This window comes from Anabrus simplex, chromosome 3 (genome assembly GCF_040414725.1).
Source record: "Anabrus simplex isolate iqAnaSimp1 chromosome 3, ASM4041472v1, whole genome shotgun sequence".
Lineage (NCBI taxonomy): Eukaryota > Metazoa > Arthropoda > Insecta > Orthoptera > Tettigoniidae > Anabrus > Anabrus simplex.
The window spans coordinates 10,996,374-11,118,269 of record NC_090267.1 but is presented as its reverse complement, the minus strand read 5'-3'; the positions used below and the strand labels follow the sequence as shown (position 1 = coordinate 11,118,269).

Below are 121,896 nucleotides of genomic sequence, written 5' to 3'. Positions count from 1 at the left end.
ACAGATGCTATTCTACTCTTTCAACTTACTTCAGATATGTTATATTTGAAAGTTACGCCCCCATTGGTCTCTGAATAAATCCATGATTGCGAGCATGTGCATAAGCGGCGTGTTGCTACAGCGCACTCGGTCTCAGGATGAACGTGCTCATCTGTGTGTCCTTGTGCTCGCCAAAATGTATTTTATTCAATATCCTGAATCTCCACGATAGGCTAACGAATCTGTAGATTCATTGATGATGTGGATTATGAGTCTGTCATGTGGCTTTCCGAAGTTTTAAAATGTGCAGTTTGCCGCGATGGTGAGTGTGTTATCATTCATACTTGGATTGTCTTCCTTAATTTTCGTCCCGGCTGATGTAAGTAATCACATATATATCTTTCTCTCTGAAATTCTACTGCCCGGTGGATTATTTTAAGAAGATTTCACCTCGAAGTTAACTCCTTATGTACTGTACAACCTTGAAAATGCAATAATGGCGCCCTGGAGAAATGAAATATTTAGTTTAATATCATTTAAAACACTTATTTTCGGCAACTAAACGTTGGTTAATCCACCATCATTTGAAATTAATTATGAAAATTATTACGTGGATGAACAATTTATCTACTTCATTCTGGATATCGTTCTCGTCGAAACTTGTAAAATTTGCGTTTATTCGAATCTACACTTCAAAAATTATTTAAATTATACTGAATTGTTAATTATGCTCATTTCAGTGTAAAGGTAATAATTAATTTTTTGGGTAACTAAGGTAATCCTGTAATCGCGAATATGTGGGCCTACGAGCGGAAGGTTAACTGTAGCTCTTGCTTGAGTTTTATCTAGATTTTCTTTAGTGTTATATTTCCTCTTAATCTTGTTCTTTGTGCGTAATATTGTAAAGTACATCAGTTTATTGATTTTACGTCACGTAATTAATTTCAGAGTCCTACGTTGAATAGGGAGTGTTGCTTAAAGTGTAATTGATTTTTAATTTTCCATTGAGGCTTTCTGTGGATGGGGGTTGTGTGAATACCGCATGTTTTTCTTGGTGAGCCCTGGAAAAGATGACATCATGTTTTGTTTCTTTGAATGTATATATTTTGCCTTTAATGTGATTTTGCTTTGTGCCGCTTCCGATCCACATTGTTTGTTATGCTCATGAGATTGCTCATGACTCGATGTATATATTTTGTGCGTAGGGTGTCTCACCACTCAGCGTGTTATATATATTGCACAGCTAGGTTAGTTTTGTCCCCCCTTTTTGCGCATTAAATCACATCTTTTCTTAAGGTTAGGAACCTCACTGTAATGTCAAGTGTGCAGAAATGGGGAACTACTCATCTACAGTTAAAAGTGTCAACAAAAGTAAAGCCAGGAGCGTGGTGCGAGCACGCAAGCCCATGTGTTAAAATTAATGAAACTTCAAGATTTTATTCGATATGTTAAGTATGTGTGTCGGCATACACTGTATAGTTGTAATATATTCTGATACTCAATATGGACTTCATCAAGCTGGAAAAAATGAGTCATGTAAAATGTGGATCATTTGATACTTTTGCTACTTTTTAAAATATTTATCGTGTTGATTTTAATAAACAGATCTTCCTCCAAAACTGACGTCATGCTTCGCCTTGCTTTATTTGTAGTTTTTAACTGACGTCACCGTGTGCATATTTAATTATATGTTGCCCATAAAAATCCAGGGTGTATGTATTTTAGGGCATTATTTTGTCATAGATTGGACTGAGCACGCCTGGGATCGGCTGACTAGTCTGGGGCAAATTACCTTGACTGTAGAAACGGGGACAGTATGGTCTTTGAAAGGAAGTAGCTGCATACAGAAAAATCTAAGAAACCGTTGGAGAAAGGAAATCTAGGTGAGCTCAGATGGAAAGCCACTTCTAAAGACTAAGCAGATAGATGGCAGAAACATATCGAACAGTTGTATCAAGGTAAAGATTTAGATGATTTGGTTCTGGAACAAGCGCTGTTCATGTTGATGAAATGGGAGACCCAATTTTGAGGTCAGAGTTTGACAAAGCTTTGAGAGACATAAACAGGAACAAGGCACCTAGAATTGATGGCATTCCCTCTGAATTACTGAATGCCTTATGAGAAACCAGCATGACAAGGTTATTCCATCTAGTGTGTAAGATGTACGAGACAGGAGAAGTGCCATCCGAATTTTGGCAGAACGTAGTTATACCTATTACCAAAAAAGCCGGTGCTGACAAGTGTGAAAACTAGAGCACCATTAGTTTAGTATCTCATCCCCGCAAAATGTTAACACGTATTATTTACAGAAGAATGGAAAGACAAGTTGAAGCTGAGTTGGGAGATCAATTTGGCTTCAGAAGAAATGTACCGGCACGTGAAGTAATCCTGACTTTACGTCTGATCTTAGAGGATCGAATTAAGAAGGGCAAGCCCACGTACATGGCGTTCGTACATCGGTCATGTTGACTGGTGATTTTGAAGGTGATAGGGATCAGATACCGAGAACAATCTGTATAACAATCAGTCTGCAGTGATAAGAATCGAGAAGCAGAAATCCAGAAAGGAGTGAGGCAAGGCTGCAATCTGTCCCCCCTCCTTTTCAATGTTTACATGGAACAGGCAGTAAAGGAAATCAATTATGAATTTGTAAAGGGAATCAAAATCCAAGAAGAGGAAATCAAGACTTTGAGATTTGCCGATGATATTAATAATAATAATAATAATAATAATAATAATAATAATAATAATAATAATAATAATAATAATAATAATAATATATTTTATTTATTCTGGCAAGGTAAGGGATGTACTCCATTTCTTACACTTAACAATAATAACATAATAGTATTAATAAAAGTAACCACACTTAAAATATCATATCATCTATATATTACACATCATACGAAGAGTACATTAAAATATATGAATAATGAGTAGTACTTAAGAGAAAGTTTAGTAAATGTATACATTTCTACAGTACACAGAAATATCTCCTTCAATTGAGGGGTGAAGTGAAGGATTAGTAATACCAATAAGAAAAATAAGATATGTGAAAGGAAGAGGGAAATAATGATGAAGAGGCGGTGGGAGGAGGTGTTTCCAGGTCATAATTTGACGATTCATACATGTTTACTTAGTATTTCGACACAGGCATGTTTAAAAGCTGAGCTCCTGGACATGCTTCTGACGTCCACTGGTAAAAGATTCCATTGTTGGCCTGTGGTAACGGTGAATGATTTCGTGCAGATTGCTGTTTTGTGTACAGGAAGGGATAAACACATATCTTGAGAAGCTTCTAAATGGTATGGACGAAGTCTTGTGTAAGGAGTATACGATGAAAATAAATAAGTCCAAAACAAATGTAATGGAGTGCAGTCGAACGAAGGCAGGTGACGCAGGATATATTAGATTAGGAAATGAAATCTTAAAGGAAGTAGATGCATATTGTTATTTGGGTAGCTAAATAACTAAGGGTGACAGAAGGAGGACATGAAATGCAGACTAGCACAAGCAAGGAAGAGCTTTCTTAGGAAAAGAAATTTGCTCACTTCAAACATTGATATAGGAGCTGGAGGGAAGTTTCTGAAGACTTTCATCTGGAGCATGGCATTGTATGGAAGTGAAACATGTACGATACCTAGGTCAGAAAGAAAGAGAATGGTAGCTTTTGAAATGTGGTATTACAGAAGAATGCTGAAGGTGAGATGGATAGATCGAATAAAAAATGAAGAGGTATTGAACTGAATTGGTGAGAGGAGATTGATTTGACTAAATTTGACGAGAAGAAGAGATAGAATGATAGGACACATCTTGTGACACCCAGGACTTGTTCAGTTGGTTTTTGAAGGAAGTATAAGCGGTAAGAACGGTTGGGGCAGACCATGGTATGGATAAGACAAGTAGATTAGAGCAGATGTAGGATGTAATATTTACCTAGAAATGAAAAGGTCAACACGGGATAGGGTGGCATGGAGGGCTGCATCAAACCAGTCTATGGACTTATGACACATAAGAGGTGGTGTTAATGCCATTTAACATCAACCCATGGTGTTTCTCACGCAATGGTACAGTCACATGTAATCTCATGGTTCTAAGTCTGACCTTTCAGTCGCCTCTTATGACAGGCAGGGGATACCATAGGTGATACTTAATCTGCGGTCCCGACACCTCAGCGTGTGAGGTCAATGTTAAGAAGCAGACGACTAAGGCTAAAGGTGAAATGGACAATGTTCAAATTGTAATGGCTGAGGTTAAAGAAATGACTAGTGTTAGACGGAACGACTGACGTTTCTCACCAGGGGCGGATAGGAAACATAGTGCGGGAATCAGATGAGTACAGATTCAGTCATAAGTAGTCATGAAGCATTATTAGAACAGGATGTAATATCTACCCTATCACGGGGAGCTAATGCACGAAGGAATTTGAGTGTGATAATTTATAACAGTTGTGTAGAAATCATAAGTTGGGATTTTAGTAAACTTAAATTTTCTGATTATTACATGACATTCATATTGTACATTCATTTCTGATAATTTACCGGATGGAAAGTTCAAGTTTAGGAGCATCTAGATTTTGAGAGTGCTTTATTTGAATGGGAGAAAATGGCATAGTTATTGCATGTAATTATACTTTCTTTTATGAATGTTTTAGAAAATCTGTAGGCTGGATCAGAAAAGCACTGTATCCGGTAGGAGCTTTTTAGCATAGGTTATTTGGTTGATGCTGTGAGGTGTACTATTCGAAAAAAGCCCACCAATGGGATAAGCTCATTTCCTCTACTCCCATGTATTTGGAGAATAAATCACAGTTTATTATAATTTAAGGGACTTATTTCCTCGTGTTTGCTTCGGTTATGAAACCAGGACTATATCATCAGCGTTAATTTAACAGTGAGATAAACCCCTTTAAACGACATTATCATGAGGATTGGGATTTAAGAACAAATGTTCTCAATTCAACGAAATGTTAAAAGTATTGTACGGCGACTTCATACAGCGTTCATATTTAGATGGATCTCTGGGGTTAAGAAAACAGGCCAAGTGCGTGAGGAGGGGACAGGCCCGTTTTTTATGTTTAAGCCACGGGTTCAATGTATAATGAATGGTACTCAAAGGAAAAGACAGACCAGGGGAGCTAAAGTGTGTCGCTCGAAGTCATACACAAGAAGAATCTTTCTCTTATAAAGATTTAATACCAGGAGGTAACTGAGCCCTTAGGCCAAGTACCTGAAATTAAAAAGTTGTTGGTTGCAGAAACCACTTTTTTCTAAAATAGCATATTTATGGTTTTCTTAAGCAACCCGCCATTATGGCAGGCGATCAATGGTTCGAAACACCGGCAAACCAACACGAAGCCCCGGATTTCTTATAAACAGTAAGAGACATACACCCAGTCAATGCTTTGATTTTGTTTTCGTTCTACTGTGTTTGTGTTGTATATTGTTATTTTGATAGGGTGTGCTTGTTTTCTGAGTCCTGTAAGGATCCTGGATTCACAGTTCTGCGGCTCAAGAATTTTGCTCGTTTGCTGTAAATGTATAACGGTTTTCATTTTGTTCTTGTGGTGTTAATTGTACCCAGGGTTTAACCACTCAAATTGTCTCAGTTATACTTGGTCATGTTCAACATTTTTCCCAATGTCGTTGGGAGTGAAATATATTGGATTCGCTAACACATTCATAGTTACGATATTTTATTGGTTTACTAATGGGTAAGTACCCATTCAACAATAGCTCGAAATCATCTCAAGTATTGAAAGTCGTCTTTCTGCTGGAGGGTCAAAACACTCTAAATAATGGCCCTAATGTGTATGTGGGAAACTGGAGTAAAATTTTTAGATCCTAATAGGTGGGTAAGAGATATGGATCCCCGCTCAGATGGCATTCAGTTAAACCGAAGTGGAACGTAAAAGTTACGACAGTTGTTTCAAAGGTTTATAGGAAGGTACATTCAGGGGAACGGGGTGGTCTAGGGAGAGGTGATGACGGTACAGGAGTCCGGACGTCAAGTAGGGATGACAGAAAATTGTTTGTGTTGAACTGTAGAAGTATTGTAAAACAGGAATAGAATTACCATTTATTATAATAGAAGTTGAATCATGGCTGAGATATTATATAATGTATCCAGAAATTTCCTCATGGAACTGGAGTGTGTATCGTAGAGACAGGATAGGTGTAAGGCGAATTTCTAAAGATAATAGGCAACTTGATATCTTTGGACTCTGGGGTTAAGAAAACAGGCCAAGTGCGTGAAGAAGGGACAGGCCTGGGAAAGCGTAGCGCTGACGCTGATTGATAAGATAATCAGGTATGTAGGAAACACCATAGAAAGGAGTGTGATTGTAGCGGGAATTCTCAATTTAACACATGAAACTGAGAAGGTACTGCGAACGACAGGAAGCATGGCCAACAAGTGGCAAAAAAAAAATAATATGACATGGACAGCTAATTCAGGAAGTAATGGATTCAACTAGATGGAAGAACGTGCTCCTGATAAAACCAGGTGAGATATATAGAGAAACTGAAGTAATAGATGGTATTAGTGATCACGAAGCTGTTTTTGTCATACAGTAGTTAAAAATAAATATGACTGAAAGGAAGGTCTTAAAAATATGAACATTAGGCAGTACCATATCGCTGATAAAGCGAGCGTGAGGGAGATTTAAAATTAACTGTGGTCGGTGGAAACGGTAAGTAAAAATGTAAGCACACTGTGGAATGTGTTTAAAGCCACAGTTGAGAAATATGAGAACAGATTTGTACCTTTAAAGTTCGTAAGGAATGATAAAAGCCCAGTTTACTATAACAGGGAACTAACGAGAGTAAGAAGGAAGTGCAGATTGTAAACAAATGGAGTTAGAAATGGCTGTGGAAGTAAGAAGAAATTGAAGATATGTGGATATTATATATATCAAAGAAGTCAGCTAAGGATAACTTGATGGCCAATATAATTGGTGGTCATACAAATTTTAATGAAAAATAGAAGTGCTCATATAGGTACTTTAAGGTAGAAAAATGTTCCAAGAAGGACATTCCAAGAATCATTAATGGACAAGGGGAGTGTGTATCTGAAGATCTTCAAAAGGCAGAATTATTCAGTCAGCAGTATGCAAAGAGTGTTATTTAAAAGGATAATATCCATTACATTCACAATAAGATACAAAAGTTAAAAACCATAAAGCGGCTTGAATTGATAAGATTTTGGGGTATATACTAAAAACTATGGGTTGGGACATAGTACCATATCTGAAGTACTTATTTGATTATTGGCTGCACCAAGGAGCTATACCAAATGAATGGAGAAGTGTTATAGTAGTCCCTGTGTATAAAGGAAAAGGTGACAGACATAAAACTGAAAGTTGTAGGGTAGTCAGTTTGACATGGATCGATAGAAGGCAGTTCTGGTTTAGGAAAGGTTATTCCACTGAAGCTCTAATTGTAGGATTCCAGAAAGATATAGCAGGTATCTTGGATTCAGAAGGTCAAATGGACAGTATAGCGATTGACCTGTAAAGCATTTGGTAGGGTGGATCATGGGAGACTACTGGCAAAAATGATCGCAATTAGACTAGAAAAAGGTGAGTGAATGGGTGGCTATATTTCTAGAAAATAGATCCCAGTGAATTATGGTAGACGAAGCTTTATCTGATCCTGTAATAATTAAGAGGGGATTTCATCAAAGCAGTATTATTGAACTTTTATGTTTTCTTACATATATAAATGATACGAGTAAAGAATTGGAGTCATAGTAATAAATAAGTTACAGGATTGTGAGCAACTGCAAAATGACCTCAATGTTGTGAGATGGATAGCAGGCAATGGTATGATGATAAACGAGGATAAAAGTCAAGTTGTGAGTTTCACAAATAGCTAAAATCCACCCAGGTTTAGTGACTACGTTGGTGGTGTGAAAGTTTCTTATAGGAATCATTGTACTGTAAGTACCTAGGTGTTAGTATAAGGAAAGATCATCATTGGGGTAACCACATAAATTGGATTGTAAACAAAAGTAAAGATCTTTGCACATGGTTATGAGGGTGTTTAGGGGTTGTAAGGATGTAATGGAGAGGGCGTGTAAGTCCCAAGTAAGATCCCAAATATAATTGTTTTCCAGTGTATGGGACCCTCACTAGCATTACTTGATTAAAGAAATGGAAAAATAAAAAACAGCGCAATTTGTTATGGGTGATTTCCGCCAAGGAGTAGCATTATAAAAGTGTTGCATAGTTTGGGCTGGGAAGACTTTGGAGAAGGGAAGCGAGCTGCTGAACTAAGTGGTATGTTCCGAGCTGTCAGAGGAGGGATGGCGTGAAATGACATTAGTAGACGAATACATTTGAGTGGTGTCTATAAAAGTAGGAAAGTTCACAATGTGAAAATAAGTTGGAATTTAAGAGGACAAATTCGTTCAAATATTCGTTTATAGGAAGGGGAGTTAACGATTGGAGTAACTTACCATGGGAGATGATCAATAAAATTTCAATTCCTTTGAAATCATTTAAGAAAAGACCAGGGAAACAAAAGATACGGAATCTGCCACCTGGGCGACTGCCCTAAATGCATATTATGTTATTATTGTTTCCTCATTTATTGATGATGATGAGATGCTTGTTGTTTTAAGGGGCCTAACATCGAAGGTCATAGGTCCCCTCATTTATTTGTCACGAGGGCTATTAAATGTTTGTTTGGCGTATTGTAAAAGTTTCATTTGTCGTAATTCCGCCGCTTTATGCGTTTCGGATGTCGATCCTAAACGAAAAACATGAGATAAGATAAAAGCGGAGTGTTGTACTCGGTAGAGCAGTTGCCACACTGCGATTTGTTGAGACTCAGCCCTAGCTTGAGGAATTAAGTTAGGTTCGTGTTTCCTTGACCCTAATATACCACGCCCCGGGAAGGCCGGGGATCAAAATGATGGGTACAGAGAAGCATTGAGCTTTGCGACATGTTTGTCAAGCTTGCACTCGTCATAAACTTACGAGTTGGCATCAAACGCTCGGCCACAATAGGGTTCAATATAGATGTATTTTATACTTCCTTGCAAATTGATGGTAATGTTTACAATTGCGAATATCCAGAATGATTTTAAGGATGGTTTTCATTTTCTCTTGCTACTTTTTGACACCTGGACCGACAATTGTTCTACACTCAGACAGTTCTTCTGCGAGGTCCATGGTATCAGATATTTAATTATCAGTCTTCTCTAAACTCATAATTTGTGTTGGATACAACTTTCTAGTTATTTTCGAAGATCAACAAATTTCTATACAGTTTGCTTGAAACACGAAACTAAGAGCTTGTTTAGCAGAGGTCTCCTCCCAGTGAAAAACTTTCCGAAATTATTAAGTTCAGTGCAATGCTTAGCATAATAATTATCTGCATTTAGCCAGTTGCTGCGCCGTAGAATTACGATAGATTGAGGGATTATTAGGTGCAAATTATTTTAATATATGCTTCCTGCATAAATTCAAGAATATCGTTTTCATTTTAGCTATAGAGGTGTCATCACCATAACCAACGTGAATTATCTTGGCCATGTAATATATAGCTCTGATTGAGCATGTTAGAATGAACTATCTGAAGAGGATTGACCTAAATTGCAGCATCGCTTATCAAAAGAAGTACACAATATTTCCGTATAGCGTCCGGTCATGACAGAGATATTTATCTTTATAAAATTCCTCTGATGCTTGCATGATGCACCTATGAAAGAATTCCATTATGCCACAAAAACATGTCAGCTACAGTATAATTACCAGTTTCACATAACAGACGAAATAAAAGAAATGAAACAATTTTAACAATTACATATTTTAATACAAACCAAAGAATACTAGAAAAATGTACATAATCGAACAAAGGACAGTGATGCTTGTTCAGACACCATTATAAAGAAATTATGTGTACGTTTTCAAAGTGGGGTCTCGAATTTATCATGTAAGTGGATCTAGTGCAAATAACATCTCCATATAGGTTCACTTTTCCAAATTTGATCAGCAGTAAAACAAAATATAATAAAGTCAATTGCTGTTACATAATACATAATGATGTTAGATTTTCATGTAAAACATTTTTTAATAACGTAGACAATATGATGTTGAAGGGTTTACCGAGTTCTCCGAATCATCTAAAAGCAATGCCAAACCGAATAACTATTTTAATTATTGAGAATGAACCTGAGACTGAGCTTGTTTGTAGGACTTCAGCATCTTACTTGGTCATGGACTGCTGTGAATTCCCATTCTGTAGTTACATGAAGGTAACAGAATATAGTGAGGTAGGAAACTGATTGAGTGATGATGTAACAGTACACCGATTTTGATGATGATGCTTGTTGTTTTAAGGGGCCTAACATCGAAGGTCATCGGCCCTACACCGAATTTCTCTTGAGTGTAATATATATTATTTCATCTTCATAAAAGTATTACACATGCTTCATTTTGAAACAAGAGTGTGATATCTTAACAGTTTTAGATCTTAATGCGACAATGGCAGAATCAGGAGCAACATACCACATATCATAAGATAGCTTTTCGGTATTAGAGCAGTAGTTATGTCTGCACTCAATAATGTAAAAGAAAGAACACATCAAGGATTAGCGCAAAAAGGCAGTCCTGCACATCAGAATACACACAATTATTGAAAACTCACCTTTCAAAGATTTTGCATTAACAACGGCGATCAAAAACTATTCTTAAAAGCTAAGAGCTGATGCCGAGTAAATGTAGATCATGACTGCCATTATGAAAAAACTGTCGATGTTTCGTGTATAATTCATAATATGTAGTTTAGTGGCATGTCATTACATCAAGTTAGGAAGGAAATACTTCAAAATTTAATTTTGTACTATTTCATTATTTAGTATGAAAAGAACGTTTGTATACGTGAGCAGTGTATATCAGTGTTCCCTTGAATGTCCAACTTTCAGACTGGCAAGTGCAATAAAGAAGTGACTCTCTGCTAAGGCAGATTCATGCATCGACAGTTAACAGAATGTGAAGATGAAGTTTATCAAAAACCCTACTAATTTGTGTGAAAGTAATTAGTTGAAAAGAAGTGCAATACAATTTATGTTTAGTTTCAGTAACTTTCAAAAAATATATGCTTAAGGAAATATGTAAATCGTACTGAAATTCTCAAACATAAGGTAGTCAGAGAATTTAAGCACTTGTACGTGTGTGCTGGGAGCTAAGCTTTATTTGAAAATTTGGAGCACACCTTGAATTATAACCTAACGTGCTGCGAAAGCGACCGTCTGATTACACCAATTAATAGAAATCTTTCCACATATATATCTTCCCTGCTACATTCGTTAAGGGATCCTGAAAGTTCTCCCTAATTGGGAACAACTTCTACAGACTGAGTTAATATCAGACATTTGAAAAAACCTACAGTCACTCACTGCAGGAGGCCTTACATACAGCGAATTAACATGTACCCAAGGAGGTAATTTACCACGGCAAACTTACTACTAGGTTTTTACAACTTTGTACCTGTGGGGTAGTACATACTTCCGAATAAATGTTGATCAGAGAACAAACTTTTGCATACTCTACACCAGTACGACCATTCTCCATTGTGAATACTTACCTTACTTTGGTAATAATAGCAATCGTATGGCAGGCATTTCAATCTGACGCCAAGGATAATAATTGTCCCCAATTCTATATTCTCGGGTATACGAAATTGCCTGTAATTACGGTAAGGTATGCATCAGCCAAACATGCCGGTCCATTGGTACCCGTACCAAGGGACATGAACGTAATATTCGTCTCAACCAGCCAGACAAATCTGCAATAGCTGAGCACGCTCTACCATCAGGTCATGATGTCATGTTCCTAGATGCTCGAGCTCTTACCTACGCTAGACACAGGATTATAAGGGAAGCTCTGGAAATACGTAGAAATCCTAACAACTTCAACAGGGACACTGGCTATCAAGTAATACCTGGTTGCCAGCCATTCAGGATTTACATAGGAATTTCCCTGTCCCTTCACTATTGGTATTTCCTCTCGGTGTTTTCCAGAACCAAATTCGTACGTTCCTCATCGCCAGATCAGGCTGGTGTCAATGTCAATGTTATGTGACCCTCTTAGACTGATTTTGATGGTTCAGTCAGCTTCCGTTTCGAGTGCTAGCGCTGTGGCACGTCGGGAGAGCCATTAGGTGACGATTAAACGTACCATTTACACTTCTATTGAAAATGAAAACCTACAACCTGTTTTCCAGTCTTTGACCGGGTCAAGGATGTAATGAATGAATCATATATAGGCTATTATTAAGATCGGGTCGCCACTCCCAAAGTGATTTATATTATCTTGTATGTATTTATTCATGAACATAACAGGCGTTCAGCCGCAAATACATGTTCACAATAAAACAATCCAACCTAAGCCACCACGTTCATGACAATAAATAAAATAATAATAACACAGAAGAAAATAATAACAACTTGAACAATTAACTAATAAAAATAATAAAGCCCTACAAACCAACTGGTCTACGGTTGATTCCCTCGTGGAACCGTTAGCCTTATCCCATAATTTAATATAAAAATATAAAATACCACTTTTCTTAACCCAATTCCTCGTTGCTGGTCCCATACTATCCTACACAGAAAAGGAAAAATCATACAATCAAATCTCAACACTGGTCTCCCTCCACACTTACCTTGAATACCACTTTTCTTTCAACACATTAATACCACTCATGTTGCAACTTATCCTTATTTACTCATGCTTGATCTCATTTAAAACCCAAGCCATGCTCAGCATTACATTTGCTATCGCAACCATCACTCATGATTCATATTAATGAGTGATAGATGCTATAAAATGAGAATGGAGAGTGTTACTGGAATGAAAGATGACAGGGAAAACCGGAGTACCCGGAGAAAAACTGTCCCGTCTCCGCTTTGTACAGCGCAAATCTCACATGAAGTGACCGGGATTTGAACCACGGTATCCAGCGGTGAGAGGCCGACGCGCTGCCGTCTGAGCCACGGAGACTTCCCTTCCACTTCTATTATCAGGTCTAAATTTCTAAAAGTCATTGTTTAAGAAGCCTTTCTCGTAGACAGTCGAGATTTTCTTCTGATGACATAGAGAACAGTCTTAAGTAAAACGAAAAAAATTTCACCTTATTTTCTGGACATGGCATAAGGCCATATGCCTATACAGTATCATGTCTATAAGTACGCGCCGTTAAAGCATATGTGCTTTGTGTTTACTTTCCAAGCTAAACGAACTATTATACTCTATAAAAAAGGTAGAACCAAGCTCATGAGTGAAAAATCATATGTGACCGGAGGCTAAGAGCCGTGGTGTACGTTCTATCGCATAGCGTACATTTGAATGCCTTTAGTCCAGAGTGTATTGTAAGGTGACTTTCTAAAGAAGACTCAGTTCGAAACCTTTTACGGCATACATCACAGGAGTATTGTTTCTCAGCAGAGTGAGTTTTCATATGCCTTTTTAGTATTGATTCCCATCGGACCGCCCTACCGCATATATTACAATGCAATGGCCTATAAGCAGAGTGAACCTTCATGTGTTCTTTTAAAACTCGCTTTTCTCGAAAAGTGCTAGGGCATACGTCACACATAAATGGCCTCTCTCCGGTATGAAGAAAAATGTGTCTAATCAGATAGACCTTCTTAGAAAATGTAGAACAGCAGTATGCACATTGGTATGGCTTCAATCCAGAGTGAGTCACCAGGTGATTTTTGAGATTTAACTCATCAGAACACATAATGCTGCATATCGTACAACGGTGCACCAATTCTCCATTGTGTACAGGCGATACTGCTACATTCTCCACACTGAAACACATACAAATAATTTCAGATCAGAACACAATTACAGTTTAAAAGGAATATCTGAACCCACACACCTAACATTTCACTGCAAATGTATGTAATGCTTAATCAAGCCAATCGAGCATTGTTTTTAGCATTTTACAATCAAACTCCTTGGGTCATACAGATGTTGATTCCCAAAGGGAACCTAGGTCATACGAGCTTAGCAGGAAAAAAACAACCTTTTCTTCCAAATTGTTCATGCTGAATAGCTAGTCAAAGGAACTAGGGTGAAGGAAAAAAGTATGTAATGATCTTTATCTCCGAGCATTAATTATCATGAGATTTCCTCCTGACAAAAGCTCACATCTGCAGCTCATTCTGTATGGCTAATGCATAGAACCAATCACTAAGTATAAAAACTGATGTAACGTGAGTGATAATAACTTCATTCAACTCTTCTCACTTTTTGACAACTTGCACACTCGTTAGTTTTCCAGAGGAGTGGGGGGGAATAAATAAGTACGGAAATTAAGCATGATGGGCCAGGGGTTAATGTGCAAGATGGCGGCTATACACGGGCTCTTATTGGACTAACTCTGGGGAGCTAGCGCAGGGCAAATGTGCAAGATTGCCACCATGCGCAGTCCACCTCTAGCCACGCGCTACGTCCTCTGACACCTTCAGACAATAGGATGTCGTCAACTTATGGAATACTGTCGAAAGAGGCTACTAAAATGGGCATCTGACTTGAGAGAGCATGGGTTAGCCAACTCGGGGTCTTTAGCTGAGTTACCACATGATCGTTTGACACAATGAAGTCTCATACCTCAAAGGCTTACAACTTGTACCTTATTATGTATTAGTTTTTTCAGTCTAACGGAACTGCAGCAAGGTTTGCAAATAGCGACTAAAATGGGTTCTAGTAGGCTCTAAAATTCTGAGCGTAGGTTAGCGGTTATAGCAACTCAATTTGTCTCCTATAAAATAAATTTTCTCTATGCGAACTCTTGTTACCAGTTTTTGAAGTTCATTTGTAGCAAACAGAAATGCTGATCAAGAAACAGCTACCGAGAGCTTGTGAACAACAGTGAGTAAAGATGGTAAAGACGCAGTCAAGGAAGTATATTATTATTATGAGAAAGCATCACAATGGTTCCAAGCACGGAATGTAGAATACAGCACATGTTATTTCATTTTCTTCTTCTCCTCCTTCTTCTCTTCCTTGACCTTTTTCTAAATATATTTGTATCAACACGACGAAAACACTTAGTCCCCAAACCAGAAAACGTAATCATGCGCAGTTAAATTTATGACCTAGCTAAAAATTGAACCCAAGCCCTTGTTTATGTAGATGAAGAGAAGTTCATTACGACGAAAACACTTAGTTCTCGAGCCAGAAAACTTAATCGTTCGCAGTTAAAACCACGACCCGTCGGGAGTCGAATCCAAGGCCTTGTAAACATAAGGTCAGTATGGTAATCATATAGCCAAGGAGCCTCGTATCTAATAAAATCCCTGACCCAGCCTGGAATAACATCAGCCCCGACAATTCAACTGTTAAGTGAGACACCGGGAAATTTACATTTAATCTCTACTGATAAAATGTTAGTCTCTTCTATCCTTAAACTCGCGATGATGTGTCACCTCTGTTGTTCAACACTTGGTTTCTTCCGATTTTAACTTTGCAACTATATGTTAACACGATTATCGAATCTTATCTGCAAGAGCGCTTCTACTTTGTTAGGTATAGAATATTAATCTCTATTAGTAAATGGTTTATCTCTTCTAACTTCAAACTCGCGACGATGTGTGACCTCTATTGTTCATGATCAATGACTGTTCACAATGTACCTTACAGTAATGTAATCTATTCACGTTGTGCGGTTATTCTTCAATAAACAACTGCACTGAATGATATACCAACTTATGGTTTTGTTATAGTCCTACTTCAGGATGTCAACCCTGCTGTCAAGAGGAGCATTCCGTTCAACGAGGGATTTGGCCTTCGCTGTGACCATATGTGAGCATAACAGACTGTCCCGAGATTCGAGACCCATGATAAAATTTGAGTACACTTTTATGCTATTTTATGTCCTACTGTGTAGTAAATTAAATGATCTGTTTCATTTAGTTGAGATTTCTATTAGATATGAGTAACTTAGCGATGCTACGGAATAACGCCCTTATGTCCTTCAGGAGAAACAATATAGGACTGGCGATCTCGCCGCGGAAATTTTCATTCAACCTACTAAAGTATGTGGTTTCTCCTGTACTACAAGGTGATTTTGGAGTTGCTCATCTCACATTAATTATATTTTTGTCTGTGGATCGAAAGCGAACTCCTTTAAGACTTCATACATATTTTTATTAAATAAACTGGCTTTTCATATGCGCTCTGCTAGAGTGCTGCGATCTTGTGTTAGCGACCTACTGTGGTCCCCCCTCCTACATTTCTCTGACCATAGTGTGCACACGTGTGATGTGGTCTCCAAAAGTGCTAGTGTCTGGTTGGAATATTGATTCTGATTAAAGGTCTTGAGTTGCGGGTTTTAAAACCCTATTGTTTTTCTGGTCATGTATATTGGTCTTCGTCATTCTCATATTCTATTCTTGTTGTGACCTAGAAGAAGAATGAAACTGTGAGTATGCTACATCTAACTTGTCCTTCCTGATGTTTCGATACATACAAGTAAGTTTACAAGCCTATAAAAAATTTAACTTCAGCATTCATGAACTAAGATTCTTCTTGGAAATTATCTCAAGGAAATCAAAGTGCTTTAAAGTGTTTCAAATTTAACTTTCTCCACGTGGCGCCTATTGAATGTTTGATCATATTTTAAGGGAAATGAAATTGTAGTTATAAATTTTCTAAATGAAGAATGTCAAATGCGCAGTTACGTGATTAGTCGTAAAAAGAAATGTATTAATTTTCTAGTAATCATTATTCATGGGTGAATAGGTTTGCTATGATAATGTAAATTGAAACTAAAAGTATTCGCCTATGGCGATTCAAAACTAGGTGAGGTTCCACAGGTGCATGCAAGTTCTGGTTCCCATAAATTTACTTTACCTTTTAATGCCACACTATATTTAATTTTCTCTGCAAATTAATGGCTTGGGTGGGTTTGATTTTCATTTCTTTTTTTGCACGTTTGACCTTTGTTGTGATCTTATAACGTGATTGGTCGTTTAGCTCGTTTTGGAATGTCTATTATTTATAAGAAAGTTATTATACAAAGGGCACTAGGAAAGTCGTGCAGTACGCAAAAACGGTTGGCTGGACACCCCTCCTCTAGTGAGGGATGGAGAGAGGGGTGAAAACCGGTCTAGAAGACAGCAAGGCATGATCTTCAAACCAGTTGTTACCAAGCAATGGGATTGAAAGAAATTTAAGATGTCAGTGTCTAAAGGTGAATATCGCTCAATTATCCGCTACAATTTTCCTCGTGGATTAACTGTTGACCACTGCCTGAAGGAAATGACTCCTGTGCTGAGGAAAGACTGGCTACATCGGACAAAAATTTTCCACTGGTACAAAGAGTTCCAGAGGGGAAGTTTTGGGGTTGAAGATGTCCTCGTTCTGGGCGACCGTCTGAAAGAGTGACTGAGGAAAATATTGATGCTATGAGGAAAATGTTGCAGCAAGAGAGGCGGTTGACTTATCGGCCGGTAGAATAGACCCTCCACATCCCTGTACCAGCTATTCATTCAATTCTACAGGACCATCTCATTGTTAGAAAGATTAGTTCTCTTTGGGTGTCCCATTCACTTTCAGAGGAACGAAGGGCACATCGAGTGAAATGGTGCCGAAAACTGCTAAAACAGTTTGAAAATGGGACTTCGAGAATCGTCAATAGCATCGTTACAGGTGAACGAAACTTGGCTTTATTATCACGATGTCCCAACAAAATCCCAGAAAAAGGTGTGGCTGTTTGAAGACGAGGGTACTATTATGACTGCGAAAGTCAAGGCCAGTGAAGAAAAGGAATGATTGCTGTATTCTTCACTACACGGGGCATCCTGACTCGGGTTGTGCTAGAAACACAAAGGACAGTTACTACGAAGTGGTACAGTGAAACTTGTCTGCCTCAGGTCATCCAGGCTCTCAAGCAGCTCCCTTGGTTCTTGCATCACTACAATGCTCCAGCACATCGTGCTAATGTAACAATTGATTTTCTTGCCAGATCAGGGTTGACTGTGCTTGATCACCCTCCGTACAGTCCTGATCCTGTCCCATGTGACTTCGCACTCTTCCCAGAAGTGAAGATAAAGCTGAAAGAGTGGCGTTTTGCATCCGTTGATGAGTTTCTGACAGCATGGGATCAAGAGTGTGAAAATGATACCAAAGAAAAGTGGCATATTGGGTTCAGTGACTGGTTTTGACGTATGGGGAAGTGTATTGAGTGTGGTGGAAATTATTTTGAAAAAGCCAAAAGCGTTCACTCACACTGAAAAACTTTCCTAGAGCCCACTGTATTAATAAAAATCCACCTTGCCAATACATGACAATCCTTTATATTTAGGAGAAAACCAGCTGCCTCTGTGGATCCGTGGTAGAGTGTTGGCCTCCGGATCCCGATATAGCGGGTTCAAACCCGGCAGAGGTAGTCGGATTTTTGAAGGGCGAAAAAAAATCCATTCGACACTCCATGTCGTACGATGTCGGCATGTAAAAGATCTCTGGTGATACATTTGGTATTTACCCGACAAAATTAATTAAATCTCAGCCATAGACGCCCAAGAGAGATCTGGTTTACTGTAGGTCCGCTAGATGGCAGACAGAGTAAACCGGAACGTCGAAATTGACGAGCAGACAGCCAGATGGCGTCAAATCGAAATGTCTGCAAACGGTAGCTGAGGCCATACGATTATTATTATTATTATTAGGAGAAAACCATTAATGCATGTTATAATTACGACATGTTTCGCTCATGCTTAGTGAGCATCATCAGCTAGAAATAACTTAGTCCAAGGTAGGTCAGGGCCCTGATCCCGGTATTTATAACAAAAATGTTTAAAATGCATTGATAAAGTACGAATTTTAACAATTTAAATAATCAGTAATATTATATTATGTCTATTGAAACAAATAGCGACCCTTAAATTCCTTAAAATGTGAGCAGAGTGAATGATATAAAGGTGTTACAATAATTTGCTCTGAGTGGTTGTTCGTATAAATCGATGATCATAATAATCCTCGCTCGGTGGCATTAGACTGCTTGTAATTTAAAACAGTTTTTCTCATTAGGAGTAAGCTCTTGCAGTGAATTATGGTCTTGTTTTGTAGATCAAACGTGATGAGGTGTGTTGAAATAACATGTATTGGTTAAAACACGAACCGCACATATGGATGAAACGTCGCCTGGATTGGCGTAAAAAACCTTATGAGACTCCCTCGCGTTGTATTTCAAACGTCATTATTATGTATAGGTGGTGTATTATTATTGGGCTTCAATTGGAGCACTATTGATCTCATAGGTGAAAAAACATAAAACGAGTGTGCCCTGTAAAAAAGAAAGAAGAATATTATGCGTGTCAGTTGCTGGAATTTAAAGGCCATACTACTGTAGGGAAATAGTAATAGAAGGCACTTAATCTTGTGTTGGTTGAGGGGTGATTAGTCCCTTAGTTGTTTACGGAGGTTTGATGGTCACTGACTTGCTGCCACGTGTGTTGTACGAATGCGATCGTAGAACAGGGAAGATTGCGGGAGGGGAAAGGAGGGCGGGACACTACGCGAGTTGTCAGCTAGTGGAGGGGATGTAGTGCGAGGAGGCGTTGTAGGTGTAGCTACTGTTGCTACCAGTGGATTGAAAGCATGTTTATAGTGGAAGATTTTCATGAAATTTTTAGCACTGATACCAAAGTTAGCAATTAGGTTGGAGATTTGCTCAATTTGGCTGAAAAACGAAATCAAATTACGTTACAAGAAAAAAATCATTTTTTGAATGTAAACTCTATAATGTACATTTAGAGACTTCCTCGAGCATGCCTCCCTTAGAATGGGATTCCTTCTCTAAATTTGTTAATAAAAAAGTGTCAGTTGCAGTGAACAGCAAGCAATTAGTTTTGGAGAACAAACAAATTTTTTTTCAAGGATTCAAAAACAAAGTCAGTCAACTCTCATAGAAAGAACAATTTACATACGCCTGAGTTAAACAACATCTCCACCACTGTGAATCTATCTAATACCACATTCACTAACAGCGAAATGGACCTCTTGAATAAAGGCATGAAATTTAATTGGCCCAACCCCAATAAGTTTGACGACCTAATTAACAGTATTGCCGAGGCTGAATCTGGATTTTAAACTGCATATCGAACATCGAAATGACGTAGAATACGAAATAAAGAAGAACCTCTCCTGTCGAAGTCGAGCTCAGTACCAAGCTCTAACGAACAGATAACAGAAATAAAAAACAAAATAAAAAATAACAATATAATAGTCACAAAAGCAGACAAAGGTCTCACAATGGTACTACTAAATAAAGAAGAATACAATAGTAAAACCAAAGATTTCTTTTCTGCCGAAACCTGCGCCCCGCTATAAATTGTAGAAATAGTCCCACATATGACGTTTCTAAATTTTTGCAACCATTTCCTAACAAACATTCTAAATTCAATAATAAAGCCTATGTAAAGAATTCTGTTGACTTCTGTGACAAGTTGTCCACATTCAAGCTAACAGACAATCATGTTATCCTATCATATATCACTAACATGTATTCGAATATACCCGTAAATGGTACAATTAACATTGTAAAAATTAACCTTATGAAACATAACAACCCAAGCAGATGCGAAATAGACGATTTTTTACTTATTTATTGTAATTCGTACTTAACAATAACTATTTCACATTCAATAATAAAATATACCATCAAAAGAGACTAGCAATGGGCGACCCAATCTCTGGCATCCTAACTTGTTTTTGTTTTGCTATTTGCTTTACGTCGCACCGACACAGATAGATCTTATGACGACAATGGGATAGGAACGGCCTAGGAGTGGGAAGAAAGCGGTCGTGGCCTTAATTAAGGTACAGCCCCAGCATTTGCCTGATGTGAAAAACGGAAACCACGGAAAACCAATTTCAGGGCTGCGACAGTGGGGTTCGAACCCACTATCTCCCGGATGCAAGCTCACAGCTGCGCGACCCTACCCGCACGGCCAGCTCGCTCGGTGGCATCCTTACTAACATTTTTATGGACGATATAGAATCCAATTTAATAATGAATAGAATTAACGGCGTAAAACTCTGGCTAACATTTGCGGATGACACGTTCGTGATCATAGATAAAGGGCTGAATAATAGCGACAACGTACTCAGGATCCTCAACAACCTTAACCATATTCAGTTTACGAGGTCAATATCTCCTTAAACGTTTTAGACTTAACTGTGACTAGAGATAAAGAAAAGTCCATATACTAAATTTACAGGAAAACATCTGCCGCTCCAATAACAATAAAAAGTGAATCCTTGCACCCCACTCCCATAAGCAGGCTACATTTTACAGCTTGGTTCACAGAGCCATGAACATTCATCTCTCTAATGCTATTCAAGAAAAAGAACTACGTTTCATCAAAGAATGATCACCAAAATCATAGATAAAATTAAGTCAAACACCACAACTACATTAGTTCCCGAGAAAAAACACAAATTTTTACTTTCACCAAGCCAGCAATTAACAGTATCACCGAACCATTAAAAAAGCACAACATTAACATTGAATTCCGGACTCCCAACACCAACCGCAATTTTTTTTTTCTTGAATTCTAACTCTGTTAATACAATTTATGGCAGATTCTCAAACTCTGGAATATATAGACTCAGATGCACGCAGAGCATTTTTTCTTATTTAGGGCAGACCGGCTGTAGCTTTAGAATAACGTACTCCGAATATTACAATGCCTTGAAACACAAAAAGCATTCCGCCGTGAGTGTTCGCATGAGGGATACGGGGCATAATTTCAGTATTATCGATCAAGGTATGCAAATACTTAAATACGCAAACAAAAGCAGTCTAATGACCGGGTATGAAAATGCTTACATTTCCCTGGACCAGTACTTTAATTAAAATAGTAATTTAAATGATATCTCGGACATTAATAGAGCAATAATTGAGCAAATCTCCAACCTAATTGCTAACTTTGGTATCAGTGCTAAAAATTTCATGAAAATCTTCCACTATAAACATGCTTTCAATCCACCGGTAGCAACAGTAGCCTCACATACAACGCCTCATCGCACTACATCCCCTCCACTAGCTGAGAACTCGCGTAGTGTCCCGCCCTCCTTCCCCCTCCTGCAATCTTCCCTGTTCTACGATCGCATTCGTACAACAAATGTAGCAGCAAGCCAGTGACCATCAAGCCAGTGACCATCAAACCCGTAAACATCTAAGGGACTAATCACCCCTCAACCAACACAAGGGTAAGCGCCTTCTGTAATGTTTTACTTCATAAGAACACTGAAATGTCATAGGTTACTGATTTAATCTTACAAAGAATCATCCTCTGCTACAAAATCATCAAAACATCACCATGACTACTATACTATTACTTTCATGGAGTCCATATTAAGTAGATAGCAAGAGTATGTTAACGTCCATGAAGGCTCAAACTCTTTAGCTGTGTAGCGAACAGGTACGGTCAATTAGATAATTCTCCACACTCCCCACCTTGAGCCATATCACGGTTGCTCAACTCCAATGGATGTACCAGTTGAATGGGTCTTCAATCAATCAATCAATACTGATCTGCATTTAGGGCAGTCGCCCAGGTGGCAGATTCCCTATCCGTTGCTTTCCTAGCCTTTTCCTATATGATTTCAAAGAAAATGGAAATTTATTGAACGTCTCCCTTGGTAACTTATTCCAATCCCTAACTCCCCTTCCTATAAATGAATATTTGCCCCAGTTTGTCCTCTTGAATTCCAACCTTATCTTCATATTCTGATCTTTCTTACTTTTATAAACGCCACTCAAACGTATTCGTCTACTAATGTCATTCCACGCCAACTCTCCGCTGACAGCTCGGAACATACCACTTAGTCGAGCAGCTCTTCTTCTTTCTCTCAATTCTTCCCAACCCAAACATTGCAACATTTTTGTAACGCTACTCTTTTGTCGGAAATCACCCAGAACAAATCGAGCTGCTTTTCTTTGGATTTTTTCCAGTTCTTGAATCAGGTAATCCTGGTGAAGGTCCCATACACTGGAACCATACTCTAGTTGGGGTCTTACCAGAGACTTATATGCCCTCTCCTTTACATCCTTACTACAACCCTTAAACACCCTCATAACCATGTGCAGAGATCTGTACCCTTTATTTACAATCCCATTTATGTGATTACCCCTATGAAGATCTTTCCTTATATTAACACCTAGATACTTACAATGATCCCCAAAAGGAACTTTAACCCCATCAACGCAGTAATTAAAACTGAGAGGACTTTTCCTATTTGTGAAACTCACAACCTGACTTTTAACCCCATTTATCATCATACCATTGCCAGCTGTCCATCTCACAACATTTTCGAGGTCACGCTGCAGTTGCTCACAATCTTGTAACTTATTTATCACTCTATAGAGAATAACATCATCCGCAAAAAAGCCTTACCTCCGATTCCACTCCTTTACTCATATCATTTATATATATATATATATATATATATATATATAAGAAAACATAAAGGTCCAATAATACTGCCTTGAGGAATTCCCCTCTTAATTATTACAGGGTCAGATAAAGCTTCACCTACCCTCATTATTTTCTAGAAATATAGCAACCCATTCAGTCACTCTTTTGTCTAGTCCAATTGCACTCATTTTTGCCAGTAGTGTCCCATGATCCACCCTATCAAATGCTTTAGACAGGTCAATCGCGATACAGTCCATTTGACCTCCAGAATCCAAGATATCTGCTATATCTTGCTGGAATCCTACAAGTTGAGCTTCAGTGGAATAACGTTTCCTAAAACCGAATTGCCTTCTATCGAACCAGTTATTAATTTCACAAACATGTCTAATATAATCAGAAAGAATGCCTTCCCAAAGCTTACATACAATGCATGTCAAACTTACTGGCCTTTAATTTTCACCTTTATTTCTATCACCCTTTCCTTTATACACAGGGGCTAATATAGCAACTCTCCATTCATCTGGTATAGCTCCTCCGACCAAACAATAATCAAATAAGTACTTCAGATATGGTACTATATTCGAAACACTCTCCCCTCTTTGTCAGTCAGCTCACAGGACCTGATCTTCCCATCTCGTCCTATGGTGAGTTTGGAGATTCTAGCTAGCTTCCAAATTTGCCTTGGTACTTTATTGTCGCTTAGCAGCGCCAGATCTCCTTGTTGAGGAAGTGGACGATTCTGGTTCCGTTGCTGAACTTCATTGAAACGATTTAGATCCAATAGATACTCGTTCCTCCACTGCTTCCAAAATGTGTTCGGTGAAGACTGTTTTTCTATCCACATCTGATTCATTTCTTCCTTTGTTTTGTTACTATCTTCAACATTGGTCTTTCTGTCTGGTAGCCTTGTTGTGTTACCACCAATAAGAAAATGTGCTGGTGTCAGCGCACGATGCTGAGGATAATTTTCCACATACGTCAAGGGTCTACTGTTGATTGTTGCTTCAATTCCGACGAGAACTGTGTAAATTTCTTCATCATCGAACCGCCTGCTTCCTAAGGCTTTCTTCAAACAGCTTTTCACTGTCTGTACCATTCTCTCCCAGAATCCTCCCCACCAAGCAGCGCGTTCGACTATATATTGCCAATGAATATTTTTACCATTCAAAAAATGCACAATGTCTTCTGTTTTCAGATTTTCCCATAATGTGCTAAGTTCTCTTTCAGCTTTCTTAATTGTTCGTGCGTTATCGGACCAAATTGTTCGACATGAACCTCTTCGTCCAATAAATCGCTGTAAGGCGTGAATGAATTTCTCCGTACTGATATCTGTCACAAGCTTCAAGTGTACAGCGCGCGTGACAGCGCATGTGAACAATGCAATGTATCTTTTCCGTAATGTGCCTCCATTCTTGGAATATAACGGACCTGCGAAGTCCACACCAGTGGTCTAAAATGGTCTGCTAGGAGTTACGCGTTCTGCCAGAAGAGGGGGTTCAAATTCCGAAGCTGCCTTTGCTTTCAGTTTTTTGCACGGTAAGCACTCTCTAATGATTTTCTTGAAGATCTCTCTTGAAGATCTCTGTCCTTAAGATACTCAACAAAATTGGAGTTTCTACATGAAATTGGGTTTTATGTTCTTCTTCTACTAACAGTTTTGTGAAATGGTGGTCACCATTTAAAATAATGGGATGTTGCTCGTTTTCATCTAAACTGGCAAAATGTAAACGTCCACCAAGTCTTAGGATGCCATGTTCGATGAATGGAGAAAAATTCCTAATTTTGGACTGCTTTGGTAGTTCTGACCTTTTCTGTAGTGCTTCTATTTCTTCTGGGAACGATTCTCTTTGTGAATGTTTAATCCAAAACAGCTATGCAGTTTGGATTTCGTCTAATTGGAGTGGGCTTAACCTTTTTTTCTTGATAGCGTGTATTTCGTGTAAATCGCCAAATCCATGCTGTGATCCTGAGAACTTTGGTTAATCTACTATATCTTGTAATATCGAAAACCGATTCTGTCTGTTTAACTGCGGTAGCATGGGAAACTGTTTTCTTTAGTTCTGTTCCTGTTTTATCAAGTTCTGTTTTTGATATTTCAACTGATTTCGGCCAATACTCTTCTGGTTTTACAAGCCAGTCTGGACCATGCCACCATGAGTTACTTTCAGACAGTTGAGTTGCTGTTAGCCCTCTTGTTATATGATCTGCAGGGTTTTCCTTGCCGGGGCAATGACGCCACTGTGTTGGGTGTGACCGATGAACTTCATGAATTCTGTTCGAGACGAACACGTTCCTCTTATCCAGTCTTATACATTGGTTGAATCGGTCCAAAATTGGACGTGGTGTAATTCCAAGTGTAGTTCACGTTTGACATACTCCGAAAGACGAACTGCTGTGATAGTTCCCATGAGTTCTAGTCGCGGTAAGGATATTTTCTGAACTGGTGCAAGTCGATTTTTGGCTGTGATTAATTCGATCCTGACATCTTCATTTATGGTCGTCTTGATGTAAACTGCTGCGCCATATATACGTTCGCTGGCATCACTGAAAATGTGCAATTCTCTGGTCTGGTCTTGCTTGATCCAAGATCCTATCCATCGTGGAATTTTAACTGTGTGTAGGCTTTTTAAACCTTTTAGCCAGTGGTTCCACTTCTGAACTAAATCATGTGGCAAAAGCTCATCCCAGTCGAGGTTTCTCAGCCAAGTTTCTTGGAAAATAATCTTTCCTGTAATTGTTGCTGGTGATAGGAGGCATAATGGATCGTAAATTCTTGCTGCAGTCTTCAGGACAACTCTCTTAGTACAGGGAATGAGTGCTGCTGTACTTACGGTATTCTCGAACGAGAAGTAGAATTCATCTGTATCCGTATCAGTTGGAATGCCTAAAATAGATGTATTTTGGCGGACCACTCCTTTCGTTTCTCGCCACATCTGGTTCATTGTTATTGAATTTGATAACCATTTGGAAAGTGGAATGCTGATCTCCTTGAAACAATTTCTCACCTCAGTATAAATGTCTATCAATTCTTCATCCGTGTCTCCACCTGCTGCTAGATAGTCAACATATACGTTGTCTTCAAGAATTCTTAATGCGTTTGGATATTTGTCTTTCATCACCGTTGCTAGTTGTCTTAAAGCTGCGGCCAGCAAATACGGGCTGCATGTCAGCCCAAATGGTATCGACAGAAACGGTATATTGTGGTATCGTTGGTTCTCAGCCATCTTTCTTCTGAACGAATCATTTTAAACCAGAAAAAACGAGTGGAATCTCTGTCTTTCTCATTCAGAATCAACTGTAAAAAGCTCTGATTCCCGTCTGCTGCAATGTATTTGTTGAACGTTCGTAACCGAAGTAAGGTTGCTGTTGAATCCGGATCAGATTGGGGCCAGATTCTAAGTTGCTGTTCAAAGACAATTCGCCTTTCTCATGTGAAGAAGCGTCAAATACGATCCTCATGATCATCTCGAATTACTGCATGATGTGGCATGAAGAATGTTTTGCCTCTTTGTGATTCCTCACTACAGAATTCAACTTGTTCGTTCTCAATGTGTTTCTGCATTGCTTGTACATAGCTTTCTTCGTATTTCTTATCTCTTGAAAATCGCTTCTTCAAACTACCGAAACGCTTTAACGCGATATTCCTGTTGTCATGTCGATTAGGTTCATCCTTTTTCCAAGGTAGGAATACTGTGCACCGTCTTTCAGTTATCGCAAATTGTTCATTGGTTGTTGTCAAGATCTTCTGTTCCTTGGCTGTGAATTTGCGAGTTTCGTCATCCCTGATTCCGATGCTCTCTAGTTCCCAGAATCTTCTCAATAGGTTGTCTGTTTCTGAGTGAATGAAGTATGAATTTGTTTCTTTTATCGAAATCCCAGTGCGACTTCCAAATAGAATCCGACCAAAAATACTTCTGCGAATGGTGAGCGAGTCTGATAAGCGGATTATGTCATCTTGGAAGATACGTTCATGGTAATCAGTGCCAACTAATATTCCAATAGAGATGTTTTTCGATATTTCATCCGCATCTGCAAATTTTAAACTGCTGAATTGTTGCCTAATATCCATTGCAACTGGTCTCAGAGCTTATAAAGTATGTGTAGCTTCTAAAGCTTCTATCTTGATTGCAGTTCCCGTGGCTGCTCCTGTAAGTTGAAATCGTACTTGGTTGCGTATTGTTGCTTTACCGTGATGTTCAAGCGTTGAAATAATTAAGGACACTTTTCCAATTTTTTCCAAGTTTAGTTTATCTGTTAGATCTTTGACGATATAACTGCGTTCACTTCCGGCATCAAGTAGTATTTTTGCCATATGCTGATTGCCATTGCGATCAGAAATCCACACTAATGCTGTGTTCAAAAACATCTCATGCAGTTGTGTATCCCTCGTCTCTGTAGTACGGACGGCTGTAACAGTTGTTTCTTTCGTAAGTGACTCCCCTGTGGTTACTGTCCTTATTGTATACAAGGGTTACTTGCAAATGGATTTATGATGTCCTGTGTTATTACAGACTCGACATTTCTGATCTTTCTTTCTACAGTCTTTCATTTTGTGGTTTTTGCCTAAACAGATGAAGCATCGTCCATCTTTCCTTAATTTTTCTGATCTGGCTGCAACTGAGTGGCCTCTTCTATCGCAAAAGGCGCATGTGATTGGGTTTTTGTTTCATCGCTGTACGTTAGTTTAGGTGGATTATGTTGCTGTTCAGTATGCTTACTCTTTTCTATTTATTTCTTGTATTGACTGGTGTGTAGATTCATTGTTGTAGAGAACTGTTCTCCTAAACTGTCACTGAACTCGTTCAAATTCTCTGATTTTTCTTTGATGAGTATCCATTTGTCCAGGAAATTCATCACGGCATCCAAGTTACCATCATCGCCCTGCGTAGTGTACCAGGCGAATTTTGTTTCATCTGGAAAGGCGCGTAAAATATCTGCAGACAAAAAGGAACCAAGCATGCAGGCATCAAACCCAAGTCCTTTAAGAGCTGCAATATTCATCTGGCAACTGTTATATATGCTTCTCAACTCGGTAGTAATTAGATCTGAATTTTTTCTCAAGGTACGGAAGAAATCGATATGTTCCTGTTGCTGTAATTTAATGTTGTCAAAGCGTTCCTTCAGCTTCTGAAGTGCGATCTTGTAATTTTCCTCTGACATTTTCAGCTTACTGATGAGATGTCTGACTTCTCCTTCTACCAAGTTCTATAGATACAGATGTTTGTCAACTGGCGTAATTGCCGAATTATTACGAATTGATGATTCAAATTGCTGATAAAATCTTGGCCAGTCTGAAGAGGTGCCCATGAAAGGTTTAATTTCAAGCTTAGGTAAGCGTGGTCTCACGATTGCAGACTGAAGAACAGTTGTTTCATTCTTTGCATTTGATTGCTGCTGGGGAAACCTAATGTCTGTGATCTTCTTGTTTGCTATTGCAATTAATTTTCGGCCTTCTATTTGACGGTTTTCACACTCTTCTGCATCCCGTTCGTTCGCATCGTCTTCCTGCAACGCCTGTATCCGTTTCTGAATTTCGCTCAAATCTAGTAGTATTTTGTGTAATCTTTGCGCTAATATTTCCATTTCGATGTCATCATAGCCATCTTCGATCGCTGTTCGTAGTCTTTGAATAAGTCTAGTTTCCGACGATCTGGTTGCTGTTCGAATGCGTCTTTCAGTTTGTAAAATGTTTGCATTTGAAACTGTAAACTGAGCAGTAGGTGCGTTAATATTCGTATTTTCCGTGTTTCACTGAACTGAATTATGCACGAATACCGTTAACGAAAATAACACACACTACACACATGGACATAACCGTATTCCTGTCTTTAACCTATATCTGTAATGTAATTGGTATTTCACTGCAACCTGAAATTACACTGTATTCGTAAACAGTCGTAAATGTTTTACGACGGTTAAATCTTAAGCGTTGGTTACGTATAGTACTGATCCTGTCAACAGAGGCTTGTAATATTCACTGTTTTTGTGACGCACTTTGAAACGTACTCTGATGTTTCGTAACACTTCAAGTGAGTCTGTTCGTAATGCACATAATTACGTATATTCCTTCAAATGTATATCCGATGCTTAAGAAATTGAATGTAAGTAGAGATCATACTTGCGTTAGCTGGTTTCTTGTTGATGTTGCGTGATGCTGCTTATGTTGTCCGTCCGCGTCTTTCTTGCCGCTGATCGTTCCACAAACGGGTTTCGGCACCATTATGTAATGTTTTACTTCAAAAGAACACTGAAATGTCATAGGTTACTGATTTATTCTTACAAAGAATCATCCTCAGCTACAACATCATCAAAACATCACCATGACTACTATACTATTACTTTCATGGAGTCCATATTAACTAGATAGCAAGAGTATGTTATCGTCCATGGAGGCTCAAACTCCTTAAAGGTTTTTTACGCCAATCCAGGCGACGTTCGTGCAGTTCGTATTTCAACCAATACATGTGATTTCAACACATATCAACACGTTTAATCTACGAAACAAGACCATAATTCATTACAAGAGCGCACTCGAAATATGATAAACTGTTTTTAATTACAAGCAGTCTAATGGCATTGAGCGAGGATTATTATGAACATCGATTTATACGAACAACCACTCAGAGCAAATTATTGTAACACCTTTATGTCATTCATTCTGCTCACATTTTAAGCAATTTAAAGGGTCACTATTTGTTTCAATAGACATAATATAATCTTACTGATTTTTTAAATTGTTAAAATTCGTATTTTATCAATGTATTTTTAAACATTGTTTGTTATAAATACCGGGAGCAGGGCCCTCACCTACCTAGACTAAGTTATTTCTAGCTGAAGATGCTCACCAAACATGAGTGAAACTTGTCCTAATTATAATATCTACTGATGTTTTTATCATAAATATAAAGGATTCTCATGTATTGGAAAGATGGTTTTCATTAATATAACTTTCTTATTCTGAAATCCAATAAGGATTTATAATGAGATTCAAACCTTGCAATGCGTATTCGTTGCTATGACGATGGATTGTTTTTGAAAGTGGGTGTGGCCCTGTTGGTTCCACTTGTTGGTCGTGTCCTTTTTCCTATTTCAATTTAATATATTGTCTACTTTTCCTGTGAGTTTTCCTTAACTTTGAAGTTATTCAAGTTGCTGAAGGTTATTTATTGGGAAGCTAGAATTTTATGCTCTTGTAAGGCTCACTTATGTAAATGTTCATTCTTAATTATTCTTCATAAGTTTACCATGCTTTTCTTTCTTTGAGTTAGGTAAGTAACACTGGCCCGTGACTTTTAGTATAAATTTGACCTCATTTATTAATTTTAAATTTCGAATTAATTATTTAATTTGATTTTCATTTAATGTAATGTGACCATTTTGGGTATTTATGTGTTTCTCTCTCTCTCTTGCAATGAATGTAAACATTGTTTTTTTGAAAGCTGAGTTTAATTTCATGATCTCAAGTAATTCAACACTGAAAGGGGTATATTTTCTCCATGTCCTCTGGGTTGGTTGGGGCCTTTTTCGTCCTTCTCACACCGGCTTTTAGGTAGTACCGGCCGGTGTATTTTTTGCTGTTTGCGAGTTCCGTTGTGGGTTACGCGGAGTTTGTGGGTCAGGGATATTTTTCACCTTTCATCTCGCCTGGTTAAGGTAAACTTGTTGTAGCTTCTCTTCCGAAAATACACTGACTGACAGAGCAAATGCAACACCAAGAAGGAGTGGTTCGAAAGGGATGAAAGTTGGGGAAAAAACAGAGACGGCACGGACGAATAATTGATGTTTATTTCAAACCGATATGCAGGTTACACAATGCGCACGGCATCGACTCAGTAGGATGTAGGACCATCGCGAGCGGCGATGCACGCAGAAGCACGTCGAGGTACAGAGTCAATAACAGTGCGGATGGTGTCCTGAGGGATGGTTCTCCATTCTCTGTCAACCAGTTGCACAGTTGGTCGTCCGTACGAGGCTGGGGCAGAGTTTGCAAACGGCGTTCAATGAGATCCCACACGTGTTCGATTGGTGAGAGATCCGGAGAGTACGCTGGCCACGGAAGCATCTGTACACCTCGTAGAGCCTATTGGGAGATGCGAGCAGTGTGTGGGCGGGCATTATCCTGCTGAAACAGAGCATTGGGCAGCCCCTGAAGGTACGGGAATGCCCCCGGCCGCAGCACATGCTGCACGTAGCGGTGGGCATTTAACGTGCCTTGAATACGCACTAGAGGTGACGTGGAATCATACGCAATAGCGCCCCAAACCATGATGCCGCGTTGTCTAGCGGTAGGGCGCTCCACAGTTACTGCTGGATTTGACCTTTCTCAACGCCGACGCCACACTCGTCTGCGGTGACTATCACTGACAGAACAGAAGCGTGACTCATCGGAGAACACGACGTTCCGCCATTCCCTCATCCAAGTCGCTCTAGCCCGGCACCATGCCAGGCGTGCACGTCTATGCTGTGGAGTCAATGGTAGTCTTCTGAGCTGACGCCGGGAGTGCAGGCCTCCTTATTTTGTGTTCTGAACACATCAATCAATGTTCTGATCACATGTTGAAGTTAACAACATCGATTACAGTGTTCTATTCTAGTCTTGTTATGTTTCAATCTGATCTTCTTAGAACAAGGGTATCCCCTGACATATTCTAAACACATGATGTATTGAGTACAGTGTTCGAATCTAGTCTTGATCACTTATTTTGTTTTCTGAAACGCATCATTCTATGTTCTGATCACATGTCGTATAGAGTACAGCGTTTGATTCTACTCTTCTTATGTTTCGAAAGTCTAAACATGCACAATAATGTTATCGCTGCACACGCTTGCCTTCGCGATGCAGGTTTAAACTTGTTCGATATAAATCTATGCCTTGACATAAGAGGCGGAGGAGGAGGTAGAGGAGGAGGAGGAGGAGGAGGAGGAGGAGGAGGAGGAGGAGGAGGAGAATGATAAGGCCTTAACAGCCTATGTATAGTCGCCATTGTTTAAAGATGACAGCTGTCAAAAGAATTTTTTCAAATTATCCGCCACCACATTTCAGCTAAAGAGGGCAGCAGGGTGCTCTGTTGATTAAGCATATAGAATTTCAAATTACCCTCCACCGCATGCATAACAGCAGCTGTTATCTTGCGCAGTAGCCTCTAAGCTAGCTTTCTTCATAAGAGTAGCCGCCATCTTGTGCGAGCGCCCCTAGGCTGTCTCATAAGGAGCTATGTATAGTCACCATTTTGTGTCTACCATCTTGCGTAAGCATCCCTAGGACGTCTCAAGGCATCTTGTTTCTCATAAGAGCAGCCACCATCTTGTAGAAATAGATAGCTGTCAATGCAAAAGGGCTTAAGTAGGAATCAAACCTTTGATCTCATTATTAGACTATGTTTTTTCTTGTTCCTGATACTACGAACCTACGTATTAGGCGGAAAAATTTTGTCCGTTTTGCTCTACGATGCATCGTTTTCGATATATTTAACATTTTGCATTTAAGCCTCCAAATTTAATGAATCGAGCCAGCACGGTACGTTATACTCTCTACCATAGCTAGACCTGATCATGTTACGAAGACTCGCTTCAATACAAGCTAAAACAGAGCAAATGCCAAAGGGCCTAAGTAGGAACCGAACCGTTGATCCCATCATTAGACTATAGTTTTCTTGTTCCTCATACTGCGAACCTAGGTATCAGGTTGAAAAATTTTATCCGTTTTGCTCTACGATGCACCGTTTTCGAGATATTTAACATTTTGCATTTAAGCCCTAAATTTAATGAATCGAACCTGCACGGCACGTTATACTCTCTACCATAGCTAGACCTGATCATGTTACGAAGACTTGCTTCAATAAAGCTAAAACAGAGTGAATGCCAAAGGGCCTAAGTAGGAACCGAACCGTCGATCTCATCATTAGACTTATGCTATCATGTTCCTCGTACTGCGAACCGAGGTATTGAGCAGAAAAATTTTGTCCGTTTTGCTCTACGATGCACCGTTTTCGAGATATTTAACATTTTGCATTTAAGCCCCAAATTTAATGAATCGAACTAGCACGACACGTTAGCCTCTAAGCTAGCATTCTTCATAAGAGTAGCAACCATCTTGCGCAAGCACCCTTAAAGCGTCTCATAAGGAGTTGTGTATAGCCGCCATCTTGTGTCCGCCATCTTGCGCAAGCATCCTTAGGGCGTCTCAAGCCATCTTGTGCAAGGACCCTTAAGCCGTCCCATAAGAGCAGCCGCTATCTTGCGCAAGCATCCCTAGGGCATCTCATAAGGAGCCATGTATAACTGCCATCTTGCGCAAGCATCCCAAGGGCCTCATAAGAACCTGTGTATAGCAGCCATCTTGCGTAAGCACCCTTAAGGAGTCATGTATAGCCGCCATCTTATGCAATTAGCGTCGAGAGAGGGCTGCTGTAGAATTTTTCTTTTTAAATTATCCACCACCACATTTCAAAGGTATCTAGCTAAAGATGGCAGCACTGCGGATGACAGGTGACGAATTTACATCTACTACGATAAAGAGGGCAGCACGGTGCTCTCTGGATTAAAGATGGCGGATGACAGCAGTCAAAAAAGCACATGGCTTTGTTTCCAAACAAGAGCACGTGGAATTTGCCGCCATCACAAAGAGGGTAGCACTATGCTCTGTTGATTAAAGATGGCGGATGGTAGCTGTCGAAAAAGCACGTGAGTTTGTTTCCAAACAAGAGCACGTGGAATTTTTCAATTTGCCGCCACCACATTTCAAAGGTATCTAGCTAAAGATGGCAGCACGGTGCTCTCTTGATTAAAGATGGCAGATGATAGCTAACAGAACTTTTCACATTGCCCGCTACTACGTGCTTAAGGTAGTAGCCATAAAGAGGGCAGCACGGTGTTCTGTGGATTAAAGATGGCGGATGACAGGTGATGAAATTGCCCGCATGATAGTAGCACAGTGCTCTGTTGATTAAAGATGGCGGATGACAGCTGTCAAAAAAGCACATGGCTTTGTTTCCAAACAAGAGCACGTGGAATTTACCACCACCACATTTCAAACTAAAGAGGGCAGCACTGTGCTCTATAGATTAAAGATGGCAGATGACAACTGTCAAAAAAGCACGTGAGTTTGTTTTCAAACAAGAGCACGTGGAATTTTTCAATTTGCCGCCACCACATAGAGGGTAGCACTGTTCTCTCTGGATTAAAGATGGCTGCTTGTCGAAAAGCATTTTTCAAATCATCCGCCACCACATTTCAAAGGTAAGTAGCTAAAGAGGGCAGCACTATGCTCAAAGATGGCGGATGACAGCTGTCAAAAAAAGCACGTGGCTGTCAAAAAGCACGTGGATTTGTTTATCTCGAGCTAGTGAGGTTAAGTTGGTAGCACTAAGGTTTAGGCCCGTCAAGATGGCAGCACTGCCGATGACAGGTGACGAAAGAGGGCAGCACGGTGCTCTGTAGTTTAAAGATGGCGGATGACAGCTGTCAAAAAAGCACGTGGCTGTCAAAAAGCACATGGCTTTGTTTATCTCGCGCTAGTTAGGTTAAGTTGGTACCACTAAGGTTTAGGTCCGTCAAGATGGCAGTACTGAGGTTAGCGATGCGTTGTTGTCTGTCAAAAAGCACGTGGCTTTGTTTACAAATCTGTCAAAAAGCACGTGGCTGTCAAAAAACACGTGGCTTTGTTTACCTCGCGCTAGTGAGGTTAAGTTGGCACTACTGAGGTTTAGGCCCGTCAAGATGGCAGTACTGAGGTTAGCGATGCGTTGTTGTCTGTCAAAAAGCACGTGGCTGTCAAAAAACACGTGGCTTTGTTTACCTCATGCTAGTTAGGTTAAGTTGGCACTAGTGAGGTTTAGGCCCGTCAAGATGGCAGCAGTGAGGTTAGCGTTGCGTTGTTGTCGATGACAGCTGTCAAAAAGCACGTGGCTTTGTTTACAAATTCAAATCTCGCGCCAAAATTCAAATTTCCCGCCAAAATTCAAATTTCCCGCGGGCGGCGGCGGCGGCGGAGGAGGCGGCGGAGGAGGAGGCGTGCGGCGGCGGCGGCCGCCGAACCCGCTTATTATACTACTCATCCCTATGGGTATCGGCTGCGATTTGACGAAGCGACCAACCTGCCCTTCTCAGCCCGTTCACCATACCCCTCGTAAAGTCGTCTGTCTGCTGGAAATGCCTCCGTTGACGGCGGCCTGGCATTCTTAGCTATACATTTGTCCTGTGGCACACGACAACACGTTCTACAATGACTGTCGGCTGAGAAATCACGGTACGAAGTGGGCCATTCGCCAACGCCGTGTCCCATTTATCGTTCGCTACGTGCGCAGCACAGCGGCGCATTTCACATCATGAGCATACCTCAGTGACGTCAGTCTACCCTGCAATTGGCATAATGTTCTGACCACTCCTTCTTGGTGTTGCATTTGCTCTGTCAGTCAGTGTATTTCAATCTTTGTGCAGTTATTTAAAATGATATTTAATAATAACTGACCTCTCCAATAAATGAGAACTTAAATGATGATTTAAGATTTATGAAACATTTGTGGGACAAGATTTGGGTTGTATCTAACCTCGTAAATTTTGATATTGTTTCATCTAATGCAATGCTTTACAATCATGCAGGAATGTGTCATCTAATTCACAGATTAATTCAGAGACTGATGATAGATTAAAAAATTGCTAATAATAATAATAATAATAATAATATTAACAATTTTGAGACCTGGTTAAGTTAAGAATTTAATGGTCATGAGTGATTAATGATATTAGAAAGTTTCTTGTGGAATAAACGTGTGCTCTATTATTGCATAAATTCCCTGGAATATGGTATTCCTGCGGGATATTTGTTGAATTTTTGAAAGCATGTGTCATGGGTTACAGTACTTTCTGAGAGAAAATGTGGAGCACATGTTGAGTTATATTTCATGCACTTTAGGGAAAAAAATAATTTATTGCCGCTCAATGACTATGTGTCCTATAACATTACTTTCAACCCAAGCGATTTGCGTGATTATAATTATTCTTCCAAATCCTCTGACTAAAATTTCGGAATTCTGAATTTCACCGTCGCTGTAATAACGACATAATGTTCACTGAAGTAAGCATTCCAATTCAGTCACAAGCCACATAACTTTATAAATATATTAGGCTTAATGAGGGTTCATCTGTTTAATCCATTCGATCGTATTTTGTGATAATAGTCATGAAATAAAAATAAAACCCTAGGATCCTTCTGTAAATTTTGTAAATAATATCCTTGCATCATATGTGTGTGTGTGAGGTGTAAGTGATGTAGTTTTGATGATTTTGAAGTGTTATTTATTGAATTTTATGTTTTAATCTGACTGCGGTAGATCAGGTTATCCCAGTGTTGTCTGTGTTTAGTTCATTTCTTTGATTGTTGTGTAATGATATGTCTTGCAAACTTAAAGACAGATTCAACGCTATATTATGCGAATTTGAAAGTAAATAAGATCGAATAATTTATAAAGTAAGCATAAAGAAGTGTGGAATTTTAGAAAATTTTGTAACGTCAATTAAAGTACGACATGAATAAACCCAATCCTGTTATCTAATAATTTTCAAGAGTGTTAATTATTCAAAAATCAGTTTAGTTATATCAGCGTGTTATTAAAGATATTATCCACAGGTGAGAAAGTGAAACTAATCCGAATTTTGTAGATACTGTGCAGTAATAATTCAGAAAGGAAACCGAGGTTATCTGACAATTTAGTGGAAGTTCAGCATTTCAGTTTTTTAAAGTGATACAAATGGCATTACGCTGTCAAATACTTTTCAGATCAAGGATGAGGTTCATCCTCCTTTTCTTCATTTTAAACTTTAAAGCCAATGGAAGACTAATTTTGATGTATTTTATTCTTTCAGAATAATCCATTGTCGCCGAGATTAAAGATTTGAATAACTTTTTGTAAATCTCATTTATGATATTAGCTCCATGAGGATCACGATAAAGAGCAGCAAGAGATGATTGTTTGTTAACCATTATAATTTTGTGAATATCACAATAAATGACAGGCCTATGTTTTTAAATTGTTCTTCCCTTTCACTGCCATCAATTCTTGTCCTTTAAATTCTTCCGAAAATTAAGACAGCACGCCAACGAATGGTCCACCTTTGGATCTCTCATACACTGGCTGAGTTTAGCTGGGAAATTGGGGGTACTTAAATGGTTTCCCAACGAGGGGCCATTTGATGGCTAATTGTTGGCTTTTAAATGGCTTCGCGACATGGGGCTCGATCTTGTGCTGTTCAGTGTTTTGACATTGACAAGATGTGACGACAATTTCTTAAGGCTGATTTTGTGAAATTTATTCGCCCACATTTTTGTGGCTGATATAGCACTTGATTTAAAGTTAATCTGTGTTGTTGATGTTAGATTAAAATCCTTGCTGAGGAATAGGAATTTTAGATTTTTTGGCAATGTTGAAATTTAAAATAATTTAGGTAGATATTTGCAAGCAATGTTGAAATTAGAAACTCACAAGGTTAAGAAATTCTCTTATGCTTACATGATGGACTCGATTCCCAAAATCCTTGCGTCCCGACCGTTATCCCTCTTACGTTACAACTGCCGCTCAGTTTATAATAATTATGGAAAGGCTACAACAGCTTCTAGCTAAGATGGATAGAAGGAGCCAGGAGGCTACGGTTAACTTACAAGCTAGTCTGGAGAGGAATCTAAGTGACACACAGGCTAATTTAGAGAAAAATTCACTGACACTCTTAGTGCGAATCAAGTAAACTTGGAGAAATCCCTGAGTGAAAAATTTAGTGACACTCAAAATAACCTAGAGGAAACACTTAGTAAGAAGTTCAGCGATAATCAAACCAAGTTAGGGCCGGTTCTACCACCTACTGGTAAAGTAGCGCGTAATTTGCCCTCCACATAAAAGGATGTTTCCGTCCGACCACTCCCAGGTAGCGCTATTGGCAGCATAAATCGTCGTTACCCGGCGCGTAATTTCTCGGCCACTTCGAGGGCCCGATAAGACTTTACCTGCCGGGAAAGTTCTGAGAGCTGAACATTATTAGCTGTATTTCTGGTGACATACAACTTAAATTAGCTTAGTATACTGAAAAAAGCAGTGTACTGTAACAGTGATCGATATTGTATTGCAGGATTTTGAACATTAATGCTTCCCTTGAGTTGCAACGGTCACACCAGCCTCTCGCATCGGTAGCGCAGGGAACACATTTTATACGTCAAGCTTTCGTAAAGAAACTCTAAAAGGATGTAAAATCAAAATCTATTTGGAAATCATTTCAAATGGGCTTTAATTTTCTACTTTTTCAGTTTTCGGACACGAGATATATATTATTGTACGTATCCTACCTGACCCAAGCGTTTTCGTAGCGTAATGGTTAACACGTTCGCTTCATAATATGAAGTGTGCAGGTTCGAGTCTTTATTATGACGAATCTTTTTTATTTCCATTATTAGCGTTGTGTTAATCTGTATGCCTCTTCTCAAACGTTCTTATCACAATATTATGTCTACTAGGAAAATTGCTTTATATGTATGCTACCTATAGCAAGTGATGTTACGATTAATAGCACATAGGACTGTCGCCCAGGTAGCAGATTCCCTATTAGTTGTTTACATAGGCTTGTAAATTATTTCGAAGAAATTGGAAACTATTCCATTCCCGAATTCCTCTTCCTATGAATGGATATTTATCCCGATTAGTTCTTTACATTTACAGTACCTTCCAACTTTATCTTCATAAAGTTAAAAATTAAAATGAAATGCTTTATCAATAAATGGAAGCATCTGGAACTAAACGAGGTCACAGAACTAGTTGCAAATAGAGCATCGTGGAGATACTTAATCAATTCACAGAAGCCTGCAGATAGAATGCTCAAAGGCATTAAGTCCGCAAAAAAGATGTGTGTGTGTATATACGTTTATGGAAGCGCGTAAAAGAGAGTTAAGAACAACGGCAGGGAACGAAAATACCTTTTAAAATGTAAGTTAGAAATACGATGAAAACCTGCGTACCTTCTATTACGGAGCGAGCGACATAACCAGTCTACTACGAGAATACTTTTCAAAAACGCTGCCTTTCATGACAGGTTATAACTGGCGTAAGAAAATGTAATCTCGAGATTTTAATCCCAATTAGGTATTGATATTGAAGATCATAGATTAAAATCACGAAAGCTTGACATGAATCGTTGTCCATAACTCTTAAGACTTCCCTTATTAGGCTTTTTGGTGATAATCAGCAGACGCAAGCACAGGGAAATAAGACAATCGAAATGGGTTTCATGCATCTGACGATAGATAGCACCACACTCGAAAGCGAGAAATCGCTGAAAATCAGTCTAGCCAACCTCGTATATCGATGTCTAGATCCGGGTAGCTACCTAGCGCTTGCACGCGAGCTAAAGTACCAGCCGATTTACACCTCCAGGTAGTTTACCTCCCGGGCAGCTGCCAGCCACTTTACCAGCAGATGGTAGAACCGGCCCTTAGAAGAAATACTCACTCGCACGTTGTAAAATATAAAAAACAGACAAAGGAAATAATAGGAAAACTCCATTCGGATGTCAAGTTACTTACCGGAAAATTGGCATCAGTGCCAAGCGAGCTTGTGGTCATCAAAAACGATTTTGCGAGTATGAAAGGTGAGGTCCACGAGAACATTACAAAATCCATGGCCGAGATGTCTAACTAGTTTAGTGAGAGGATAGCGCATGTCCGGCAAGATATAGTACATGGGTTGGACAAATATAAGGTTGAGGTTGAGATATCGTTCCAAAACGTAAAAGATAAAATATCTGACCTGACAGCAGTGAAATCAACATGGGCCAAGAGATTTATAGAGGTGAACTATAGTATCAAACAGGTCGAGAAAGGCATTCTCCAGGAAATCAAAGTTGTCCACGGCAAGAACACGGAAATGTTCGATTACTTCTATGAAGCTTTAGAAGGGAACCAAAATGAGTTGAAAACAGTATAGTCAATCCTCGTCAAAAAAGTGCAGAATTCAAGGTTCAAACAAAATCTGGAGCCGAGGAATGGAGAAGAGAATTCACCGCGGGAATAAAAGACCTGGTATAGGAAATGAATATGCTCAAACTCCAGAGTGAGAGCATGAGCATCATTACAGCCTCGTTGCTAGAAAGGCAAAACTCACTGGAAAAATGAATAACTGGAGAAGACAAAATTTGAACTACTCAGATATGCCAGGAACAGAACGCAACGAATCCATCAAGGGTGTCCCTACGGAGTCATGGCAATACTCAACAATTAAATTCAACTGCACGAACGCAGTCAACATTATTAGACCACAGGAGGTTCAACGCAAAATGTATGATAATGTTAGAGGAATAACTCTGAAAAATTTCATAAATGAACTACAAGACTACATCCGTGATGCAAAAATTCTTCCCAAATGACAACTCTATGTGACGGAACGCTACTTGGAGAACTCAGTACACACGTGGTTTGTCGCGTTCAGATTCTCATTCGATGACTTTGAGAGATTTACGAAAGCATCTCTAGGCAAATATTAGAACAGTGATGTTCAGCATAACTTAAAAACAGAATTGTATGCTAGAAAATACGCTTGCTCCACGCCCACAAATGTTTCAGACTTATTCTCAAGACAGCTGATAAAACTACAGGAGTTTGACTAGTTCTTGCTCAACTGGAGATGAATCTAAGTAATCATACGACAACTACCGACTGACGTCCAGGGGATGATTGCCTGAAATGTTCAAACTGCGATCGAGGCCGAGACATTATTGAGACAACTGGATATGACATCTAAAGAACCAGTTAAAATTGTCAGGAGTCCGGACCAACAAATCCATCAGATCACGGCGACTAGAGAAGAAGAGGGAAATGCTACCAACCAAGGGAGAATTTGGAGATGGAACTAGGAAGAACGAAATTTGCCCAGAGACTGTTCACATATCTCCAGACCGAGAAACTCGAGGACCTAGGAATATGCCCAAAGAAATAATCAAAGGAGACCGTAGACAAACTACCATGGAGATTGGAGAAGGGATCAATACTTCCGCCAGCCAAGGGAGACGAGAGATGGGCATAAAGAAGAGAAAGATATTCAAAGGATCTCCAAAGAGCAGCCCAAGAGAAAGAGAAATGGATATGCACTATCCAGAACCAGGACACTAATCTGGATGTCATAGCTGCTGAAAGCCTGCAATACCAAGAAGGAAAGTGACTAGGACTAGAAAACAGTCATGTAATGGGCATGAACAAGGAGCCATTAAAAATATCCCGATTAGAATTAGTAGGACATAGCCAGGATTCTAGGGGTTCCATTAATAACAAATGTCAGGAATGGATAACTATGCATATTGACTATTGGATGACAAAATCAGAGGATCTTTTAGACGAGGAAGAACAATTAAATCCTGGAACACCAACAATAATTTTGGCACTCATTTGTGACGTTAATGTCAACAGAAAGTGGCCTCACCCTGAAGGAGCTGGATTGTACGACATTAAGTTTCCATCCCTTTCCACACTTCAAATATCAACCACCCAACTGGGATTGAAACTGAGAGCTGGAGATCCAGACATGACACACTACCACTGCTCCGCAGACGGAGCTAGTGTTTGGGATATCAAACGTAATGGTATCTACCTGTTTTCTTCTTTGAAGCATGGAACCAGTTCATTACTTTTATGATCTTCTATTAACACTTCATTCTTAATATCTTCAGTAGGCTGCAAGTAAGAAATAAGGGAAGTAATTCAGATAAAGAGAGTAAAGAAACAGTAAATAAAAATATGTATAACAAATAGACAAGAAGCAGCTGATAAAGTGAATGTCATAATGCATTGTAAAAATATCATTAATTTAACTTGAATCTACATTGGATTATTTCTAGTGGTTTTGAAAATATGGTCCTGATAGGCCCTCTGTATCCTGAAACCACACCGGTTTTCATCCAACTTACTCTAAACCTCTGCTAACCCTCTCCCATTTAAACTGCCAGTTAAATACTTCTACAGTTGATGCAGTCCTTCCTTTTCCCTTGCTTATAAATAGGAGCATTTACTGCTTTTGTCCAATTAGAAGGTACCTTAATAACGTTCCATGCCAACCCTTTTACTCTGGAAGGGCATTTTATCAAATGTGTCATTCATGATAAAAGATCATCATCTTCCTATCAAAAGAAATTTTTTGATGAGTTGATGTAGTTCACCATGTTCATAAATTTGAGCTCAGATAAATATATTGATCATCAATTAGTAACTTGCTGTTATACCCTGTATATTCAAGGTTCTTCAACACAACATTCCCCTTTGCTATTTTGCTTCTAATCCCAGTGATATGTTGATTCAAAAGAGCTGATAACGAATAATGCGGTTGATACATTTGTCCATAATTGGTGCTGTTTATTTCCATACTGACTTGCTTAAACTTGATAAAATGTATTTAAAGTAGATTCCTGGTTAAATCCATCTCGTCCATACACTTTGTCTTAATTAACCATATTTGTTCATTGTACATGCTATACATTCTCTTCCTCAGTGAACATACAAACTTATATCAACTGTCAAAGTCTAATTTTAAAAACTGAGGCTTTATATAAATACAACACCATGCAATAAAAACAATTATCAAGTATTTAGCCTGAATTTAAATAATTATTATATCACAATTTACAATATCAATGAATAAATAGTTATTAATGATACACCATGAAACTACCAGGATAAAAATGGTGATTAATATTACTAAAATCTGTGATATCTGGAAAAGTGAAAAAATTCCCAGGGATTGAAAATGTACCCTTATACACCCACTCAAAAAAGAAGGAGATCGCACTGACCCAAACAACTACCGAGAAATGTCATTGTTACATATTTCTTATGAAGTATTGTCCAAGGTGCTACTAAACATAGTAGAACAGCAGGTAGGTCATCAAAGAGGAGAATATCGAGGGGGCTTTAGAAAGGGAAGATCCTGTGTGAAACAGATCTTCAGCCTGAAAATTATCCAGGAAATTAGAGCTACACGAGGGAAAAATAGAGTGGTTGAGTTTGTAGACTTCAAGGAAGCAAATATGGGAAGGGCTATAAAGATGGAGTTAGCTAATGATCAGTACAGAATAAATACAATAAAAGAATAATACCTTACAGAGCAAAGATCAGACACAATATCATGGTCATTAAACCAGAGGGACTTGACTGTTCAGAATGTCTGATACTGAATAAGAAAGGGGAAGTGCAAGAGGCAGAGAGGAAAGAAAAATATATTGAAAGTTCTTACGACCCAAAATAAGAAAGGATGGCACATGGAGGAATAAGAGAAATGAAGATCTATACAGACGGAGAAGATCACCCATACACCATACAAAGGAGGAGACTGAAATTTGATGGGCACATCACAAGAGTGAATGAGAGTCGATTAACGACGAATATCTTTAACTAAATAATCCAATAAAAAGCAACTACTATATGGGTAGAAGAAACAAGAAAAGACATTGAGGAATTTGACGTCAATCCAAAAGAAATCCTTAACAGAGATAGGTTTCGAGCTAAAATTGATAAATTCAAGGAGTTCCATGAAAACATGCAGACAGAGGAGACGAAGAGGAAGAGAAGTTCTGGAAGAAGGAAAAAGGACTAAACAGGAAGTCAGTTGATTACTGTGGTCCAAAGTAGGCCAAAATTGAAGAAAAGAGAATAAGAATGAAATCTTATTCTGTCTGCACTGGCAAAGAACTTCAGCCCAGTTTCAACACCCAATTCCACCCCTATGTGGAGGGATGCCTGCTTTTTTTGTTGTGTGAAGTGTTGTGAGTTGAGACAAATAAAACACCTAGTTGAGGAAACAGACGAGTCCACCATAAGCAGTTCAAATCCTCGACCCAGCTGGATATTAACTTTTTCAAAGAACTTGCAATTTCATTGAACATTTCACTTGAAAAAGTATTCCGATCTCTAACTCCACATCCAAAAAATAAATATTTGTCCCAATTTGTCCTCTAGAATTCCAAATTTATCTTTCCTGCTTTTAAAAACACCACTCAAATGTATTGGTCTACAAACGTCATTCCATGCCATCTCTACACTGACAGCTCGGAACATACCATGCATTGCAGGTATTAAATTTCATTTTTCTCCGTATTGAAGATTTACATCTGATACAAATTATTATAATTTTATAGAATACCACCTATTCAATACATAATAAACTAATGCCGACTTACATCCTTGTTACCTTGTTAACATGGTACACGTTTTGCTCCTTTTTGTGAGGATAATCAGCCAGTTAACATTTGCCCAAGGTTTAATAAGATCGTGAACATATTCTATTGAGCTAAAATATTATTTGTAATAATGAGTGACAAAATATTATGCAGATCATGCAACAATAAAATTTAAGTCTTTAAGTTAAAACATATTTGTCTAAAATCTTAACATTGTCCTTTAAAAGTGTGGATTAAACTCACTTGTTGAACATCATCTTAAAACCATTTTAAAACCCATTTGAGATCGGGCTAATTATTTTCATACAGTATTTCTTGACTTAAGTAATTGTCCTTGAATTAATTTATATATTATCGATTTTATGGAGTTAATAAGTGCCTATTTGGAACCACTGTCTTATTCTCGATGATGATAGAGTAACACTAGTACAATGTGTATTGGCAAAATCCAATATTGTCAATACAACAGTCTTGTTTCTGAATAATAATAATAATAATAATAATAATAATAATAATAATAATAATAATAATAATAATAATAATATTTACAACAAAATATGCATTTCAATCTTCAACAAAATTCAACATTACAACACTGTGATCAAACCTGAAATACTATACGCGAGTGAAACACTGGATCTCCACAGGAAAACAGTACTCGAAGACATCCTGAAAGAGGAACGAACAATCATCAGAAAAATTCTCCGCCCAAAACTGACTGACGAAGGATATAGACTGCAATCTCGTACAAAAACCGAGGAGCTCTCGAACCTTGCGGCCGACATCAAAAAAGACGCCTGAAATTTTACGGACACGCCTTCCAGAAAACAGACTGACAAGAATCTTACTTGAGGCAACAGAAAACATCAAAACAAATAGGTTGACAACGGAAATCCGCCAAGACCTGGAAAAATCAGGAATCAAAGTGGCCGACATCGCTGACCTAACCTGCTACAGAATGAAAATCAACAAGTGGGAAGTAGAGTCAGAGAGAAACCACAAGAAGAAGACAGGAGCTAAGTGGACAGAAGAACGAAGAACCACAATGAGAGAAAAATTGAAGGCTTCCTGCCAAAGAAGGAAATGCACAACTTCCAAGTGGGCTTTGCGTGATCAGCTTTCTGGTCTTTTTCGCATCAAATAAAATAATAATAATAATAATAATAATAATAATAATAATAATAATAATAATAATAATAATAATAATAATAATAATAATAATGTTTTATTTATTCTGGCAAAGTTAGGGATATACTCCCTTTCTTACACTTAACCAGTCGTAACCCAGAACACTTAATAATAACTACTGATGACCATAAGATGATAACATTAACAATAATAACAGTAACAGTATTAATAAAAGTAACCGCACTATCATATCATCTATATATTACACATCGTACGAAGAGTACAATAAAATATATGAATAATGAGTACTACTTAAGAGAGAGTTTAGAAAATGTATACATTTCTACAGTACACCGAAATATCACCTTCAATTGAGAGGTGAAGTGAAGGATTAGGAAGAAGAAGAAGATGCATAAGAAAAAGAATAATATCTGTGAAAGGAAGAGGGAAATGATGAAAAGGCGGTCGGAGGAGGTGTTTTCAGGTCATAATTTGATGATTCGCGCATGCTTACCTAATATTTTGACACAGGCATATTTAAGAGCTGAGCTGCTGGACATGCTTCTAATGTCCACTGGTAAGGGATTCCATTGTAGGGCTGCGGTAATGGTGAATGATTTCGTGCAGATTGCTGTTCTCTGTAGAGGAAGAGAGAAACACATGGTGCTGCAGGATCGGGTATTTTTGTTAAGGCCTGTAGAGAAGAGCTTGATGCGATCACGGAGATAGTCTGGTTGAGAAGTTTTAAGAATATTATGCAAAAAGCAAAGAGCATGAAGTGTGCGTCCTTCTTGCAGGCGAAGCCACCTGAGCCGTGTGTAGGACGGTGTGAGATGGTCAGCAAAACGAAGTCCACAGATAATCCTTACACAAGCATTTTGAGCACACTGTAATTTCCTTCCCCAGTCTACTCCTAGGTTGTAGTAAACTATATCGCAATAATTTGAATTGCGACTGATTCAACAAAAAAAATTAGTTTAATAGGGAAAGTGAATTTGAATTGAGACACTGAAGCGTTCCGTATATTTTTCTACACAGAGATATAGTTGGGGCAGACCAGTACAGATGTTCGTCATATATTATACCAAGATTTCTTACATTTTGGCTACATTGTATGGAAGTACAACTTATGCACAACTGTGGTAACGCTGATCGATTGAGTTTCCAAAGCAATTTAGGGTAACCAATAATTGTTGTCTGGGATTTTGATGGGTTTAATTTTAATCCATGATTTTTGGCATATATATCTACTGTCATCAAGTCTTCATTCAGGTGATGTGTTTCTGAGTGTAGGTTTTCTGGTTTGTTGTATATATATATATGCAAGTCATCTGCATATAAGTGGTATTTACAGTGTTTTAATCCGGAAGCTATGCCATTTATATACAAAGAGAAAAATAGCGGGCCCAGTACAGATCCTTGTTGTAATCCAACGTCAACCGTACGCCAATTTGAATATTCATTGTTGTTCTTAAGTACACACGTCCGGCGACCGGTGAGATAGGAACTGATCGACTGGAGTGCACTCGTGAAGAAATTTAAACTATTTAATTTGATTGTAAGTATGTCTCTGTCAACAGTGTCGAAAGCTTTACTAAAGTCCAATAACGCCAGAACTGTCAGTTTGTTGTCCATAGCTTGCCTTATGTCATTCGTCACATGTGTTAATGCGCTGCAAGTGAAGTGCCTCGGTCTAAAGCCCGACTGATGGATATCAAGGAGATAGTGTTGAGTAAGATAGTTGGTAATCTGCTTCTGAACTATGAATTCTAAAGCTTTTGACAATATGCATAAGATGCTAATCGGCCGATAGTCACCGACGTCCTTTACCAGTCTTATTTTCGGAAGCGGGCGAACTATGGCAATATTCCATACTTCCGGATAAGTTCCCTGCTACAGTGAATAATTAAAGATATTCACCAATAGATAAATGATGTGGTGGCGAACTTCCATGAGCATTTCGTGGCCTATGTTATCTATGCCCCTAACCTTGGTCCTGATGCGTTTTATTGAGTCAATCACTTCTTCCGGTGTGACGTGACTGAAGTAAACTTTCTCTCTGTAGTGGCGATGGCGTATTATCATATGTATTAATTGTTTTCTCTTTCACGACCAGATTAATTCCCGTTGGCGAGATGAAATGGTCGTTTAATTCATCTACGTTCACATTTAGTTCTTCGTCAGATTTCTGGTTATTGATACCAAAATATTTCATAGATTTCTACATCGTCGCAGGGCGTACGTCAGGTCTAATCAAGTTGTGGGCGTAACGTAGCCTAGCGCTTCGAATTTTAGAGGTCGTTTTATTACGCAATGTTTTATAGGTCTGGTGGTTCACTTCTGTAGGGTAGTGCTTGTATCGTCTATAAGCAGCGTCTCGTTTAGCCATTAAGTGGCATATTTCATCATCTGTCCAAGGATTAGGAGCTCTGGAGCCTTTTCCCGTACACACTGGGGCGTGCCGATCGTAGAGTTGCGTTACTAGGTTATTAAATGTTGAGATAATTTCCTCTGCATTATTGGCGCGATTTATTTCCATCCACAGCACGGAAAGAGCATCTTCTTCTTCTAATTTATCTCCGCCAATTCGTCTGATGTCCCTGAATAACAATACTTCTGTCCTTGGTTTCGGGCTTTGTAATTTGTAGGTCAGGCAGATTATGCCATGTCCAGATAGTCCCGGGACTGATGTTTGTCCATGGTGCAGGACTTTAGCTGAATTCTTTGTTATTATTAGATAGAGAAGGGTGTCAAATAGAAGACGTATTAACCACTATAGCTGAAGTAAAATCTAACTTAGGGAAATTGCCTTTAGAATTGCAAAATGATATTAGATTATAGGTTAAAAAGAAACTTCCAACTTTAGAGAGATAAATAATAACTTAACTCCCATTCTCACTAAGAAAATCAAAGAATTAAAAACTAACGAAAGCAATATAATAGTAACCAAATCTGTTAAAGGGGAAACTACAGTTATCATAAATAAGCAAGATTACATTAAGAAAATAGAGGATTTTTAGAATGGAGCCTACTTGATAAAACATATCAGATGGAAGGCTTTTCAGGCGTTTGCTCTATTAACCAGCGTTTCGTCTTAGGTCTGACACTAGACTCGTCAGAGTGAGATGTGTCAGACCCTACTCACTGACGCTGGGTGTATGCAGGCGAGCTTATCAGAAGCCTATATATGAGGCACAGTCTGATAACTGCATACGGGAGATAAATCTCCACAATGGAATTATTTCCCTACTTGATAATACAGAAAGATACTACAGTCAAAATTCAACGGAATCTAAAAAATTCATCTTTCCTCTTTAATGAACTAGATTGTCAGAAACTTATAAATATGAATCCTAAGACACTAACAGCTAAAGCTATGTTTAAAGTCCACGAAGTTAACATACCCATACGACCTATAATCAACTGTATGAATAGCCCAACTCATAAGACTTCTAAATTTATACATCAATTTTTGAAAAAGCACTATAAATTAAACAATAATTTTGCAATCAATAACTCAACTAAATTCAGTGATAAGCTTAATATATTCAACCTACAACCGCATCACAAAATGTGTTCATATAATATAACTAACATATACCCGTGCATACCGGTGAATGAAACCATTAATATAGTCAAACAATTTATTCAGTCACAGCAAATTAAGTAGGTGTGAAATAGAAAAAGTAATTAATGCATTGAGATTCGTTTTAAGTAATAATTACTTTCCATTCAGCCAACAGATATATCATCAATTTTGCTTGGGAATGTGTGATGCTGCATCAGGTACTCTGCTAAATTTGTTTGGGATCTGCCCCAGAAAGAAGCTTTCAAAAAATTGAAAACCGCATTGTCTACCTCTCCCGTCTTGGCCATTACTGATTACTCCAAAAAATTCATCGTACAAACTGACGCCTCTTGTTCCGCTGTAGCCGTACATACCTTCAGGAATCTGAACTCGATAGGCGTCCCATTGCATATGTATTTCGTGCATTGAGCTCATTAGAATCTAAGTACTCCGTGTATGACCTTGAATGTTTGGCAGTCATCTTTGCTTTAGAAAAATTCCGCATGTATATTGAGCATGCTCCCTTTCTCTTGGAAACTGATAACATGGCCTTAAGTTCGGTTCTGAATCGCCCACGTCGAACTGGTCGTCTTACTAGATGGGCAATTCGCATTTCTGCCTTCAAGTTTGAGGTACATCACATAAAAGTGACTGACAACGTCATTGCCGACTGTCTGAGTCGTATGTTTGGTGACTCCCCTGTTGAGAATAATGAACCTGTAACTGTTGATCTTCCTCAACCATGTTGTTGTGTGTCTGGTTGTGTCAATGCTATATTATCTGACTGCCCATTGTTATATCAAGAATCAGAAGGAAGACCCTGAATTGAATTTGATCATCAATGATATCAAGTCTGGTAAAATTGAAAAACCCTATAGTATGCGCAATGGTGTCTTGTGGTGTAAGGCACGTAATGACAAGAAGTGGAAAACTGTATGTCTTCAACTCTTGATTCCTGTTCATTTTCAGTACTATCAGAATTCTGCTATCGGTGGACATCTTGGTATCTTCAAAACTCGTTAAAAGATCAGACATTTCTTCATGTGAAAGGGCATGGATTTTCAAACTGCTGAGATGGTAAAATCTTGTCGTGTGTGTGCGATTAGCAAACCGGCGTTGGACACTAAAATTGGTATGTTAGCATCAACCCAAGCTTCCTTTCCGATGGAAAGGCCATTTGTAGACTTCGTGGGTCCGTTACCCCGTTCGAGGCGAGGCTCCAGATTCATACTTGTGTGTGTAGGCGGATATTCTCGTTTTTCCTGGACCTTCTCGACTCGTTCGGCTAACGCTCCTACGGTTATTAAATGTTTGAACTCCATCTTTAGTTCTTTTGGCCCTCCTAAATTTCTGGTAACGGATAATGCTAAGTACTACTCATGTAATCTGTTCAAGAAATTCTGTTTCGACCTGTCTATTTCCCATGTCACTACATCTCCCTATCATCCTGCTTCATCACATGCTGAGAGAGTGAATCGGAATCTTAAGTCTGTGTTGATTGCATTCCATCACAAGGATCATCAACATTGGGATTCCTCTCTACACGTGCTAACATGCATTAAATTCCGCTGTGCATGAGTCTCATATGTCACTTATGTTCACCTTCACTCCATTTTCCCCCATTTCTAACTTGCTGAGGATCGATGAGTTGCTTCCTGAGAAGAAAGATCCTGAGGAGATTAAAAGAGTGTGGAAGAAAGCCAAAGAAAGATTAAAAGTTTCATATGCTAAAGTGGAGAAGCAATATAACAAGGACCGTCGACCTACTGACCTGGCTGTTGGTGACGAAGTCTTTATCAAGGTTCATTACCAAAGTAAGGCAGCTGATAAATTCACTAGTAAGCTTGCTCCCCGTTTTCATGGTTCTTGTACTATCCTTGAGTTTTTGACCCCTGTTTCTGTGTTGGTGAATGACCATCAGGCTAAAAGAATCTGTCGTGTGCATATCAGCCAAGAAAAACCCGCTTAAATGGTTAAATTATGTCAGATGTAAACTTTTATGCTCTAGTTGTTGGATCTAATATGTGCAGACCTTTAATGTATTATTTTATATGTGTATGACCTTAATGGCTTAAGTAATTCAATGTAACAAGTGTTGGTTAGGTGCTCCTTATCACGCCTTGTAATAATTTTGTGGGTTGGTACCTATTGTGGTAGCCCTTGGCAAATTGTAAAACTGTTTTACGTGCTGTGTGCACGTATTTTTAATGAAAAATTCTGAGATGAAATCTCATGTCACTGTAAGTGTTGGTACTTACTATTGCCCCGAGATTTTTCTAAAACCTTATTGTTTCTTCGGGTCGTGAGAACCCAGTTTGTATTAAATGTACCCCCGAATGTATGTGACCGGACCAGTTTGCATTCCTTAGTATATGTGTGGTGTTCTTGTTCCCTCGTTGTCTGCTACCTCGTTCACGTTGCAGCTTGTGCGCACATTCTCCATCCTGAAGCTGTTGGACTGGTACTTCGCAGAATGTCATTGGAGCTGAACATTTGGTGCTGCTGATTACAAGTCATGTGTCTGTTTTGCACCTGGGGCGTTGTACGCTGTCCTTACTGGCCATTTGAACACCGTCTTCTTGCACACTGAACAGTCCGTGCTATGCCCTGTGCTATCCTTCAATGTCATCTAATTCCAAGTAAGACGGTTCCAAAGGTTATTCTGTATGCGTGAATGGAAACATACTCGACGTCGAGAAACTCTGATACTAAACTTGTGACGCCTAAGTTATTATGGACTTAAAGTGTGAACTTATGCGAAACTCTTTGGACGCTCTGGTACTCTGTAACTGAGTGGTACCTTTTCAAGCGCATATGATTGAACGCTACCTGCCTCATCTCGGCCCCCTGTGGTCCTCTTTCGGGGGAGTTGACTGAAGCGTTATTTAACAAAATACGCTAGTTATGCCATATACTTTGACAATCAACTGCCCATGCGATATATATTTAAATTGTGTCTCTTATCGGCACTTGTAAGTTTTGGTGAATTATTTCATTCCGCTATGGACCTCGTGTTCACGGCCTAGTGATTGTACGGAGCTGTGATATATCACGATTATATGAGACTAGAATTTTACTATATTTGAAGTAGCGGATAAATAAAACTTCGTATCTCGTGGACTCTGATAAATTATGCCTAAGCACTGTGAATTCGTTGCCTACTGGTCATCTACTCTGTCTATACGAGGAGAGGTGAACCTTTCGTCACATAGTTATACTGTGTGTTATTATTTCTAAGAGTATAATTGCAGTGAGGACAGCTACACGTACTCTTACGCCATCTATGAGACTAGGACAGCGCCCACCAGGGCGAGTATCAGGTCTATTCCGTGTCGCTCCTAGCGGCAACTTGCAAGTGAGTCATTCTGCGCTTGAAGGTTTGGAAAGCAGACGCTGTCTCGGACATGGCTTACGTTCCCGCTGCAAAAACAATGCGTTCGCAGACTGGGATAGGGTGATGCCCTTAAACCTTCCCATCTGGGGAATTAATTTTTTAAGGTGTAAATTTGTTCTATAGTAATTATTGTGTAAATATGTAGTTGTAAGAATGTGAATATCTTAAGTTTATTTCTTACTGGCGAGTTGTAGTGATAGTTGCCTTACCATATGGATTAAGGTATGTACGCCGTTACCATTTCCTTGTGCTCAAATGTTTGTGTAAGTTTGTTATATGATCGTGCGGGTGTCCTTTGTGATTTTAAAATACAGGGTTATTCACCTAACGTGTTACACAGCAATAAATTCTAAACCATTAAAGATATCGGCATTCTGTTTTCATAATCTAAATGGTACCCAGGGCCTTGTAAAATAACGTGCTACCTAGTCTCATGGGGTGATTAATAACCGAGATATTGATACTAAATCCATATTTTTCAATGGAACGGTACAAATTCATACAGCTGGCCTAAAAGCTTAACTGCGTACAAGTTCAAATATGTAATTATTTTCAAAATCGGACAATTACTTTTTGAGATATAATTAAGAACAGCATGCGCGGTTTTGCATGTCCAATCAGACGGCGTGAAGTCGGGCAGGGACATATTGACGCACAAGCAGTTGCCTGGGAGTGAGTTCAGCCACAGAATGGATACCAAGCATGTAATCACTTCGTACACATGTGATGGGTTTGCAAAGTGTGTATGACAGGCGAACTCATGACAGGACAGGGAGGGTTGATGTGTTTAAAAGGAATAAAATAAGTACTTTGCCTTGAAAGGAACATAACGAAAGCTATAATTGTCACTGGTTTTAGTGTACAGTACATACTACTGTATGAGTTGAGAAATAAACATAACACAAAACACTGGAAGAGCTCCTTCTAGAAAATCAAATGAATGATGTCCGAGGTAGACTTCATTGGAAATGATCCTAAGGGCGTAGGCACGAGAACATAACATCTCTTCAGTGTAAGTGTTATGAGGCGGACATTTTGTATGTAGAGACCGTGTTGGCAACGAGTTCAGTAATTTATGTGGCAAAGCCACCCGTGGCCAATCGTTCATCAATTGGAGACTGAATTATCACAATAAAGATGCGAGGTAGGTGATGTTTGAAAACGTGCGTCTCAGTGATCCGCAAACAAAATGTGTCTATTTTTTGCTATTTGCTTTACGTGACACCGACACAGATATGTCTTATGGCGACGATGGGATAGGAAAGGCCTAGGAAGTGGAAGGAAGCGGCCGTGGCCTTAATTAAGGTACAGCCCCGGCATTTGCCTGGTGTGAAAATGGGGAACCACGGTGTGGCGTTATTAAAATAGAAACTCTTATTGAATCATATACCTTCGACCATCTACGGATATTGGACATTTATTTAAATTGTGTCTATTTTTGACACTTGTAATTCTTATTCTCTGCTAATGACCTTGGGTTCCCAGCCTAGTAACTGAGTTGAACTATTATTTTACCACGTTCATATGAGGCTGGAGTTCGACTATATTTGAAGTATAAATTAAGAAAGACTTCGTATCTCGTGAACTTGGATTATATCTGCCCTAGCACCTTGGACGTTTGGCTGCTAAGTACCTGCTCTGCCTATACGAGGAGAGATGAACTTTCCGTTGTATGGTTACTCTATGTGTGTAGTTTCTAAACGTGTAATTGCACGGTAGGCCAGCTACGGGGACTGCTACGCTATCTATCAGATTGAATGTAGTACCAAAGAGTGTGATGTGACTGTTGCTCGCCAGGGCGCGTATCGAGTCTGCCAGGTGTCACGCCTAGCGGCGAACTTGGTAGCGCGACATTTTTTTGCGCAGGATGTCTTGGAGGCTGGTTGTAGCAATGATGGCTGCGGAGACTGTTACCAGAACGATGTGTAATCCAACTGGTGTTGGATGATAAACAAAAAAGGCCACATCGAGTGATGGGAGTTTAAGTATTTTGTTTTGGTGTATAATATGTGTGTTAATTTGTAAATATGTAATTATATAGGTAGTTTATTTATACTTGTGGAGTGATATTGTTAGGTCGAACTACGAGGTGAGTTATCTTGGCATAAGGCTTGCTTGTAAGTATTTTAAAGTATCATTGCTATTAATATTATTTTACTGCGTGTGTGTAATATTTGAATTTGTGGTGGAATATGAACATTGTGGACATCTAAGTTTTAGTGATGCCGTGTTTTGCTTCTAGTGTACGTGATGTACATAACGGTGAGCTATCCTTGTGTTAAGATAACATTTGAAAATTTTTATCGTGTCCTTGTTCTAAATTTGTCATTCTCTTCGCTCGGGCTTTACCTTTTGGTGTTTTTGCTTGTGATTTTCCTTGTAATGCCCGTATGCGTGTGCCGCCTTCCTTTTATACTGTGATATTTTATCGTTTTCTTACGTGTTGTATTTTTGGCGTATATTCGTGTTTCTGCTTGTCTCCTTGTGCGAATTGTGTTGGTTGTCGCATGTTTTGGCTATCTTGTGCCCGTATTTTGGCCTAACAATGCACTTACATTTCTCTCCATAATTTTCTTTAATCTTTTTTTTAATTATTATTATTATTATTATTAGTCACCTTTGGTAAGTTGAATTATGCTTAATTTTCTTGGTGAATAATTGAGTTGAGTCTGTTTTAGTTATATTCCTTCCCTTTGAGGGCTTTAAATTAAATATCATTCCATTGTTGGTGTAATATCGTATAAATGTTATCAGTTTCAACAATACAAGTAACGTTTAGTAGGTCGAGGGCTGGACACCCCTGGAGAATGGGATGGTTCCTTATCTTATCCTTTTGTGTGGGTATTGTTGTTGTTATCACTTCGGGCCTGACAGTTATGTAACTTTATTAGTATATGTGTGGTGTGCTTGTTCCCTCGTTGTCTGCTTCCTCGTTCATGTTGCAGCTTGTGCGCACATTCTCCATCCTGAAGCTGCTGTTTCCTGAAGCGCCCGAGGACTCGTACATCACAGGATGTCATGGAAGCTCAACATTTGGTGCTGCTGATTGCAAGTCATGTGTCTGTTTTCCACCTGGTGCGTTGTACGCTGTCCTTACTGGCCATTTGAACACCGTCTTCTTGCACATTGAACAGTCCATGTGTGCCCTGTGTTGTTTCTTCTATGTCACTCCATGACCAAGTAAGACTGTTCCTAAGTTATTCTATATGCATGAAAGGAAACATACTCAACGTCAAGAAAAGTTGATGCTAAATTGGTGATGCCTAAATGCATTATGAACATATCTTGTGGACTAATATCCATCCTTGAACGTTCTTGTACTCTGCGACGCAGTGACACCTTCCTGAGTGCACAAGACTGTATGCTACCTGCTTCGTCTCGGCCCCCAGTGGTCCTCTTTCGGCGGGGGGTGACTGTGGCGTTATTAAAATAGAAACTCTTATTGAATCATATACCTTCGACCATCTACGGATATTGGACATTTATTTAAATTGTGTCTATTTTTGACACTTGTAATTCTTATTCTCTGCTAATGACCTTGGGTTCCCAGCCTAGTAACTGAGTTGAACTATTATTTTACCACGTTCATATGAGGCTGGAGTTCGACTATATTTGAAGTATAAATTAAGAAAGACTTCGTATCTCGTGAACTTGGATTATATCTGCCCTAGCACCTTGGACGTTTGGCTACTAAGTACCTGCTCTGCCTATACGAGGAGAGATGAACTTTCCGTTGTATGGTTACTCTATGTGTGTAGTTTCTAAACGTGTAATTGCACGGTAGGCCAGCTACGGGGACTGCTACGCTATCTATCAGATTGAATGTAGTACCAAAGAGTGTGATGTGACTGTTGCTCGCCAGGGCGCGTATCGAGTCTGCCAGGTGTCACGCCTAGCGGCGAACTTGGTAGCGCGACATTTTTTTGCGCAGGATGTCTTGGAGGCTGGTTGTAGCAATGATGGCTGCGGAGACTGTTACCAGAACGATGTGTAATCCAACTGGTGTTGGATGATAAACAAAAAAGGCCACATCGAGTGATGGGAGTTTAAGTATTTTGTTTTGGTGTATAATATGTGTGTTAATTTGTAAATATGTAATTATATAGGTAGTTTATTTATACTTGTGGAGTGATATTGTTAGGTCGAACTACGAGGTGAGTTATCTTGGCATAAGGCTTGCTTGTAAGTATTTTAAAGTATCATTGCTATTAATATTATTTTACTGCGTGTGTGTAATATTTGAATTTGTGGTGGAATATGAACATTGTGGACATCTAAGTTTTAGTGATGCCGTGTTTTGCTTCTAGTGTACGTGATGTACATAACGGTGAGCTATCCTTGTGTTAAGATAACATTTGAAAATTTTTATCGTGTCCTTGTTCTAAATTTGTCATTCTCTTCGCTCGGGCTTTACCTTTTGGTGTTTTTGCTTGTGATTTTCCTTGTAATGCCCGTATGCGTGTGCCGCCTTCCTTTTATACTGTGATATTTTATCGTTTTCTTACGTGTTGTATTTTTGGCGTATATTCGTGTTTCTGCTTGTCTCCTTGTGCGAATTGTGTTGGTTGTCGCATGTTTTGGCTATCTTGTGCCCGTATTTTGGCCTAACAATGCACTTACATTTCTCTCCATAATTTTCTTTAATCTTTTTTATTATTATTATTATTATTATTATTATTAGTCACCTTTGGTAAGTTGAATTATGCTTAATTTTCTTGGTGAATAATTGAGTTGAGTCTGTTTTAGTTATATTCCTTCCCTTTGAGGGCTTTAAATTAAATATCATTCCATTGTTGGTGTAATATCGTATAAATGTTATCAGTTTCAACAATACAAGTAACGTTTAGTAGGTCGAGGGCTGGACACCCCTGGAGAATGGGATGGTTCCTTATCTTATCCTTTTGTGTGGGTATTGTTGTTATTATCTCTTAGTGCCTGACAGTTATGTAACATTATTAGTGTGAAGGGTGGGTGCATTGTGTCTGCCGCGATGACTGTATCGGGTATTATACTCCATAAATTATTCGTTGTATTGAGTTTTTTTCTTCTGAATCTGTTGGTTCTATTTTGTGTTCTGGGTTATGCTAAGTGATCTGTTCGTGCTTTTCTTGATGTTACTGTGGCTCATGTTTACGTTTGTTCACCTAGGTTTGGTGATTGAAAATTTATTGTAACTTGGGATATTTCTTTTATACGGTGCCGCGTGAGCTTGTGATTGTAACATGTTCGTAATCGTGGCTTGATTTGTCTGTCACGTTACGTGGTGCTGCCTTCGTATCCGGGTTTGGTGTGGGCCATTTACTTCTACCGGGCGCTGTCACAGTCCTCGATTTGCTAACCCTTTCTCCCCTTTCGGGCTTAAATGTTAAAATTTCATTTAATTTTAGAATACGTCAAACATGTGCGTACCATGGTACCTACGTAGTTTTCCTGATGCATCAGTATATAGGGGTATGAATATGGTTGTTCTTAAAGAAATGAATGATTTTATTTATTAGCAATGAATTTCTTTCTACTTATATAATTCTGTGATTTTCTGTATATTTATTTTACCCTAATGTTGGGTGTTAATTGTAAGCTTAATACCTTTTTCAGTTTATTTAAATTTGACCCAAAGGTTTAAATTGTAGTGTAAAAGATTTATTTATTATATTTTATTTTAAATTTTTGAATTTTTCTGGTGTCATTTCTTGGTGTGTTTGCTAAGCAATTTCCTGATCCCGTCCTCTCTCATTAAGTGGGTAGGCTCCTGGTCCCTACATGCTTCCTCTTGTCTATTTTCTTGGGTATGTTTTACTGTCTTATATTATTTTTGCTCTGTTGAAAATTTATTTGTAAGCGCTCGTCCCTATGACCATCGTCATTTACTCATACTTATTAGGGGCGTTGCAACGGAAAACCATCTTCAGGGCTGCCGACAGTGGGGCTCGAACCCAGTATCTCCCGATTACTGGATACTGGCCGCACTTAAGCGACTGCAGCTATCAAGCTCGGTTGTCTATTTAATGATGTGCTCGAAATGTTGACCATCAACGGCGATGCACATTTGAAGTCGTGTCGCGAGGGATGATGTCACAGACCGAAGAGTTTCCCTCGATACTGCACCACATGCTGCGATGATACGTCGCTTGAGATCCTGAGGTGTTGTTGGAGCTTGCGCGAAGACGTACCCCAGAGGAAAAAGTCCAGAGGTGTCAAATCAGGTGACCGTGCTGGCCACCTGATGGCACCTCCACGTCCGATCCATCGACCGGGGAATATCTCGTTTAAGACTTGCCGGGCCACAAGCGAATAGTGGGCAGGAGACCCGTCGTGCTAGAACCACATATCCTGTCGTATGTTAAGGGGTACGTATTCCAGGAGAACCGGTAACACTTGAGATAGAAATTCAGCATATCCGTTCCCCGTTTAAAGTAGCTTCAATAAAATATGGCCCTACTACATGGTCGCCGAGTATCCCGCACCATACATTGACACTCCATTGCCGCTGATGATCCACCTGCCTGAGCCAGTCTGGGTTCTCACAAGACCAATAGTGCATTTTTCGTAAATTGATATGTCCATGGTTACTGAAGGTCGCTTCGTCAGTGAAGAGAAGTCTCTGCAGGAAGTTCATGTCGTCCCGTACTCGCAAAAGAACAGCACGGCAGAAATCCACACGTTGTCTATAATCTCGCTCATCAAGTTGTTGATGCAAAGATATGTGATAGGGATGAAGCTTGTGTCGCTGCAAAATGCGAATGACACTTGCCTGGCTTATCCCGGCATCACGCGCAATTGCGTGTGAGGAAGTATGTGGATTATGGACGACGGCCGCCAGAACTCCTATTGCCTTCTCCTTCCCTATCGCTGGTGTGCGCCTGTTTCTCTTCACATTATTATTCCAGTGTCCGTTCTGCAACAACTTGCGACAAAGACGTCGTATTGTCATATGTGACGGATGATCCCGGGCGGGATACCTCTTAGCATACAGTTGCGAAGCTCTCCTAGAACTCCTTCCACACTCTCCGTATAGAAAAAGCATATCGTTTCTCTTGGTTTGTGTAGGGCATTGCGTAAGTACTCCAGACGTACTCCAAAACTGTACTGCACGTAACATGAGGCCCGTGCGACACAGGGTGGAGAAGACATTCCCCTCCTACGCCGTCTAATAGCAGCTACACTACCTTCCCTTACTATTTCCATTTGTCTGAAGAATGTGCGTCATTGCATGTCAACATCCACATTTTCAAACACTAAGTCTACTCCAGAAGAGTAATGCTTATACGTTCGCACTTCCAGTAATGCATCTTATTGTTCGGATTCCTTTCCGGACGTATGTGATTAAATCACTCGAAGGGGTACAGAGAATAGTAGTTATTATTCATTTCTGGGACTTGGACATGTGCTTGTGTGTGTGTGTGTACGGTATGTCTGTTAGAATGTGTATGATAACTCGTGTTATTGTGGTGTCTGTAGTAGTGTTCTGTATTTGTAAATCAGCTGAGGAATTGGGACGGAGGCGGCCGTTGTTTTAAGGAACCATCGCGACATTTGCCACGGAAACACTTCCAGGATAGCTGAGATGGGTACCGAGCACACCTCTTCTCCGTTTTGGCTCACAAGGCTGAGAGTACCCCATTCTAGCCCTCCAACCAGAATTAAATTGCTTATCAGAGCCGGGAACTGAACCCGGACCACCGCGGCTGTTTGTTGTTATTTCTATTCCGGGGCTTTGGCAGCGTGGTCATATAGCCCCGTTTGCTTGGGTGTGTGTGTGTATGTATGTGTGCAGTACACAGCGCATCTCGTTTTTCATGCGAAGGAGCAGTGTTACCAATGCTGGATTATTTGGGTTAGGTTAGACATGAGGAGACAAACAGCTCGACTTGTTATGTGGGATGTTCAGAGCTGATCATGGTGAGATGGCAGCAACATTCATTCATTCATTCATTCATTCATTCATTCATTCATTCATTCATTTATTTATTTATTTATTTATTTATTTATTTATTTATTTATTTATTTATTTATTTATTTATTTATTTATTTATTTTACACGCATTAATCTCCGCGGAGCTCAAGCGCGACTGTAGTAGCGTGCATTCGGGAGAACGCAGGTTAGAGTCCTGCCTCTCCCAACCTGAAAGTGATTTTCATGGTGTCCCATGTTCAACACCAGGCAAATGCCGGATAGGACCTTTTGGTATAGGCCACGGCCGACGTCCCTTCCACATCCTTCCCATTCCCATCCGTGGGAAAAGACGCTAAACTGAGTGCAACCTGTTACACATGGATATCAAAACAAAAGAACTTTAATCTCCCGTCCCCGTTGTGAGTTTGCCAGCCATACGATAACGTTGCACACCCAGGGTATGTTACTATACATCACATTATGTTTACAGTACATGTTTGTATCTGTTCTGTGGCTGAACTCACTCCCAGGCAACTGCTTGCGAGTCAATATGTCCCTGCCCGACTTCACGCTGTCTGATGGGGCATGCAAAACCGCGCATGCTGTTCTTAATTATATCTCAAAAAGTAATTGTCCGATTTTGAAAATAATTACATATTTGAACTTGTACGCAGTTAAGCTTTTAGGCCAGCTGTATAAATTTGTACCGTTCCATTGAAAAATATGGAGTTAGTATCAATATCTCGGTTATTCATCACCCCATGAGACTATGTTGCACGTTACTTTACATGGCCCTGGGTACCATTTAGGACTACGAACACAGAATGCCGATATCTTTAATGGTTTAGAAGTTATGTTAGGTGAATCACACTGTATATCTTACTTTGGTGGTAAGGCGTCATGTTTCAGTGTGTTCTGTGTTTGTAACGTTGTTGGCCATTATTGCCTAGGTAATTTCTAAATTCTCCTCCGCCTTTATTGCATGTTGAGTTTCCCTTGGTTTATTTGTTTCTGTATTTTTCTTTGTTGTTTGTTGCGTGTGCCGTTCCTATTGTGAATACTTTCAAAATTTTGCTGTCGTGGTGTGTGTTGTTACACATTCCTGCGTGTGATTTTGTTCGTTATACTCATCTAAAATTTTGTATATCTTTCCGTGTGTTTTGGCATTTCATTGCCCGTGTTCAAACTAACACTACGCTCACACTAGTTTCTAAAGTTTTTTAAAAGTTATTATTATTATTATTATTATTATTATTATTATTATTATTATTATTATTATTATTATTATTATTATTATCGTCAATTTGAAAATTTGTTATTCTCTCCCTGGGAATATTTATTTATAAACCCGCATTTACGTTAACGTTTGTCAACAATGCCATGGTAACTTCATGTAATCGAGGGCTTAGACAACCCGAGTGAGAAACATATGAGCCTCTCCTTATCTTATCGTTCCTGATTATTGTTTTATCTCTTCGTGCCTGACGGTTACGTAACCTATTATTATCATCATTATTGGGGAGATTGTGAATTATCGCCGGCGCGATAAGAGCATCTTGTGGATCGCTCCGTGAATATTATTATGACGGTTTCCCTCTGAAAATGCGATTTTATTTTTTGAGGTCTTGGTGACGTTATGTGAACTGCTTCTATCCTGTAAATTATGTTTCGGTGTTTTATTTATGGTCTCTCATTAACATGACATTGAGGTCTTAAATTTTGCTTTAATCTTGGTCGTATTTTTATTTTTCTGGGCGTGTCTTCTGTGGGACATTATGTCTGTATTTGCTGTTTTCTGTGTTAATGGTGATATGCTCGGTTTTCTATATTAATATGTGGTTTGGTGGGATTTTAGTTTCCACTGGGGTGCTGTCAAAAGCTATCGATTTACAATGCAAATACTTCCCTTTTCTGTACTGAATTTTAAATTAATTTAATATTAATATACTTCAGACATGCGTCTATTAATGGTAATTGTTAAGTTAAGCTAATGCATCAGTATATGGGAACAGAAAGGTAGTATTTATTAATGAATTAGTGAAATATCATTTTACTTCTTAATGTTGTGGTTTTCTTTGCAAGTTAAATGATTCATCTGAGTTATTTAACTTTATCAAATTTGATGTATAATGGTAACCATTATTTATTAATTATATTTTTATTTTATGAAAATTTTGGTATTATTTTGATGTTGTGTTGCCTCGTAGTTCCTCGATCCCCTCCTCCATCCTTCCATTTTGAGTTGGTTCCAGCACTCCTGGTTTGATTGTGTTATGATCTGATTTGTTATGGATTATTGCTCTTTTAATATTTGTCTTGTGTGCACACGTACCTATGACGCATGTCATTTATTTACATTGTACGGGGGTGTTGCAGTGGAAATCAGACCTTAACAAAGAGTTAAACACTATACATAATACCGCATTTCACAATGGCTACAATGAGATTTTTATAGAACATTCAGGCATCATCCAAAATCCAATTTACTTAAAGAAACAACCACATCTAAAATCTTCTCAACCTTCATCTTTAATTGCAATGTTGACAGAATCACAAACATATTTAAGAAGCAGAATGTTAATTTTTCTTCAGAAGCAATACTAGAAACCTCGACATCTCTCACAACTCTAATTCAATCAACGCTTCCGACCCCCTCAAAAAGTCAGGTGTCTAGATTCCACTGCAAAGACAGTGACAGCACATACGTTGGACAAACGGGTAATCATTTTAAAATTAGATACATGAAACACGTAAATGCAATCAAATACGAAATATTATTTGTAGTGGGTCAACATGTGGATCGCCATAAACACAAATTTTAAGGCATCGATCATGATACAGATATTATTGAAAGAATAAATAAGGGCCTTTTACTTCATTTCACTGAACAATATTACATTTTACTTGACCAGTGCTACAATCCAGTCTTAATCTTAACAATTTATCTGAAAAACCAACAATTCTGTTTGATACTGTGCCGTTTCCATGTGGAATATGCGCCACAACGCGAGTAAGGGAGCAACGAGCAGAGGTCCGGAAACATGGCGCCGGAACAGTCTAGGCGGGAACTCTAATACAAACGTTCAATACGCGAAGAATTGATCGTGAAGAGAGAGGCTTAGCTTTCATCTTTGAGCGGGAAGACGTGTAAATACTTGTAAATAATGTTAGAATTAAGTTAAATGTAAATGTAGAATGTATAAAATAAGACGAAACCAAATATCGTACATATAGGGTAATGTTATGCAATGTAAAACATCGATAGTTGTTAATAAGGACGGTGGCGACATCTAGGTATCGATAGATGTAAGTATGCACTTAAGATAAACTTCCGCATCTAATGTGTAATCCTGTTATTCCATGTCTTGTTTTAAAACGAAAGGAGGATATTCAAAGCCTGTTCATTGTTGGTGTTGATGTAATGGTAATGTGGAATTGATACACGGAAGCGTAAGAAAAGTTGTTGCTAAATGAGCATATTATCAGTGTACATGAACCGAATGTGAAAAGAAGTTATTGGATGGTATGTACGCCGCGAATGAATGCAAACAGTGCGAAATAACAACGTAATACTCACAATCGTACAAGGCAAAGCCATTACAAGGAAAGCAGCGCGATCTATAATAGAAATTGTTGGTATCTCGAAAACATTTATGTGTAATCCGAAGTAGATGTATTATTGGTTCAATAGTGATTTTGTGTGTATTGGATAATCTAATGTTAGCCTTTTTCAGGTGTGATCTGCATGAAAGTAAAATAACAATGTCAGGAATATATTATGACCTTCCAATGACGTGCAATTACATGTCAGGGAGTCATTGAAGGTCATAGGAATGATAAATGCATGTGGACGGCATGGTGGTAAAATAAATTATTGATGTGCGGCGAATTGATATATTCGTAAGATATGAGCCGACACAACTCGCGAATTGATAGTAGATCTTATGGATGAGAATCGATTGATCAAGGTCGGAACCCCGTGGCACACATCGGACCGCGTGTAAAACCGTGTAGTCACAAGCGGGTATCAATAAATACTTGCAGTAACAGTTGAGAAGAAAATCGGCCAGACATCACATCTAGTATAACAGACGTCAAGGGGGCCATGGATTGAGCCGGAATTATATACAGTTAATTATCTAACAGGCGTGTGGTATGACGTATTTCAGGTGGAGAAGAATAAACAATGGTAGCCTGCATTCCTTTGTGAATCTCTAAGATAACGTTTCCTCAATATCAAAGTCAGATGTAAAGCAGTCAGTATCGTAGTCATGTAGTTTATGAAAAGCAGCCTCGCTTTTTATTGAAATAATGAAGTTTGAATTTGTTTTAAATGTCAATTCTTGAAGAGTACAAAAAGGATCTTGAAGCAATAGAAAGCTCAGCCCTTACATGCGAATTAAAGCTCATAAAATTTAAGAAGTTGAGGCCTAAATACGTTTACAAACTAAGTATAGCATTGGGCGATATAAAATTTACACAGGCCAGTATTAATCTATAACAGTGGATTAAAAAAATCTGTACGAATTCAATCTAACCATTCTGTTCAAGTTTCAGGTTGAAAGATGTTGACTATATTTGTGAATAAGGAAGTTCATATAGAAGAGATGTCCGAGTAAACCAGTAGGATCCTGGTGGATCCACACTCTGCCGAAATGAATGAGATGGCTGAAGAAATAACCTGACGACCAATACCCATGGAAAAACGAAGAAGTCAGATGAGTAGTCGAACCTTGCCCTTCTTGTTTACTTGTAGATGCTTATAGTAGAAGTAGATTTTTTAAATGTCACACAGGTGATATAAAATGAAATGACTTGAATGTTCTAACGTGCTAACGGTGTTGGTAACGTCATGTAATGCTACTACGTATATTAGAATATCGTTTTCCGTTGGTGAATACTAGGGTTAGGCGATCTTTCCTGCGTTGTTTTCGGTGTTTGTGGAACAGTTATAAGGCGTGTGTGATCTTGAATGCCACAGGTAAGTTTTGATGTGCTGATGTGTGAAATATTTGAAGTGGTGATCTTATGATAATGTATAATTCCGCGGAGTGTTGTGATATGTTTAGTGATCGACTCAGTGATGGTTGTATGAATAATAGCGAAGCTCTTCAAGATATTTAGCTCATTTATGTAGGGAATGATGATTGTTCTCATTATGTGGTGGACATTGTGTAGCGTAAAATATGTAGGGTCATCTAAAGGTATAGTTGACGGTATAAGCAGAGAATGATTTATTGAGTGGTGAATTGCGGTAGTAATTTAATTCTTTGAGATGGCCAATGGTTAGGATAATAGTATTGAGAGATATCTCCGCCGCGTATATTTGAGTTTATTAGATGAGCGTGTTTCGTAGCGTTGTTTGAATGCTGTTCGAAGAGTTTGGTTAGGCATGCGAGCTGACATGAGTTTAATTTAGTATCACATGGGTAGCGGAATGTATTTACGAATATACGAGTAGGATCTTCGACAAGCTACTCGAACGATAATTAGATTATAAGATTATTGTCACCTGTACTGTAGATCAACTTGTGGTATTGCTAGATGTAGTAAGTCAGCGCTGTAGAAGTATTTTCAGCAGGATGGAATGAAGCCGATGCAACGCAGATCGTCTGGCACTTGATAGTTTACTTATTTATGTCAGTAGATAGTACCTTTTCAGGTGCAGCCACATGATGCCGTTGGTTGGACGGAGACATGCAGTTAATTGATTATGGAGCACTGATATTATTATGTATTTGATGGATTTTCGGTGTTTATCATGCGCTGTTAGAAAATGCAAGTTATTACTCAGTTAGGTAATTATAATGAAGTAAAAAGAGAAGTAGAGCAGGGAGGACAGGTTCGTCTAGTAATACGTCAGAAATGAACAAACCAGATGAACGATTTGTGACTGAAATTGCTGATTTTCCATTATATCAATTTATATTTATTTAAATGAAACAGTGTTGCGTAATGATGTGATTTTAACTTAATGACTGACAATTATTTTTCAAGATGGACTTGATTCTTTAATACGGTGCGGTATTGATGCACAAAGTTAATATATTTTTACGTTGCATATTCAATTGTTCAATTGTAGTCAGTTATTTCATTTTATTAAAATTATTATACTTCCAATTTCTCATTGGAAATATTCATTTATGCTTAGTTTTAGTGAACCTATTATCTTGAAACTGATGTCAGATTATTATCGGACTAATTATTGATAGGATGTGACCGCTTCCTTTCCGAAGGGCCATGCCCTGAGTGGAGGATCATGTAAACCCCTGAATACTAGTCGAGCGGAATTATAAAATTTATTATCATCTCCGAGTTAGGCGTCCCACGAACGGTCACAATATCCAGGAAGTAAAAGTTCACAGGAGAGTATGGAGAGTTAAGCTTACCCCAAGCATGTCCACCTGGGATGATGGAGTGGTTACGAGGAAGGATAACTTAGGCCAAGTGCTTCCCAATACCCTGGCCATCCAAGTCAGCAATTGCCCATTATTATAAATTATAATAATGTCTTTTCTCATTTTATTTTATGTAGCATTTATTTGCATTCTATTTTATTTACTAGTACCCTCAATATAGTTAGTAGTGTATATACAGTATATGTCCTGAAGTAGTTCGTCCAGATGTGATATTATGTTATTTGGCCTATAGAAATTCATATACGCGTTTGGCGACACGGTATTCGAAATGCTATGGTATCATATGAGCGAACGACTAGTTATGTCAGTAGGCGACTTCGACATTGTTTATATTATGTTGTGGTATCGTGATTACTGAAAGGCATGAGCTTATGTAGGCATATGTAACATGCATTAGCATTGAATCAGCATATTTATTGTGAAGTTAACACAAGTAACGCAGGTAAATAGATACGTGATGTGATATAAGAACGGAGACAGCGAACGTTGTAAATTGCGGGGTGCATTGTTCTTCGAATGATAATTGCAGCAGGTTTACTATAATTACGAGAATGGTTATGAAGTAACGGCATATCGAGGTATCAATGAAGATGTTCTGCAGGTAAGTGATACAAATGTAATGAAGTTACGAGTGATGATACTAATGTGAGTCGACGTGAAATAAATAATAATAATAATGATGATGTGAGTGCCAAGTGTATTAAGTGCCTGCGATAGTGATAGTTATTGTGTTGATGAATAATATAATGTGGGGGGATATCGTGATATGCTATTGATGCGTGGGCGAGCTTATGTGAGGTTTAGTGGTTGAAATAGTGAAAAGTGCTGCGCCATGAGCATTATACAATAAGTTGAGATGTAACAGTGAAAATTCATCCTAAATTCGTTACGTAGATCGTGCTATTTAACTGTGTTATGTTACTGTGAAGTTAGATAAAGTAAATGGAAGTGTGATGTTCATGTACAAGCTAATGCTGAGATTGTAACACCCATGTGTAAGTGAATGTTAAGGTTGTAATGTTCACACAGGAGTGAATGCTAAGGTTCTGATGTTCATATGTGTGTGGGCTAAGATGGTGATGCTGATGATTATTAATTGCGATGCGATGCCGGCCACGGTTGTTCAATCGATTATCACGACACTTCGGATGCCATATTCGGAATTTACGTTCGATTATTAGGATTTTCAGTTGGTATGATGGCGATACGCTTGTGGCGTGTAGAAAGCCTGCCACGCGCATAACTACGAGGACACATGTCATGATATCGGTTAGGTTAGGTGTTTTACTTCATGGACATAGTAGTTAAGTTTAAGTAGTAGAGATATCATGTTATGTTTTGTTGACATTTGAGTGTACATATTTCTTGTTCTTACATGTGTTGTTTCTAATTATTCATTTTATGCAGTAGCATTAAGTTAATACGATCCTCGAAGGTATGTGCGAGGATGGGCGTGTAGCTATTGTTGCGTCAAGACGAGCCTTATTAGGACAGCATAAGTCAGTTAGGATGGTGATGATTTTTGATTTTAGTTAGGATAGGTATCATATTAAAAAAGGCATTATTATTAGCTGGACTTGACGCAAGTAAAACTAAACTTCTCCTAATGTAAACATTATATATATATAAACAAGTAGGGTAACCATAACAATGAAAGTATAAGAAAAGAGTATGATCATATAGGTGATACATTCAAACAGAGCAGGTTAAAAACGAGATCTCGAAAATAATTATTAATTTCAAGGTTCAGGTATATTAATGAATAAATGTAAACATGTGTTCGTAATTTCGAATAGCTCTTGGAAAATGAAGATTAATTAATTCAAATTCACTGCATTATGTTGAAATAGGTCTAAATTAATTGAATTACATCAGCCGTCTTTGTATCTATTATCAATGATTCCAAATATCATTAGGATCACGCGTTGGTTTCGTCTTAGTTAGATAGGATTACTTAAACTAATAAATACAATTCTATCCAGAATATCTCCATCCTTTCATTATACAATAGATGTAAGCAACCGTACTTGTACATTTAATGAAAACTTCAAGGTCGTATTGAAGTGAGTAACTCTAACCTAAAACAAAGTCATGGTCGTTGCATGCATGTCACAAATTATAAAAGTAGATAATGCAGACTGAACAGCCACGGAGTGAAAACCTCAATGCAAAGATTCAGGAACCTGGCCGCCCGATAGGATTCCGAATCCGATTTTCCACCACAGATGCAATACGTATCCATCTGAACACATTAGCTAGCTGCGGCACAATGCGACTCTCTGAAATAGCCCCACAACAAGAAGAACTGAGTGTAGAGTGCTCCCAGTGCTATTCCATGGGGGTATATATTTTGTCACCCAACAGTGGGGCTTGACGCGACTGCATTCCAAGAACGACATAATACATTTATTACAATAATAAATAGTCTTAAATTACACAAGAATCAATCAATTCATCAAGTAATACACAATGCACTCGCATATTACCCCTACCACCGCCCACGCCCTCCCAATAATAGTCCCTCTTCTACTGTGTCCTCCCCTTCTCCAACCCAACACACCCTGACCCTCCCCGCTATTTCAGGCGGTCTGCTGCCTGTCAGTCAGCTTGTAAGCTCCTCTTCAACATCTCTACCTTGAACATGGCACTTGAGAGGAGTTTTCTATTTTCATAAATCCTTCCCCGTCTCTTCTTTCGTTACGCCTTTTCAAGTCTTTTTGTTCTTGTTGTAGGTTTCATATTGAGATAAACACGGGCATCTGTACTACAGTACTACCTCCTTGTAGAACTTTGTGCTGTTTTCACATCAACAAGTTTTGTTATAATATCTACAGATATTTAAAGAATCAAGCCATTTTAAGGACTCTAATATCCTATATAAAGAACTCCTTTTCCGTATACAACAACTTGTGACACACAGATTAATTAAATATGCTATACAGTGTATAATAGTATTTAAATTACTTTTTAAATCTCGTTAAGTCCAATTTGAATGTTCCACACAATTAAGTAACCTACTTTCCTTTGAGGAACTTCATTTAATTTAAAAACTGTTTGCCCCAGTTAACATATCAGTACAGCTTGATGCCTATAAAATTTGTAAAATTGAGTCAAGTTGTATACGGATTCCAAATATTGTACATACTTTTAACCACTGCAAAACTGCAAAATGTTTATTACATAGTGGAAAGTTTAAAAAAAATCTAGTCTGTTAATTTTAACTATATACTTGCTAAGGTGTGGACCTCATTATGTAAATGCTCAATAACATTTATGTAATTATGTAATATTTGTAAATAAGTTACAGCTTTTACATGAATGTTTTTAAATTATTAGTAGTTTCTTAACTCCAAGAGTCAATGTCAGTGTAATCCTTTCGTATGTCTTTGTAATGATTCCCTCAGGCTGATGATGGCAAACATGTTTGCCAAAACCGATTCCATAAGTTTGAATAAATGAATATGTGATGACCTAATAACTTGTCACACAATTTAGTATTGAAATTGTAGATCCATACAACCCTTTTTTACTATCTGAATGTAAATCTCGATTCAATATGGATGCTAAAAATGAAGTTTTTGATGATAAATATGGGGTTCCACTCGCTCGCTTTCAACTTCTACTTCCCATTATTAAGCTATCTGACTGTATTATACACCAAGGAGTAGCACATGGCTGGCCCCCCTGCCCTGCACCGCACTTTGGTTTTTATTACTAGAACTACAATCGACCAGCCACACTCAGCCACATACAATCAGAACAAGGAAATGTGTGCAAGATTAAAATAATATGGAAATTACTAAAACTGTTCTTAGAATCGGGGGTCGGTTCCGACGATCGGGAGGAACGATGAAAAATTGAGGGTCTCCTGCTTATATAGGGAGAGTTCACAGTACTGTAACTTATTTACTACTTTATGAAGCATAACATCATCTTCAGAGAGCCTTCTCTGTGATTCCATTTCTTTACTCGTATACATGAAGGTCTAATGTTACAGCCCTCTTAATCATTACTGGATAAGATAATGCTTCACTTACTCTTATCCTCCAAGTTCTATTTCCTAGAAATTTAGCCACCTACTCAATTACTCTTATGTTTAGTTCAATACTCCATACTTCTGTCAGCAATCTCCCATTTTCTACCCCATCAAAAGCCGAGGATAGGTTGATAGGGATACAGTGATTTGGTATTGCTCCTTCATGCAAACAGTAATCACATAAGTACTTCAGACTTATCACCAATATCTTACCATTCTCAGCTTCATTTTTAGCTTTCAACTTTTGTATCATTTTGTGTCATTCTGTAAATGTCTTTATCATCATATATATTTCAGCAGTTAATCGGTATTAGTCGCCTGGTCTATCTGGACATTATCCTTATTATCAAATACCTTTACATACCACCAATTGATTACTACTGCCTTCTGTAAGTCCTCACAAATACACTCCCCATTTTTATTGATGATCTGAGGAATGTCCTTCTTGGAACCTGTCTCTGCCTTAAAATATCTATATGTATCCTTCCAATGCCTTAAAATATCTATACACATCCTTCCAATGCTTCCTAAACTTCATAGGGCTGCCAAACTGTTTGCTAAATTCAGTTCCTTCAATCTCTCTTTACCCCCACAACCATTTCTAACTCTATATCTTTAAAATCTGCACCTCCTTCTTTATCTTTTAATTTCCCTGTGATAATATATATGGTCCTTACCACTCCTTACTATTTTTATAGGTAGATACCTGCTTTCATACTCTTCAACAACCATTTTAAACTCATCACATAAACAGTAAGCTGACAATTCAGCCAAGGAACACAACAGTAATATTAATACAATAATATTATGAAACACAGATGTGAGGGAAGTTTTCATTCTCTTTAAAATATAATATTGTTAACAATTTTAACATGTTAGGGCAGGTTTCCATCTCCTGACAATATATAAGACATGGGGAGGTTTCCTGTCACCTGACAATATAATGCAGTACATGGGGGAAGGGTTTCTTTTTCCTGACAATACAAGACTTGGGGCAGGGTGTCTACCTCCTGACAATACTATCTAAGATACAGAGGAGGTTTTCTGTCTTCTGAAAATACAAGACATGGGGCAGGATGAAAACCTCCTGACAATATAAGGGATTCTACTGCTTGACAATATAATACAAGATGTACAATATAGGGGAAAGATCCTACCATTTGACAGTACATTTAAGATATGAAGGAGGCTATTTACAATACAAGACATGGGGAGGGTTTCAACTTATAGACAATATAAAATACAGGGGAGGTTTTGCTTTTGGGAAGGATTGTTAATTGGAATTATGTTAAACGAGTAGATATGTCTGTGATATTAGACACTATTTTATTATCTTAATTGCAGGAAATGTTGGAGATTGTTTCTTGATTTTGGTTTTCTGATCTTCTCCATGGTAATAACAAACAATTATAAGTATTCTTCTGTTAAGAATTTTATTTATTTATTATGTGGGCATTATTACTGGTTCACAAGGTTAAAATCCTCCCCGCGTCTTCTATTGTAAATAGCCTCCTTCATATCTTAGATGTACTGTCAAATGGTAGGATTTTCCCCTATGTCTTACATTTTGTATTATATTGTCGAGCAGTAGAACGCCTGATATCATCAGGAGGTACACATCATGCCGCATGTCTTGTATTGTCAGGTGACAGAAACGCCCCATATGTTATCTTGTATTGTCAGGTTCAAAATAATGAACACTCAGTGGAACAAATAAACAAATCAATTATAACTTCTTGACTGAATCAGAAGAAATTAACTACAGCTGTTTTCCTCCCTTTCTACTACCGTACATTTCGTTCCTAGGTGGTCCCAAGAGAAGACAGATTAATACAAAAAATTAATAATGGAAAAATCTGGAAATTTCTACCTTAAGGAAATACGGATCTCATGCTACAAATATCTCAGATCATCATACAAATAAGAATTTTCAAAAGCCAAAGCAAGTTCTGGATGAACTCTTATCACAGAAACCACTCAAGGCACACTTTGTAAATACTGCTAGTCCTCAATATGCAGTTTAGTACGGCAACTCACTCCAGAAAACTGGACTTCAGGTAACAAGAAGGAAATAGTTTGACGAAACATTAGTTTGGTGATGTAATGAAGGCACTACATAACTAGAAAAGCCTGGACCATGTGTTACTGATAACAGCATAATAAAACAATACTCAAGAAAATTCAAGGTTACTGCATGACCCTATTTAACAAACTCTTACTTCTTGGATGCTTCCTGTGAAATTCAAAAAGGTTACAGTTGTTGCCAATCCCATAGCAAACAAGACCAAGATGAACCATATAGAAGGATACTGTGGAATCTCTCTGGTATCAATACGTAGGAAATGCCTAGAAAGGCTAAGAAGTGAGGGCGAGAAATAAATTTCTGTGTCCTCTGGACTAATGCCCTCATAACATTACGGTTTTGGAATAGGTAAATCAACGATAGTTACAAAATAAGTTGTAACAATATTTGTCCATCAGTACAGATATCTATCACTAAAAAGCTGCCTTTTTACATTGACATTTGCAGGAGCTTTTGACAATGTTCGGTACACAGAAACCATGCATCTCATACAAACAATAGAATTCTCAGCATTGTAATGGATCAAATTGTAGTAATAAGGGACATTATCCCATAATATCATTTTCTCCTTTTGTGTTTTTCCCCTGTTCCAGTTTTTAACCAACCATATTTCATCTTTAAGTTAGGCTTTTTCCCTTTTCCTGCATTTCTGAGAGCCAAGAAAACATCAGGGAACAGTACAACAAAGAGAACAGAAATATTAGAAGAACAAACAATTTTCTGCAGAACACTATATGCAAGCTCCCACCTGAATACAACAATGGCAATGAAGCAAGACATCAGAGAGCACATTCCCTCTACACTGCCAAGCAAAGTAAGGAGTGCAATTGCAGAAATCAAGAACAGCAAAACTCCCGGTGAAAATGGCATCTGGAATGAGTTCATAAAAGAGGGAGCAGAACTTCTACTGCAATGAATCATGTTAAATTTCAATAAGATAAAGGAAACAGAAATCATTCCAGAGCAATGGAAGTCAAGCACAATTATCTCACTATACAAGAAAGGATCAAGAAATGATCTCAACAATTACAGACCAATAAGCCTTATGGCCAGTTTGTAAAAACTGTTTGCAAACATATTAACATGAATGCTGACGAAAAGACTGGATGAGAACCAACCATGTGAACAAGCGGGTTTCCGCTCTGACCATATTCACACCCTCAACCAAATCATAGAGACATCTACAAATGCAAATGTATATTGAGAAGACACAGGAGTACAATACACCACTGTACATAGCTTCAGATGAATACAGCAAGGCATTTGACTCAGTGGAACATTCAAGTGTACTCCAGGCAGCAAGCAACCAAGCTTTCCCACATAAACCTTCTGTGAGCTTCACGATTAATATGACTGCACTATAATGGACCAATTCTGTATATATTCCATGGTATATGGAAAGGTGAAATATGTAGTGTCCTTTTTGTCTGATTAATTAAACATTTTTCGAAAAGGATGATATTTTCCAGCTGAAGACAATATAATATGATTACAATATTAAACTTTCAGCAACTCCTGAGCTATATCACATCCACAAAGTAGCTGGTCATAAATTCTGGAATGCAGTTCTAATCATCTAGTTGTTATTATTACTAATTTTATCTCCCACAAACTGGCTTTCCAGATTTCAAAACTCTAAGATGATAAAAATTTGGCCCACAAGAGATTGGTGTATTTCAGCATCTTTAATACCATCAGATGGATCAGGGATTTAATGTGCAAGCTCTCTACCACATGAACTACTTAGACTAGCATTTTTGCTGATAAGACGAGGAACCAGAGGAACTATAATCTACATATGTCAGAGATTACAAGGAACTGTGCTGAGTGCAATAACAGTTCAAAAAGGGATGAAGAGAAACCCAATTCGTCTTCACAATATTACCAATGAAATCAGCTTTCAGATGCTGTGCATCAAATAAGATCCATACTTACAAACTCTGCATTTCCTCTGTTTATGTAATCATATAAATAGAACTTAGTCGATTTGAGATTAGTATAAAAATATCCCCCTATATATACCTTAAGTATAAACAGCAATGTACTGTTATATATCCTGAACTACAGATATAAGTAGTGTTATGTAAACAGTCAAACCCAGTCAACTTTTAAAGGTTAAATTCTAATCACTATAAAGCTATCTGTATTGATACTTACACATGAAGTACTTGCTGTTTCCTCAACATAGACTGGTTCCTTTTTTATCTTTACCTCCAAGTCCATTTTAAATAGAATGTGCAGGTTTGGATGCTGCTGGGGATGTGAATACCTTCCACTGGCCTCACACTGAAACATGAGCATAAGCACTGTTACTGTTGTTTGGGCCTTCAGACCATAGTCCCTTTTCTGGAAACTGAACCTCAGATATCAACATTTTCACTGAGAAATTATCTTCCACCACTTGGTCGGGATTCATTAGCATGCACATGGTGAAAGCCCTTTTTTATTGCCCATTGAACCTTTTGAAATACGTCTCCGTAGAACCCTGCCCTGTGGTACTCACTACACGTACTTTAATCTCTTCATTATGCTTTGGCCTCTATACCCAAACCATACACATTTTATTTATAGCACCAAAACAAATACATCCTGTGGTGATGTGGGATAGAAAAGGGCTAGGAGTGGTAACAAAGCAACTGTCATGCAGCATTTGACTGGTGTCAAAATGGGAAACCACAGAAAACTATGTCCAGGGCTGCCAACAGTAGGGTTTGAAGACACTATCTGCTAAATGCAAACTGACAGCTGAATGACCCAAATCTCCAAAGGATTTTATACATCACATACCCTGGACTTTAATCTGAGCCAAATATGGGTGTATTTTACTTCTTTGAATCAAATTTTCCCTAAGAGCAACCTTCTCATCAAATACATTCATTAACTATTTATTCATGACCTGGCCTATGTATTTGTCATTGAACAACTTTAGACAACACTACACGGGTTCAGTTCACTTTATTTCTGCACCTACTATTACCCACAGTTCAACTCAAACAATGCAATGCTTCACACTTAATGTAAAATAGTAGAAAATTTAAGTTGGTCAAACAGACGGTATAAATTTTAAACCCTCGAACACACCTCAAAGGCATTTAATTCAACATTAAAAGCTGGATTTCCATCTTTCTAATAGGGATACCTACACATCACATGAGCAAATTTCGTTTCTTAAGAAAGTTTTTCCTTGTATGAGCTATCACAGGTTATTCGTTAACGTTTTGAAATGCTGAGTTACCAATATACCATTTGCGATCTCAGTGCTGAGTTTTTTGTTTGCATGTAGAAAACTCAAGAAATATTAACAGGAACTGACAGGCTTAAAATATATCATCACTGCCGGGACAGAACCTCCTATGTGAAATATTTTAGCTTAGAACTTTGGCCGGTAAGATTCTGTCATCTAAGGTGCAATATTGTGTGAATATTGTCAAGGCATTCTCGCTCTTCATAATATATGTGCTGCGGGTCAGGATATCTCAAAAAATATCATCACATAGGAGGTTTTGTCCTGGCAACGACAATATATTGGGTCTTTATTAATCCACACCCAAATTCAAACCATAGTCCTTTTAGAGACATTTATGATCTTATCCAAACTAAAATTTCACATCAATTACGGTAACACGTTTTGTAGCGTATCGTATGTGAACGTTAATTTGGTACATGGGGTTCCAATGGTCGTACAGCATACCTTGAGACCTTAGCTACTCAGGGTATGTCAAATCGAAGTTATATTCCATCTGTAGGCGTAGCCACACATTAAACTGTAAGGTGACCCCTCAAAACAAAGTGAATACTGGTGCGTCTATGTCGTTGTGGGGTACACAGACTACTGCGGTCATTTAAGCACATTGTACTTAAACCAGCACAATCCATGGGACATCTTAACAAGGTTCAAATCGCAAGGGCTGTCCCTTTGACCCAGGAAGGAAGGATTTTCCGCCGTATTGCTGTGGATCTCAGTGTCTCTCCGTCAGTTATTCAACGCTCGTGGAATCGCTACAATGAGACAGGCCAGTCTACAAGGAGGGTTGAACAAGGTCGTGAACACATAACAACTCCACAGGAATACCAATATCTGACCACTTGTGTGTTCAGGCATCGTTCAGCAACTGCCAGAGAACTCCAACAAGATCCCAAGAGGATCACTGGAGTCACAGTGTCTAATAAGACAGTAAGGAACAGGTTAAGGAAAGTGTCCTTAAGACCCAGATGTCCTGTTAGAGTGCCCGTTAAACGCAGCAACATTGCGCAGCTCACCTTCTGTTTGCCCATACCCACGTCGACTAGCAACTTCACCAATGGAGACCTGTGTTGTTCACAGACGAGTCCAGATTTTCCCTGACACAGCGTGAAGGACATCAACGTATATGGAGAAGCTATGGTTAGGAGTAAGTGTCAAATGTTGTCCAAGAAGGTGACCAATTCCGACACAAGGTTCTGTGACGGTGAGGGGTGGTATCAGTATTGATGGCCATACGGATCTAGTTGTCGTCCGTGGTTATCTTACCACTGCGGGATACGTCGAGCAGATACCGCTACTGCATGTGTTGGTTGCTGCATACGGTGTTGGTGCTGAATTCGTACTCATGCACGACAATGCCAGGGCTCATGTAGCGCACATCACCAGAGCTGTCCTGCGAGAACTGGACAACGAAGACATGGAATGGCCAGCAGTGAGTCCCGACCTTAATACCATCAAGCATATGTGGGTTAGGCTTGACGGAAGTGTTTGTGGGTGTCCTGTTCCAACTCTCCAAGACCTAGAACAGGCTCTCATTGAAAAATGGGACCTGATACGGCAACGTGACCACCATCGACTTATACGGAGCATGCCGCGTAGGTGCCAAGCTGTGATAAATGGTTGTGGAGGACATGCACCATACTGAAGCTCTCAAACTGTGATAAAAATCCACCCTGAGGGACTGTTATCACTTTGTTTTGCCCATATTTGGACATTTACGTTGGTGTCCTGAAAATGAACGCGAATCCATCGATGTCCTTTTGCATAAGTATGAAGGATGAGTTCTCCTCCTAATCAACACTAATATCTTACTGATACCTAACTAATAGCTAATGGATTATAGAGTCCTTTTGTATACTTCAACAGTAAAGAATAAAGGTTTCGTTGGTAATATACCTGGGTGTGAGGTATTGTTTTGTGGAGAACGATATATGTTCAAAGACATATTCCCCTATCTTCTTTGAACTGTGTATTTTCCAAAATCTGTAAACAGGTTGCTCCTCACTTACAAGTAGTGAAGTTTTCACATTTTAATAAATTCAATAAAAGTCTCTTATTTTCATCAGAACCCCCAAAGTAGCAAGAAGAACTTGGTCGTTGTTCTGCAGTTAACTCAAGTTATAGATGACTGACATCTACAAAACCTTCCATAATTTATTTTCCAAAGTAGTACAGTATAACATCGTTCCCACAAGATGGCACAACATCGCCCTCAGGGAAAAAAATGAAAAAAAAAAAAAGATCTCGCACACCATCTATAAGTGGGTGATACAGATGTTGATTCCCATAGGGAACATGAAATATTTGTCCTGAATGAGTAAATTTATAATACCAATATAATGGTCTGTCATTGGACATTATAAATTTTCCAGCTATCTCATTCTTGGTTGCTTGCATTTTGCCCCTATGTGCTAAGTTGGGCTAAGTGGGTGTGCTAAGTACCAACTGACGAGCCCAACTTAGCACATAGGGACGAAGCGCAGGCAACCAAGAATGAGATAGCTGGAAAATTTATAATGTCCAATGACAGACCATTACATTGGTATTATAGGTGGGTGTACAATTCCATGATTCAAATGTTATTGGTTTTAAGTCCTACTAACTAATTGGTATCATTTTCAGAGACAGTAAGTGACCTTGAAAAATCTGTGGTGAGGTGAAATGAAAGGGCATAAGGCCTTCAATGCCGGGAGTGCCCGAGGACAAGTTCAACTCGCCAGGTGTAGGTCGTCCATGGGCGACCTGCGCGTCATGACGAGGATTAAATTATGATGAATACAACATATACACCCTGCCCCCATGCCAGAGACATTAACAAATGGTGCCGTGAATCAAACCTGGGATCCCTGTCACCAAACGCCAGCATGCTAACCATTTAGACATAGAACCAGACTGTGATGATATAAGAGAGGATAATGTTCTGATACATCAACAAATAGTACAGAAATACCGAAAATCAGAACATCCCTAAGATTTAAAACCATGAAACATTACTACCAATATATATATATTACTATTTGCTTTTTTGTTTTTTGTGGAGGTGATAAAAAAATCATAACTGTTTCTAACTCGTGCACAAAAAAAAAATAACACATCAGTACAATAATCTTGTAACTTCATGTTAAAATTATCATTCTCTATTCTTCACTCCCATTGGAGAATTGTGATTGGACTGTTCTAGAATGGTACCCAAAAATATTCTAGCCCACTGAACACAATTTACAGTGTAAGCAAAAAGGATGTGAGCCCAAATTAAAAGATACACATTATCATGTCTTCATAATTTCTATCTCCCTGCAAATTCCCAAGAAACTTTCATCACATTTTCGCACCTCATGTCCTACCCTGACCAGAAAACAAGACCATGCCCCTAAACGCCACTACTTTTACAACCCCTCCTTCATAATCTCTGTGTCCTGGCCGTTGAAGTCTCTACCAACCAACATCAGGGACAATGTATTTCATGCTGCAAGTGCCTGTTCAGTGAATTCCACTGACTTGTTAAAAATTAGACACAGCACTTGCAGTGCAGTAACACATGTGACTGATGACATGAGGCAAGCTATGGACAATAAAGAACTGATATTTCTAGCATTATTGGACTCTAGTAAAGCTTTCGACACTGTTGACAGACACATACTTATATCCAAATTAAATAGTTTAAATTTCTCCACGAGTGCACTCCAGTGGATCAGATCCTATCTCACCGATTGCTGGTAGTGTGTACTTAATAACATTCATACATATACATACATTACCATTAACGATTGTTATACCTTTCAGCATTCAGTTTGCAAACCTCTGTGAATATACTAATCGTCACAAGAATCCTCTATTTTCAACCAGTGCTGAGGCATCATTTAGTTCTATACCTCTTATCTTTAAATCCTTAGAAACTGAGTCTAACCATCATCGTCTTGGTCTCCCTCTACTTCTCTTACCCTCCATAAAAGAGTCCATTATTTTCCCAGGTAACCTATCCTCCTCCATTCGCCTCACATTACCCCACCACCGAAGCCGGTTTATGCATACAGCTTCATCCATCGAACTCAATCCTAAATTAGGATTTATCTCCTCATTCCAAGTACCCTCCTGCCATTGTTTCCACCTGTTTGTACCAGCAATCGTTCTCGCTAATTTCATGTCTGTAACTTCTATCTTATGAATAAGATCATGGGTGGTCAAGATTGGCTGCGCAGTAGATGTTAGTTTTCCCTCGTCCTGCTCGTGACGTCATCACAGGAGCACCGTGACTGTAGGATACAACCGCACGTGTATCTCATTTCATTGTTTATCGCTGTCTGTCTTATAAAGAAAAGATTTCCATGCAATAACTATGCGTAGTTTCTTTGCGTATATTGCTATTGGTTTATATAGTGGCCTACTGTATATTGCGTAGTGTGTGTGTCGTAGTTCGTTTCTGTGAGATCTATGTTAAGTTGCTGTGTTTCGTGCAGTAAGGTGCACTTATTTTCTTTTTGTTAGTTGCGTGAAGAGTGTAATAGTAGCAGGAATGAAATTTCTGTGTTCATAGTATCATTGTAGCATAGATTTTTTTCTTCTTTCTTAATCTGGTTACCCTCCAGGGTTGGATTTTCCCTCGGACTAAGCGAGGGATCCCACCTCTACCGCCTCAAGGGCAGTGTCCTGGAACTTGACTCTGGGTCAGGGATACAACTGGGGAGGATGACCAGTGCCTCTCCTAGGCGGCCTCACCTGCTATGCTGAACAGGTGCCTTGCGGGGGGATGGGAAGATTAGAAGGGAGGGAAGCGACCGTGACCATAAGTTAGTTACCATCCCCCATTTGCCTGGAGGAGAAGTGGAAACCACGGAAAACCACTTCCAGGATGGCTGAGGTGGGAATCGAACCCACCTCTGCTCAGCTGACCTTCCGAAGCTGAGTAGAACCCGTTCCAGCCCTCGTACCACTTTTCAAATTTCGTGGCAGAGCCAGGAATCGAACCCGGGCCTCCGGGGGTGGCAGCTAATCACACTAACCACTACGCCCCAGAGGTGGGTGTATATATTTGTGTGTGAAATTTCTGTGTGTTCATAGAATCTTAGTAGTGTATATATTTGCGTGTCATTTTGCAAAATTTTGAGTGTGAATAACATTTCTTAAATTTGTTAGGCTAAAGCAGATGATGTCTGTTCGAAATAACTGACAACAATGCCTGGATGTGCAGTAACTGGCTGTCTGTCATACAGCAGCAAGATGAAAGGAACAGATATTGTGTATCATTCACTTCCTAAAGCTTCAGACCTGCAAAAAGTTTGGATATAAAAATGTAAAAGGAAGGGTTTCTTCTATGTAGCTACTTCTACTGTGTGTTCGCGGCATTTTACTAACGCCAGTTATGTTTGCGATTTAAGAGCAGAATTACTGCATTTACCTCCCAAGAAGATCCTGAAAAAAGATGCAGTACCTACAAAGAACCTTCCCGGTAGCAATTACAGTAGTAGCCCAGGAAGTGCACAATTATTCCTGAGAAATTCGTCAGTTCCACAGTCCTCGGAGCAAAAAATGGAGAACAGATCACGGACACTCACGGATGTGCTGAACTGTCACGCATACCTAATATTATACGCAAAGTGTGTCAAATAATTAGCAGTAAATTCCCCGCTGTGCCACCAGAAATAGTAAAGATGTGTTAGAACGAGAACATTTATACGCATACGACAAATGAACATTCGGGCAAGGACTGAACAGCTCATCGGCGAAAGGCACGACAGTGGATTTCATCTTCAAAAGCAGCCACTTCATGACATCTAATTAAGTGTTTTTACTGTTCTTTCTTATTCTTTAATTTTAAAAAGTAGGACTATCTATGCATGGTTTTGAATATGAACTTACTTCTGCTGCTGTTATATGTGTTGAGCTTTAAACTCGATACCTACGGAAGTGAGTCAGTATATCGTATGTTAACATACGGTAGTTCAATTACGGAAGTTCTGCTGTCAACATTTAATATTACAAACATTTCATATCTCTAAATATTCATGGTAAATATTTGAGAGCGCGTAACCTTCCTCAAACTAAATACAGGAACTTGGATTTGTTAATAAATTTCAACCATTGGTCAGTGTGCCGCCACGTTACATTTACGCCTTATTCGTAACAGAAATAATGAAAACTTACTATGCTGTACTCCCTTTCAATCTTATTACAGCAGTAAACTTTATCTGGTCTGCAGTTAGTTCTGAGATACTGTAATCTTTGCTGGTATTATGAGATTCCTACTGATCTGCGCGCTCTGGGCTAGGTTGCTTTGCTCCTACTGTGACGTCATTTCGTTAACCAATAGCAGCTCGTCTCGCGTTGGTCCCAACCTTTAGTAGTGTTTAAGAACCTTGGAATAAGACATCCTGAGACCACCCAGCTTTCGCTCTCGTAAAGCGAAGTTGGTCTGAAAACAAACCGATGTAAAGATATTTTCATCTGGGAGCTACCTACCTTCTCACAGAATACTGTTGATCGCAACTGTGAGCTCACTGCATTAGCCTTACGACACCTTGATTCAATCTCACTTACTATATTACCATCCTGGGAGCACACACAGCCTAAATACTTGTAATTATCAACCTGTTCTAGCTTTGTATCACCAATCTGACATTGAATTCTGTTGAATTTCTCACCTACTGACATCAATTTAATCTTCGAAAGGCTAATTTTCATACCATACTCATGGCACCTATTTTCAAGTTCCAAGATATTAGACTGCAGGCTTTCAGCACAATCTGCCATTAAGACCAAGTCGTCAGCATAGGCCAGACTGCTTACTACATTTACACCTAACTGAATCCCTCCCCGCCATTTTATACCTTTCAGCAGATGATCCATGTAAACTACGAACAGCAAAGGTGAAAGATTATAGCCTTGTCTAACCCCTGTAAGTACACTGAAACAAAAACTCATTCAACCATCAATTCGCACTGAAGCCCAATTGTCAACATAAATGCCTGTGATTGATTTTAAAATCTACCTTTAATTCCATAGTCCCCCAGTATAGCGAACATCTTCTCCCTCGGTACCCTGTCATGTGCTTTCTCTAGATCTACGAAACAAACACAACTGCCTATTCCTCTCGTAGCATTTTTCAACTACCTGGCGCATACTGAAAACCTCATCCTGACAGCCTCTCTCTGGTCTGAAACCACACTGGTTTTTATCCAACTTCCTCTCAACTACTGATCGCACCATCTTTTCCAAGATGTCAGTGAAGACTTTGCCTGGTACACTAATCAATGAGATACCTCGATAGTTGTTGCAATCCTTCCTGTTCCCTTGCTTAGAGATAGGTGCAATTACCGCTTTTGTCCAATCTGAAGGTACCTTACCAACACTCCATGCTAGTCTTACTACTCTATGAAGCCATTTCATCCCTGCCTTGCCACTATATTTCACCATTTCAGGTCTACTTTAATCTATTCCTGCTGCTTTATAACAATGGAGTTTATTTACCATCCTTTCCACTTCCTCAAGTGTAATTTCACCAACACCATTTTCCTCCTCCCCATGAGCTTGGCTCTTGGCAACACCACAAGGAAGATTTCCTTTTAGGTTGAGAAGATGTTCAAAATATTCCCTCCACTTCTTCAGTGATTCCCTCGGATCTATTATGAGTTCACCTGACTTACTCAAAACACTGTTCATTTCCTTTTACCCTCCCTTCCTTTAATTCTTTATTACTGTCCAGAAATGTTTCACTGCTGCTTGACCTAGCCTTTCCAGGTTATTACCAAAATCTTCCCACGACTTCTTTTTTGATCCAACAACTATTTGTTTTCAGCCAATTCTGATAAGCCTCCTTTTTACGTTTACAAGCTGCTCTCACTTCGTCATTCCACCAAGATGTTCACCTTTTCCCATCTTTACACACAGGTATTCCTAGGCATTCCCTTGCTGTTTCTACTACAGCATCCCTGTAGTCGACCCATTCTCTTTCTGTATCCTGCCCCTGCTTACTGTCTACTGCTTGAAACTTCTCACTAGTCATATCCATGCACTTCTGTCTAATGTCCTCATCCTGGAGATTTTATACCCTTATTTGTTTGTAAACAGATTTCACTTTCTCTACCCTAGGCCTAGAGATACTTAGTTCACTACTTAATAACAACACCAAATATTCAGATTGGCATATGTTTGACGTAGGACTACAACAAGGATCTGTACTGGGCCCTCTATTTTTCTCTTTGTATATAAGTGGCATAGCTTCTGGATTAAAACACTGTAAATACAACTTATATGCAGATGATTTACAGATATATATACACAGCAAACCGGAAAACTTACACCCAGAAAAACTTCACGTGAATGAAGACTTGATGGCCATAGCTATATGGACCAGAAATCATGGATTAAAATTAGACCCATCAAAATCCCAGGTAATAATTATTGGTTACCCTAAATTACTTTGCAAACTGAATTGATTAGTGTTATGACAGGTGTCCATAAGTTGTACTCCCATGCAGTATAGCCAATATGTAAGAAATCTTGGCATAATATTTAATGAACATCTCTCCTGGTCTGCCCAAACTATATCTGTGTCTAGAAAAATATACACTGTCTCAGTAAATACACATTCACTTTCCCTTTAAAACTAAAGAAAATTCTTGTTGAATCACCCGCATTACCTCATTTTGATTAGTGTGATATAGTTTACAACAACCTAGGAGTGGACTGGGGAAGGAAGTTACAGTGTGCTCAGAATGCTTGTGTAGGATTTATCAGTGGACTTCATTATGCTGACCATGTCACACCATCTTACACACGGCTCGGGTGGCTTCGCCTGCAGGAATAACGCACACTTCATACCCTTTGCTGTTGCATAATCTTCTTAAAAGTTCTCAACCAGCCTATCTCCGTGCTCGCATGAAGCTCCTCTTCACAGACCATAACAAAAATACCTGATCCTGCAAAACCATGTGTTCATCCCTTCCTGTACACATAACAGCAAACTTGGTCTGAAAACAGACCTATGTATGGATAGCTTCTTCCGGAAACTGACTTGTTTTTGCAGAATACTGTTGATGGCAAGTTCGTGCTCACTGCATTAGCTTTACTGCACCTTGATTCAATCTTACTATATTACCATCCTGGGAGAACACATCCTAAATACTTGAAATTATCTACCTGTTCCAGCTTTGTATCACCAATCTGACATTCAATTCTCTTGAATTTCTTACCTACTGACATCAACTTAGTCTTCGAAAGGCTAATTTTCATACAATACTCGTTGCACCTATTTTCAAATTCCAAGATATAAGACTGCAGGCTTTCGACACAATCTGCCATTAAGACCAAGTCATCAGTATATACCGGACTACTCACTACAGTTCCGTCTGACTGAGTCCCTCCCTGCCACTGTATACCTTTCAGCAGGTGACCCATGTAAACTACAAACAATGAAGGTGAAAGATTATAGCCTTGTCTAACCCCTGTAAGTACCCTGAACCAAGAACTCATTCTACCAACAATTCTCACTGTAGCGCAATTGTCAACATAAATGCCTTTGACTGATATTAATGATCTACCTTTAATCGCATAGTCCCCCAGTATGGCGAACACCTTTTCCACATGCTCTGTCACATGTTCTCACTAGATCTACGAAACAAAAGCATAACTGTATATTCCTCTCAGAGCATTTTTCATTTACATGGCGCATACGGAAAATCTTATACTGACAGCCCCTCTGGTCTCAAACCACACTGGTTTTTATCCAACTTCCTCTCAACGACTGACCGCACCCTCCCATCCAAGATGCCAGTGAATACTTGCCTGGTGTACTAATCAATGAGATACCTCAATAGTTATGGCAATCCTTCCTGTTCCCTTGCTTATAGATAGGTGCAATTACTGCTTTTGTCCAATCTGAAGGTACCTTACCAACACTCCATGCTAATCTTATTACTACGAATATGAAGCCATTTCATCCCTGCCTACCCACTATACTTCAACATTTCAAGTCTAATTTCATCCAATCCTGCTTTTCTTTATGAAAAATGGAGTTTATTTACGACCTTTTCCACTTTCTCAAGTGTAATTTCACCAACATCATTTTCCTCCTCCTCATGAGCTTGGTTGTTTGTGACACCATCAGGAATATTTTATTTTACATTGAGATGATTTTAAAAATATTCCTTCTACCTGTCCAATGATTCCCCGGGATCTATTATGAGTTCACCTGAACTACCCAAAACACTGTTCATTTTCTTTCTCCCTCCCTTCCTAAGATTCTTTATTACCGGCCATAAAGGTTTCCCAGGTGCCTGACCTAGCCTTTCTGGGTTATTACCAATATCTTCCCACGACATATTTTTGGATTCAACAACTATTTATTTCACCCTGTTTCTTTCATCCACGTACAATTCCCTGTCTGCATCAGCCTTTGTCTGGAGCCATTTCTGATAGCCTTCTTTGTATGCTTACAAGTGTACTCCATTAATAATATCTTAACGCAAAAATTTAAGTAATTAATTGTCAATCTTGTAATTCCTATATTGGACAAACCAATAGGAATTTAAATTGTATCAGGAAAATCTAAATGCCATCAAAAACAACCATTCTTCAGCTATGAACGATTTCAGACATAACTGTATGGAATCTACATGAAATCATTCACCGTTACCACAAACAGTCCTCGGAATTATACTTGCACTCCGGGGACATCGCTACTGAACAAATGCATGAAAGCATGAGGAAAACTATAATTAAAGTCCTATATACAGGCAGCCGTAACATTGGCGACCCAAACTCTTACAGAAGCATAGCTTTGAAGAGTGATATATTTAAAACTTTCACCAGACTAATAACCAACAGCCTCACACAAGAAACCAAAAACCTGACACAAAGGAAGGAAACTTAACCCTACACTGCATGAATTTATTTACACCCACAACTCTGACGTGAAAATATTATTATAGGGAGATTAGATATGTAACATCACATTGACAACATATTTTTGATGTATTTGATCATACTCGTAGGCAAAAAGGGAAAAATTCAGGAATGTGCAAAAACGCTACATCATGCATTGTTACCCAGTATAGTATATGAGTAGAATTACTGTTTATTACTTATAATAACATAGAATAACAACTAATAAAATTATTTTTAAACAATTAAAAGAGATTTATTACATTGAAGGAATTGGAAAATAATAGCTTGCTCAAATGGGTAGGTCATATCCGCAGTTCAATTGAAGCAATAGCCTTTGAAACAATCTGCATTATTTTTCAAATGCAGTGCTGCTCGGTCATGACCATCCATCAACGGCTGCTAATTTCAGATGACCACCACCCCAAAACATAGATTGCATGTTTGCTGGGTAACATTGCTTGGCCATCCATCCATCCATACTTCACATCACAGCCTGCACGGTTCCTAGGTAACATTGTCTGGCCAGCCATCCATACCTTACACCACAGTCTGCACGGTTCCTACGTAACAATGTCTGGCCATTCATCCACACCTTACATCACAGCCTGCACGGTTACTAGGTGACATTGTCTGGCCATCCATCCGTACCTTACATCACAGCCTGCAGAGTTGCTAGGATTACACTTTTGTCAAACTACCTTCAAGTAATGCATATTTTCAGGTGATTCCGAGATATAAGACATTTATGTCAAAAGGAATTATGAATATATTTGATAAAGGTTAACAAAACCATGTTGAGAAAACACAATATAAATTACAATATATATGATTATTATTATTATTGTTGTTGTTGTTATTATTAGGACTTAAATCTTGCAGCATTAATCATTAAATAGAACACTATCAATAAGTACTTCAAGTCATTGCTGCCCTTCGCCTTCAAACATGCATCTGAAAATAAATGATTAGCTGCATGATGTAGCAAAAACGCTACACTCATATTTCATGACTTTTTAGTAACAAATATTGTAAATTAAACATCATTAGACATTTACGCCAAAAGATAAGTATATTGTGGATAGTGCAGTATTTTTGTTAAACTTCAATCGTCAGCAAATCACCTAGAATTATATTTCAATGCTACTCATGCATGTACAGCCGCCATGACACATGTCCAACTGCCTCAGGCTAAGATAACATAGCACATAGATGGAGAAAATCATTGCCCTTAGCCCCCTGTAGCATAATTTCTGGAAGTACAGATTTCAAAGATATTATGTATATAGTTAGGTTTGCCATTTTTTAGCATTTTACTGGACTACAAGAAGAAGAATATTATGTAGCGAAAACGCTACACTATGCAGTGTAGGGTTAATGGACAACAAGGAAGAGGCCCTGAGACACCTAAAAGGAAAGCTGTATTGCGTTCTTCTTGATTACAAGAAAGGTTTTGACATTGCAGAGAGGAAGAACACCCATGGAAAATCTCCTTCGAGACAAGAAGAAAACTCATGGCAAATCTGGAGCATTGAAATAATAACAGTAAGTTATTTATTAGACTACCTAATCAATACAAAGTCTAGTCTTGGATAATTTACATACATTTTTTAACTTATAATGGTACATGTTTCACCTTCCCTGAAGACATCATCAGCCATAGTCTTAACCTTAGATTGAAAATAAGTGTCTAAATAACATGTAATAATGAAATGAATTTTTAAATCTTGAGGAGATTCGAAGTAAAATAACATTAAAATTAACAATGATGGTTTAAAAAATACAATGTGATGAGATGTAATAGTGGACGTATTAACAAAATTAACATTAGAAGGTTGCTAAAATAAGTGCAATGGATAAAACAACAGATTGTTATACAACAAGTAGTAAGATTGCTATAAAAATAAAGTTGACAGTCTGGCGGTTATAATTAGACGATAGCGAAAAATCGTATATAATCAAAATAAAGAAGAGAGAATAAGAGTCAAAGGTTGGTCGAGAGATCCGAAGTTAATCGTAATCTTGAAGATAAAAGAGGAAAGTCTGAGGCATATGGTGAAGTCATAGAACACATTGATGATATGAAGTTTTGTGTTATTCTTATAGGACTTGTGACCAGTGGGCACATTCGTACCGAATCCTGTGTTGCATGAGGAAATCAATCAGTCACTACTGATCTGCATTTAGGGCAGTCGCCCAGGTGGCAGATACAATCTCTGTTGTTTTCGTAGCCTTTTCTGAAATGACTGCAACGACATTGGAAATTTATTGTCTCCCTTGGTAAATTATTCCAATCCCTAACTCCCCTTCTTATAAACGAATATTTGCCCCAACTTGTCCTCTTTATTTCCAACTTTATCTTCATATTGTGATCTTTCATACTCGTAAAGACACCACTCAAACTTATTCGTCAACTGATGTCATTCCATGCCATTTCTCCACTGACAGCTCGGAACATACCACTTAGTCGAGCAGCTCGTCTCCTTTCTCCAGTCTTCCCAGCCCAAACTTTGTAACATTTTTGTAATGATACTCTTTTGTCGGAAATCACCCAGAACAAATCAAGCTGCTTTTCTATATTTGCAAAAATGACTTTAAATACCGTAAATACACCTCACTTTCACTTAATAAATACGGACGATGAATGTGGTTAAAATGTTTGTGTATGCTGACAAGTTTCTATCAAAGAAATGCATTTTCTCTGGTATATCATTTCGGAAAAGGCTAGGAAAGCAACAGATAGGGAATCTGCCACCTGGGCGACTGCCCTAAATGCAGATCAGTATTGACTGATTGACTGATCATCATGTAAAATACATAAATATGTAGCAATACCGGTAAGACATTTTTACATACCAACAAATTTCTTCGTCAAAATGACTACGCGTTAGTCCTAACCTTCCTGGTATACCACGTTCTTTTTTCTAGGGTTAAGAATGGTTGGTGGGTAATATTTAATATCTACAGCCTATCATCGGCTGAAGTATGGAAATCTTAACTTACCTTATTTCCGTACAGTACGATATTAAATTCCTTATTGAGATACATAAAACTCGCAACGGTAAATGACTGAGACTCCAACTTCATTAGCAAATTGTTTAAAGCTGTGGACACAGTGCACCGTACGAATTACCTAATTAAGAAAATCTTCGAGAAAACCCGCAATCCACGGAATGAACCTCGCACAATATGCCCAAGACCCACCATTCCAAACAAATGAATACGAACATTAAAGAACAACAAGCCAACCCCTTCAAAAGTAAACCCGAAATAGTGAACAGGGCTTCTTAAGAATTTATAACCTGTGTGTTGTTCCTCGACCATACAAATATACACACGGTGTAATTCTCTTCTACTTTGTTGAGCTTTGCAATTCACGTTTAATTCACTTATATGCAGATAACTGCTATACTTCCAGAGAAATATACAGTTAAGTCATCTGTGACAAGTGAAATCAGCCTTGACCAACTATTATTCTCATATCCGTTACCTGCATTATAACACAAGGCCTTGAAATAAAGCCCAGAGACAAACAGTTCGAAGTATGCGCAACTACGAAGAATCTATAAACGCCTAGTGAGGGAAGCAAAAAAGAGCATCACCAAAAAGAAGAAAGTGAACTGATGCGTGAAACAGAACAGAACCCATATAAACCGCTAAATACACGGCAACCAACATTTCCTAGATGCATTTCAACAGATGTTTGGGAGGAACATCTACGCAAAGTAGTTCAAGATAGAGAAACACGCCCTGAGCTGGAAATGGCAAGTGATGTCACGAACGTCGAACCTTTTACGGAGGAAGAAGTAGCGGAGGTCATAACAAGTATCCGGAACAACAAATCAAGTGGACCCGACTCTATATACGGTGAGCATATTAAAGAAATATGGCCTGAAATGAAAGGTGAAATAATCAATCTTCTTAACGGATGCCTAGAGCAGAGCAATATTCCGGACAGTTGGAGGAAATCTACGGTCAAAATGTTATACAAAGGGAATGGAGACACTGGGGATCCTTACTCATACAGGGGAATCGCCCTGGAATGCACGATGTTCAAGTTACTGACTAAATTACTATGCAAGAGGCTTACAAACATAATAGGAAAAATAGAAGCACAATCCAAGCCATTAGGCCCCTACCTGCCTACTCAACGACATACAGACTACCTTTTCAAATCCAGAACAAAAACTACATGCAATATTTATAGATTACACGAAAGCTTTCGATTCAATCAGTCGGAAATTAATAATAGAGAAACTACAGCAATTGGTTGGAAGAAAGAACTATCTATTGCGAATTATTCAAAACATACTTCACGACAACAGCATAATCATCAGTGACGGTATAAATATCTCACGACCAATTCATCAAACAAACAGGGTACTCCAAGGAGATCCACCGAGCCCTCTGCTCTTCATTGCAGCAACAGCTGACGTAGTTCAAGCAATATCATCAGAAAAGGTACGCCTATATATCTATGCAGATGATATGGTAATAACATCAACAGACCAGGTAGAATTGCAGATTGCCTTCGATCAATTGGTGCAATGGACAAAGGAAAATGAACTACAAGTTAACGAGAAAAAGATTGTGTCCATGAGCTTCAGAAAAGGGGGACCACAGGCCTCTTTCTTCTAGCAAGAAAAGAAACTAACAGCAGTGTCACACTTCAAATATCTCGGCATGACCTTACAAACACGTGGCATCATATTCAGAAAACACATAGAAGACAAAGCAAACACGACTATCAAGGCGATGAACGACATAAAACTCATCAATAGAATATCAATTGGAGCAGCAATGAAATTATTCAAAATTAAAATCACTCCTATCATAACAAATGGACTAGAATTAATTTGGATACACTGCACCCAGAGAAATCTGGAACAGATTGAGAAAGTGAAAGCCACTTTTCTGAAAAAAATATTATGCCTTTCCAAATTCACACCGTCTCGACTCGCATACGAGCTCACCAGGGAACCTTTCTTCATTGAGGAATTACGCCTACAGCTACTTTTGCCACCAACTCCTGAATATAAAGGCCTCATGGAAGTGCTTTGGAAAAAGAAAAATGGAATATGGTCAGAGTTCTACGCTACAGACGCTATGATCTACAGCGATTGGCAACAAGGGAACTATGAGCTGAGACATTAATGACACGCTACGCTGTTCATGGCTTCCACTTCAAGGTGTGCATGACCAGCAAATATCACGATCCAGACGTCACCTGTGTTTGTGCTTTGTGCAACAGAAGCTGTGATCGATATCACGCAATGATATGCAGTGAAAGGAAGTGCTCATTGAAAATGCTTTGCAGTGCGGTACTATGCTAATAACTATTGTTAACTTTTTTTTTTTTTTTTTTCCTGCACATTGTGCGCTTTTCCTCTTTATTATAAATAAAGCCCATAAGACGCTATTGAAGTGGTCACATTGAAGTTCAATGTCGAACCGCTAGGGTCGTTTACTAGCCCCCTCGCCACAGAACCGCTGTCGCAGATATCCATGCCTTCAAATTAGCGCTGTTAACGGAGCGGTTGTTTACGGAGCGGAGGCTCCGGGCGCTTTCAATCGGTGCCTCCGGAGAACCTCCGATTGAATTACAAGCGCGTAGTTTAAACTTGGTACGGGAGAAATGAACGAGCATTTGTACAGGAATTTATAACTTGTCGCTGTTAATGTGAGAAACTACGCCCCTCCGTTAATACTTTAGTTATTTGGCGATATTACAGATAGCATTCTTACGTACAAACACAATAATTATGTAACAGAACCTCCGATTGAATGTCAAGCGCGTAGTGTGAACTTGGTACGGGAGAAATGAACGAGCATTTTTTCAGGAACTTATAACTTGTCGCAACTATTGTGCGAAACTAGGCCCCTCAGTTAATACCTTAAATATTTGGCGATATTACGGATAGCATTCTTACGTAGAAACGTAATTATGTATCCGAACCTCCGATTGAATGTCAAGCGCGTAGTGTGAACTTGGTACGGGAGAAATGAACGAGCATTTTCACAGGAATTTATAACTTGTTACTATTATCGTGAGAAACTAGGTCCCTCAGTTTATACCGGTACCCTTATTATTGGACGATAATACAGATAGCATTCTTACGTACAAACATTGAATGATCGAACTCGATAACTGCAGTCGCTTAAGTGCGGCCAGTGTCCAGTATTCGGGAGATAGTGGGTTCGAACCCCACTGTCGGCAGCCCTGAAAGTGGTTTCCCGTAGTTTCCCATTTTCACACCAGGCAAATGCTGGGGCTGTACCTTAATTAAGGCTACGGCCGCTTCCTTCCCACTCCTAACCCTTTCCTGTCCCATCGTCGCCATAAGACCTATCTGTGTCAGTGCGACGTAAAACAACTAGCAAAAAAAAAAAAAAAAAACATTGAATGACAAGCGCGTAGTGTGAACTTCCTACGGGAGGAATGAACGAGCATTCTCATATGAATTTATAACTTGTCGCAGTTATTGCGCGAAACTACACTCCTTCTTTAACTTTTTTTAATGCTATATGTTCGGGGCGTCGACCTTTGAAGATCTTTTGCCTCAACTTGCACCATATGTGAGGAAACCTGCGTGTATTATGTAAATGGCGGTAGGGTAAAGTGTTGAATGCGATGAAAGGAACTTTAAGGATGACACAAACACCCAGTCCCCAGACCAGGGATATTAATAATTTAAATAAAAAACTCTGAACCGGCCAGGAATCGAACCCGGGGCCGCCGGGTGACAGGCGGACGCGTTGCCACCTACACCGTGGGACCGGTGTTTACGAGTCATTTGTGCCATGTTTTACAGCGCAGCACTTACAGACTTGAACCGCTTGAACTCCTCCGTCCACTCGTAAATAATCATCCTTTACTTCTGCACGTCTTTCGCGTTTTTTACATATGTCCAGAAATTAAAAGCGAATTCAAATTTAACTTCAAACTACTGTATTCTAGCGCCAATATAATGGGAATATTTCCATAATAATGATAATAATAATAATGAACGAAGTGTATGTACTGTGTAAGTTCTGCACAGGTAGGGCCTGCACTTTTCTGAGAAACAACTGAACCTATTAAGATATATTGTTTGTTGTATCTACAGGGTTTATACCTACAGGTATATGGGGTATGTATTATATGTCGATATAATTGCATTTTCTTGATAACAAATGAGAGGATGCATTTATTATTCTGAATGACTATACGTTCTTTGTTAAGGGGTATTGTATGGAATATCGGTGATATAGATCAATTTTTGTTTATGTAGGTACCGGTAACGATTTTTATAGGGCGCCTACATTCATGGACGTAAGTTTGAAATTACAGCCCACTAAGTCCTTACACTCGAAGCTACTGTTGCGAATAGAGCTGGGAACGGAGCAGTTGCTCCTATGATTGCAATCGGTAGTGCGAGTGAGCGCTCCCTCCGGTATTCTCCGGTAGTAAACTGTTGCTGGGAAACCAATCGGTGCTTCGACACGCGAGCGGAGGACGGAGCAACAGTACTGAATGTGTGCCTCGCTTGCCGTTCCATCCGTGGTGCACAACAGATGTGCTAGCGACATAGTAAATACTGCTTTATAAGTATGACGAAGGAGGATATAGGAAATATATACATTCTCATTTATCGTTCGTGTTTCATTTGTCGATTACTTTTGTAACAATTTGCTTTACGTCATGCCGTCTTATGACGACGATGTGATAGGAACGGCTAAGGAGAGTAATTTCTAGGCGTGAAAATGGAAAACGACGTAAAACCATCTTCAGAGCTGCCGACAGTGGGGTTCGAACCCACTTTCATCCGGAAGATAGTGGGATTGAATCCCACTGTCGGCAGCCTTGAAGATGGTTTTCCGTGGTTTCCCACTTCTCCTCCAGGAAAATGCCGGGATGGTACCTAACTGAAGCCCACAGCCACTTCCTTCTCACTCCCAAACCTTCCCTATCCCATCGTCGCCATAAGACTTATCTGTATCGGTGCGACATAAACAAAACCCAAAGTCTCACGCTCCAGGACACTGTCCTTGAGGCGGTATAGGTGGGATCCCTCTCTGCGTCCGAGGGAACACCCAACCCTGGAGGGTAAATTGATGGAAGGATTATTATTATTATTATTATTATTATTATTATTATTATTATTATTATTATTATTATTATTATTATTATTATTATTATTGTACTCCCATAACCACTTCTGTGGTTTTCTGTGACGTTAAGGTGCCGACATTTTGTCCCACAGGAATTCTTTCATGTGCCGGTACAGTAGCAGCGTTTAGGGGGCGAGAGGGGACAGTCGCCCCCCTACTTTGTGGAGAAAACTTTGGATTTGTATTCCATTTTAGCTGGATGAAACAAGGAATTATAGGAATTATTAAAACAAACAATTTGTACAGGCCCTGTTGTCTTATCAGCTAATTATTTGCTTTAATTAATAACGAAATTATTAGCGGAAATACGCAACAAAGTCGTTCACGCGGTTAACCGATTTGTATAGCGCCACAGCGAGTACTGTAGTGGAGACTTTGTATGTGCATTCGTTAGTCTGGCAGTCTCTTTAGTGTCAGTTAGTTTTTTTTAGTTTGTAGTCAAATACTAAATGATTTTAATTATATAATCACGCCGTACGTCTATTTAATTGTAATACATGTGTAATATTGTTCCTCTCGTGAAAGTTTTATTGTATAGTATTGAATCAAAATCTCAAATAAATATTATCAACACAGGTAAGTTGGTAGGCTGAGAATCTTTACCTCTCTGTCGAAATTCCATTTAGTAGCTTTTTCTTTCAGTTTTAATGTATAACATATATACCCCCCCCGCTATATCCCACAAACTGGGGCACTTTGTTGTTTTTACATTTTTGGCCCCCTACTTCTACTTCCGAATCGCCGCTACTGCCGGTACACCTGACCACCTTCAGGTACCGCCGAGCAAAGTCGGAATTGAAACCGCAAGCTTGAGCTCAGAAGGCCAGCGCTCTACAGTCTGAACTACTCAGCCCGGTACAGCATATAACCAGTTTCAATCAATTCGTACTCTTCAGTAAAAATTGAAATGGCATATGACTTTTACTGCCGAGAGTGTCTGAGGACACGTTCGGCTCACCAGATGCAGGTCATTTGATTTGACGTCTTTAGGCGACCTGCGCGTTGTGATATGGATGAAATGATGATGAAGGCGACACATACACCCAGTTCCAGCGCCAGCGAAATTAGCCAATTAAGGTCAAAATTCCCGAACCTGCTGGGAATCGAACCCGGGACCCCTGTGACCAAAGGCCAGTACGCTAACCATTTAGCCATGGAGCCAGACATACTGTTCCGTAATAAATGAGCTACGAGTATAATTAATGTAAGAACATCGTATATAATACATGTTTACATGCAATGGAATATAATTACCACTTAAACTATTTTACTACCAGTATTAATAATATTGTTAACGCATTTGCAACGGTATAATATATGCCAAAATTCAATCTACAGTATTCTGTCCACCTGCACCTATTGCAAACTGAACGTCAGCAGATCAAAATCTGTTATTCATAACGTAACAAATAATGCGGCGATCTTGAAACGACTACATCATTTGAATGACAAACGTAGGGGAACACATGCATCTGTGGAATTAGTACTGAAATCTAAATTGTAATTCCTCCTAAAATCACCGTTGCAACATTGCCCACATCAAAGCATTTGAATTTTCCGCCAGTGAATTCAATCGGATGACTACCGGAGGTCTCCGGAGGAGCGCTGTAATCGTATTATCCGATTCAATCAACAGGAGGTCCGCCTCCTCTTCACAGCGCTACTTCAAATCGGTTTATTAATAGAGTTGAGTTGGTTGTTAATGTGTCAGTTCTTCTGATGTTAAGCACTCGGAGTTCCACTCATGGTTTATTGCCGTGTTTCTTATTATCAGTCGTGAGAAATTAAAGTTAGGTATGGTAGTAGAATATAATTTCACAAGTTTCCAGAGAAAAATGTTTTAAATGAACGGTTGTTTGTAGCTATTTCTCGCGGAGGAGACAAATCGGGATCTATGTGGGTTCCAACACAGGGTGTCCACGAAATACCGATTTTAAAATAACTGTGAATCTACTGTTAGGCCTATTAAGCTATCAATCACTACTGATCTACATTTAGGGCAGACACCGTATCTGTTCTTTTCCTATCTTTTCTTAAATTATTACAAAGAAATTGGATATATATTCCACATTTCCTTTTGTATGTTATTCCAATCCTTAACTCACTTTCCTATAAATGAATATTTGCCCCAATTTGTCGTCTTGAATTCCAGCTTTGTCTTCGTACTGGGAGGTACTGTGCTCTTTACTACTCTTAAAGACACCACTCAAACTTACTCATTCATTAATGTCATTCCACGCCATCTCCCCACTGACAGCTCGGAACATACCACTTAGCTGAGCAGCTTGTCTCCTTTCTCCAAAGTCTCCCCTGCACAACCTTTGCAATATTTTTGTAATGCAACTCTTTTGTTGCTGCTTTTCTTTGGATTTTTTCCAGTTTTTGAATGAAGTAAACCTGGTGAGTGTCCCATAAACTGGAACCATACTCTAGTAATTCTCTTACCAGAGACATATATGACCTCTCCTTTACATCCTTACTGCAACCCCTAAATACACCCATAAACACAAGCAGAGATTTGTACCATTTATATACAATCAGGGGCCGATGACCTGCGATGTTAGGCCCCTTAAAACAATAAGCATCAGCATCATCATTATTTACAATCATATTTATGTGATTACCCCAATGCAGATGTTTCCTTATAGTAACAGCTAGATACCGACAATGATCCCCAAAAGGAACTTTCATACCATCAACACAGTAATTAAGACTGAGAAGACTTAAACTATTTGTGAAACACACAACCTGACTTTTAACCCCGTTTATCATGACACCATTGCCTACCATTGCCTAATGTCCATTTCACAAGATTATCGAGGTCATTTTGCAGTTGCTCACATTCTTGTAACTTATTTATCACTCTGAAAAGAATAAAATCATCTGCAAAAAGCCACTTCTTTACTCATACCATTGATATACCGTATATAAGAAAACATAAAGGTCCAATACTACTGCCTTCAGGAATTCTCATCTTAATTATTAGGATCAGATAGAGCTGCACCTACTCTAATTCTCTGAGCTCTATTTCCTAGAAATATAGCCACCCATTCAGTCACTCCTTTGTCTAGTCCAATTGCACTCATTTTTGCTAGTAGTCTCCCATGATCTACCCTATGAAATGCCTTATATATCTCAATCACGATACATTCCATTACACCTCCTGAATCCAGAATATGTATTATAGCTTCCTGAAATCCTACAAGTTGAGCTACAGTGGACTAACTTTTCCTAAACCCGAACTGCCTTCTATTGAACCAGTTATTAATTCCACAAACAAGTCTAATATAATCAGAAAGAATGCTTTGCCAAAGCTTACACGCAAGGCATGTCAATCTGAAGGGCCTGTAATTTTCAGCTTTATGTCTATCAACCTTTCCTTTATACACAGGGGCTACTAGAGCAACTCTCTTTACATTTGATATACGGTAGCTCCTTCATGGAAAAAATAATCTAATAATTACTTCAGATGTGGTACTATACTATTCTGGTGAAAGAAAAATTTGTAAGCTATGAAAAAGGAGGGGTACTGACCGGAAGGTGATTGGGGATTTAAATGAGACTATGGAGTGGGTATGTGGGAAACTGGGAGTGAGATTTCTAGATCCTAATGGGTGGGTAGGAGACAGGGATCTGCACTCAGATGGCCTTCAATTAAACTGCAGTGGTACATATAATTTAGGAAACTTGCTTAGAAGGGTTATAGGCATGTACATTCAGGGAAACAGGGTAGCCTAGGGAGTGGTGTTAAACAAACAGGAAACTGGAAATCAAGTAGGGATGACATAAAAATGTTAGTGCTCAATTGTAGAAGGATTTTAAACAAAGGAATCGAATTAAGTAATTTAATAGATATATACTTACCAGATATTGTAATAGGAGTTGAATCATGGCTGTGAAATGATATAATGGATGCAGAAATATTCTCACCGGACTGGAGTGTGTATTGTAGAGATAGGGTAGGAATGGTAGGAGGGGGAGTATTCATTCTCGTGAAAGAAGAATTTGAAATTCTGGGTTTAAGGCTCATCTCTAAAGATAATAGGCAACATGATGTCTTTGGAGTGTACAGACCAGGAAAGGGTAGCCCTGACACTGATAGAGAATTATTTGATAAGATAATCAGCTGTGTGGGAAACGATAGGAAAAGGAACGTGATTGTAGCGGGTGATCCCAATTTACCAAATGTCAATTGGGTAGGTAATGCGAATGACAGCAAGCATGAACAACAAATGACAAATAATGTGGGAAGGGCACCTGATTCAGAAAGCGATGGAACCAATGAGAGGGCAGAATATGTTGGATGTGGTGCTGATAAAACCAGATGAGCTCTATAGAGAAACTGAAGTAATAGATGGTATTTTTGATCACGAAGCTGGGTAGTTAAAAATAAATGTGAAAGAAAGGAAGGTATTAAAATTAGGACTGTTAGGCAGTAACATATGGCTGATAAAACAGGGATGAGAGAGTTTTTAAAAACAAACTATGATTGCTGGAAAATGGCAAATAAAAATGTAAAGCAATTGTTGAGGAATGTGAAAATAAGTTTGTACCTTTAAAGGTGGTAAGAAATGGTAAAGATCCACTATATTATAACAGCTGGAATTGATAAGATTTGCTGGGGATATACTAAAGGCAGTGGGTTGGGATATAGTACCATATCTGAAATACTTATTTGATTATTGTTTGGTTGAAGGAGCTAGACCAAATGAATGGAGAGTAGTTGAGAGTCTAAGAAAGAGGTACAGGTTAGAACGAAATAAAGTTAGAAATTGTTATGGAAGTAAGGAGAAATTGAAGGAACTTACTAGAAAATTCAATCTAGCAAAGAAGTCAGCTAAGGATAACATGATGGCAAGCATAATTGGTGGTCATACAAATTTTAGTGAAAAATGGAAGAGTATTTATAGGTACTTTAAGGCAGAAACAGGTTCAAAGAAGGACATTCCAGTATTCATTAATGAATGAGGGGAGTGTGTATGCGAGGATCTTCAAAAGGCAGAAGTACTCCGTCAGCAGTATGTAAAGACTGTTGGTTACAAGTATAATGCCCAGATAGGAGATGAGACTAATACTAAAGAAGTATTAAAATTTACCTATTAAAGAAGTATTAAAATTTACCTATGATAACAATGACATTTACAGTAAAATACAAAAGTTGAAAACTAGAAAAGCAGCTGGAATTGATAAGATTTGCTGGGGATATACTAAAGGCAGTGGGTTGGGATATAGTACCATATCTGAAATACTTATTTGATTATTGTTTGGTTGAAGGAGCTATACCAAATGAATGGAGAGTTGCTATAGTAGCTCCTGTGTATAAAGGAAAGGGTGATAGACATACAGCTGAAAATTACAGGCCAGTCAGTTTGACATACATTGCATGCAAGCTTTGGGAAAGCAGTCTTTCTGATTATAATAGAAATTAATAACTGGTTTGACAGAAGGCAGTTTGGGTTTAGGAAATGTTATTCAACTGAAGCTCAGCTTGTAGGATTTCAGCAAAATATAGCAGATAGCGTGGATCCATGAGGCAAAATGGACTGTATTGCGATTGACCTTTCTAAAGCATTTGATAGGGTAGATCATGGAAGACTACTGGCAAAAATGAGTGCTATTGGACTAGAAAAAAATGTCTGAATGGGTGGCTATATTTCTAGGAAATAGAGCTCAGAGAATTAGAGATAGGCAAAGCTTTATCTGACCCTGTAATAACTAAGAGGGGAATTCCTCAAGGCAGTATTATTGGACCTTTATGTTTGCTTATATATATCAATGATATGTGTAAGGAAGTGGAAATAGAGATAAGGCTGTTTGTAGATGATGTTATTTTTTACAGAGTAATAAATAAGTTACGAGTTTGTGAGTGGCTGCAGAGTGACCTAGATAGTGTTGTGAGATGGATGGTGGGCAATAGTATGATGATAAACAGGGTTAAAATTCAGGTTGTGATTTTCACAAATAGGAAAAGTCCTGTGTTGATGGCTTGAAAGTTCCTTTTGGGGATCAGTGTAAGTACCTAGGTGTTAATATAAGAAATGACCTTCACTGGGGTAATCACATAAATATGATTGTTAATAAAGGGTACAGATCTCTGCACATTGTTATGAGGGTATTTAGGGGTTGTAGTAAGGATGTCAAGGAGAGGGCATATAAGTCTCTGGTAAGACCCCAACTACAGTATGATTCCAGTGTATGCGACCCTCACCAGGATTACTTGATTCAAGAACTGGAAAGAATCCAAAGAAAAGCAGATCGATTCTGTTCTGGGTGATTTCCGACAAAAGAGTAGCATTACAAAATTGTTGCAATGTTTGGGCAGGGAAGACTTGGGAGAAAGAAGACGAGCTGCTCGATTAAGTGGTATGTTCCGAGCTGTCAGTGGAGAGATGGCGTGGGAGGACATCAGTAGACAAATAAGTTTGAGTAGTGTCTTTAAAAAATGAAAATAAATTTGGAATTCTAGAGGACAAATTGGGGCAAATATTTGTTTATAGGAAGGGGAGTTAGGGATTGGAATAACTTACCAAGGGAAATGTTCAATAATTGTCCCAATTTCTTTGCGATCATTTAAGAAAAGACTAGGAAAACAACACATAGGAAATCTGCCACCTAGGCGGCTGCCCTAAATGCAGATCATGAGTGGGTGGGTGGGTTGGTGGGTAGGTGGTTGGTTGATTGGTTGGTATATCCCCCAAAACCTTATTAATTCCCGCCGATTTTCTAGTTTTAAACTATTGTATCTTAATGTAAATGTCATTGTTATTATGGGTAAATTTTAGTACTTCCTTAGTATTAGTCACCTCCTCTATCTAGACATTATCGTTGTAACCAAAAATCATTACATACCCTTTTCTGAATACTTCTGCCTTTAGAGATCCTCGCATACACACTCCCTTTGTTCATTAATGATTCCTAGAATGTCCTTCTTGGAATCATTTTCTGCCTTAAAGTACCTATACATACTCTTCCATTTTTCACTAAAATTTGTATGACCGCCAATTATGCTTGCCATCGTGTTGGCCTTAACTGATTTCTTTGCCAGATTTGATTTCCCAATAAGTTCCTTCAATTTCTCCTTACTTCCACAGCCATTTCTAACTCTATTTCTTTCCAACCTGCACCTCCTTCTTAGTCTCTTTACTTTTCTGTCATAATATAGTGGATCATTACCATTCCTTACAATCTTTAAAGGTACAAACTTGTTTTTACATTCCTCAACAATTGCTTTAAACCCATCCCAGAGTGTGTGACATTTATATTTATCGTTTTCCACCTTTCATAGTTTCTTTTTAGAAACTGCCTCATGCCTGCGTTATCAGCCGTATGGTACTGCCTAATATTCCTACTTTTAAGACCTTCCTTTCTATCACATTTATTTTTAACTGCAGCAAAAACAGCTTCGTGATCACTTATACCATCTATTACTTTGGTTTCTCCAGAGAGCTCATGTGGTCTTACCAGCACCACATGCGGGATATTCTTCCCGCCAGGTGCTTCCATCACTTTCTGAATCAGCTGCCCTTCCCCATATTAACCAATTTGCAATTCATTGGTCATGCTACCTGTTGCTTGCATTACCTTCCCATCTGACATTTGGTAAATTGAGATCACCCGCTCCAATGATGTTCCTTTCCACATCGTTTACAAATAGCTGAATTGTTGTTCAATATTTCAAAACAAGTGACGTTCGTAATGCAGGAAATTGAAAATCCCCACCCCGACTAGGATTCGAACCTGGAGCTCGCTTGGACTCAAATCTGAAGTCCTATTAAAATATCTAACTCCGAAAATTCAAACATCTACCTCCGGGCAAAGAAAAAATTGCTCGAGAGTTTGAACCTGGGGCCTACTAGGACTCTGAACTTTACAGCTTAAGTGTATAAGAAGAAAAAATCGGTGGTGAATATTTCTTTCACTGATGACTAAGTGTGAACTGAATACGGAGTGAGAATGTCATGACAGTATGTGCATTTCAACAAGCACGAACAAGCTTAAGTATTTGCTGAGAATGCAATACAAATTTCATTACTTTTTTTTTTTTTTTTTTTTTTTGCATTTAGCACAATTCAATTCCCTACAGAAGAAAGGAATGCAGAAAATGTATTATGAAGTGCAGTATGCCACGTCTCAGCAGAATTGTTTCTGAAAGCAGTAGAGGTTAATATCCTAGCAAAACTCTGCAATGTATCTTTTGTGCATTTACCCAGGTGCTCATACATGCCATCACCCCGATCTGCGTGTGAAAAAATATGCATACGTTTTAACATTGGCCGATTGTCCTTCCCTACACCAGCTCGGATATAACTTTACACCCTAGCTAATTGTGCAGGCTTAACCGCACGATGACCATGCGTTAACCTAATCCGTTGCTCCTTCCAACATGAGCTTAGCGGCTACATGTTGTATTAATATGACCAGGAAGATGTTGTAAGGCTTAATACATGTGCTGTATTCATAGGAGCGTAACATTAGAGGGCACCATCAGGGACTTGGTGCAAGAGAGCAACCACACTTTGTACTAATAGGGCTAGGGAGATGGCATAGTAACTTATATATACGGTACGCGCTTCATCCATAGGGGCTTGGAGTTGAACCTTGAATAAGATGACACAGGGGGCTAGGGAGATGGTGTCCGGTTGCCATTCCCTACACCTAGCAAAAAGTGCAGGCTTCTTCTTATGCTTACAAGGCATTGACCTAACGAACGGGGAGTCAATGAGCTAATATGTTAATTAAACCTGTTCATAATGCATGTTGCAACATTTCAGTGAAGTGCGTTATGTGAGGGCGGGGGTTAAGACTCACCCACTAAACTACTCTTTGATCGTATTTGTTGCTGAGTCGTCAGTCCATAGACTGGTCTGATTTAGCTCTCATGCCTCCCTAGCAGTAGCGTAGCCAGGATCGGCCAATGGGGGGGTTACAGTTACAAAATTAAGATATAACATAATGAAAGTGCTTGTGCTTGTGCTTGTGCTTGTGCTTGTGCTTGTGCGTGTCTGGTACGCGCATGCATGACTGTCATAAGGATACTGATACAAGAGTGAATTACTGTATGTGATATTCAGATTGCAATACACTACAAAATTCTTACTTTAAAATACAGAACAAGAACAATATGATCGAGGTCAGCAGTTTTATCTCAAACGGTATGTTCAGTTTACATTCTACAATCTAATTTTCGAGGCTTCCTAGGAAATAAATTTAACACATCTGTTGGTTTTACAACTATGTCTCTGTGAATGTTCAAGGGAGCCAACCCGTTGAGTCGACTTTCACTTGTGGTATTTCTGAGGTAGGTTTTAAGGCGTCTTAATGTTGAAAATGATCTCTCACTGGCTGCAGTGGTGACAGGTAGGGTGGCAAACACTCTCAACAAGCAGTAGATTGCAGGGAGTTTATCTTGATCACATAAAAGAAGTTTATTGTTTACTGTCAGTTTCTATTTATTTTCTTTTTGTGAAAGTTCAATGGGGGGGGGGATTCTAACCCCCAGTAACCCCCCCCCTGGCTATGCCCCTGCTCCCTAGCCTGAAATAACCTTTTCATTTCTACGTAACTTATGCATGATACATCTGCTCTAATGTGATAGTTAGATTCTTACCTTCGTATACCCCTACAATTCTTACCCTTACACGTCTCTTGAAAACTAACAAAATAATTTCTGGGTGTCTTAAGATGTATCCTGCTCGTCAAATTTAGCCATATCGATCACTTCTCACCAACTCGATTCAGCAGTCATATGGGTATTCTTTGACCGAAATTTTAATTCAAATTACATTTACATAACTTCTGAATGTCGCATGAAGAAATAAATTTAGGGGCTGATACTTCCTGTAAACAATATGTGGTGACTATGTATTAATCATGCACTTCTTCTTCTTTCGGTGCCTATCCGTTTCGGATGTTGGCGATCATGATGGCTATTTTCGTCTTGTTTGTGGCAGCGCGGAACAGTTCAACCAACGAGCTAGAATAACATAGAGAGGCGGAAGCGCTGCCTGGGTGAACCTAATAGAACGAACGTCCGCCATGTTTCCTGTTGTCACACAAGCCAGGGGGCCTTTAAATGACGAAACGTGTAGAAAATGCGCATTTTAGTATCGCTGGGGGAGAATTAAAGACCGTTGCCGAAAGCTTGAAGCATGAAAGCGAATACCGCCACCTCATCATATTGCGGCACGAGGCCAACATCACGATCAGTTGATTGTAGGGTAGTTCGAAATCATCGCACAGTGACATACGAATAGCCTCGAAATCGGAACAAGCGCGTTACCCTGCTTGGCTGTTGTGGTTAAGCGTAAATTCGAATAAAAACGATGGACATAAATATTTATGACAGGAAACCTTAAAATCATAGGGACCTATAATAGGTTACAACCTCATTCTGTTAATATTTTTAAAATTATTGCATCCTCATGAGTACTGTGTTCCTTTCTTAATCTGTTTACCCTCCCGGGTTGGTTTATCCCACGGACTCAGCGACGGATCCCACCTCTACCACCTCAAGGACAGTGTTCTGGAGCGTGAGACATTGGGTCGGGGCATACAACTATGAGGGAGGGCTGCACCTGCTATGCTGAACAGGGGCCTTGTGGGGGGAGAAGGAAGCGGCCGTGGCCTTAAGTTAGGTACCATCCCGGCATTTGCCTGGAGAAGTGGGAAACCACGGAAAATCACTTCGAGGATGGCTGAGGTGGGAGTCCAACCCACTTCTACTCAGTTGACCTCCCCAGGCTGATAGAATCCCGTTACAGCCCTCGTGCCCCTTTTCAAATTTCGTGGTGGAGCTGGGAATCGAACCCGGGCTTCCAGGGGTGGCAGCTGCTCACGCTAACCAGTGCACCACAGAGGCGGCCCATGAATACTTTATCACAATAATCGTTTAGTGTAATTATTTATTATAATATAGGGGGGATATCATGTTTCTCCCATTACCATATCATACTGGGATTACTAGCTTGAAAGTTGTCCATTATGAAGTGTGGCATAGTTTTAAAAACCAAGGCAACAGACATCTACAATAAAGGCTGTATACGTTTCAAAAATAGCAGTAAAATGCTGTATTTATCATATTTGGTGTACGTTTGAACGAAATAAGTAATCTTTTGTGGTTACGTTTTCTTGGTGGTGGGCGTTCCATTCCCTTTATTTGTAAATGTGAATGAAAATTAAATAGAGCTGGAAATGTACAGCGCATAAGCAACTGAATTGAGTGGGATACCATTTATCTCTTTTCGCCCTCACAACGCATTGTTCAGTTAATTCCTTGTTCTTTAAACGAAATCTGCAACAAAATTCGACAAATAATTACCGTGGCTATCCGTGCTTTCGCTAAGTAAACAATAAAATGGATTTAATTACAAACAGAAATCACAAAAAGGAATCTCGGCTATAATTCAGTAATACTTACTTAAAGTACGATATATCCTTGGTTTTATTACTCCGATTAGTACAACCATACGCTGAGCTTACGGTTGGCATTCTTGAAAGCGAGAATCTATCTTTTCACTTCTTAAAACTTAGGGAATTAATTTGGCATGCACGATCTCCCTGTCACCTCAACATATGCTCTCGCGCCAATTCGCTTTGTTTTGACAACCGTTAACATGGCTGCCCCTTATCAACTTGCTTCAAGCAGGGAGCGCTGATGTCAGGTATACAGCCCCTCTATGTTATTCTAGCTCGTTGAGTTCAACTGATGACATATTGCACCAGCCTCTAAGATTGTCAAGCCAAGATATTCTTCTTCTTCCAGGACCACTTTTGCTGTTGATTTTCCCCTGGAGTATTTTTTGGAGTAGGTTGTATCTATCTGTGTTGCGCATTATATGTCCCAGATACTGCAGCTTTCGGCATTTCACTATCTTGATCAACTGAGGTGTTATGTTCATCCTTGTCATTACTTCCACGTTTGTAATTCTCTGGGTCCAAGATATTCTCAGGATCCGCCTATAAAGCCATGTTTCAAAGGCCTCCAGCTTCTTCTCTGTGTTTTTATTTAAGGTCCATGTCTCTACACCATATAAAAGAACAGAAAATACATAACAGTGCAGAAGTCTGATTTTAGTCCCTAAAGTTAGATTGTGGCTTTTAAACACATTACTCATTTTCTGGAACACACTTCTTGGTTTTCCAATGCGTACCTTGACTTCTTGTGAGCAATCCCAGTTTTCATTTATTATGGTTCCAAGGTATGTATATTGTTTTACCCTTTCTATACTCTTTTGATTTATAACCAAGTTTATTCCGGAAATATTTTCCTTACTTATAACCATGAGTTTTGTCTTTGCGGTGTTTATTTCAAGCCCGTATTGTCTGCTGACTCTTACAATTCTATCCATTAGTGATTGTAGCGCTTGGATTGTATCAGCAAATACAATTGTATCATCAGCATACCGGATGTTGTTTAATCTCACTCCATTTATCAAAATTCCTTCTTCTATATCTTCCAAGGCTTCTCTAAATATGTATTCTAAATACAAATTAAATAGTATAGGTGACAAGATACATCCTTGCCTCACTCCTCTCACGATTTTGACTGCTTCGGTGTGTTCTCCTTCAACACGCAACACCGCTGTTTGATTCCAGTACAGCGTCTTGATGATTCGCTGATCTCTTTCCTCCATTCCAATATTTCTCAAAATATCCATCAATTTTTTATGTTTTACACAGTCAAAGGCTTTCTGGTAGTCTATTAAACAAGCAAATACATTCTTATTTACATCTCTACATCTCTGAAAGAAGACCTGCACACTGAACAAGGCTTCTCTCGTACCTACTGCTTTAATAAACCCAAATTGATTAGGGGCTATCTGATGTTCACACAGTCTGTATATTCTTCTGTGTATCACTCTCAAGAACACTTTCAAGAGATGACTCATCAAGCTTATTGTGCAGTAATCTCCACATTGGTTTGCGTTTTGCTTTTGTGGCAAGGTGATAAACTCTGATTTGAGCTATTCTGATGGAATATTCCCGGATACATAAATTCGGTTGAAAATTTTGGTCAACCATTTTACATGATGTTCATCCATCAGTTTTAAGAACTCTGCTTCTACTTTATCTGGTCCCACTGCCTTTCCGTCCTTCATCTGATTGATGGCTGTTTGAACTTCTTCTTCTAATATATCTGTGCCGCTTATTTCATTTGTATTTTGTGTAAAAGCACATCTAGTGTCACGAAATAAATCTTCTATATATTTTTTCCAGATCTTTTTCTTGTCTTCTAAATCCATCATCAAGTTCCCGGCTTCATCTATTAACTTTCCACCAGTGCCATTCCTGTATTTCCCTGTTACTTCTCTTACTTTCCTGTGTACATTGAAGCTGTCATACCTACTTTGATATAACTCAATCTCCTCACATTGCTCCACTTTTTCTTTTTCTTTTGCCTCCCTGATCTTTCTTCTGATGTCTGCATTTATCTTTCTGTATTCTGCAGGTTTTCCTTTATTGACTCTTCTTTTCTCCATGCACTATGCATGAGAAAATAGCCCTTTAGTAACCGGTCAAAGTTACCATGCAAATGGGGTCACTTTGACCACAGAGTTTTTTTCTTTTAAGTTTTTGTGCCCGAATATTCATTGCCAGTCATAGTAAACCCCATCACAGGTTTCTCTGACTTGAAGAAAATGCATGTGCAGGTATTAGAGATCATTTATTGGTGAATGTGAGTACCAACCGGTTGTTCTCATTCTTTTAAACACAAATATGAAATTAATGTCAAACTTAATTTAAGGAAAAAATAGACTTTATTCAGATACATGGGCGCCCGCAAGGGGGGGGCAAGGGGGGGCGCTTGCCCTCCCTGGAATTCTAAAAATTGTATGTTCAATTGTTTAATATCATACCAGATTATTTCATAAACTGAACTTACTGACAGTCATCTAGCATCTGTAATATTCGTACATTTCTGTAAAAAATTTAATGTTGCTGACGTTATATTGATATTCAAGAAAAAGATCCTGCGGGCGCCCATGTTCAGATATAAACATCCATACAGTATATTCCTGTGGCATTTCAAATAAACTTACTACTGTCATTACTGTTGATTTTCACAAATATTAGTTAATATTGAAGCACTCTATTTCATGCTGAAGAAATTTAAGACCTGGTTTCAGTATATCAGGTCTGGTGAGGATTAACATAATTTGTTCTCTACTGACAAGGCAGCTGCCTTGGTAATTGAAAATGTTCTTGATTCTACATCTGGCATTGCTGCCTTTAGAACACGTGGATCTGCGGTGTTGTAACAACTACCTACTCAAGATGTTTCGTTTGTGTACTCGACCCATTGTGTTGAAGAGATGAGCGAATATCTGAAATATAATACAAACACACCATTAGGGTTGATAAAACCAGAAATATTATTGCAAATGTTTAGACCGTGGTTTACATTAACTAGGTGGGATGGGTAACCCCAGTAACCTCCAAAATGTGTCACACTCAGAACATTTTACTCTACTAGATTTGTTTCTGGACTTGAAATTGAAGTGAAAGGCTTAATGTCATTTGAGATAATTGGACAACATACCTGCTTTATATAAACCCTCTTCTGACATACGATCTGCGCGATGCAACTGGATTTAGCCACACCTAGTTTTGGCAGCGAAGTAACAGGAAACATAAAAATGGAGAAATATACCATTAATCTCTTTGGCTGGGAGAAAGGACTTCCAGAGACACATTTTAAAAAGATATGGAACTAAATCGAGTCAGGGCGATTTTTTTAAGCTTCATGACTCTCCCGCTAGATCCTGTCAAACTTTTTCTGAAAAAGTGGTCAAAGTAACACCGCGAGTCAAAGTATACCCATCGTACGGTATCTCTTCTTTCGTGATTTGATGTATTCAACTCCCTAGAGCATTATTCTTTAACACCACATTCTAGAATTTGTATTCTCTTTCTTTCTTTCTTGCTGAGCGAGTTATCGACCATGCTTCATTTCCATACAATGCCACGATCCAGAAGAAAGTCTTCAAAAACATCTTTCTGATTCTTATATTATTGTTCGAAGTGAGCAAATATGTTTTCTTAAGTAAGGCCTTCCTGGCTTTGTGCCAGTTTGCATTTTACTTCCTCCTTACTTCGGCCATCGTTAGTTACTTTACTACCCAAGTAACAATATTCGTCTACTTCCTTTAAGACTTAATTTCCTATTCCAATATTCCCCGGATCACCTGACTTCGTTCGACTACACTCCATTATTTTGTTTTGGACATAGGTCTTTGTTTTCATCTTGTACCTCTTCCATGAGACTCTGTCCACACCATTCACCAGTTTCTCCAGATCTTCTGCAGTCTCATGTAAAATAACACTATCATCGGAAAATCTCCGGGCTTGAATTTTCTCTCCTTGGATTTTGATTCCCTCTCCAAATTCCGCTTTGATTTATTTTACCATCTGTTGAGATAAAACTGACAAGGAGGGGACAAACTGCACCCCTCCTCACTCCTTTCTGGATTGCTGCTTCTTTTTTAAAGCTCTCGATTCTTATCACTGCAGACTGATTTTTGTACAGACTGTATACAAATCTCCTTTCTCTGTATCTAATCCCGATCACCTCCAGGATCTCAAATAGCTTGCTCCAATCAACATTGTCGAATGTCCTTTTTAAATTTACGACCGACACGCACATGGTCATGTCCTACTTAATTCGATCCTGCAAGATCAGGTGTAAAGTCACGAATGCTTCACGTGTTTCTATATTTCTTCTTAAGCCAAACTAAACTTCTCCAAGCTCAGTTCCAAATTGTCATTCCATTCTTCTGTAAATTATGTGTTAAAATTTTGCAGGCGTGAGACACTAAACTAATGGCGCGGTAGTTATCACACTTGTCAGCAGCGCCGTTCTTGTGAATAGGTTCCGTAACATTCTGCCAAAACTCAGATGACACATCACCTATATAATACATCGTTCACAATAAATTGAATAACCTCACCTTGCTGGATTCTCCTAAGAAGGTAAGCAATTCTGAGGGAATGCTGTCAGCTCCAGGTGACTTGTTCCTATTTTGGTCTTTCGAACCACTGTGTCAAAATTTGACCTCAAAATTGTATTCACATGTCAATAGGATCAACGGCCTCTTCTTGTTCCAGAACAGTCTCATCTAAGTCTTTACCTTCACACAACTGCTGGATATGTTTCTGCCATCTTTCTGTCTTGTCTTCTTTCCCTGGGAGTGGTTCTTCATCCGAGATCTAAATATCAATCAATCAATCAATCAATCAATCAATCAATCAATCAATCAATCAATCAATCAATCAATCAATCAATCAATCAATCAATCAATCAATCAATACTGATCTGCTTTTAGGGCAGTCGCCCAGGTGGCAGCTCAATCAATACTGATCTGCATTTAGGGCAGTCGCCCAGGTGGCAGATTCCCTATCTGTTGCTTTCCTAGCCTTTTCCGAAATGATTTCAAAGAAATTGGAAATTTATTGAACATCTCCCTTGGTAAGTTATTCCAATCCCTAACTCCCCTTCCTATAAATGAATATTTGCCCCAGTTTGTCCTCTTGAATTCCAACTTTATCTTCATATTGTGATCTTTCCTACTTTTATAGACGCCATTCAAACCTATTCGTCTACTAATGTCATTCCACGCCATCTCTCCGCTGACAGCTCGGAACATACCACTTAGTCGAGAAGCTCTTCTTCTTTCTCTCAATTCTTTCCAACCCAAACATTGCAACATTTTTGTAACGCTACTCTTTTGTCGGAAATCACCCAGAACAAATCGAGCTGCTTTTCTTTGGATTTTTCCAGTTCTTGAATCCGGTAATCCTGGTGAGGGTCCCATACACTGGAACCATACTCTAGTTGGGGTCTTACAAGAGACTTATATGCACTCTCCTTTAAATCCTTACTACAACCCCTAAGCACCCGTATAACCATGTGCAGAGATCGGTACCCTTTATTTACAATCCCATTTATGTGATTACCCCAGTGAAGATCTTTCCTTATATTAACACCTAGATACTTACAATGATCCCCAAAAGGAACTTTCACACCATCAACGCAGTAATTAAAACTGAGAGGACTTTTCCTATTTGTAAAACTCACAACCTGACTTTTAGCCCCGTTTATCAACATACCATTGCCTGCTGTCCATCTCACAATATTTTCGAGGTCACGTTGCAGTTGCTTACAATCTTGTAACTTCTTTATCACTCTATAGAGAATAACATCATCCGCAAAAAGCCTTACCTCCGATTCCACTACTTTACTCATATCATTTATATATATAAGAAAACATAAAGGTCCGATAACACTGCCCTGAGGAACTCCCCTCTCAACTATTACAGGGTCAGACAAAGTTTCACCTACTCTAACTCTCTGAGATCTATTTTCTAGAAATATAGCAACCCATTCAGTCACTCTTTTGTCTAGCCCAATTGCACTCATTTTTGCCAGTAGTCTCCCATGATCCACCTCATCAAATGCTTTAGACATGTCAATCGCGATACAGTCCATTTGACCTCCAGAATCCAAGATATCTGCTATATCTTGCTGGAATCCTACAAGTTGAGCTTCAGTGGAATAACCCTTCCTAAAACCGAACTGCCTTCTATCGAACCAGTTATTAATTTCACAAACATGTCTAATATAATCAGAAAGAATGCCTTCCCAAAGCTTACATACAATGCATGTCAAACTTACTGGCCTGTAATTTTCAGCTTTATGTCTATCACCCTTTCCTTTATACACAGGGGCTACTATAGCAACTCTCCATTCATCTGGTATTGCTCCTTCGGCCAAACAATAATCAAATAAGTACTTCAGATATGGCACTATATCCCAACCCATTGTCTTTAGTATATCCCCAGAAATCTGATCAATTCCAGCCGCTTTTCTAGTTTTCAACTTTTGTATCTTATTGTAAATGTCATTGTTACCATACGTAAATTTTATTACTTCTTTGGCCTTAGTCTCTTCCTCTATCCCGACATTATCCTTGTAACCAACAATCTTTACATACTGCTGACTGAATACTTCTGCCTTTTGAAGTTCCTCACATACACACTCCCCTTGTTCATTAATTATTCCTGGAATGTCTTTCTTGGAACCTGTTTCTGCCTTAAAATACCTATACATACCCTTCCATTTTTCACTAAAATTTGTATGACTGCCAATTATGCTTGCCATCATGTTATCCTTAGCTGCCTTCTTTGCTAGATTCAATTTTCTAGTAAGTTCCGTCAATTTCTCCTTACTTCCACAGCCATTTCTAACTCTATTTCTTTCCAGTCTGCACCTCCTTCTTAGTCTCTTTGTTTCTCTATTATAATAAGGTGGGTCTTTACCATTTCTTACCACCCTTAAAGGTACAAACCTGCTTTTGCATTCCTCAACAATTTCTTTAAACCCATCCCAGAGTCCGCTTACATTTTTATTTACCGTTTTCCACCGATTCCCTATCTGTTGCTTTCCTAGCCTTTCCCTGAATGATTTCAGAGAAATTGGAAATTTATTGAACGTCTCCCTTGGTAAGTTATTCGAATCCCTAACTTCCCTTCCTATAAATGAATATTTGCCCCAGTTTGTCCTCTTGAATTCCAACTTTATCTTCATATTGTGATCTTTCCTACTTTTATAAACGCCATTCAAAATTATTCGTCTTCTAATGTCATTCCAAGCCATCTCTCCGCTGACAGCTCGGAACATACCATTTAGTCGAGCAGCTCTTCTTCTTTCTCTCAATTCTTCCCAACCCAAACATTGCAACATTTCTGTAACGCTACCCTTTTGTCGAAAATCACCCAGAACAAATCGAGCTGCTTTTCTTTGGATTTTTTCCAGTTCTTGAATCAGGTAATCCTGGTGAGGGTCCCATAAACTGGAACCATACTCTAGTTGGGGTCTTACCAGAGACTAATATGCCCTCTCCTTTACATCCTTACTATAAACCCTAAACACCCTCATAACCATGTGCAGAGATCTGTACCCTTTATTTACAACCCGATTTATGTGATTAACCCAATGAAGATCTTTCCTTATATTAAAACCTAGATACTTACAATGATCCCCAAAAGAAACTTTCACCCCATCAACGCAGTAATTAAAACTGAGAAGACTTTTCCTATTAGTGAAACTCACATCCTGACTTTTAACCCTGTTTATCAACATACCATTGCCTGCTGTCCATCTCACAACATTTTCGAGGTCACGTTGCAGTTGCTCACAATCTTGTAACTTCTTTATCACTCTATAGAGAATAACATCATCCGCAAAAAGCCTTACCTCCGATTCCACTCCTTTACTCATATCATTTATATATATATATAAGAAAACATAAAGGTCCGATAATACTGCCTTGAGGAATTCCCATCTTAATTATTACAGGATCAGATAAAGCTTCACCTACTCTAATTCTCTGAGATCTACTTCTAGAAATATAGCAACCCATTCAGTCACTCTTTTGTCTAGTCCAATTGCACTCATTTTTGCCAGCAGTCTCCCATGATCCACCCTATCAAATTCTTTAGACAGGTCAATCGCGATACAGTCCATTTGACCTCCAGAATCCAAGATATCTGCTATATCTTGCTGGAATCCTACCAGTTGAGCTTCAGTGGAATAACCTTTCCTAAAACCGAACTGCCTTCTATCGAACCAGTTATTAATTTCACAAACATGTCTAATATAATCAGAAAGAATGCCTTCCCAAAGCTTACATACAATGCATGTCAAACTTACTGGCCCGTAATTTTCAGCTTTATGGCTATCACCCTTTCCTTTATACACAGGGGCTACTATAGCAACTCACCATTCAGCTGGTATAGCTCCTCCGACCAAACAATAATCAAATAAGTACTTCAGATATGGTACTATATCCCAACCCATTGTCTTTGGTATATCCCCAGAAATCTGATCAATTCCAGCCGCTTTTCTAGTTTTCAACTTTTGTATCTTATTGTAAATATCATTGTTATCATAGGCCTATGTAAATTTTATTACTTCTTTTGCCTCAGTCACCTCCTCTATCCCGACATTATCCTTGTAACCAACAATCTTTACATACTGCTGACTGAATACTCCTGCCTTTTGAAGATCCTCACATACACACTCCCCTTGTTCATTAATTATTCCTGGAATGTCTTTCTTGGAACCTGTTTCTGCCTTAAAATACCTATACATACCCTTACATTTTTCACTGAATTTTGTATGACTGCCAATTATGCTTGCCATCATGTTATCCTTAGCTGCCTTCTTTGCTGGATTCAATTTTCTAGTAAGTTCCTTCAATTTCTCCTTACTTCCACAGCCATTTCTAACTCTATTTCTTTCCAGTCTGCACCTCCTTCTTAGTCTCTTTATTTCTCTATTATAATAAGGTGGGTCTTTACCATTCCTTACCACCCTTAAAGGTACAAACCTGTTTTCGCATTCCTCAACAATTTCTTTAAACCCATCCCAGAGTCTGTTTACATTTTTATTTACCGTTTTCCACCGATCATAGTTACTTTTTAGAAACTGCCTCATGCCTGCTTTATCAGTCATATGGTACTGCCTAATAGTCCTACTTTTAAGACCTTCATTCATACACTCAGATTTCCTTTCTCCAAAGGTGTAGTTGATTTTCCTGTATGTAGCATCTACCCATCCTAGGACCATACAACCTTCGATATCCTTGCACTTCTTTTCCATCTATTCTTCCTTATGTATCCAGCACTTCCTATCTACTTCATTCTTTAATCGCCTGCATTCATTTCCTATTTAGTTTTTGTATTATTGTAAATTCAGCGTTCATCAATGAGGTCTAGTATTTCCTGAGTTATCCATTGATTCCTTGTTTATCTTTCCTTTCTTTCTAACATTTCTTCAGCAGCACTACTGACCTCAATCTTCACGACTGAATGTTCTTCTTCTGTTGTGTTTCCTTCCGCCTTTTCAATTATTCCCTGTGGAATATATTTCTTAAAACAATCTATCGCCCACTTTTCTTTCAACTTGTCTAGATGCAATCTCCTTTAGTCAGTTTCTTCAACTTCAAACGTCATCTCATGAACGACACGTACTGGTCAGAGCCCACATCTGCTCCTGGGAAGCTTTGAAATCCAGTATCTGGCTTTTGAATCTCTACCTGATTATAAAAGTGTCTACCTGATACCTTCCAGTGTCTCCAGGTCTCGTCCAAGTTTATAGCCGTCTTTTATGGTGTTCGAACAAAGGATTAGGAAGGACTACATTATGATCGGTGCAGATTTCAACTACCCGACTTCCTTTCTCATTCCTTCGTCCCAATTCGAATTCTCCTACTGTGCTACCTTTTCTTCCTTGGACCACCATCGCCCCCCAGTCTCCCATCAATTGGATTGCAGAGTAGCGATATTTAGCAACGGAAGGGGCTGTTATGTAGCTCTACACACACGTTCTCAAAACTGACGTGAATCATCACTTCCCTTTTCTAGTCAGCTATTACATTTTAACGAGCTGGCGGGTAGTATGATCAATTAACACTAGACTTCTAGCTTCAATTCTAAGATTTATTACCTAGGCATTAAACTACAAAAGACTACACACAAATTTTGCACAAAACACACACTTACGCAGTTCGCGCGCTCTCTCTCCCTTCGTTTCTCACTTGTTCTCGCACTACACAGTTTCACACTCACACACAAGGTCCCGCGTCGCACGGCTACACGTTCTCTCCTTCGCCGACAGTCCGCACTGTAGCACACTAGTCCGATAATCACGGCAGTTCACATACTTCACTACACTGGCAGTCGCTCACGACTAAACCACACCAACTTCTAACTCAGTCTAACTCTTACTGACACCAGGCAGGGCGTTCCTCTCTTATATACCTGTGCTGGCTCTTCTAGAATCGTCCGGTTGCTGGATGGATCCAGGAACATCGCGAGACGGAACACTCCAGATTAATCGTGGAGTCATTTCCGTACTCCTCTGCTACGGGACCGCGAGCGGAAGCGAGTGGGACTGGCCTAGCATTTAAGCTGCTAGTGATTGGCGCAGTTGATGCGTAAGGGGTGGGTCTATACGGTGCCGGATCGCGCCCACCGCCAGTTGACATGGCGGACGCTATGACCATTACAATACGTTATATCAACCTTCTATCGCTTCATACCTTCTTTTGATTTCTTCATCATCCGATAAACTAGTAAGCATACTGTCCCCTTTCCGGGGTCACTCAGCCGGATAGACGACAGTCCCAAGAGTGGAACGTTCGTAGATGCCGAATATTTGCTGTATCGGGACATTTAATAAAGTTTTAAATCGCAGGGGCTTTGGTGGCAGAATAGGCATTGGCTAGCACAAGAAATTCACACATAAACAAATTAAGTGGACATTATTTTACTGAACGGGAAGAATATTTGACATAGTTCTTATGAATTAAAATTTGAAATATGTACCCATAAATGTGAAGAATAAAATATTTACCTCAACTTCTTGAACTTCCCTGGAGTTGATACATAAATATATTGTTATTATCTGTACACTCTTCTTCCAGGCATTGAAGGTGAACCATAATGACTGTAAATCAATCAAAATTTTCAACATCAGTGAAAATTCTTACCATCTCTCAATTCCCAATGCTACTTCGCAATATGACTTCTTATGTTTCAATTGATACTTTATTCTCTGAGAAATGGAGCTTCCCACTTACTTAGCAATACATTAAACCATGTGGAATTCAACACATCATTATGTTTCCACCCTTTAAGAAATTAGATTATTACTTTATCCCTATGTCCTAATTCTTACCTATACTACTGTATATGTTGTATAGACCCCAGTGTATGTGGCCGAGTGCTCATTGCCCCACATGACGGTACTAATCACAGGCAACGACCAGATCCGTAGTGTTCTGAATTTAAAGGTACTGCTCTTGGGTAACATAGAGCCATACTATTCCTCATTTAGTGGTACTGCTACACGCCTGAAAGCAACGGGCAACTATAGCTGTAACTAACACCCGAGGAGATGCAGCTCTCCCTGTATGAATGGTGTACTGATGATGGCTTCCTCCCGGGTAAAATATTCCGGAGGTTAAATAGTCCCCATTCGGATTTTCGGGTGGGGACTTCACGAGAGGGAGCAATCATCAGGAAGATGGATACTGACATTCTGCGAGTAGAAGCGTGGATTGTTAGAAGTATGAACCGTTGCGGTAGGTTAGAGAATCTGAAAAGAGAGATGGATGGATTAAAGTTAGATGTAGTTGGTATAAGTGAAGTACGTTGGCCGGAAGAACAGGATTTTTGGTCAGGTGACTACAGAATTATCAACACAAAAGCAAACGGGTGAAATGCAGGAGTTGATTTAATAATGAATTAGAAAATAGGGCAGCGGGTAAGCTACAACGACCAGCATAGTAAAATAATTATTGTCGTCAAGATAGACACCAAACCAATGCCCACCTCAATAGTGCAGGTTAATATGCCTACTAGTTCAGCAGATGATGAGAAAATCTAAAGAATATATGAACTGATAGAACATTTAATACAATATGTAAAAGGTGACGAGAATCTAATTGTGATGGGAGACTGGAATGCAGTGGTAGGCCAAGGAAGAGAGATAATACAGTGGGAGAATTCGGATTGACACAAAGGAACGAAAGACGAAGTCGGCTGGTTAAATTCTGCACTGATCATAATATAGTCCTTACCAATACTTGGTTCAAACACCACAATTGACGGCTGTATACGTCGACGAGACCTGGAGACACTGGAAGGTATCAAATAGAGATTCAGAGATTCAGAAACTAAGTGTTGGATTGAAAAACTTTCCCAGGAGCAGACGTGGACTCTGACCACAACTTGTTGGTCATTAAATGGCATCTGAAGTGTATGAAACTGAAAGAAGGAAGGAATGCAAGGAGCTGAGAGCTAGACAAGTGGAAAGAAAAGAGTGTGAGGGATTGTTTCCAGGAACATGTTGCACAAGGGCTAAATGAAATGGCTGAAGGAAACACAATAGGGGAAGAGTGGACAGTCATGATAAATCAAGTCAGTAGGGCTGGTGAAAAAATGTTAGGAAGGAAGAAAAGATCAACTAAGAATCAGTGGATAACTCAGGAGATAACAGACCTGGTTGATGAACGACGGAAATACAAGCATGATAGAAACGAGGAGGGCAAAAATGAATACAGACGATTAAAGAATGTAGTGGATATAAAGTGCAAGGAAGCTACGGAAGAATAGCTGAAGGAGAAGTGCATTTAATTAATCAGTCATTTATTCGAATCTACAGAGAATATTTCATTTTATCAAGTACTAGTAACAGGCAGGAAACATTATATTCAGCAGCACATGTCGCCGTTTCCGCAGGGAGCTTGGAGCTCGGGTTCGTTTGCTCGCCAACTAAGTTTGAAAGGTGGAATTTCGACATGACGTACACAAAGCAGAACAGGGAAACAAAAGAACTCCAACGGACAACATTTCGGATGCCCGGCGAGAGGCTAGGGACGCCTAGGAGAGATGTTTGAAGTAAGAGTCAGGTATGCGATGTGTTGAGCCAATGAAATGATAGAGCCACCGTTGATATGGCTAGGCATTGGTCTAGGGAAGTGATGGCCCCAATCGAGGATATGACGGCGTCTTCGAGACGAGTTAATAAAAACGATGACCGTGTCAGTTAGTTACCCCTATTATGCGGCGAAATTCTGTGCAGTTAACATTGTAAGAAGAAGTTTTTATTTACGCGAGTGATCGTGTGGGGGCTTGTAAAATTTTTTTGGAAGACGCTCAATCTGCATTTAACCTATTCAAGTTTTCTAATACTGGGAGAATGGCATTAAGGGAAAGAACAATTCAATTTAATCATTTCCAAATGCATAGTAGCCTGCCTGTGTAAATGGTTTTCCGAGGGCATAAACTTTACAATTTCCAGTCCAGCCTTTTATTCACGGGATATATTTGACCTAGTTACGGGATTAGATAAGAGAAACAGTTCCGCGACTGAATGGGAACTGGATTCACGGTCAGTGGAAATAACCCCGGCTGTAGTATTCTAGTAACCGGCAGGTTAATCTTGACCTAGTTTCTACATCGTGAACGAAGGGATGTTTTAGACGACATCCGGAAGCAGAAGGAGCAACGGAAAATACAACAACACCTTTCTACCCCTCGAAAGGGACAAAAAGACTGATCCAAATCTTTTCTGAAAGCAGCATCATCATCGATATGGCTGGATAAAACAAGATGGGGTCGGCTCTTTCCTGATGGTGGGCAGCGATAAGTCAAGGGAACAGATGAGTACAGAGTTTTAATGTAATTATGTGAGTGTGAACGTGTTTAATGTTGCAAAGGGGGATAGGTTAGTTTGATATTTAATTTCTGTAGATGTAGCTTGGTTTGGAACGACTACGTCTTATTTAAAGTAAATGATAGGAAGGTTGCTAATGTAAATATAATTGTAACGTGTATGTGGACCGTTTGCATGAGGTCGCAGCTTGCATTCTTACATTTTACTCTGATATATTTAGCTGAGTGGTTAGTGTCATTTTTTACGAGTCAGTTTCTTATTTTAGCCTTATATATATTTTGATTTGGTTTTTTTATGTTTGAGACGGAGTGCACGTAAGTGTAAATAAGGATTCAAATTAAAGTCAGAAAGGACTAGATTAAAGTATTTTTAATGGGAGCTCAACGTGTACGGAAACCTGCCGTCATGTTTTCTGGGATTTATTGCATGATGTGAGAATGAGAGTTTGTGAGACGGTGGAGTGTGGATCCACGAATTTGATAGCGTCATCTTCACGACTATTTTGTATACCTACGTTGTAAATTAGTAATTGATTCACGAGTTCCACGAACGCTGTTTCGTATTTCGAGTTCCGAATATTAGAATAAAATTTCTGTAAAATGTATTATTATTATTATTATTATTATTATTATTATTATTATTATTATTATTATTATTATTATTATTATTATTATTATTATTGTTACGGGGTTACCCGTGGACCAGCAGTGGTGAAAGAAGGTGCCGGAGTGAATGGGTCTAACTACAAATTCATGAAGTGATTTATTAAAACTTTTTTTGCTAGATAGCTGCTTTCTGTAAGGACGTACAAGTTATCAGAACTGACTTTAAAAAGGAAATAAAAGATTTAGGCGCCTCAATTAACTCCAAAATTGAGAATTTGTCCGAAGAGGTCAATCAAATTAAACTCATAGATCGTACGACTGACGTCACAATTCCCGGTTCGTGGAGGGGAGTACACAACACAAAAACCCTAATTAAAGTACCGGATGACACGCCAGTCAAATTTTCGAGACGTGACGATTACAATGCCCGAGAATTCCTGTTAAATTTCGACTATTACCTGCAAGAGAATACGGTAGAAGACGACAGAAAACTTAGAATTGTATCCAAATTTCTAGAAGGACGAGCCTTATCATGGTTCATAGCTTTTACTTTTTTGCTAGGGGCTTTACGTCCCGCCGACACAGATAGGTTTTATGGCTACGATGGGATAGGAAAGGCCTAGGAGTTGGAAGGAAGCGG

General features: G+C 38.9%; 1 protein-coding gene across 2 annotated transcripts; it reads right to left on the bottom strand.

Annotated features, from left to right (window-relative positions):
- Positions 1-11,697: 11,697 nt before the first annotated feature.
- On the bottom strand, positions 11,698-90,788 carry LOC136866931 (gastrula zinc finger protein XlCGF8.2DB-like). 2 transcript variants are annotated; one of them, XM_068226932.1, is made up of 4 exons: positions 90,751-90,788; positions 75,296-75,424; positions 42,039-42,121; positions 11,698-13,800 (listed from the first exon to the last, which is right to left on the bottom strand). In XM_068226932.1, exons 1-4 carry the CDS (start codon positions 90,754-90,756, stop codon positions 13,260-13,262), a joined length of 759 nt encoding a protein of 252 aa, XP_068083033.1. In that variant the 5' UTR covers positions 90,757-90,788; the 3' UTR covers positions 11,698-13,259. The 2 variants fall into 2 exon arrangements, with proteins under 2 accessions (XP_068083033.1, XP_067000123.2); XM_067144022.2 differs by lacking the exon at positions 90,751-90,788 and adding an exon at positions 90,264-90,435.
- Between the last annotated feature and the right edge of the window lie 31,108 nt (positions 90,789-121,896).

Bases quoted from the DNA above. Each gene is read 5' to 3' on its own strand.
- LOC136866931 (XM_067144022.2), bottom strand. From the start codon at position 90,347: ATGAAGTTGGAGTCTCAGTCATTTACCGTTGCGAGTTTTATGTATCTC. The intron at 42,122-75,295 runs GTAAGTATCAAT...TCTTACTTGCAG, and splicing joins AAACAGCAAGTACTTCATGT to CCTACTGAAGATATTAAGAA. The intron at 13,801-42,038 runs GTAGATACCATT...TATGTGTTTCAG, and splicing joins TGCTTCAAAGAAGAAAACAG to TGTGGAGAATGTAGCAGTAT.